Source organism: Mustelus asterias, unplaced genomic scaffold (assembly GCF_964213995.1).
Source record: "Mustelus asterias unplaced genomic scaffold, sMusAst1.hap1.1 HAP1_SCAFFOLD_853, whole genome shotgun sequence".
In the NCBI taxonomy this organism is placed as follows: Eukaryota; Metazoa; Chordata; class Chondrichthyes; order Carcharhiniformes; family Triakidae; genus Mustelus; species Mustelus asterias.
The window spans coordinates 51-144,229 of record NW_027590799.1 but is presented as its reverse complement, the minus strand read 5'-3'; the positions used below and the strand labels follow the sequence as shown (position 1 = coordinate 144,229).

The window sequence follows — 144,179 nt, the reverse complement described above, 5'->3', positions numbered from 1 at the left end:
CATGTTGGTCCTAAGTGACTGCCCCCTTATTTTGAAATTATGCCCTCTATTCTAGACTCTCCAGCCAAGGGCAACATCTTACCTGTTTCTACCCTGCCTATTCCTTTCAGTATTTTGTAGGTTTCAATGAGATCACCTCTCATTCTTCAAAACTCCAGAGAATACAGGCCCAGTTTGCCCAATCTCTCTTCACAGCAGCGTCTCACCATCCCTGGACAAGTCTGGTGAACCTTTGTTGCCCTCCTTCTATGGCAATAATATCCTTTCGGAGGTAAGGGGACCAAAACTGCACACGGTTCGCAAAGGGAGAAGCTGGAATATCGTGGGCTGCATATTCTATAAATAATCCGCCACATTCACCCATCACCCCCAACCACTCACTTCTCCACCTTCCCTCTCAATCCGGCAACAACTCCATAAAAAGAATTATCATCCTTGTTTTCAAATTGCTTCACAGTCTCACCAGCTTGACACTATCTTTGTACCAACCGTCTCTATCTCTGTACCAACCATCCCTATTTCTGTACCAACCCTCCCTATCACTGTGCCAACCCTCCCGAGCTCTGTGCCAACCCTCCCGAGCTCTGTGCCAACCCTCCCGAGCTCTGTGCCAACCCTCCCGAGCTCTGTGCCAACCCTCCCGAGCTCTGTGCCAACCCTCCCGAGCTCTGTGCCAACCCTCCCGAGCTCTGTGCCAACCCTCCCGAGCTCTGTGCCAACCCTCCCGAGCTCTGTGCCAACCCTCCCGAGCTCTGTGCCAACCCTCCCGAGCTCTGTGCCAACCCTCCCGAGCTCTGTGCCAACCCTCCCGAGCTCTGTGCCAACCCTCCCGAGCTCTGTGCCAACCCTCCCGAGCTCTGTGCCAACCCTCCCGAGCTCTGTGCCAACCCTCCCGAGCTCTGTGCCAACCCTCCCGAGCTCTGTGCCAACCCTCCCGAGCTCTGTGCCAACCCTCCCGAGCTCTGTGCCAACCCTCCCGAGCTCTGTGCCAACCCTCCCGAGCTCTGTGCCAACCCTCCCGAGCTCTGTGCCAACCCTCCCGAGCTCTGTGCCAACCCTCCCGAGCTCTGTGCCAACCCTCCCGAGCTCTGTGCCAACGCTCCCGAGCTCTGTGCCTACCCTCCCGAGCTCTGTGCCTACCCTCCCGAGCTCTGTGCCTACCCTCCCGAGCTCTGTGCCTACCCTCCCGAGCTCTGTGCCTACCCTCCCGAGCTCTGTGCCTACCCTCCCGAGCTCTGTGCCTACCCTCCCGAGCTCTGTGCCTACCCTCCCGAGCTCTGTGCCTACCCTCCCGAGCTCTGTGCCTACCCTCCCGAGCTCTGTGCCTACCCTCCCGAGCTCTGTGCCTACCCTCCCGAGCTCTGTGCCTACCCTCCCGAGCTCTGTGCCTACCCTCCCGAGCTCTGTGCCTACCCTCCCGAGCTCTGTGCCTACCCTCCCGAGCTCTGTGCCTACCCTCCCGAGCTCTGTGCCTACCCTCCCGAGCTCTGTGCCTACCCTCCCGAGCTCTGTGCCTACCCTCCCGAGCTCTGTGCCTACCCTCCCTACCTCTGTGCCAGCCCTCCCTACCTCTGTACCAGCCCTCCCTACCTCTGTACCAGCCCTCCCTACCTCTGTACCAGCCCTCCCTACCTCTGTACCAGCCCTCCCTACCTCTGTACCAGCCCTCCCTACGTCTGTACCAGCCCTCCCTACGTCTGTAACCGCCCTCCCTACCTCTGTAACCGCCCTCCCTACCTCTGTACCGGCCCTCCCTACCTCTGTAACCACCCTCCCTACCTCTGTAACCACCCTCCCTACCTCTGTAACCACCCTCCCTACCTCTGTGCCAGCCCTCCCTACCTCTGTAACCACCCTTCCTATCTCTGTATCGGCCCCCCCTATCTCTGTACCAGCCCTCCCTATCTCTGCAAGCTCCTCCATTTCCTATGACCCTCCCTGTCGTTATAACTTCCTCCAGCCTCTATAACCCTCCCTATCTCTCTAGCCTCCTTCAACCTCTGCAACTTTCCCTATCTCTATATCCTCCTTCAACCTCTGCAACCCTCCCTATCTCTGTAACCTCCTGCCTCTGCAACCCTCCCTGTCTCTGTAAAGTCCTTCAGCCACTCCAACCTACCCTATCTCTGTAACGTCCTCCAGCTGCTACACCCTCCCTATCTCTGTTGCCACAAACTACACTGATGTTATCTGTGAAGGTGTCCCAGATTGAAACACTGGTTTGTGATGTTGCATAGTTCTGTTTTTGGAATGTTGCGAGGAATACCGTGAAACCCCAGTAAGAAGAACTAATCCAGTCATTGTATAACAAGTATTAAAGACTATTTATTGAATTAAAGGAAAGACAAATATGAACTGGACAAAAATACTCTAAGACAATTAAGTATATTAATCACCAAAAACACACACTGTTTATGTGGAAATTACCCTTGTTCCAAATGATCATGGTGGTCCAGTGGTTAGCACTGCTGCCTCAAAGCACCAGGGACCTGGGTTCAATTCCCAGCTTGGGTCACTGTCTGTGTGGAGTTTGCATGTTCTCCCCGTGTCTCTGTGGGATTCCTCCGGGTGCTCCGGTCTCCTCCCACAATCTGAAAGATGTACAGGTTAGGTGCATTGTCCATGCTAAATTCTCCCTCAGTGTACCCGAACAGGCGCCGGAGTGTTTTAAGTATTTTTTAAGTTTATTTTTTAATAGGCTTACATTAACACTGCAATGAAGTCACTGTGAAAATCCCCTAGTCGCCACACTCCAGCGCCTGTTCAGGTACAGTGGATATGGGTGCAGTGGGTTCGGGTATGGTGGCACAGTGCTAACCACAATGCTATAACTTCCTCCAACCTCCCTATCTCTGTAACCTCTGCAATCCTCCCTTTCTCTGTAACCTCCTCCGTGCTGCCTAGTGTGCCGACCAGGGGATTTTTACAATAACTTTGGTGCAGTGTTAATGTAAGCCTACTTGTGACAATAAATAAAATAAAATATATCGACGATCCCTGAATTCTTTTAAGTCTTCCATCTTCCCAATTTCAGGAATCCTTACAGTACAGAAGGAGGCCATTCAACCCATCAAGTCTGTACCGAACACAATCCCACCCAGGCCCTATTCCCGTTACCCCTGATATTTACCTTGCTAATCCCCCTGACACTAGAGTCAATTTAACATGGCCAATCAACCTAACCTGCACATCTTTGGACTGTGGGAGGAAACCGGAGCACCCGGAGGAAACCCACGCAGACACGAGGAGAATGTGCAAACTCCACACAGACAGTGATCCGAGGTGGGAATTGAACCCGGGGCCCTGGCACTGTGAGGCAGCAGTGCTAACCACTGTGTCACTGTGCCACCCCAAACAACATCCAAGTTAAATAAATCCATAAATCAAATCCAGTTTATAGTTACCACACAATACAGGGCTGAGAAACATTTTTGCTGGTCCAGTGAAGATATTAAAACTGCCTTTATAAAGTTTTCTGTATGCCTTGGCTCTAAGACTTAGATGCGTGCCTATGCTTCTGGCTGTGAATTGTAACCTGGTCTCTCGACGGTTAGATGTAAACTGCCTGCCTGCTTCTGAGGGTGCTGGCAATTATACCATTTTAACTCTTTAACTCTTCATTCTGTGTATTTGGCTGTCTACATCTCTCAAATCCCGTGAATCTAGAAATTAGCATATGTTTACCTCCACTGATCTCTCAGTCATCTCAGTAATCTGCTTCCTACTGATAAGGCGATTTACAGTTGATTCTATCTGAATAGCTGCTAATCTCATTATTGGAAAATTACATCTTTTGAATGCTTGCCACTGTTGTCACTAGGCTGATACGTACCTGTTGCTGGCCTGGTCGCATCTGATCATGTCCTGTTAAATTCTTGTTGCTGCTGTTACGAGGCAGATTCATGGCACTGTAACCTTCACCCTGACAATCCTCCCTATCTCTGTAACTTCCTCCAGCCCCAACAACCCTCCCAATCTCTGTAAGCCCCTCCAGCCCGACAATTCTTCCAGTCTGTGTCCTCTAGCCTGACAATCCTCCCTATCTCTGTAACCTCCAGCCCCTACAATCCTCCTGATCACTTTAACCTCCTCCAACCCCTACAACCTGCCTAACTCTGACCTACAGAATTTAAAGGCCTTCCCACCTCTGAAAACTTCTGCCCCTACAATCTATCTCTGTATATAATAGTATATGAGGTGGAGATGCCGGCATTGGACTGGGATGGGCACAGTAAGAAGTCTCACAACTCCAGGTTAAAGTCCAACAGGTTTATTTGGAATCTCGAGCTTTTGGAGTGCTGCTCCTTTCTCAGGTGAGCTTTCGGAGCACTGCTCCTTCCTCAGACTCACCTGAGGGATATGGTTTCTCCAGTATTTTGGCAGCACGGTGGCACAGTACTGCTGCCTCACAGCGCCAGTGACCTGGGTTCGATTCCCGGCTTGGGTCGCTGTCTATATGGAGTTTGCACATTCTTCCCGTGTCTGCGTGGGTTTCCCCCGGGTGCTCCGGTTTCCTCCCATAGTCCAAAGATGTGCTGGTTAGATGGACTGGTCATGTTAAATTTCCCCTTGGTTGTCAGGCTTGGTGACTAACTAGGGTAAATGCATGGGGTTAGGGCCTGGGTGGGATTATAGTTGGTGCAGACTCGATGGGCCAAATGGCCTTCTTCTGCACTGTAGGATTCTATAGGAAGGAGCAGCGCTCCAAAAGCTTGTCATTCCAAATAAATCTGATGGACTTTAACCAGGTGTTGTGAGACTTCTTACTACAGTAATATATATAATGTATCTAACCTGTATCTATCTCTGAAACTTCCTCCAGTCAGAATCTGTCCTGGGAGTGTTTGATGGGGACAGTGTAGAGGGAGCTTTACTCTGTATCTAACCCCGTGCTGTACCTGTCCTGGGAGTGTTTGATGGGGACAGTGTAGAGGGAGTATATACCATGTTGGTTTCAGTTTCTTTGTAACTGTGACTCTCTGTTCTGATGTTAGGAAACTATTATGGGACACCTGTGCCCCCAATTCTTCCCACGGATGGCACTTTAATCCTGGAGCCTTCCATGCTGAGGCATGCCTCACGCAGCAAGTCGTTCATCAATTTGGAAAAGCGGCCTGGCAGGGACGAGGGCCCAGGGAGTCGGGCGGGAGAGCTGCAGGAGACCTCCACGCACCCAGGTGAGCTGCCTGTCTTTCTGCCCAGTCTGATACCTCGCATCGAAGCAATTTGCTACCCACCAGCAGCTTGGATGTCTGGGTCATTGTGGGATTGGGGTGTGCAACGGGTGGCACTGCCTGGAGCAAGCCCGGTCAGGATCCAGCTACCACAACAGGCCCAGGCTCCAACTACCTCCAGCAGGCTCAGGCTCCAGCTGCTACCAGCAGGCTCAGGCTCCAGCTGCTACCAGCAGGCTCAGGCTCCAGCTGCCTGCAGCAAGCCCAGGCCCAGGCCCAAGCTCCAGCTGCTACCAGCAGACCCCAGACCAGGCTCCCAGCTGCCAGCAGCAGGCTCAGGCCCAGGCTCCAGTTGCCACCAGCAGGCCCAGGCCAGGCTCCGGCTGCTACCAGCAGGTCCAGGTTCCAGCTGCCACCAGCAGGCTAAGGCCCAGGATCCAGCTGCCTCCAGCAGGCCCAGGCTCCAGCTGCCTCCAGCAGGCCCAGGCTCCAGCTACCTCCAGCAGGCCCAGGCTCCAGCTGCCTGCAGCAAGCCAGGCCCTTGCTCCAGCTGTGGCTTTTGCTGTGATCAGAGAGTCTGGTTGGGTTGGAGTAAGGGGGACGGAAGGTCCAGGCCAGAGGCTCGAGGTGGGAAAAAGGAAGGCCGGGAGATGGACGGAATGGGTCAGTGGGACCGGAGGATTCATGGATTCATTGTTTGGATGTTTTCAGGCACCAACTGGGCATTTGAGCGCCTGCACTGGATTGTCACAGGGGGATTGACCTCTTGTACAGGAAGCCTGATATTGGGATTGTCCAGAAACCAGACCTTTTGGAAGAAAATGGACTAGTTAATGACAGGCAGCATGGTTTTGTACGGGGAAAGTCATGTCTCACCAACTTGATTGTGTTTTTTGAAGAGTTGACAAAGATAATTGATGAGGGAAGGGTTGTGGATGTAGTTTGTATGGACTTTAGTAAGACTTTTGACAAATTCCCACATGGCAGAATGGTACAAAAACTAAAATCACATGGGATTCTGGGTGGGCTGTGTAAATGGATACAGAACTGGCTTGGTTGTAGAAATGCGCCCTAATGCTCCCTCCACTCACATTGTCTGTACCTTTAAGACTTGATTAGCTGTAAAGACTCACATTCCAATCATTATTCATGTAAATTGAGTTTGTGTCTTTGTGCCCTGTTTGTGATCAGAACTCCCACCCACCTGACGAAGGAACAGCCTGTTCCAAAAGCTAGTGGCTTTTGCTACCAAATAAACCTGTTGGACTTGAACCTGGTGTTGTTAGACTTCCTACTTGGTTGTGGAAGACAGAGAGTAGCGTTGGAAGGGTATTTTTCAGAATGGGGATCCAGCTAGTGGTGTTCCACAGGGATCAGTGCTGGGACCTCTGTTGTTTATAGTATATATAAATGATCTGGAGGAAAATGTGGGTGGTGTGATTAGTAAATTTGTGGATTACACAAAGATTGGTGGAGTTACTGATAGTGCCGGAGATTGTCAAAGGATACAACAGGATGTAGATAGATTAGAGACTTGGGCACAGAAATGGCAGGTGGATTTTAACCCGGACAAATACAAGGTGATACATTTTGGAGGATCAAATTTAGATGTGAAGTATGCTGGAAATGGCAGAACCCTTAGGAACATTAACATACAGAGGGATCTGGGCGTGCAGGTCCACAGTTCCCTAAACGCGGCAAGACAGGTGGCCAAGGTGATTAAAAAGGCATTTGGCATTCTTGCCTTCATCAGCCAGGGCATTGAGTACAGGAGTTGGGAAATCATGTTGCAGCTATATAAAACCTTGGTTAGGCAGCATTTGGAGTATTGCATGCAGTTCTGGTCACCACACTCCCGGAAGGATGTGGGAGCTTTGGAGAGAGTGCAAAGAAGGTTCACCAGGATGTTGCCTGGTCTCGAGGGTGTTGGCTTTGAAGAGAGGTTGAATAAACTAGGATTGTTTTCACTGGAAAGACTATAAAAATGATGAGATGCACAGACAGGGTGGATAGTCAGAGGCTTTTTCCCAGGGTGGAAATGTCAGTTACAAAGGTGAGAGGGGAAAAGTTTAAGGGAGATGCGTGGAGGAAATTTTTCACACAGAGAGTAGTGGGTGTCTGGAACGTGTTGCAAGAGGAGGTGGTGGAAGCAGGCGCATTAGCAACATTGAAGAGACATCTGGATGGATACCTGATTAGGGAGAATAGAGGGATACCCACCGAGTAAGGGCAGAAAGTTTTTTTTTAGTTTAGTTCAGGCATCATGATCGGCACAGGCTTGGAGGGCCGAAGGGCCTGTTCCTTTTCCTTGTTCTATGTTCTTTGTCCTGGATCACATGATTATCCAGGGACCCCCGGTCACGTGGTTATCCCGGGACCCGTGGGTCACACAGTTATCCTGGGACCCCCGGGTCACACAGTTATCCCGGGAACCCCAGGCCACGCAGTTATCCCGGGACCCCCGGGTCACACGGTTATCCCAGGACCCCCGGGTCACGCGGTTATCCCGGGACCCCCCAGGTCACGCGGTTATCCCAGGACCCTCGGGTCACGCGGTTATCCCAGGACCCTCGGGTCACGCGGTTATCCCGGGACCCTCGGGTCACGCGGTTATCCCGGGACCCTCGGGTCACGCGGTTATCCTGGGACCCTCGGGTCACGCGGTTATCCCGGGACCCTCGGGTCACACGGTTATCCCGGGTCCCTCGGGTCACGCGGTAATCCCGGGACCCTCGGGTCACGCGGTAATCCCGGGACCCTCGGGTCACGCGGTTATCCCGGAACCCCCGGGTCACGCGGTTATCCCGGGACCCTCGGGTCACGCGGTTATCCCGGAACCCCCGGGTCACGCGGTTATCCCGGGAACCCCCGGGTCACACGGTTATCCCGGGACCCCCGGGTCACGCGGTTATCCCGGGACCCCCCGGGTCACGCGGTTATCCCAGGACCCTCGGGTCACGCGGTTATCCCAGGACCCTCGGGTCACACGGTTATCCCGGGACCCTCGGGTCACGCGGTTATCCCGGGACCCTCGGGTCACGCGGTTATCCCGGGACCCTCGGGTCACGCGGTTATCCCAGGATCCTCGGGTCATGCGGTTATCCCGGGACACTGATTTTTTTCTGACACTGTGATTCATTGATAGGTTCAACAGCTGCAACAAGCAATGGTCATGTGACTGGCTTGAGCACCAATCAGAGTGCAGCACCCACTGGAAATGGCGTTACAGAGCAAATGGAGGGGAGTGAGGAACGCGACATTACAACAAACACAATGAACGGCACGAAAGCCAACAGCTCCACAAGGGAAACACTATGTAATGAGTATGTATGTTTTACACACCCCACACCCCCCACTGTAACACTCTGATATATCCCACACCCTGACCTGTAACACTAATGTGTCAAACACCCTTTATTGTAACACTGATGTATTCCACACCCCTGACTGTACAGGCAGCACGGTGGCACAGTGGTTAGCGCTGCTGCCTCACAGTGCCAGCGACCCGGGTTCGATTCCCAGCTTGGGTCACTGTCTATGTAGAGTTTGCACGTTCTCCCCATGTCTGCATGGGTTTCCTCCGGGCGTTCCGGTTTCCTCCTACAGTGTGAAAGACGTGCTGGTGAGGTGCATTGACCGGAACAGGCACCGGAGTGTAGTGACCAGGGGAATTTCACAGTAACTTCATTGCAGTGTTAATGTAAGCCTTACTTGTGACTAATAAATAAACTTTACTTTGCTTTACTTTGATATATCCCACACCCCTCACTGTAACACTGATATATACCACACCCCTCACTGTAACACAGATATATCCTACACCCCTCACTGTAACACTGATATATACCACACACCTCACTGTAACACTGATATATCCCACACCCCTCACTGTAACACTCTGATATACCCCACATCCCTCACTGTAACACTGATATATCCTACACCCCTCACTGTAACACTGATATATCCTACACCCCTCACTGTAACATTGATATATACCACACCCCTCACTGTAACACTGATATATACCACAGCCCTCACTGTAACACTGATATATACCACAGCCCTCACTGTAACACTGATATATACCACAGCCCTCACTGTAACACTGATATATACCACAGCCCTCACTGTAACACTGATATATACCACAGCCCTCACTGTAACACTGATATATACCACAGCCCTCACTGTAACACCCTAACTTGCGTATTTAAAGTTTCATGTTTGTGTTCATTTTTTTGCAGCCATGAAAACAAACAGTATCTGTCAAACAGAGGAAATGGTAAGTGGTCACTCCACACTGTATTCCCCACAGACAGTGTTTGGGTAATGAGTGAGTCCCCGATTCTGACTGTCAGTACTTTACATGTACAGCAAGTGACATTGAAACACACACAGCTTGCAATTTGTCCTCAATGTTGTCTCCACTTTACTGATCATATCTGTTAATATGCACATTACAATCATTTGTTCACCAGTTTTTTGTTCACTGCCATTGTATTCTCTTCCATTTCTCCTCCATCTCGTTCTCTCTCGATCTTGCCTTCTTCATCTCTTTCTCCTCTGTCTCACTCCTGTCTCTCTTCCTCTTTTTCATCTCCCCCTCCCTTTCTCCTCAATTTTTGCGCTCTATTGCCCCATCGCTCTCTCTCTCTCTGTCCTTTCGCTCCCTTTCCCTCCTTTCTCTCTCCCCCCCCCTCCCCCTCTCTCTCCCCCTCTCTCTCCCCCTCTCTCTCCCCCTCTCTCTCCCCCTCTCTCTCCCCCTCTCTCTCCCCCTCTCTCTCCCCCTCTCTCTCCCCCTCTCTCTCCCCCTCTCTCCTCCCCCTCTCTCTCCCCCTCTCTCTCCCCCTCTCTCTCCCCCTCTCTCTCCCCCTCTCTCTCCCCCTCTCTCTCCCCCTCTCTCTCCCCCTCTCTCTCCCCCTCTCTCTCCCCCTCTCTCTCTCCCCCTCTCTCTCCCCCTCTCTCTCCCCCTCTCTCTCCCCCTCTCTCTCCCCCTCTCTCTCCCCCTCTCTCTCCCCCTCTCTCTCCCCCTCTCTCTCCCCCTCTCTCTCCCCCTCTCTCTCCCCCTCTCTCTCCCCCTCTCTCTCCCCCTCTCTCTCCCCCTCTCTCTCCCCCTCTCTCTCCCCCTCTCTCTCCCCCTCTCTCTCCCCCTCTCTCTCCCCCCCCGTCTCCCCCCCCTCCCCTCCCCCTCCCCTCCCCCTCCCCTCCCCCTCTCCCCCCCCTCTCCCCCCCCTCTCCCCTCCCCCTCTCCCCCCCCCTCTCCCCCCCCTCTCCCCCCCCCTCTCCCCCCCCTCTCCCCTCCCCCTCTCCCCCCCCCTCTCCCCCCCCCTCTACCCCCCCCTCTACCCCCCCCCTCTACCCCCCCCTCTCCCCCCCCTCCCCCCCCTCTCCCCCCCCTCTCCCCCCCCTCTCCCCCCCTCTCCCCCCCTCTCCCCCCCTCTCCCCCCCCTCTCCCCCCCTCTCCCCCCCCTCTCCCCCCCCTCTCCCCCCCTCTCCCCCCCCTTTCCCCCCCTCTCCCCCCCCTCTCCCCCCCTCTCCCCCCCCCCCTCTCCCCCCCTCTCCCCCCCTCTCCCCCCCCTCTCCCCCCCCCCTCTCCCCCCCCCCTCTCCCCCCCCCTCTCCCCCCCCCTCTCCCCCCCCCCCTCTCCCCCCCCCTCTACCCCCCCTCTACCCCCCCCCCCTCTCCCCCCCCTCCCCCCCCTCCCCCCCCCTCTCCCCCCCCCTCTCCTCCCTCTCCCCCGTCCTGTCTATCTCTCTCTCTCTCCCCGTCTCCTCTCCCTCTCCCCTGTCCTCTCTTTCTCCATCTCTCTCTCTCTCTTCCTGTCTCTCCTCCCTCCCCGCCATCCTCTCTCTCCATCTCTCTCTCTCTCCGTCTCTCCTCCCTCTCCACCATCCTCTCTCTCTATCGCTCTCTCTCTCTACCCCCTCACAGATAGTCTCTTGCTGCCAGACGTCTCTCTGATGCTTGGTCACTCTGTGTTTACCACTGTCACCAAGACCAACAACACCTTTGGCTTCACCATCGCCGGCGGCAACCGTCCGACTGAGCTGCTGCAGATTGTCAGTGTGGTGGTGGGTGGTCCAGCCGATCGGAGTGGAGATGTGCAAGTCCGTGAGTAACCCCGACTGCATCATCAGGGGGTGTGAAAAAAGCCACTTATGTTCCAGATTGTTCAGTTTGAGTTGCGGCATTTATTAGGAGCGATAACTAGGCTTCCCGAATCTGGGATGTCTGTGGGGGTAAGAGTGGGAAAGGGGATTCGAGACTCGGATTCATAGTTGCCAGTGAACACATTGCCAGAGATTCAAACTGCGCATCACACATCATTCCTGACACAATAGGGGAACAAAAACTAAGGGCAGCACGGTGGCACAGTGGTTAGCACTGCTGCCTCACACGCCAGGGACTCAGGTTCAATTCCCACCTCGGGTCACTGTCTGTGTGGAGTTTGCACGTTCTCCCTGTGTCTGCGTGGGTTTCCTCCGGATGCTCCGGTTTCCTCCCACAGTCCAAAGGTGTGCAGTTTAGATGGATTTGCCATGCTAAATTGACACGAGTGTCCCAAGATGTATAGATTAGGGGGATTAGCGGTGTAAATACTTAGAGTTACGGGTAACAGGTCTGGGTGGGATTGCCAGTTAGTGTCAGGGGATTAGGTGGGGTTACAAGGATAGAGTCTGGGTGGTATTGGTGTCAGTGGGCAGACTCGAAGGGCCGAATGGCCTCCTTCTGCACTGTAGGAATTCTATGGATTCTATGATTCTAAGATAGGGAGCGGGGATATTCTACTTCTAATTTCAGGGGGAACAGGAATCGGCCCATAGCCCACCTGGAGTACTACACATTGTTTCCGGCTCCATATCCCACTTGGAATACTGTGCATGGTTTCGTTCTCCATATCCCACTGGGAATACTGTGAACAATTCAGGTCTCCATAACCCACTGGGAATATTGTGCACAATTCCAATCTCCATATTCCACTGAGAATACTGTGCACAGTTCCAGTCCCCATATCCCACTGGGAATGCTGTGCACAGTTCCAGACTCCATATCTCACCGGGAATACTGTGCACAGTTCCAGCCCAAATATTCCACTGGGAATACTGTGCACATTTCCGATCTCCGTATCTCACTTGGAATGTTGTGCACCGTTCTGGTCTCCATATCCCACTGGGAATACTGTTCACAGACCTAGTCTCCACATCCCATTGGGAATACTGTGCACAGTTCTGAACTGCATATCTTACTGGGAATACCATGCACAGTTCCAGTCCCCATGTCCCACTGGGTATACTGTTCACAGACCTGGTCTCCATATCCCATGGGGAATACTGTGCACTGTTCTGGTGTCTATATCCCACTGTAAATACTGTGCACAGTTCAGGTTTCATATCCCACTGGGAATACTGTGCACACTCCGGTCCCCATAATCCACTCGAAATACTGAGCACAATCCCGGTCTCTGTATCTCACCGGGAATACTGTGCACATTTCCGATCTCCGTATCTCACTTGGAATCCTGTGCAAAGTTCTCATCTCCATATCCCACTGAAAATACCGTGCACAGTCCCGGTCTCTGTATGCCACTGGGAATCCTGTGCACAGTTCCGGACTCCATATCTCACTGCAAATATCGTGCACAGTTCCAGTCTCTGTATTCCATACCACATATGAAAATGGTGTCACAGGTAGACAGGGCGGCACGGTAGCACAGTGGTTAGCACTGCTGCTTCACAGCTCCAGGGTCCCGGGTTCGATTCCCGGCTCGGGTCACTGTCTGTGTGGAGTTTGCACATTCTCCTCGTGTCTGCGTGGGTTTCCTCCGGGTGCTCCGGTTTCCTCCCACAGTCCAAAGATGTGCGGGTTAGGTTGATTGGCCAGGTTAAAAATTGCCCCTTAGAGTCCTGGGATGTGTAGGTTAGAGGGATTAGCGGGTAAATATGTGGGGTGGGATTGTGGTCGGTGCAGACTTGATGGGCCGAATGGCCTCCTTCTGCACTGTAGGGTTTCTATGATTTCTATGATTCCACTGGGAATCCTGTGCACAGTTCTGGTCTCCTTATCTCACTGGGGTGACCTGATTGAGATTTTCAAAACATCGAGAGTGCATCGATAGGGTTGGAGCAGAGAAGATGTTCCCAGGTGTCGCGGGGATCCAGAGCTAGGGAGCCTGAAGCTTAATACATACGATCGGGAAATCAGGAGAAACTCCCTTATTCAGAGATTGGGGTGAATATGGAACTGGCTCCCATGGGAAATGGGCGAGGGGAGTAGAAGAATTTGGGGGCTATGGGAGGGAGGGGACAGTGGGAGGAGGCTGATGGAGGGTGAAGCAGGAAGTCCGGTGTGAAGGGAAGAGTTCGAGGAGACTCACTGGAAGAAAATGTTGTTGATTCTGGGGGTGGAGCATGGCCGGCTAATTCTGTTCTCTATTGGCTGCAGATGACGTCATTGTGGCGATTGACAAGATCTCAGTCCTGGGCTACACACATGGTCAGGTGGTGCATGTCTTCCAGGCTATCCCAGAGGGTACAGGGGCAGAGCTGCACCTGCGGCGTGGCTATCAGCCTCTCTACAACGTGGAGCCCCACCTGCTGGCCGAGGTCAATGCACGGGCCACCAGCGGCCCCCCTGCCCCTGGCCTAGCCATGCTGCCTGTGGCCGTCATGCAGAGCAGCAGGGGGCCGGGCTTCACGGTGACTCGGGGCACCGGTGGCTACGCCAGAGTGACAGGCATCAGCGACGGGCGCCTCTGCCCGGACCTGCGGGAGGGCGACCTCGTTGTCAAGGTGAACGGGCAGCGGGTGCGGCCACTGAGTGACCAGAAATTGGAGGAAGTACTCCAGACACACACCCGGACAGGAGATGCAATCCTCTTGGTCCAGAGGGCAGGTGAGTCAAAGCTTTAATATAACTTCCTTTGATAAGGAGACCAAAACTGCACACAATACTCCAGATGTGGTCTCAGAAAGCCCTGTCGAGCTGCAGTAAGGCATCCTTGCTCCTCTTCTCAAGTCCTCTTGCAATGAAGGCCAACATACCAAATGCCTTCCTAACTAACCAGGACTTACACAGTTAATGGTAGGGCCCTGGGGAGTGTTGCTGAACAGAGAGACCTAGGGGATATAGTTCCTTGAAAGTGGTGTCACAGGTTGACAGGGTAGTGAAGAAGGCGTTTGACACACTTGCTTTCATCGGTCAGAGCATTGAGTACATAGAACATAGAACATTACAGCGCAGTACAGGCCCTTCGGCCCTCGATGTTGCGCCGACCAGTGATACCAATCTAAAGCCCCTCTAATCTACACTATTCCAATATCATCCATATGTTTATCCAATAACCACTTGAACGCTCTCAACGTTGACGAGTCCACCACTGCTGCAGGCAGGGCATTCCACGCCCTTACTACTCTCTGAGTAAAGAACCTACCTCTAACATCTGTCCTAAATACAGGAGTTGGGATATTATGTTACAACTGTGCAAGACATTGGTAAGGCCACATCTGGAGTACTGTATACAATTCTGGTCGCCCTGTATAGGAAGGATGTTATTAAACTGGAAAGGGTGCAAAAAAGATTTACAAGGATGTTACTGGGACATTGTTACTACAGCATCGTAGCTGTGAGGGACAGCTCGGTGGATAGGATATTGGTATGTAGATAGGCTGGAAAATTGGGCGGGGATCCTGGATTCAGGATTCAATCCTGGACCGGGGAGCGGCGCGGGCTTGGAGGGCCGAAGGGCCTGTTCCTGTGCTGTATTGTTCTTTGTTCTTTGACTGGAAGCTTTGAATAATAAGGAGAGGCTGAATAGGCTGGGACTTTTTTCCCTGCAACGTAGGAGGATGGGGGGTGACCTTATAGAGGTTTATAAAATCATGAGGGAAACAGATAAGGTGAATAGCCAAGGTCTTTTCCGCAGGGTAGGGGAGTCCAATACTAGAGGGCATAGGCTTAAGGTGAGAGGGGAAAGATTTAAAAGGGACCTGAGGGGCAATTTTTTACACAGAGGGTGGTGCGTGTATGGAATGTGTTGTCAGAGGAAGTGGTTGAGGTGGGTACAATTCCAAAATTTAAAATACATTTGGACAGGTTCATGGATGGGAAAGGTTGAGAGAGATATAGGCCAAACGCAGGCAAATGAGACCAGTTCAGTTTAGGAAACCTGGTTGGCATGGACGATTTGGGCCAAAGGGCCTGTTTCTGTGCTGTATATCTCAATGATTCTATAATTGCTCGCTGTACCTGCATGCTAGCTTTCAGTGACTTGTGTACTAAGGCCCTTTGTACATTAACATTTCCCAACCTGTTACCTTTTAAATAATACTCTGCCATTCTGTGTCTCCATCCAAAGTGGAGAACTTCACATTCATCCACATTATACTGAACCTGCTACACATTTGTCCACACATTCAACTTGTCTAAATCACCTTTTGAAGCCTCTTAACATCCTCCACACCACTCACATTCCCACCAACTTTTGTGTTATTAGTAAAATTTGAAAATGATACTTAATAGTTCCCTCATCCAAATCATTGATGTATATAGTGAATAACTGGGGTCCCAGCACTGATCCCTGTGTAACCCCACTAGTCACTGCCGGCCACTTCCACAAAGACTCATTTATTCTTACTGTCTGTTTCCTGTCTGCTAACCAATTCTCAATCCATGCCAATATATTACCCCAATCCCATGCGCTTTAATTTTGCATACTAACCTCTTATGTGGGACTTTATCAAAAGATTTCTGAAAACCCAAATACACCACATCCACTGGTTCTCCCTTATTTATTCTACTAGTTACATCCTCGAATAAAACTCCAGTTGTTTGCCAATTCCCTTTCATACATCCATGTTGATTTTGTCTAAACCTGTTGATATTTTCTCTGTATCCTGTTATTGCATCCTTGATAATAGATTCGAGCATTTTCCCTACTACTGATGTTTGGCTAACTGGTCTGTAATGCCCTGTTTTCTCTCTCCGTCCTTTCATTAAATAGCATGGTTAAACTTGCCACGCTCCAATCTGCCAGGACTGTTCGGGAATCTATAGAATTTTGGAAGATGATAACTAACACATCCACCATTTCAATGCCGCTTCTTTGGTACCTGAGATGTAGATTATCAGATCCCTAGAGATTTGTCAGCTTTCAGTACCATTAATTGCATCAAAACCTTTTTAGTAATACTAAATTCCTGGCAATTCCTCCTCCTCGCTCGACCCTCAGCATCTCTGGGAAGTTATTTGACTCTCGATAAAACTGGTCTCTGATGGGGAAACTCTATAAAAGGATCTCTGATGGGGAGACCCTCTTTATAAAAGGGGTCTCTGATGGGGAGACTGTCTCTATGAAAGGGGACTCTTATGGGAGACTCTCTACAAGAAGGGTCTCTGATGGGAAGACTCTCTATAAATGAGGACTATGATGGGGGAGACTCGATGAAGGGCGCCTCTGATGGGGAGACTCTATAAAAGGGGTCTCTGATGAGGGAGACGATAAAAGGGGTCTCTGATGGAGAGACTTTCTCTATAAAAGTGGTTTTTGATGGGGAGACTCTCTCTATAAAAGAGGTCTCGGATTGGGAGACTCTGTAAAAGGGTGTATATTGGCGATGTTCGTTCTATTCTGGATGGTGCTTTTTGGAGTATAGGTATCACTGGGGAAGTGAGAAGTGTGTTATTAGGGTATGTCGGTCAGTCTCACTCCATGCTGAATGGTGTTGGTTGGGTATGGGGTTGCTGGGGCAGTGGGAAGCGTGTTATTAGGGTATAGAAGGATAAGAGATTGCTTCTTTCTTCACTGCAGTGGAGGTCCCCCTAACTGGCACACCGCACTCGCCCAATTCCACAAAGTCTTTGGCTGATAGTTCAGCTCAGCTGCAGTCTGGGACCACAGAGCGAGGAAGCAGAGACACAGATGGAGTGCCAGCCATTGGTGTCAGCTCTGGACAACAGGACCTGGAGTCCCCCCACAGTCAGACACAAGAGAAGACTATAAGTAGCCAAAAGCAAGCGGACGTTCACCCTCAGTGGGAGGAAGAGGGATCTGAGGTCCTCGCAGTTTCATCACAGAATGCATTCGGAGACAAGGCATCACTGGGTAAGATGGCAGACACTGGCATCACTGGGTAAGATGGCAGGCACTGGCATCACTGGGTAAGATGGCAGGCACTGGCACACTGGGTAAGATGGCAGGCACTGGCATCACTGGGTAAAATGGCAGGCACTGGCATCACTGGGTAAAATGGCAGGCACTGGCACACTGGGTAAAATGGCAGGCACTGGCATCACTGGGTAAAATGGCAGGCACTGGCACACTGGGTAAAGGAGCAAAATATTAATTTGGGATTGATACAGGGCTATGGGGAGAGGGTGGGGCAGTGGGATTAATTTGGGGATTCATACAGGGCTATAGGGAGAGAGTGAGACAGTGGAATTAGTTTGGGATTGATACAGGGCTATGGAGAGAGCGTGGGGCAGTAGGATTAGTTTGGCAATTGATACAGGGCTGTGGGGAGAGAGTAGGACAGTGGGATGAGTTTGGGGATTGATACAGGGCTATGGGGAGAGCGCAGGCAGTGGGATTAGTTTGGGATTGATACAGTTTATGGGGAGAGAGTAGGACAGTAGTGTTCGTTTGGGATTGATACAGGGCTATGGGGAGAGAGCAGGACAGTGGGATTAGTTTGGGGATTGATACAGGACTATGGGGAGAGAGTAGGACAGTGGGATTAGTTTGGGATTGATACAGTTTATGGGGAGAGAGTAGGACAGTAGGGTTAGTTTGGGATTGATACAGGGTTAAGGGGAGAGAGTAGGACAATGGGATTAGTTTGGGGATTGATACAGGACTATGGGGAGAAAGTGGGTTCGGAATGTTGATTGACTCCGCCTGTTGTTTTCAGATTTAAATAATTCAACCCTCCTGTTATGAGGATGCCACCTATACCACCTGTACTAATGCTCCCTAATCTCCTCCGCTTCCATCCTCCAGATGGCAGCTCACCAGGCGGCTAATCTGGAGTTAACATCCTGGCAGGATATTTACCCAGGAGGGTATCATATTGAACATGGAAGCTGTCTCTGTTCACCTCTCTCACACAGCTGTCCTGTCCCCTCTCTCTCCATTGTGAACCCCGGCATTTAATGCAATTTAATGGTATTTGCTACCAAATAAACCTGTTGGACTTTAACCTGGTGTTGTTAAAACTCTTACTGTGTTCACCCCAGTCCAACGCCGGCATCTCCACATCACAACCCCGGCATTGCCAGCGCAGCTGAGAACGGCGAGCTCCGCACAGACCAGGGCTGGACCTGTGCCTGTCCTGCTGTGTGGTGTTCAGATTGACGGTGGGAGGGAGGGTGGGAATATGAGGTGAGCTAACCAAGACTGGTGTGAGCTCAGTCTTGTGATGTTGTGAGCACTGGAGCAGCACAGGCTGTGACCATTACTTATGCAGATGAGGGAACCCTCATGAACTGCAGCCTGGTGAGTCAGACTGTGTGAAGGGCCAGGTAGACACCATTACCGGCACCAAGCAGGATTGTCCCGCAGAGATGAGAAGGATGTTCGAGCAAGCACGGACAGCGCTGAGGAAAACCACCCGATTTAAACGTAAGGCTTTGATCCAGCTTGCTGGGAGAGTTGGTGACTAGTGAGTCTTCAGTGAGGCACTACTCATTATAAACTGGGACTCCGAGGAACTGAGGGGGACTCCGATTTCATTTACCATTTCCGCAGAGGCTCCTTGTACCACCGGGGTTTGGTAATAGTGATGTGTGTGGTTTATAAAGATAATCTGTACACACCAGGGTGAACAGTTTTTATTCACAGTGTGTGTGTGTGTTAGTGTACTTGTGTGACTGTGTATTTTAGTGTGTGTATATATTTGTTGTGTATCTCTGTGTTAGTGTGTGTATTTGTGTGTGTTTGTGAGTGCGTATTTGTGTGTGCATTTCTGTGTGCATTTTTGTGTGGATTTGTGTACATGTGTGTTTCTGCGTATGTACAGTGTATGTTTCTGTTAATGTTTGTGTTAAACATACAGAGAGATCTGGGAGTACAGGTCCACAGATCCTTACGAGTGGCAGCAGAGGTGGAAAAGGTGGTGAAGAAAGCATGTGGCATACTTGCCTTCATCGGCCGGGGCATTGAATATAAAAATTGGCAACTTAAGTTACAGTTATATTAAACGTTGCGTTTGTATTTGCATAAAACATTGGTTAGGCTACATTTGGAATACTGTGTCCAATTCTGGTCACCACACTACCAGAAGGACATGGAGGGAGGGAGTTTACCAGGGTGTTGCCTGGTATGAAGGGTATTAGCTATGAGGAGAGATTGAATAAACTGGGATTGTTCTCCCGGAAAAGATGGAAGCTGAGGGGCAACCTGATAGAAGTTTATAAAATTATGAGGGGCATAGATAAGGTGAACAGTTTTTCCCAAGGCAGAAATGACAATTACAATGGGGCACAGGTTCAAGATCAGAAAGGTTCAATGGAGATGTGCGGGGGAAGTTTTTTACACAGAGGGTGGTGGGGGCCTGGAATGTACTGCCAAGTGAGGTGGTTGAGGCAGACACGTTAGCGACATTTAAGAATTATCTGGATAGATACATGAAGGGATACAAGTGGTTAGTCTAGTTAGGATAACATGATCGGTGCAGGCTTGGTGGGCCGAAGGGTCTGTTCCTGTGCTGTACTGTTCTTTGTATAACACAGATACATGTGTGTGTATCTGTATGTTTTACTGTATTTGTATGTGAGTGTTAGTGTGTATATATACATATATGTATGTGTGTGTGTTAATGAGTGTATTTGTGTGTGTGTGTGCATTAATGTTTGTGTTTGTATTTGCATTAGTGTTTGTGCATGTGTTTGTTTGTAAGTGTATTCATGTGTTCAGCACTGCTGCCTCACAGTGCCAGGGGCCCAGGTTCGATTCGCGGCCTGGGTGACTGTCTGTGTGGAATTTGCGCATTCTCCCCGTGTCTGTGTGGGTTTCCTCCGGGTGCTCCCATTTCATCCCACAGTCCAAAGATGTACAGGTTAGGTTGATTGGCCATGCTAAACTGCCCCTTAGTGTCAGGGGGTTAGTAGGGTAAATAAGTGGGGTTATGGAGATAGGACCTGGGAGGGATTGTGATCGGTGCAAACTCGATGAGCCTAATGGCCTCTTTCTGCACTGTAGGGATTCTATGATTCTACGTATGTGTATTTGTGTGTGGATTTGTGCGCGTGTGCATTTATGTATATGTTAGTGTATGTTTGTGTTAGTGTTTGTGTATTTGTCTGTGTTGTATGTGGCTGTTAGTGTATGTGTGTGTTAATTGCGTGTGAGTGTGTGTAGTCAGTCTATCAAATTCGCTACCACAGAAAGTAGTTGAGGCTAAAACATTGAAAGTTTTCAATGAAGTTAGATATAGCATTTGAGGCAAAGGGCTTCAAAGGAGGCGGGGACAGGCGGGATCAGGCTATTGAGTTGGATTATCAGCCATGATCATAATGAATGGTAGAGCAGTCTCAAAGGGCCGAATGGCCTCCTCCTGCTCCTGTTTCCTATGTTTTTATGTTCATTGTGTGTGCGTGTACGTTAATGTGTATGTGTGCGGTTTATACAGCGATTCTCTGTGTATCCCAGGGTGGAAAGGGTTTATTAACATGGTGTGTATGATTTCCTCAGCCAGTGCCTTCATTCCCCTGAAGACCAGCCACCCAGCCAACACCAACTTTCCAGAACGTCACGAGACCTCTCAGGTGGGAGATCGCAGGCCGACGCTTGACGGACGATCTCTCCTGGTCAAGGACAAAGGAGGCAGCAGCAGCAGGAAGCCACATCTCGGCACTCGGGAATGTAACGGTGCGTGAGAGGCTACCATTGACAGAGTGTTGTCCCTGTGACCTTGAGACCCAATCCACGGGACCAGACATAAATCAGTCCAAAAAAAACTCTCGCAGTGTTGGCCTGGAATGCACAGAGCTAGAAATTATGCTTCACTTCAGCTGTTGAGAGCTCTGCATAAACCAGTCCTCCAACACACACACACACACACACCTCCAACACACACGCACACACCTCCAACGCACACACACACACCTCCAACACACACACACACACCTCCAACACACACGCACACACCTCCAACGCACACACACACACCTCCAACACCCACACACGCACCTCCAACACCCACACACGCACCTCTAACACACACACCTCCATCACACACACACACACAGACACCTCCATCACACACACACACAGACACCTCCAACACACACACACACCTCCAACGCACACACACACACCTCCAACGCACACACACACACCTCCAATACACACACACACCTCCAACACCCACACACGCACCTCTAACACACACACCTCCATCACACACACACACAGACACCTCCAACACACACACACACCTCCAACACACACACACACACCTCCAACACACACACACACACCTCCAACACACACACACACCTCCAACACACACACACACCTCCAACACACACACACACCTCCAACACACACACACGCACCTCTAACACACACACCTCCAACACACACACACACATGCACACAATTCCAACATACGCATACACCTCCAACACACACACACACCTCCAACACACACACACACCTCCAATACACACACACACATACACCTCCAACACACACACACACACACCCCTCCAATACACACACACCTCCAACACACGCACACCAATTTTGATGGTATCAGGCAGGAACTTTCAAAAGTTAATTGGGGAAGTCTGTGGGAAGGCAAAGGGAAGTTTGGTAAGTGGCAGGCAAAACCAGCTATCAGGGTAAACACATTCCTCTTCGAGTGAAGGGCAAGGCTGGCAGAAGTAGGGAACCCTGGATGACTCAGGATATTGAGGCCCTGGTCAAGAAGAAGAAAGAGGCACATGATATGCATAGGCAGCTGAAATCAAGTGAATCCCTTGAAATCATAGAAACCCTACAGTGCAGAAGGAGGCCATTCGGCCCATCGAGTCTGCACCGACCACAATCCCACCCAGGCCCTACCCCCACATAGTTACCTGCTAATACCTCTAACCTACGCATTTTAGGATTCTAAGGGGCAATTTTTAACCTGGCCAATCAACCTAACCTGCACATCTTTGGACTGTGGGAGGAAACCGGAGCACCCGGAGGAAACCCACGCAGACACGAGGAGAACGTGCAAACTCCACACAGACAGTGAAGAGACAGTTTTGAAGAGTATAGTGAGTGAAGGAGAAGAGTTAAGAGAGAAATCAGGAGGGCAAAAAGAGGACACGAGATTGTTTTGGCAGATAAGGCAAAGGAGAATCCAAAGAGCTTCTACAAATACATAAAGGGCAAAAGAGTAACAAGGGAGAGAGTAGAGCCTCTTAAGGATCAACAAGGTCATCTATGTGCGGATCCACAAGAAATGGGTGAGATCCAAAATACATATTTCTCATCAGTATTTACTGTTGAGAAAAGCATGGATGTTAGGGAACTTGGGGAAATAAATAGTGATGTTTTGAGGAGTGTACATATTACAGAGAAGGAGATGCTGGAAGTCTTAAAGTGCATCAAGGTAGATAAATCCCCGGGACCTGATGAAATGTATCCCAGGACATTATGGGAGGCGAGGGAGGAAATTGCGGGTCCCTTAGCTGAGATATTTGAATCATCGATAGTCACGGGTGAGGTGCCTGAAGATTGGAGAGTGGCAAATGTTGTGCGTTTGTTTAAGAAGGGCTGCAGGAAAAAGTCTGGGAACTACAGGCCAGTGAGCCTCACATCTGTAGTGGGTAAGTTGTTGGAAGGTATTTTGAGAGACAGGATCTACAGGCATTTAGAGACACAAGGACTGATTAGGGACAGTCAGCATGGCTTTGTGAGTGGAAAATCATGTCTCACAAATTTGATTGAGTTTTTTGAAAGGGTAACCGAGAAGGTAGATGAGGGCAGTGCAGTTGATGTTGTCTACACGGACTTTAGCAAGGCCTTTGACAAGGTACCGCATGATAGGTTGTTGCATAAAGTTAAATCTCACGGGATCCACGGTGAGGTATCTAAATGGATACAAAATTGGCTTCTTGACAGAAGCCAAAGGGTGGTGTAGAGAGTTGTTTTTCAAACTGGAGGCCTGTGACTTGCGGTGTGCCTCAGGGATCAGTGCTGGGCCCACTGTTATTTGTCATTTATATTAATAATTTGGATGAGAATATAGGAGGCATGGTTAGTAAGTTTACCGATGACACTAAGATTGGTGGCATAGTGGACAGTGAAGAAAGTTATTTCCGATTGCAACGGGATCTTGATCAATTGGGCCAGTGGGCTGACGAATGGCAGATGGAGTTTAATTTAGACAAATGCAAGGTGATGAATTTTGGTAGATTGAACCAGGGCAGGACTTATTCAGTTAATGGTAGGGCGTTGGGGAGAGTTACAGAACAAAGAGATCGAGGGTACATGTTCATAGCTCCTTGAAAGTGGAGTCACAGATGGACAAGGTGGTGAAGAAGACATTCGGCATGCTTGGTTTCATCAGTCAGAACATTGAATACAGGAGTTGGGATGTCTTGTTGAAGTTGTACAAGACATTGGTAAGGCCACACTTGGAATACTGTATGCAGTTCTGGTCACCCTATTGTAGAAAGGATATTATTAAACTAGAAAGAGTGCAGAAAAGATTTACTAGGATGCTACCGGGACTTGATGGTTTGGGTTATAAGGAGAGACTGGATAGACTGGGACATTTCTCTCTGGAGCGTTGGAGGCTGAGGGGTGATCTTACAGAAGTCTATAAACTAATGAGGGGCACAGATCAGCTAGAGAGTTAGTATCTTTTTCCAAAAGTAGGGGAGTCTAAAACTAGAGGGCACAGGTTTAAGGTGAGAGGGGAGAGATACAAAAGTGTCCAGAGGGGCAATTCTTTCACACAGAGGGTGGTGTGTGCCTGGAACAAGCTGCCAGAGGTAGGAGTAGAGGCAGGTACAATGTTGTCTTTTAAAAAGCATTTAGATAGTTACATGGATAATATGGGTGTAGTGGGATATGGGCCAAATGTGGGCAATTGGGATTAGCTTAGGGGTTTAAAAAAAAGGGTGGACAAGTTGGGCCGAAGGGCCTGTTTCCATGCTGTAAACCTCTATGACTCTATGACCTCCAACACACACACACACACAGACCTCCAACACACACACATCTCCAACACACACACACACACATACGCACACACATTTCCAACATGCAACTTATCTAGCCCCCATCACCCCGGAACTCGGGAAGCGTATATCAGTCTTGGGCTCAGTCCGGTTGCCCAGAATGATAACAGTCCTGAAGGAGTTCAATTCTGAGGATAGGTTGTATAGACTTGTCCAGTATTTCTTTATATTTGGCGGGTACAATGGATTTATAATGTGCGATAATGTTTGTGTGATTACAACGAAGAATACAAAAGCAGCTTATTATCCAAACAGAGAGAGACTGCAGAGCTCTGAGTACAGAGGGATCTGGCTGACCTGGTACCCAAATCAGGAAAAGTTTGTCCTCGGGTAGAACCAGGAAATCAAAAAGGATATTTGTGTTTATTGCCAGAGGGGATGGTGTATAAAAATAGGGGTGTCTTGCTGTAGTTGTACTAGTGAGACCACACCTGGAGTACTGTGTACAGTTTTGGTCACCTTACCTAAAAAAGGATATAATTGCATTAGAAACCTAGAAATTAGAAGCAAGAGCGGACCATTCCTTCCTTCGAGTCTGCTCCACCATTCAATATGACCATGGTTGATCGTCTATCTCAACGCCGTATTCCTGCTTTCACCCTTTGATGTCATTAAAATCTAAAGTAAATCCATCTCTTTCTTGAATACATTCAGTGACTTGGCCTCCACAGCCTTCTGTGGTAGAGAATTCCACAGGTTCACGACCCTTTGAGTGAAGAAATGTTTTCTCATCTCAGCCCTAAATGGCCTAACACATATCCTGGGACTGTGTCTCCTGGTTCTAGATTCCCCAACCAGGGAAAAATCCTCTCTGCATCTGGTCTGTCCAGCCCTGTTAGAATGTTATACATTTCAATCAGATCTCCTTTCATCCATAGAATCCCTACAGTGCAGAAGGAGGCCATTCGGCCATCGAGTCTGCACCGACCACAATCCCACCCAGGCCCCATTCCCGTAACCCCACATATTTACCCTGCTGATCCCCATGACACTAGGGTCAATTTTAGCATGGCCAATCAACCTAACCCGTACATCTTTGGACTCCTAAGCTCGAGTGAATACAGGCCCAGTCAAACCAATTTTTCCTTATAGGACAGTCCAACCCAACCCCGGTATCAGCCGAGTGAACCTATGCTACAATTCAGCTTTGGCAAGTAAATTCTTTCTGAGGTAGGGAGACTCAGACTGCATGCAGTACTCCAGAAACAGTTCAGAGAAGGTTCACTGGACCAATTCCTGGAATGAAGGGCTTGTCTTATGAGGGAATGTTGAGCAGGTTGGATCTGCATCCATTGGAGTTTAAAAGAATGAGAGGTTGAGATGGAATTTCACTGCTATCTGGCGAAATCCATACTTCATACCTGCGACAGACCAGACAAAGCTTTCAGAGTTTTAAATCGGCCTTTAACTACATAGATTCACAGATATTTTCAGCACAGCATGAGACCATTTGGCCCATCGTGTCCATGCCAGTCAATGATCTGACTACACTAATCTATTTTCCAGCGCTTGGCCCATAGCCCTGGGGGTTATGGCAGGGACACTGAATTTCTAAATACTTCTTAAATATAGTGAGAGTTCCCACGTCCACCACCATTGCAGGCAGTGAGTTCCAGATTCCCACCACTCTCTGGGTGAAAAAGTTTTTCCTCAACTCCCCTTTTAACCTTATACCACTCACTGTTAATCTATGCCCCCTGGTTATTGGCCCCTGTACTGATGGGAAAAGTGCCTTCCTATCCACCCTATATATGCCCCTCATGATCTTGTACCCCTCTATCTGGTCCCCTCTCAACCTTCACTGCTGCAACAAAAACAGCCTCTGCTTATCTGATCTTTCCTCATAGCTCAGATCAACATCCTGGTGAATCTCCTCTGCACCCTCTCCAGTGCAGTCACATCCTTTCTATAATGTGGTGACCAGAACTGCACACAGTACTCCAGTTGTGGCCTAACCAGCATTTTATACATTTCCATCATGACCTCCCAGCTCTTGTATTGGGTGGCACAGTGGTTAATACTGCTGCCTCACAGCTTCAGGGACCTGGGTTCAATTCGGCCTTTGGTCACTGTGTGGAGTTTACACATTCTCCCCGTGTCTGTGTGGGTTTCCTCTGGGTGCTCCGGTCTCCTCCCAGAGTCCAAAGATGTGCAGGTTAGGTGGATTGGCCGTGCTAAATTGCCCCTAAATGTCTCAAGATGTGTGGGTTTAGGGGGTTAGCCGGGTAAATATGTGCAGTTATGGGGATAGGGCCTGGGTGGGATTCTCTGGCGGAGAGTCGATGCAGATTCGATGGGCCAAATGGCCGTCTTCTGCACTGTAGCGATTCTATGACTCTATGTCTTGGCTAATAAAGGGAAGTATGCCATATGCCTGCTTAACCACCTTATCTACCTGCCCTGCCACCTTCACCGGATCTATGGATACACACTCCCAAGGTCCCTCTGATCTTCAGTATTTTCTAGGGTCCTAGAATTCATGGTGTAATCCTTTCCCTTGTCAGTCCTCCCCAAATTCAGTGCCTCACCCTTTTCCGGGTTGAATTCCATTTGCCACTGCTCTGCCTACCTGACCAGCCTATTGTTTTCCTCCTGCAGTCTGTGGGTATCCTCCTCAATATTTACCACCCTACCAATTTCACGTCATCTGCGAACTTCTTGATGACATCCCCTACATTTAAGTCCAAATCATTCATGTACGCCACAGATACCAAGGGCCCCTGCGGAACCCCCACTGGAAAGAGTCTCCATGTTTGCTTGTGTACATGGCTCCATCCAGCATCAGTCTGACCCCGGGCTGCGGCTCATATGCTCTCTGACATCACAGTGCATAGTCCCATGTTAACACTTTATGTCATGATGTGGAGATGCCGGCGTTGGACTGGGGTAAACACAGTAAGATGTTTAACAACACCAGGGTAAGCGTTCTCCAAGGCGGCCTTCGCGACACACGACAGCGCAGAGTCACTGAGCAGAAACTGATAGCCAAGTTCCGCACACACGAGGACGGCCTCAACCGGGATATTGGGTTCATGTCACACTATTTGTAACTCCCACAGTTGCGTGGACCTGCAGAGTTTCACTGGCTGTCTTGTCTGGAGACAATACACATCTTTTTAGCCTGTCTTGATGCTCTCTCCACTCGCATTGTTTCGTTTCTTAAAGACTTGATTAGTTGTAAGTATTCGCATTCCAACCATTATTCATGTAAATTGAGTCTGTGTCTTTATAAGCTCTGTTTGTGAACAGAATTCCCACTCACCTGAAGAAGGGGCTTAGAGCTCCGAAAGCTTGTGTGGCTTTTGCTACCAAATAAACCTGTTGGACTTTAACCTGGTGTTGTTAAACTTCTTACAACACTTTATGTGCCAGACCTTACAGCCAACACTATGCAGCTGGGATAGCATACCAGTATCTGTGCTTGTGTGAGACAGAGCAAGCACAGCTTCACGAGCACTGCGAAAAAAGGAGTCAGAAAGCCATAGAGTTTTACAGCACAGAAGGAGGCCCTTCGACCCATCATGCCTGCACTGGCCATCAAGCACCTATCCATTTTAATCCCATTTTTCAGCACTTTGACCATACTTTTGTATTTCAAATGCTCATCTAAATGCTTCTCAAATGTTGTGAGGGTTCCCGCCTTTACCAGCTTTTCAGGCAGTGAGTCCCAGATTCCCACCGCCCTCTGGGTGAAAAAGTTTCTCCTCACATCCCCTCTAAATCTCCTGCCCCGATCTTAAATCTGAGCCCCTAGTTAATGATCCCTCTGCAAATGTTCTTCCTATCTATGTTCCTCATAATTTTGGACATCTCAATTAGGATCCCCCTCAGCCTTCTCTGCTCTAAGGAAAACAACCTCAGCCTCTCCTCATGGCTGAAAATCTTCAGCAAAGGCAACATCCTGGTTAACCGAGTGGCACAGAGAGTAAGGCAAAAGAAAAGCAGCTACAGTGAAACAGAGACAGAGAGGGATCACAGAGAGCAGCAGAATCCGTTGCATAGATAACGTGGAGAACTGACATGCCTGAGAATCATGATTAAGCAGAACCCATGACTTCAGAAATGGTGGGAAAGCAAGAACATCAGGAGGAGGCCATTCAGCCGCTCGAACCTGCTACCCCATTCAACCGCTCGAACCTGCTCCCCCATTCAACAGAGCTGCTCCCTCAATCCACCTTCCGACTGTCCCCATATCCCATCTTTCCTTTCCTCTATTAACCCACAGTCTTGAATATGTTGATTGGCTGAATTTACAGCTCTCCAAGTGAAGACATTTTTCCTGGTTCCTAGTCCGAAATGGATGCCCCCTTATCCCAAGGATGTGACCCCCCCGCCCCGCCTGCAAATTCCCTTAGGCATCTTACAGGTTTCAATTGCATCGTCTCTTGTTCTTCGAAACCCTTGGGAATATAGGTGTCATCGGCACAATCTGCCCTCAGAGGGCAGACTCCCTCATCCCAGGAACCAGTCCCAATGACGGCATATCTTTCCCTATGTAAGGAGGTTAAAATTGGACATCTTACTCCAGGTGTGGCCTTGCCAAGGCACAATAGGTGAGAATGCGTAGGGAAGGGACTCCAGTAGCTGGGAGATGCTGGGATTGCTGTCCTTAGAGCAGAGAAGATAAGGGGGGAGATTTAATCAAGGGGTTCCAAATCAAGGATGGAGCAACATGGTGGCACAGTAGTTGGCACTGCTTCCTCACAGTGCCAGGGACCTGGGTTCGATTCCAGTGTTGTGTGATTGTCTGGGTCATGTTTGCACATTCACCCCGTCTCTCCGATTTCTGCCACTGTCCAAAGATGTGCAGGTTAGATGGATTGGCCAAGCTAAATTGCCCGTTAGTGTCCAAAGATGCGCAGGTTCGTTGGATTGGCCATGATAAATGCACGATGGTATGGAGATTGGGACTGGGTTAAGATAGTCTTTTGGAGAGTTGGTGCAGATTCAATGGGCCAAATGGCCTCTCTCTGCACTGTAGGGATTGTATGGATCTAAATGAGTAGAAAGTGTTTCTAATGGCAGGAGGGTGGGTAACTGGAAGGGATAGGGATCGAAGAGAATGGGTTTGGAGAAGGGGCAGATGAGGAGATTTTTTCTTTACACAGCCAGTTATTGTGAAACACAGCCTGAAACAACAGTTGAAGCAGATTTCACAATCCTTTAAAACGGATATTCAATCTCCCTTTAAAGGGGAAGTATGCGGGAGAGAGCGGTGGCATTAATACAAGAGCTCCACCATTGATCCAGAACAGGATGGAATCTAGGATAAATACATGGGGCTGTGGGGATGGGGCCTGGATGGGATTGATGGGCCGAATGGCCTCCTCCTGCACTGTAGGATTCTATGACAGGTGCAGCATGGGGTTATGTACAGAGTAAAGCTCCCTCCACACTGACCCCATTAAACACTCCCAGGACAGGTACAACACGGGGTTAAATACAGAGTAAATCTCCCTCTACACTGTCCCCTTCAAACACTCCCAGGACAGCACGGGGTTAGGTACAGAGTAAATCTCCCTCTGCACTGTCCCCATCAAACACTCCCAGGACAGGTACAGCACAGGGTTTGATACAGAGTAAAGCTCCCTCTGCACTCTCAGATTGTGTTGTGGCACTATCCTACTGAGTCGAACTGGCCACGTGGTTCCTAATGCCTTTGTGAATTCCAACAGGGACCTCCGATTCACGGGAGGGGGAGCGAAGATCCCAGAGCCTCTCAGCGCCGCGGGACATCCCAGGAGTAAGGTAGGTGGATGTACTCCTCCTGTTCTTTGTGCTGTGGCCTCCTCAAGTGATGGGGTAGATTCGTTCAGGATGGACGCATTCACTAGAGTGTGTCACCAGAGGGACGTGGATTGAAGAGAATCGGGATAAGAAGCAGAGGAGAGATATCTGGCAGTCTGGAAGGTGCTGTCTGAAAGGGTGGTCCAAATAGGTTCATCAGGAACTTTTACATGACAGGAATTGGATAAATACTGGAAGGGGAAAATGTTCCGGGCTCTGGGTGAAAAAGCAAGGAGGAGTGCGATTCATTTGGTTGCTCTTTCAAAGAACAGCACGACTACGATAGGCTGAATGGCCACCTCCGTATACTAGTAACTTACCTCATTAATGTTCGATCTCGTCATATGCTTGGGGACACATGGCAGTGTGTCAAACCAAGTGGCCAGTTTCCAGAGGTGGTGTGGAAATAGTGGATGCTCTCGTTATAATCTTCTAAGAATCCATAAATTTTGGAAAAGTTCCAGAGGTTTGGAAAACTGCCAATGTAACGCCGTTATTCAAAAAGGGAGGGAGTCAAACAACAGGAAATTATTGGCCAGTTCGCTTAACATCTATCATTGGGAAAATGTTAAGAGACCATTATAAAGGATGCAATAGCAGAGCATTTGATTTGATTTGATTTATTATTGTCACATGTATTAACACACAGTGAAAAGTATTGTTTCTTGCGCGCTATACAGACAAAACATACCGTTCATAGAGAAGGAAACGAGAGAGTGCAGAATGTAGTGTTATATCATAGCTAGGGTGTAGAGAAAGATCAACGTAATGCCAGGTAAGTTCATTCAAAAGTCTGACAGCAGCAGGGAAGAAGCTGTTCTTGAGTCGGTTGGTACGTGACCTCAGACTTTTGTATCTTTTTCCCAAAGGAAGAAGGTCCAGAGTGTGTGTGGTCCTTAATTATGCTGGCTGCTTTGCCGAGGCATCGGAAAGTGTAGACAGAGTCAATGGATGGGAGGCTGGTTTGCATGATGGATTGGGCTACATTCATGACCTTTTGTAGTTTCTTATGGTCCTGGGCAGAGCAGGAGCCATACCAAGCTGTGATACAACCAGAAAGAGTGCTTTCTATGGTGCATCTGTAAAAATTGGTGCGAGTCGTAGCTGACATGTCAAATTTCCTTAGTCTTCTGAGAAAGTAGAGGCGTTGGTGGGCTTTCTTAACTATAGTGTCGGCATGGGGGACCAGGACAGGTTGTTGGTGATCTGGACACCTAAAAACTTGAAGCTCTCGACCATTTCTACTTCATCCCCATTGATGTAGACAGGGGCATGTTCTCCTTTACGCTTCCTGAAGTCGATGACAATCTCCTTCGTTTTGTTGACATTGAGGGAGAGATTATTGGTGCCACACCAGTTCACCAGATTCTCTATCTCATTCCTGTACTCTGTCTTGTCACTGTTTGAGATCCAACCCACAACAGTGTGTCATCAGCAAACTTGAAAATCGAATTGGAAGGGAATTTGGCCACACAGTCATAGATGTACAAGGAGTATCGTAGGGGGCTGAGAACACAGCCTTGTGGGGCACCGGTGTTGAGGATTATCGTGGAGGAGGTGTTGTTGCCTATCCTTACTGATTGTGGTCTGTGAGTTAGGAAGTTCAGGATCCAGTCGCAGAGGGAGGTGCTGAGGCCCAGGCCACGGAGTTTGGAGATGAGTTTCGTGGGAATAATTGTGTTGAAGGCTGAGCTGTAGTCAATAAATAGGAGTCTGATATCGGTGTCCTTGTTATCTTGTTCCAGGGTTGAGTGCAGGGCCAGAGAAATGGCGTCTGCTGTGGACCTGTTGCAGCAGTAGGCAAACTGTAGTGGATCCAGGTAGTCCGAGAAGCTGGGATTGATTCGTGAAATATTTGGAAATACATAATATAATCAAGCAGAGTCAGCGTGGCTTCATGAAGGGAATATCATGCCTGACAAATTTACTAGAATTCTTTGACGTGGCTACAAGCAGGATAGATAAAGGGAAACCAACAGATCTATTTGGATTTTCAAAAAGTTTTTGTACAAAAGGCTACTTAATGGAGCTCATGGTTTTGGGGATAGTATATTCGCAGGGATTGAGGATTGGCTAACGGATAGAAAACAGAGTTGGGATAAGGGGCATTTTCTAGTGACCTGTAACTAGTGGAGTGCCATAGGAATCAGTGCTGGGGCCACAATTATTTACAATATATATTAAGGACTTAGACTACTGGGAAATTTGTGGATGAGAAAAAAATAGGTGAGCAGGTGAGTGGTGAGGATGACACAAAGGGGAGGATTTTCCCATCCTGCCCGCCACAGAAATTGTGACGGACAGGAGGATGGACCATGCAAAGATCCGTTAGCTTCCAGCGGGATTTTCCGGTTTTGGAGCGAGTGCAGCCAGTAAATCCTGCCTTAAGAGTCGAGCGCAGGATAGAGACAGGTTAAGTGAGCAAAAACTGCAGGAAGATCCAGCACAGAGGTGTTTGGGGATCCTCGTGCTTAAGCCACAAGTTCAGCAGGTAAGAGGGAAGGCAAATGGAGTGTTGATCTTTATTTCAAAGGGAATGGAGTAATATATAGGGAATATTTGTTAAAACTATACAAGGCACTAGTTAGACTACACCTGGAATACTGTGAACAGTTTTGGTCCCCTTATCTAAGGAAAGAGAGACTGGCGTTTGAGGCAGTCCAGAGAAGGTTTACTCAGTTGATCCTGGGTATGGAGGGATTTTCTCACGAGGAGAGGTTGAGTAGTTTGGGCCTGTATTCATAGGAGTTTAGAAGAATCAGAGGCGACCTTATTGAGACAGATTCTCAATGGGCTTGAAAGGGTAGATGCTGAGAGATTGTTTCCCCATGTGAGAGAGTCTCGGACCAGAGAGTAAGGGTCACCAATTTAAGACAGAGTTAAGGGGGAATTTCTTCTCTCAGACAGGAGTCAATCTGAATTCTTTACCGCAGAGGGTTGTAAGAGGTCGGATCGTTAAGTATGTTCAAGGCTGAGATAGACAGATTGTTAATCAGTAAGGGAAGTAAGGTTTATGGAGATAAGGCGGGCAAGTGGAGTTCAGGATTATCACATCAGATCAGGCATGATCTCACTGAATGGCGGAGCAGACTCGATGGATCGAATGGCCTAATTCTGCTCCATCGTCTTATGCCAACATCAGCAGGGTGAGGAGGGGCAGGGGACTGGCACAGTCAGAGGACACACAATCGTCAACAGACGCGGCATTAACTCCAATAATTTGTATTTTCTCCCTTCTAACAGCTCGAGACCAAAGCTGAGCAGCTATCAACCTGATCAGGTAACAGAACTCTCTCCATCTGAGTGGGGGGAGTAGGGTACGGAGAGAAAGGGAGAGGGGAGGGGAGGGGGATGGTGTAAGCAGAGAACGAGTAGGAAAGTATCATAGAATCTTAGTGCAGAAGGAGGCCATTCGGCCCATCGAGTCTGCACCGACCACAATCCTATCCAGGCCCTATTCCCATAACCCCATGCATTTACACTGGCTGGTCTCTCTGATACTAAGGGGCAATTTATCATGCCCAATCAACCTAACCCGCACATCTTTGGACTGTGGGAGGAAATCGGAGCACCCGGAGGAAACCCACGCAGACACGGGGAGAATGTGCAAACTCCACACAGACAATGAGTGACCCAAGCCGGCAATCGAACCCGGGTCCCTGCCGTTGTGAGGCAGCAGTGCTAACCACTGTGCCACCATAAATTGAGAAGAGGACATAAAGAGGCTACAACATTATATAGAAAGGTTCAGTGAGTGGGGCAAAGATCTGACAAATAGAGTATAATGTGGGCAAATGCAAAATTGTCCATTTTGGCAGCAAGAATAAAAAAGAACCTTATTATCTAAATGGTGAGGGATTGCAGAGCTCTGAGCTGCAGAGGGATATGGTGGAGGTTTTGGCCTAATGGTATTATCACTAGATTAATTAATCCAGAAACTCAGGCAATGTTCTGGGGACATGAGTTCGAATCCCACCACGGCAGCTGGTGGAATTTCAATTTGAGTGGCACGTTGGGCACAGTGGTTGGCACTGCTGCCTCACAGTGCCAGGGTCCCAGCTTCAATTCCGGCCTCGGATCACTGTCTGTGTGGAGTTTGCACATTCTCCCCATGTCTGCGTGGGTTTCCTCCGGGTGCTCCGGTTTCCTCCCGCAGTCCAAAGATGTGCGGGTTAGGTTGATTAGCCGTGTTAAATTGACCCTTAGTGTCGGGGGGATTACCAGGATAAATGTGCGGGGTTACAGGAATAGGGTTTGGGTGGGATTGTGGTCAGTACAGACTTGATGGGCTGAATGGCCTCCTTCTGTACTGTAGGGATTCTATGGTGTCCGAGTACATAAATCACAAGGCCAGTATACAGGTACAGCGGTAATTTGAAAGTTAATAGACTATTATTGTTTATCTTAAGGAGAATTGATTACAAAAATATGCTTCAGTTTTACAGGGCATTGTTAAGAGCACATCTGGAGCATTAACAGTCATAGAGTTTTACAGCCAGAGATGGGGATGGGGGTGGGGCTGCTGGGGGGTGGGGAGCTGGTCATTCATTTTGAAACTCCCACTGAAAAAACCCGTGGGATTTTACTCCAGTTTTTATGCGAATTCGACACTTAGAATTTTTTGGGGAGAATCCCAGCCAAGGGGTTGTTCATTTTAAATGGAGATTCGGTGCATTTTGTTTCTCTGAGGGTCATGAGTTTCTGGAACTCTCTTCCTGAAAAGGTGGAGATGCCGGCGTTGGACTGGGGTGGGCACAATAAGAAGTCTCTCAACACCAGGTTAAAGTCCACCAGGTGAGTGATGAAGGAGCAGCGCTCCGAAAGCTCGTGATTCCACATAAACTTGTTGGACATTAACCTGGTGTTGTGAGACTTCTCACCAAAAAGATGGAGAAAGCAGAGACTTCAAATATTTTTTAAGGCAGATGTGGATAGATTCTGGCTGAGCAAGTGGGAGGGAGGGGGTGGCGTAGGAGGAGGTTACTATCAGATCAGCTATGATCTTATTGAATGGTGGAGCAGGCTTGAGGGGCCGAGTGGCCTATTCCTGTTCCTCGTTCATGTGTTCGAGAGGAGGGGGAAAGGGGACCTTCTTCGGCAGTCGCTCGAAGTTGGGGACTGACCCCGGTTGCTAGGCACTCCTTCTGCTGTTGAGGCTTGGCTTTACTGAGTTCTTGGTGATGACACTCAAGGTGTTCAGATCCTTCCTGGATGCTTTTCCTGCACTTTGGGTGGTCTCGGGCCAGGGATTCCCAGGTGTGTGTGACACTGTTGCACTTTTTCCAAGGAAACTTTGAGGTTGTCTTTGAGGCATTTCCTCTGCCTTCTTGAGGTTCACTTGCCATGTCCTGTCAGGCATGTGGGTGGTGTGACTCACCCAGCGAAGCTGATCCAGTGTGGTGAATGCTTCAAGTTGGGGGTATTGGTCTGAGCGAGAAGACTTGTGTCGGTGCGTCTATCCTGCCAATGGGTTTTCAGGATCTTGCAGAGGCAGCACCAGGGTTTTGAGATGCCAGCTGTACATAGTCCGCATCTCTTTGAGCCACATTGGAGGGCAGGTATCTGTCGACCATGAGCTTGGTTCTGGGCCTGAGGTTCTGGTCCTCAAACGCTCTCTTCCTCAGGCAACCGAGCAAGGATGGAATGAGGAGCGAGCGAGAGGAGAAGGGTGTGAGGGATAGTGTCAGAAGAGAAAGAGGAGAGGGGAGTGGGGGAATCATGGAAGGAGGGAGAGAGGAGAAGTGAGGTGTGGAGGGGGAGATAATGCAAGCAGAGAGGAGGTGAGGGCGGAGTGGTAGAAACGTGGCCATGACAGGTCCTGCTAGTTTCTCATTGTTTGCTCCCTCTCTCTCTCTCTCTCTGTCGCTCACACCCTCGCAAGGGCTCTGAGTTTTACACAGTAGATCTCAAACGCAGTCCAACAGGCTTCGGATTCAGTGTTCGGGGTGGCTGCGAGTACGACATGGACCTCTACGTCTTAGGGCTGATCGTGGGGGGTCCAGCCATGACAAGTGGAAAGATAAGGGTAAGGAGAGCACAGCAGATATATCAGAGTGTTACAGTGAGGGGTGTGGGGTATATCAGTGTTACAGTGAGGGGTGTGGATATATCAGAGTGTTACAGTGAGGGGTGTGGATATATCAGAGTGTTACAGTGAGGGGTGTGGGATATATCAGAGTGTTACAGTGAGGGGTGTGGGATATATCAGAGTGTTACAGTGAGGGGTGTGGGATATATCAGAGTGTTACAGTGAGGGGTGTGGGATATATCAGAGTGCTACATTGGTGGGTGTGGGATATATCAGTGTTGCAGTCAGGGGTGTGGGGTATATCAGTGTTACAGTAAGGGGTGTGGGATATATCAGAGTGTTACAATGAGGGGTGTGGGATATATCAGTGTTACAGTGAGGGGTGTCGGATATATCAGTGTTACAGTGAGGGGTGTCGGATATATCAGTGTTACAGTGAGGGCTGTGGTATATATCAGTGTTACAGTGAGGGCTGTGGTATATATCAGTGTTACAGTGAGGGCTGTGATATATATCAGTGTTACAGTGAGGGCTGTGGTATATATCAGTGTTACAGTGAGGGGTGTGGGATGTATCAGTGTTAGAATGAGCGCTGTGGTATATATCAGTGTTACAGTGAGGGCTGTGATATATATCAGTGTTACAGTGAGGGCTGTGGTATATATCAGTGTTACAGTGAGGGCTGTGATATATATCAGTGTTACAGTGAGGGCTGTGGTATATATCAGTGTTACAGTGAGGGCTGTGATATATATCAGTGTTACAGTGAGGGCTGTGGTATATATCAGTGTTACAGTGAGGGCTGTGATATATATCAGTGTTACAGTGAGGGCTGTGGTATATATCAGTGTTACAGTGAGGGCTGTGATATATATCAGTGTTACAGTGAGGGCTGTGATATATATCAGTGTTACAGTGAGGGCTGTGGTATATATCAGTGTTACAGTGAGGGGTGTGGGATATATCAGTGTTACAGTGAGGGGTGTGGGATATATCAGTGTTACAGTGAGGGCTGTGATATATATCAGTGTTACAGTGAGGGCTGTGGTATATATCAGTGTTACAGTGAGGGCTGTGATATATATCAGTGTTACAGTGAGGGCTGTGGTATATATCAGTGTTACAGTGAGGGGTGTGGGATATATCAGTGTTACAGTGAGGGGTGTGGGATATATCAGTGTTACAGTGAGGGCTGTGATATATATCAGTGTTACAGTGAGGGCTGTGGTATATATCAGTGTTACAGTGAGGGGTGTGGTATATATCAGTGTTACAGTGAGGGCTGTGGTATATATCAGTGTTACAGTGAGGGGTGTGGTATATATCAGTGTTACAGTGAGGGCTGTGATATATATCAGTGTTACAGTGAGGGCTGTGGTATATATCAGTGTTACAGTGAGGGGTGTGGGATATATCAGTGTTACAGTGAGGGGTGTGGGATGTATCAGTGTTAGAATGAGCGCTGTGGGACATGTGAGAGTGTTACAGTGAGGGGTGTGGGGTATATCAAGTGTTGCAGTGAGCTGCATGGAATATATCAGAGTCCTACAGTGATGGGTGTAGGGATATATCGGAGTGCTATGGTGAGGAGTGTGGGGTATACAAGTGTTACAGTGAGGGGTGTGGGATATATCAGCATTACAGAGAGGGGCATGTGGAGTATTTCGAAGTATTACAGTCGGGTGTGGGATATATCAGCATTACAGTGAGGGGTATGTGGGCTTTATGAACTGATTTGAGATGTGTTTTATTCCTGGTTTTAGATTGGTGACCAGTTGGTTGAGATTAATGGTGAACGAACTCTGGGAATGTCACATTCTCGAGCTGTACAGTTGATCAAGCAGGAGCACGATAAAATCCGTCTCGTTCTGCGCTGTGGGAATGGCCAGGTTCCCGAGTTCGGTAAGTTTCTGGGAGTCAGTGTGTGGAAATATGCGTGATACAGAACAGGGAACAAGCTCAGATCCTCTCCCCATCAGAGAGCCCTTTTCTTAGAGCGTCTCCCCATTAGGGACCCTTTTCTTAGAGCGTCTCCCCATCAGAGACCCCTTTTATAAAGAGTGCTTGCATATTTTGTCTATATGTATTAGTGTGTGTATGTACATGTGTATGTGTGTGCATATTAGCTCGTGTACTAGCTAATAGTTGTATTAGTGTGCGTGTGTGTATTAGTGTGTGTATTCGGGCGTATGTGCAAATTAGTGTGTTGAGTATTAGTGTATGTGTATTTGTGTGTGCGTATGTTTGTATGTGGGGTTGTGTGTCTATATTAGTGTGTGAATTAGTGTATTTATTAGAGTGTGTATGTGTGTATTAGTGTGTGTATTAGAGTATTTGTCTTTGTGTGTGCATGAGTGCGTATTGTTGTAGGGAAATATCCCTTACCAGTGCAGAATAGACGTTGAGTCGCAAATCAAGGTTCAAAGCGTGTCTTTATTGTACAATTACTGGGATCCCAGGGAGACCCCCGTAGCCAGCTCAGAAACAGTGGCTTGGCCACGTTGATCTCAATTGGATTACATCAGCCCTGGATCTTTATAGGGCTCCAAATTTGAGCGGGAACATTTGATTATGCATCTTTTTACAATATGTATAAAGTGGTCTGTCAGTTTCAAAAGTCCCTAGGAAGTTTCATGGATTAGCATTTGTATGGTGTGTGTTCGTGTTAATGGGATTACTTGGTCCTGCCCCGGTGTCTAAATGCGTTTCCCATTACTATCTCTATGTGTCTTCTTATTTAAATTGGTCCTATTGTTCCGTGTCTGTGTTTCCTGCTTGTGAGATTGAGTGTTAATGTCATCCTGTCCTGTTGGGTGTCTGGGGTATTTCATTCTTAACCTTTTATCCTTATCTCTTAGTTTATCAGATTTTTATGTCTGCCTTGGCCGAATTGGTAATATTTCAGTGATAGCTTGGTTTTGATAACCCACTCTCTGTCTCGTTTCATAGGGATCTTGATCTTCCTTGGCCAGTTTAAAATGCAGCTACAGGCTGTTGCTAGGCAGATTAGGGATCTCCCGCAGTTTCTGAAATTCGTGAGTCTCTCAGCTGTGCAGGGGGAGACCCGATCGAATATCCATCCGGGGGTGCCCCTCTGCATTGTTGGCCCGTTATGAGTGGTGCCAATTAGTCCAATAAAAATATGTTTGATGATACAAATATGGTTTTCTGGAAAATTTCCTCCTTCAGTCCCTCCTCTCGTCCAGGGGGTGCCATTCATGGCTGACCCCCCATGGACGACCTTCAGAGGAACAGTGATTTGTACAGCTGTTGTCCTTGCCGTTGTTCCTCCTCTTCTGGGTCGTTGTTAAGTTCTTGCATCTGGATACTGGCAGTGGGTAGCATTCCTGATGTAATATTTGCACATATCACTTTAATACAGGTTAGGCCAAGGCAGAGTGTGAACAGGATGGCTACTACTAGGATCAATCCCTTCATAATATATGCTCCCCAAACTGTGTTAAACAGCCATCCTAACCACCCATCAGTCCCTGTTAACCCCTGTTTAAAGTTATCCAATTGCTTTTGTATCCCGGACATGGCTGCTGTTATGTTTAGTGTCTCGTCGTGTACGTATGTGATGCATTTTTCCTTGATGATGGTGCATACCCCCCCTTGTCTGGCTAGCTGATAGTCCACCGCATATCTCGTTTGTTGTGTGTATAGTCTGAGTTCTGCGAGTTCTTGGTCAATTGCGCCTAATGCTTGTAGGGTGTTGTTTCCTAAAATGGTCAGTCCACATATGAAGAAGTTCCTATTACTGGCACTGATCACCCCTGCGGCGCCTCCCAGGGATAGTGTCCCCAGAAATCCATATCCTAAAGAAGACCCTAGTGTGACAGGGGCCTGCCAGTCGGAGCAAAATTCTGCGCTGATGGCCCTGGTCACTATGCGTTTCTGGACATGCCCTTCACTTGGGCATGGAACCGTGAGAGGTCTGATTGTCCCTACGGAAAAGAACCTTGGAGGCCTGTCTGTGGCCGTCATATATACATTTTTAAATAAAAACACGTACCCGTCTTTAACCCGATAACATGCATTACCCCGGGGTCGTTTGACCGCATGGCCCCATCTTGTGGAACCTTCCCTCCCCCTGGACTGTCCACTTGATTGTACCTCTTGGTGAGAATCAAATGGATATGTCCCTGAGGCTGAGCTTACGTGGGTGCTGTTGCACTTGCCACACATAAGCTGCCTACCCGCGGTGACTGCAATGCATTTCTGTTGCTTGCAGTCACAGGTGAAGTGTCCTTCCCGGACCCGGCACTCCTGGAGAGCACAATGTGCCTCAGCGCACGAATCATTTTTAGGGACAAAGGCATGCACGCACCCCCATCCCTCTCCCTTAAAACATTGTGGGTAGTTCCCAAGTGTCTCCTCCGGTTGGGGTCCCGTCCCCCTTAGAATTCCCGGCTCAGTGAGCTCTACACACCTTCCTTGTATCCCTTGCTTAAAGTACCCAATATGTTCTTTGCAGGGTGCCCCCGATGTGTCAATAGTGAATAACTCTTGTGGGAGCCACCCTGGTGTTGCGATGAATAGGGAGTTTACTGATCGCGCTGAGGGGTAACAAGCGGTCCTATTCCCATAGATCTGGATGTGTGTTTTCAGGAATAGGTTTCCTTCCATGATTGGTGGTTCTGCTCCCCTAACCCCCATATGTTGGAGTGTATTTACAATGGTCAGGGTTATTATCAGATATGTCCCTGTTCCCATATCGCTCTTTTTTTTTCCAACAGTATTTTACAATTACAGTATATACAGAAAATAAACAGGCAATCAAATTAAAAGTAGTTGGTTCCGACGTCTTGATAGTAGATCTGGTCCTGGTTCCTGTGGAAGTTGAATGAGCAAAACGGTATTTTTTAGTTCATTTGTCCTCATATAGTTTTAATTGGGTCCAGTGTTTCCAGACCCCCTGTCCCCTTATATCTATACAGGCACAGGTATCTCCGCTAACAATGACCTCGTAAGGTCCGTGCCATCTTGGGGCAAATCCTGGTTTTGCAGGAAGCACTTTTGTTAATACCCGGCTCCCGGCTTTTGGGACTTCTGGTAATATTTCTGAGTCCCCCTCTGCGTCGACCTGTGCCTGATTAGAAATTACGGACCGGCGCATCCCCTTCAATTGGGTGCTAAGGTCTCGGATGTATTGTCGGATCCTATCTTTTATCGGACCCACATCTGTCCAGCCTGTAATAATGTTTTCGGGTAAGTGCATTGCTCGCCCGGTCATCAGCTCGTATGGAGTCAAGCCGGTAGTTCGATTTGTGGTCGCCCTAAGCCTCATCAGAACTGCAGGTAGGACTTCTGTCCAATTTCTACCTGAGGATTGCATTGCTTTTGCCATTGTTGTTTTTGGAGTCCGATTCATCCTCTCCACCATCCCGGAACTTTGTGGGTGATAGGGGATGTGAAATTTTTGTTTTATTCCTAATAGTTGGCAAATGTTTTTCAGAACCTTTCCTGTGAAATGTGTTCCCTGGTCCGAATCAACTTGGAATTGGCATCCCCCATCCATAGCAAGCTTAGTGTGAATTAAATAACACTTTGTACTGGCCTTTTTTTGGCTGCAATTGGACATCCATTCATTTGTCTGTAATCTTATCAAAAGACATCGCTTTCCCCATTAAAATCACATGCCATACAGTTCCGATCTTTATATGAGTACTCTTACACTATCTCTAATTTGATCATTTGTTTGCGTGCAAGCGCTACACCACAGTACTTCACAAAATAATTATGTCTTTATCAATACCCAATATAGTATATGAATATATCATACAAAGTTGGTTAAGGCTTTTCAGGATTTGATGTTATTCTTGTGTCTATATGGCAGTGCTATACTGTATAATAAAAATAATCAAGCGGCAGTTGTATCATACCACTTTACACATCGTACCCGTGATATCCAAACCCTTTTAATTTAAGCCGTTTCTTTTTTTTAAACTGAGCTCCAGATCGAAACCCCCGCACTCTAGGAAAAGTAACAGGCGCCTAATCAAAATCAAAGCAGGTACAATACATACCAGTTATTTGATTAGGAACATTTTGGTTTCTTAACTGGCTAGGTTTTAAGCTTTGCAGTGCTTTTATATTTGGCAAACCTTGAACCTTGATGGCTCATGAAATTCCGACGGCAGTACATAATTTTAACTAGTTCAGAATACTAAACTATCTGACGTTCGCAAATCGCGATATTCTGCGATTAATACTGTATTTCACTGACTTGATATACTTTAAACTAATTCATAGACCTCAGTCTTTTGTTCCTGCTTTTCTACCTTTCCACAAAATAACTTATTTTCTTCTCTTAACTCCTCAACTAACTCTTATAATTTCTACTTCAAGACAAAGGAAAGAGCACATGCTTCCTTCCAAGGTTTAAATCCTTTCTTAACATTAAAACAAACAACAATAAAGCATTCACGCAACCACTTTGTTTAAACACACACACATATATACACATGGAAGCTTCCAAAAGTCATTCCACAGTACATCCTTTTTCATTCAAACTTATCATTTCAGACTGGGATGAGTGTAAAACATTCAAAGAGAATACTGAACATTGATTAAGACAATCGCTTTTATTCTTCTTTCTTCCAAACTGTAATTGACTCAAAGCAGAAGTAAATTCAAGAAATCCTATCACTTGAATCTTTACAGTTTTAACACTCTCCCAGCCCCCCTGAGGCTAAACCAAGGTGCAATGTACTGCACCTACTGCCTGTAGCAAACATTCCACAGGAACAAAGAGCTCCCTGCTCTCAATCTAATTACAACAACAACTACCTACATTCGACAAGCTACCAGATCTCACAAACACACTGAAATACAAAAACTAAGATCTCTCCTATCCATCTGCTGCCTTTCCCCTGGCGTAAAAGGCTTATAGGTTGCCTTTGGTTGTGCTAACGTCCCTCCTCTCGTGACTGGCGCTAGATTATAATTGTCTATGTTTTCTTTTGATGCTGGAGTGGCTGTATGTTTCTGCACTGACTCGTATGGGCGCCGAGGGTCCGTTTCCTCTGATCTCTGCGTTATCTCCGCAGTGTGGTTTCTGTATTCTAATTCCCTCACTCTCTCCTGTAATACTTTAATTTGCTCTGTCTCTTTGTGTCTCTCCTCCATAGAGGCATTTACTTCCTCAATTAGTCCAGCTAACTGGGTCACTAATATTACTCCCATTACTTTTGTTTTGTCCCGTTTAACTCCGTCTACCCACTTTCTTTGATCTTCTAAAGTTTGTGATGCGTTCCACCCGTTCCGTTTCATCTTTGCAACAATCGCTTCTCTGGCTAACAGATACTTCAAAATGAGAGCTACTGCAGTTTCTCCCTTAACAACGTGGTCTGCCATTTTTCTGTCTAGCAGTCCTGCAACCCCCGCATGCTGGCTGCTACAGTAAAAGTGCCTCAACTCCTGTCACTGATACTGCCCCAGCACCGTCTGTATTGCTGTAGAGCCTCGTAGTGAGGTTCCAGTGGGTCTCTTTCCCCTGGGCTCCCCCAACTATTCCTGACACCTCACGCTTGGACTATTTTGTGTTGTCTTATTGGGATGTGTGCTGGTTGTTTAGTGGGTTTGTCCGCCCCTGTTCCCAGCCCCTCTAAGTACAACGCCTCCCGCTCGGCCACCACCCCCACTAGCAGGGTTGATCCGTTACCCCCCAAAACCGGGTATCCTGCTATGGGCTGTGGTGTTCCCTACAGACGAACAAGGTTATCAAACTCCGCCCGGGTCCCTAATGGATCCTCCGTCGTCGTGTCTCTTGGTCAGGATGGATCGGGTCCACTTTTCCTCAACACTTACACACCTGTACTCTGTTATCAAAGCCCCTGTTATAGTTAGTAACTGTATCGACTCTGAGGTTGTTCGTCCCTTCAGAGTCAGTGTTGTTACCCGATTTACACTGTCCGTGCCTTGCACCCTGAGTGCCTGTCCCTCTTAGCGCCCGCTTCAAAACCCAACCTTAGCGTGGGAGATTTCTCCTCTTAACGTCCAGTTTAGGGTAGGGCACCTTGAGTCAAGCACTCCCTTGTCCTATTGCCTTGGCACAGACAGCGGTTTCATTTACAATCCTGGGTTAGTTACACCAATTAGTTCTGCATGCGGTTCTTATCTTTATATTAGTCTTAATTCCTGTTATCAAATAGCCCAAAACCTGTTATCTTTACCTCTGGTCCTTTACTCCTATTAAAGTTAAAAGTTACTTACCTTCTTCCACGCGGTTGTTCTGACCTGTACCTCTTTAGTGCGGACTTCTGTTTCAATTTAAAACTTAGGCAAGATTATACAGTTCTACAAGACAACAATACTCAAAACAGACAAACCCTAACCCTTAAAGGTACCTCACTTTGAACGGAGACCTGCACTCGCCTCTGACTGCTCTGGATTTGTATCAGATTCGTTTAAATTTGATCCCGACTTTCAAACTGTGGCCATCAGTCAGAAGTCAGATATCAAATCCTGCCGTGACTACGCCATTTTGTTGTAGGGAAATATCCCTTACCAGTGCAGAATAGACGTTGAGTCGCAAATCAAGGTTCAAAGCGTGTCTTTATTGTACAATTACTGGGATCCCAGGGAGACCCCCGTAGCCAGCTCAGAAACAGTGGCTTGGCCACGTTGATCTCAATTGGATTACATCAGCCCTGGATCTTTATAGGGCTCCAAATTTGAGCGGGAACATTTGATTATGCATCTTTTTACAATATGTATAAAGTGGTCTGTCAGTTTCAAAAGTCCCTAGGAAGTTTCATGGATTAGCATTTGTATGGTGTGTGTTCGTGTTAATGGGATTACTTGGTCCTGCCCCGGTGTCTAAATGCGTTTCCCATTACTATCTCTATGTGTCTTCTTATTTAAATTGGTCCTATTGTTCCGTGTCTGTGTTTCCTGCTTGTGAGATTGAGTGTTAATGTCATCCTGTCCTGTTGGGTGTCTGGGGTATTTCATTCTTAACCTTTTATCCTTATCTCTTAGTTTATCAGATTTTTATGTCTGCCTTGGCCGAATTGGTAATATTTCAGTGATAGCTTGGTTTTGATAACCCACTCTCTGTCTCGTTTCATAGGGATCTTGATCTTCCTTGGCCAGTTTAAAATGCAGCTACAGGCTGTTGCTAGGCAGATTAGGGATCTCCCGCAGTTTCTGAAATTCGTGAGTCTCTCAGCTGTGCAGGGGGAGACCCGATCGAATATCCATCCGGGGGTGCCCCTCTGCATTGTTGGCCCGTTATGAGTGGTGCCAATTAGTCCAATAAAAATATGTTTGATGATACAAATATGGTTTTCTGGAAAATTTCCTCCTTCAGTATATTAGCATGTGTATCTGTATATTATGGTTTGAGTACATTATTGTGTGTGTGGTGTGTGTGTGTATTTGTGTATTGTATTATTGGGAACATGTATAGTTTGTGTGTATATCATAGTGTGTGTATTATTGTATGTGTGTGTATTATTGTGCATGTGTATATTACTATGCGTGTATATGTTAGTGTGTATTAGTGTATTTGTGCATGTATTAGCGTGTGAATACACGTTTGTTTATTATTGGGTGGTTAATAGTGTTTGTATTTGTGTGTATTATTGTTTGCATATATTATTGTGTCTTAGTGTGTGTATTATTGTATTAGTGTGTGTGTGTTAGTGTGTGCATGTTAGAGTGTGTATTAGTATGCGTGTGTGTATTGTTGTGCGTGTGTGTATTATTGGGGGCGATTCTCCCATTGTGACCCGCAATAGTTTGAGCAGGTTATCGCTGAGCTGGTGCTGTTTGATAGCACAGTTGATGACCCTTTGCATCACTTTACTGATGATCGAGAGTAGACTGATTGGGCAGTAATTGGCCGGGTTGGATTTGTCCTGCTTTATGCGTACTGGACATATCTGGACAATTTTCTACATTGCCGTGTAGATGCCAGTGTTGTAACTGTACTGGAAGAGTTTGGCTAGAGGTGCAGCAAGTTCTGGACCACAAGTCTTCAATACCATTGCTGGAAAGTTGTCAGGACCCATTGCCTTTGCAGCATCCAGTGCCTCCAATCATTTCCTGATATCACGTGGAATGAATCGAAGTGGCTGGAGACTGGTATCTGAGATGCTGGGGACCACTGGAGGAGGTCAAGATCAATCATCCGCTTGGCATTCCTGGCTGAAGATTGCTGCAAGTGCTTCAGCCTTATCCTTTGCACTGATGTGCTGAGCTCCTCCATCACTCCTCCAGTGAGTTTAATTGTCCACCACCATTCACGACTGGATGTTTGGCATGAAAGTAGTCCTGTTTGGCAGCTTCACCAGGTTGACACCTCATTTTTAGGTATGCCTGTTACTCCTGGCATGCCCTCCTGCACTCTCCATTGAACCAGAGTTGGTCGTCTGGCTTGATGGTAATGGTAGAGTGGGGGATAGCCAGGCAGATTTTGCTGGAGTACAGTTCAGCTGCTGCTGATGGCCCACAGCGCCTCATGGATGCCCAGTCTTGAGTTGCTAGATCTGTTCGAAATCTGTCCCATTTAGCACGGTGATAGTGCCACACTGTTCTCAATGTGATGTTGAGACTTTGTCTCCACAAGGACTGTGCAGTGGTCAGTCCTACCGATACTGTCATGGACTTACGCATCTGCAGCCGGCAGATTGATAAAGATGAGGTCAAGTACGTTGTTTCCTCTTGTTGGTTCCCTCACCACCTGATGCAGACCCAGTCTGGCAGTTATATCGTTTAGGACCCAACCAGCTCAATCAGTAGTGTTGCTCCTGGGCCATTCTTGGTGGTGGACATTGAAATCCTCCACTGAGAGTACATTTTGCGCCCTTGCCGCCCTCAGTGCTTCCTCCAAGTGCTGTTGTTCAAAATGGAGGAACACGGATTCATCAGCTGATGGGGGACAGAATGTGGTAATCAGTAAGAGGTTTCCTTGCCCATGTTTAAACTGAAGCCATGAGACTTCATGGGGTCCAGAGACAATGCTGAGTACTCCCAGGACAACTCCATCCCAACTGTATATCACCATGCCACAGCTGGGTCTGTCTTGCCAGTGGAACAGGACATACCAGGAATGGTAATGGTGGTGTCTGGAATATTATCTGTAAGGTCTGATTCTGTGAGAATAACTATATCATGCTGTTGCTTGACTGGTTTGTGAGACAGCTCTCCCAATTTTGACACAAGTCCCCAGATGTTAGTAAGGAGGACTTCACAGGGTCAATAGGGCTGGGTTTTTTTGCCGTTGTCTTTTCCAGTGCCTAGCTTGATGCCAGGTTGTTTGTCCAATTTATTGTGTGTTTATATGAATGTGTGTGTGTGTATATTAATGTGTGTGTGTGTATATTAATGTGTGTGTGTGTATATTAATGAGTGTGTGTGTATATTAGAGTGTGTGTGTATATTAGAGTGTGTGTGTATATTAGAGTGTGTGTGTATATTAGAGTGTGTGTGTGTATATTAGTATGTGTGCCTTTGAGTATATGTGTAATATTAGAGCATGTGTCTTAGTGTGTGTGTGTATATATTAATGTACCTGTATTTGGTGTGCATTAATGTCTGTGTGTTAGTGTGTGTATATATGGATGTATATTATGTGTGTATTTGTGTTTATTTGTGTGTGTACATTAGTGTGTGTATATTAATGTGTGTGTATTATGCATGTGAATTTTGTGTGTGTGTATTCGCATATGCGGGTGTATTAGTATATGTAGGTGTTTTAGTGTGTTTGTGTGCGCCTGTGTATAGCGTGTCGGTGCATGAGTATTAATGTGTGTTTGTGTTAGTATTAGTGTGTCTGTATTAGTGTGTGTGTAGTGGTTTGTGTGTATTACTGTCTCTGTGTTAGTGTGTGTGTGTATATATTAGTGTGCATTACTGTGTGTGTGTATTTGTGTTTATTTGTGTGTGTATTAGTGTGTAGTGTTGTGTGTGTGTGTATTTTTCTGCATGTGAATTTTGTGTGGGTGTATTAGTGTATGTGTGTGTGTGCATGTGTATTAGTATGTATTATTATGTCAGTATTAGTGTGTGCATGTATTAAAGTTTGTGTGTTTGTATTGGCGTTTGTGTGTATTGGCGTGCATTTATTAGTGTGTGTGTACTATTGTGTGTGTATTATTAGTGTGTGTGTGCGTTGTTGGTAAGATTTTAGAGTCCATTATTAAGGATGAAATTTCAGAATATTTGGAAGTGCACGGTTTCATCATGGTTAAATCAAGAGAAGGTTATGCCTGATAAATCTGTTAAAATTCTTTGAGGAAGTGATGAGCAGATTAGTAAAGGAGAGCCAGTGGATGTTATCTACTTGGATTTCCAGAAGACCTTTGATAAGGTGCCACACAGGAGTCTGCAAAATAAGATAAGAGCCCATGGTGTTAGTGTTGGGATCACAGCTTTTCACTCTATACATAAATGATCTAGATGAATAAACTGAGGCCATTGTGGCTAAGTTTGCAGATGATACAAAGAATGCCGGAGGGACAGGTAGTATTGAAGAGGCAGACAGGCTGCAGGACTTGGACAGGTTAGGAGAGTGGGCAAAGAAATGGCAGATGGAATACAACGTGGAGAAGTGTGAGCTTATGCTCTTTGGGAGGAAGATTCGAGGCGTAGACTATGTTCTACATGGGGAGAGAATTCCGTAATCGGGAGTCTCAGTTCAGGATTCTCTTAAAGTTAACTTGGAGGTTGACTTGGTAGTTAGGAAAATAAATGCAATGTTAGCATTCATTTTGAAGGGACTAAAATACAAAAATAGAGATGTACTGCTGAGGCTTTATCTTTGGTGAGACTACATTTAGAATATTGCAAGCAATTTAGGGCCCCATATCTAAGGAAGGATGTGTTGGCCTTGGAGAGGATCCAGAGGATGAACCCGGGAATGAAAAACCTGACATACGAAGAGCGTCTGAGGACTCTGGGTCTCTACTCAATGGATTATAGAAGGGTGAGGGGAGATCTCATTGAAACGTACAGAATAATGAAAGGTCAGAATAGAATAGATGTGGGGAAGATGTTTCCACTAGTCAGAGAGACAAGGATCCGAGGGCACAGCTTCAGAGTAAAGGGATGACCCTTGAGAATTGAAATGAGGAGGAATTTCTTTAGCCAGAGGGTGGTAAATATATAGAATTCATTGCCACAGAAGGCTGTGGGGGCCAGGTCATTGAGTGCACTTAAGACCGAGATAGATAAGTTCTTGATTCATAAAGAGGTAAAGAGTTACAGGGAAAAAGCGAGAGAATGGGGTTGAAAAACTTACCAGCTATGATTGAATGACAGAGCAGGCTCGATGGGCTAATTATATATATATATAGCTTATGGTCTAATATAGTGTGTGTGTTTTAGTGTATCTGTTTATTTTTGTGTATGTTTATTTTTGTGTGTGTGCAGTGGTGCGTGTTTTAGTGTATGTGTGTATTTGTGTGTGTGCGCATGCAGTAGTATGTGTTTTAACGTGTGTGTATTGTAGTGCGTATGTATTTGTGTGTTTTAAATATATGTGAGATTATTTTGTGTATATTTGTGTGCATTTCTGTATGTGTGCATATTATTATGTGCGCGTGCATTATTGTGTGTGCGCGCATCATATTGTGTGCGTCTTAGTGCGTGTGCGTCTTAGTGCGCGTGTGTCATAGTGCGTGTGTATTGGTGTATGTATGCATGTGTATTAATGTCCTTGTATTTTTGTGTGTTTTTAAGTGTATGTGGGTGTGTGTGTATTAGTATATGTGGGTGTATTTGTGTGTACTTGTATATGAGTGTGTGTATATATTAGTTGTGTGTATTGTGTGTCTGCATTAGAGTGTGTGTATATTAGTAAGTGTGAGTATTAATGTGTGCGTATTAGTGTGTGTATATATTAGTGTGTGTATTACTGTGTGTCTGCGTCAGTGGGTGTCTGTATTAGAGTGTGTGTGTATTAATATACCTGTGTGTAATTGTGTGTGTATATATATATTTGGGTGTATGTGTGTATTAGTGTGTGTTAGTATGTGTGTGATATTATCTGTGTATTAGTGTGCGTGGGTGTCATAGTATGTTTATTATTGTGCATGTGTAATTGTGTGTGTACATATTAGCGTGTTTGTGTATATATTAGTGTGTAGAGTAGCGTGTGTGCATTAGTGTGTGTATATTACTGTGTGTGTGTGTGTTAGTGTGTATATTTGTATGTGTGTGTATGTGTGTCTGTATTAGTGTGCGTTAGTGTGTATTAGTGTGTGTATTTGTATGTGTGTGTATGTCTGTATTAGTGTGTGTGTGAATTAGTTGGGGGCGAGGGAATCTTATCCTGGAATCTTGGGGCTGATATTTATCCCTGAACCACCATCATTATAAACAGATGATCTGTGTCATTATCAGATTCCTTTTTGTGGGATCTCGCTGTGAAGCTTCTTCCATTCCAACAGTGGCTTTTTTTCAATTCAAACTCTCCTCACTGGCGGTGAGCAGCTGATGAAAGGTGCGGTCGGAGCACAACGTCTTTCTTCCTGAGCTTCAGCTATGCTGATCCAACTGACTGGAAATCATTAACTCTCTCCTTCTCTTTTCCTCTCTTTCTCTCTGCTGCTGACGCTTCCATCTGTCCGTTCAGCGACGAACCCTCCCAACCTCTCCGTCTGTGTCACCAACTCCAGGCATGGTGAACCCTGTTACTTTCTCCTCGGTCATACCGACCGGATTCGGTGCGTAGCCCTCGCTCCTCCACATCCCACAGTGCCACAGTCTTCAAATGGGAATGGCGGGGTGAGGGGGGAATGGTCATGTGTTCACGGGAAGAGTGGGAGGAGGTCAAGTTTTTTTCAGGGGAGAGGGAAAAAGTTGTGCGCTCCCTTTGGGAGAGGGGAAAGGTTGTGTGTTCCGAGGAAAGGAGGCAAAAGTTGACTGTTTCCAGGGAGACAGGGGAAAGGTCAAGTGTTTCTGGGACAGAGCGGAATAGTCAGGTGTTTCTGCGGGCAGAGGGGAAAGTTTGGGTGTTTCCAGGGGAGAGAGGAAAGGTCAGGTGTTTCTGGATCAGAGGGGAAAAGTCGGGTGTTTCCAGGACAGAGGGGAAAGGTTGGGTGTTTCCAGGGGGAGAGGGGAAAGGTCAAGTGTTTCTGGGGGAGAGCAGAAAGGTCAGGTGTTTCTGGGGGCAGAGGGGAAAGGTTGGGTGTTTCTGGGGGCAGAGGGGAAAGATCAAGTGTTCTCAGGGGAGAGCGGAAAGGTCGGGTGTTTCCGGGTCAGAGGGGAAAGGTTGGGTGTTTCCAGGGGAGAGGGGAAAGGTCGGGTGTTTCCGGGGGGAGAGGGGAAGGTCGAGTGTTTCCCGGTGGGAGAGGGGAAAGGTCGAGTGTTTCCAGGACAGAGGGGAAAGGTCGAGTGTTTCCAGGGCAGAGGGGAAAGGTCGGGTGTTTCTGGGGCAGAGGGGAAAGGTCGGGTGTTTCTGGGGGAGAGGGGAAAGGTCAGGTGTTTCTGGAGGAGAGGGGAAAGGTCGGGTGTTTCTGGGGGAGAGGGGAAAGGTCAGGTGTTTCTGGGGGAGAGGGGAAAGGTCAGGTGTTTCTGGGGGAGAGGGGAAAGGTCGGGTGTTTCTGGGGGAGAGGGGAAAGGTTGGGTGTCTCCATGGGAGAGGGGAAAGGTTGGTTGTCTCCAGGGGAGAGGGGAAAGGTTGGGTGTCTCCAGGAGAGAGGGAAAAGGTCGATTGTCTCCAGGGGAGAGGGGAAAGGTCGGGTGTCTCCAGGAGAGAGGGAAAAGGTCGGTTGTCTCCAGGGGAGAGGGGAAAGGTCGGGTGTCTCCAGGGGAGAGGGGAAAGGTTGTGGGTAAGTGTTAAATATCGCAATGGGTAAGGTGACTCCGCTGCGATGTTGGTTAAATTGGGTTGGAGACAGCTGCTCAAAGATCAGTCAGTGTCAGAGCCATGAGAGACATTGAGGGAGCAGATACACAGGGTTCAGAGTCCAAATATTCCCACAAACAAAAAGGCCAAGATTCCCAAAACTGGACACTCCCCCAAACCTGGGAGAGCCAAGGGAATAGGAATAAAATGGAAAACTTAGTGTCAGAAACTGAGAACCCAACACCGCATGAACCTTCAGGGAATAGATGAAAAACTGGGTGAAAATCACGAAAGAAATTAGGCAATTAAGGAGAGGGGTGAAAGTAGATTGGTCAGTAAAATCAAGGAGAGTGTGAGAAAATTTCTCAATGTGTAAACCTCAAGAGGAAAAGAGCTCGAAACCAAAATATCAGGAAAATGTGTGTGGGTGCAGAAGACAGTGGACGTGCCTCTTCATCAGTACTTTGTGTGTGTGTGTGTGTGTTCACAAAAGAGAAGGACGGAACAGTCAGTGTAGTTACAGAGGAGGAATGTCAAGTATTGACGGTGTAAACAGAGTTAAGAGTTCCAGCATCTATGGAAGCAGCCGGGCTGCTGAGTGAAGCAAGAACACAAAATAGCAAAGGCTTAGATTTTCCTATCCTGTCTAGCTGCAGGTTTGGTGTTAGCAGTCAGTGGGGCACAGGATAGGAGAAAAGAATAGAGTGAATCATTGCAGGTGACAGAAAAAGATGCTGAGAAACAGTAGCAGTCCATGTCCAAATGCAGCTAGACCTGGGCAATATCCAGGGTTGGGCTGACAAGTAACATATAAATTCACGCCTCACAAGGGCAAGACAACGACCATCTCCAACATGAGAGAATCTAAACATCGCCCCTTGACATTCAATGGTGTTACCATCGCTGAACCCCCCACTATCAACATCCTGGAGGTTACCATTAACCAGAAACTGAACTAGTCTTATAAATACTGCGGCTACCAGCTCAGGTCAAAGGCTAGGAATCCTGCGGCCAGTAATTCACCTCCTGACTCCCCAAAGTCTGTCCACCACCTAAAGGCACAAGTCAGGAGTGTGATGGAATACTTGCCTGGAAGAGTGCAGTTCCAACAATATTCAAGAAGCTTGACACCATCCAGGACAAAGCAGCCCTACTTGATTGCTACCCCTCCCACAAACATTCATTCCCTCCACCATTGGCGTATGGTGGCAACCATCTGTACCATCTACAAGGTGCATCCCAGCAACTCACCAAGGCTCTTTAGGTAGCACCTTTCAAACCCACTGCCACAAACATCTAGAAGGGCAGGAGCAGCAGATAACTGGGAACACCACCACCTGGAGGTTCCCCTCCAAGTCACTCTCCGTCCTAACTTAGGAATATATTGCCTTTCCTTCACCGTTGCTGGAATCCTGGAACTCCCTCCATAAAGCACTGTGGGTGTACCCAACACCTCAGGGACTGCAGTGGTTCAAGAAGGCAGCTTATCGCCACCTTCTCAAGGGGCAACTAGGGATGGACAGTAAATGCTTGGTCTATCCAGCGATGGTAAAGAATAAACGCTGATGTATTGGCCAGTGTTTAAAAAGACAGGTGAGAAGAGAATCACAGTCAGTTTGTATTTGGGAAGCTGGGGTCTGTCTAATTGATTGGATTTTTTGAATATGTATAACAAAGGATTGATGAGGGGAGAGTATTTAATGCGATTTGTATGGATTTTAGTGAAGATTTTGACAAAGGTCTCATGGTGAGGCAAGTCCTTCAAGGGGAAAGTGGAACGTTGGATCCAAAATGGGCTCAGTGACTATAAGGCGATTTCCAGTGGCTTCTACGGGGCTCAGGATTCGATTCCCGACACGTATCAGTGATTTTGACTCACATTGTAGGGGGATGATTAAGACATTTGTAGATGGTATGAAAATTGACCGTGCATTGTTACTGAGGAAGCAAGCTGCAAACTACAGGGGGATATCAATGAACTGATCCAGTGGAAAAGAATTGGCTATTTAGAATTCAGTCGACAGAAGTGTGAGGACAAATGAGGCAAGGGAATGTTCAAAAAAATGATACGAAGCTGAGAAGTGGAGAAGAGCATAGGGTTCTTGGAGTGCATGTTGATTTGCGTACTTGAAGGTCACAGGACAGGTAGATGAGGTGGATAGAACCTTAGAAACTACGGTGCAGAAGGAGGCCATCTGGCCCATCGAGTGCACCGAGCACCCCACCTGGCCTTGCCCCTCCCCCTCCCCGCCAATCCTGCACATTTACCATGTCTAATCCACGTAACCTACACAGCTTTGGACACTAAGGGGCAATTTATCGTGGCCAGTTTACCTAACCTGCACATCTCTTGATACTAAGGGGCAGGTTAACATGGTCAATTCACCTAACCTGCACATTTTTGGACTGTTGGAGGAAACCGGAGCACCCAAAGGAAACCCACTCAGGTGCAGAGAGGACGTGCAAACTTTACCCAGTCACCTGGACAGAATCGAACCCATGTCCCTGGCTATGTGAGGCAGCAGTACTAACCGCTGTGCCACCATGCCTCCCTCGGAACATTACTTTAATTTGTCACTCACAGCTCAGAGAACAGGGAGGTTATGCCCGAACGGTGTAAAACATTAGTTAGGCCACAGCACGCTGTTCTGGTCCTGACAATACAGGACGGATACAATCACACAAGAGATAGTACAGAGATTGGACAGAGGAAGTAACATGGACTGGAGAATTTTTGCAGTTAAGGGAAGTTTGGATGGACTGGGTTGTTCCCTTTGGAAACCAGGAAGCTGAGGGAGATTAACTGGAGGTTTACAAAATTCTGAGGGACGTATACAGAGGGATTTTCATCGGCAGAAAAATCAAGAATCAGGAGGGCAGAAATGGAAAGTCATGAGGAGAGGGACTAGTGGGGAGCCGAGAAGAAATTCCTTCACTTAGATGCTGGCCGGGTTCTGGAACTCACTGTCTCACAGGGTGAGAGAGGCCTAAACCCTGGGCACATTTCAGACAATGCTGGGATATGCATGATGCTGCCTTAAATGACAGGAATACACAGCTGGAACAGGAAAGTGAAGTTAGACTGGGCAGCTCATTTGCAGTTAGCACAGACCGAGTGGGCTGAACGGCCTCCTTGTGTCCAGTAAACGTTCTGGAATTGAAGGAGGAATGGATGTGAAGGGGGGGGGGGGGGGGGGGGGGGGGGGGGGGGCGGGGGAGTCCCATTGATTAGAAATGGGAAAACCTACAATCTTGACGCTGGCATGATAGGGTCTGCAACATCCAATATGTTGGGCTGGCGGTGACACAACAAGACAGGTAACCCGACTTCCACAGATTTCAGTAAAGCTTCATCGCTCCAATAGGCCCTTTGGCAGAGCCCAGTCGCAGACTGGATCTTGGGCAGTCTGCTGAGCACTGGGATCAGTGGGAGTGACTGTCTCTGGGAGTCAGCCCTTGAAGTGACAGATTTCCTGAAGTCACCCATTGGAGTGACAGTGTCTCGGAGTCAGGCCTGGAAGTGACACTGACTCTGGGGGGTGACAGTGTCTCTGGGGGGGTGACAGTGTCCCTGGGTGCGACAGTGCCTCTGGAAGACAGCCCTGGGAATGATAGTGTTTCTGGGAGTTACGGTGTCCCTGGGAGTGACAGTGTTCCTGAGCATCTGCCCTGGGAATGACAGTGTCCCTGGGAGTCAGCTCTGAGGGTGGCAGTGACTCTGGGGGTGACAGTGACTCTGGGGGTGACAGTGACTCACAGAGTCATAGAGGTTTACAGCATGGAAACAGGCCCTTCAGTCCGACTTGTCGATGCCGCCCAGTTTTTAACCATTAAGCTAGTCCCAGTTGCCTGCGTTTGGCCCATATCCCTCTCCCAATCTTACCCATGTAACTGTTTAAATGCTTTTTAAAAGGCAAAATTGTACGCACCTCGACTACTGCCTCTGGCAGTTCGTTCCAGACACTCACCACCCCTCTGTGTGAAAGAATTGCCCCTCTGGACCCTTTTGTATCTCTCCCCTCTCACCTTAAACCTATGCCCCCTAGTTTTAAAATTCCCTACATTTGGGAAAAGATGTTGACGATCTAGTTGATCTATTCCCCCATTATTTTTTCGACCTTCTATAAGATCATCCCTCAGCCTCCAATGCTCCAGAGAAAAAAGTCCCAGTCTATCCAGCCTCTCCTTATAACTCAAACCATCAAGTCCTGGTAGCAGCCTTGTAAATCTTTGCTGCACTCTTTCTAGTTTAATAATATCCTTTCTATAATAGGGTGACCCGAACTGTGCACAGTATTCCAAATGTGGCCTTACCAAAGGCGGCACAGTAGCTTCGTGATTAGTTAGCAATGCTGTCTCACAGCACCAGGGACCCAGATTCAATTCCGGCCTCAGGTCACTGTCTGTGTGGAGTTTGCACATTCTCCCCATGTCTATGTGGGTTTTCTCCGGGTGCTCCGGTTTCCTCCCACAGTCCAAAGATGTGCAGGCTAAGTTGACTGACAATGCTAAATTGACCCTAGTGTCGGGGGATTAGCTAGGGTAAATATGTGGGGTTACAGGGATAGGGCCTGGGTGGTATTGTGGTCGGTACAGACACGATGGGCCACATGGCCTCCTTCTGCAGTGCAGGGATTCTATGATTACCAATGTCTTGTACAACTTCAACAAGACATCGCAACTCCTGTATTCAATGTTCTGACCAATGAAACCAAGCATGCCGAATGCCTTCTTCACCACCCTGTCCACCTGTGACTCCACTTTCAAGAAGCTATGAACCTGTACCCCTAGATCTCTTTGTTCTGTAACTCTCCCCAACGCCCTACCATTAACTGAGTAAGTCCTGCCCTGGTTCGACCTACCAAAATGCATCACCTCGCATTTATCTAAATTGAATTCTACCTGCCATTCATCAGTCCACTGGCCCAATTGACCAAGATCCAGTTAATCCTAGATAAACTTCTTCACTGTCCATTATGCCACCAATTTTGGTGTCATCTGCAAACTTACTAACCATGCCCCCTAAAATTCTATCCAAATCACTCATATAAATGACAAATAACAGCAGACCCAGCACCGATCCCTGAGACACACCACTGGTCACAGGCCTCTGCAACCACCCTCTGGTTTCTGTCAAGAAGCCAATTTTGTATCCAATTGGCTACCTCACCCTAGATCCCATGAGATTTAACCTTATGCAACAATCTACCATGCGGTACCTTGTCAAAGGCCTTGCTAAAGTCCACGTAGACAATGTCGACTGCACTGCCCTCATCTACCTTCTTGGTTACTCCTTCAAAAACTCATATTCATGAGATATGATTTTCCACTCACAAAGCCATGCTGACTGTCCCTAATCAGTCCTTGCCTCTCTAAATGCCTGTAGATCCAGTCTCTCAGAATATCTTCTCACAACTTACCCACTACAGACGTTAGGTTCACCGGCCTGTAGTTCCTAGGCTTTTCCTTGCAGCCCTTTTTAAACAAAGGCACAACATTTGCCACCCTCCAATCTTCAGGCACCTCACCTGTGACTGTCGATGATTCAGATATCTCTGCTCGGGGACCTGCAATTTCCTCCCTAGCCTCCCACAACATCCTGGGATACACTTAATCAGGTCCCGTGGATTTATCTACCTTGATGCGCTTTAAGACTTCCAGCACCTCCTCCTGTGTAATTTGTGCATTCCTCTAGACATCACTATTTATTTCCCCAAGTTCCCTAACATCCATGTCTTTCTCAACAGTAAATACTGATAAGAAATATTCATTTAGGATCTCACCCATCTCTTGTGGATCTAAACATAGATGGCCTTGTTGATCCTTAAGAGGCCCTATTCTCTCCCTTGTTACTCTTTTGTCCTTTATGTATTTGTAGAAGCTCTTTGGATTCTCCTTTGTCTTATCTGCCAAAACAATCTCGTGTCCCCTTTTTGCCCTTCTGATTTTTCTCTTAACTCTACTCCGATACCGTCTATACTCTTCAAGGGATCCACTTGATCCCAGCTGCCTATGCATGTCAAATGCCTCTTCCTTCTTCTTGACTAGGGCCTCAATATCCCGAGTTATCCAAGGTTCCCGACTTCTACCAGCCTTGCCCTTCACTCTAAGTGGAATGTACTTACCCTGAACCCTGGTTAACACACGTTTGAAAGCCTCCCACTTACCAGCCGTCCCTTTGCCTGCCAACAAACTCCCCCCAATCAACTTTTGAAAGTTCCTGTCTAATACTATCAAAATTGGCCTTGCCCAATTTTGAATTTTAACTTTTGGGCCAGACCTATCATTCTCCATAACTATCTTAAAACTAATGGAATTATGGTCACTGGTCTCAAAGTGATTCCTCACTAACATTTCTGAATGAGAAATTCCTCCTGAATACACTCAACAAATTTCCCACCATTCAAGCCCCTAATACTATGGCTGTCCCAGTCAATGTTGGGGAAGTTAAAGTCCCCTACTATTACCACCCTATTTTTCTTGGAGCTATCTGTAATCTCCTTACATATTTGTTCCTGTCTCCCACTGACTATTTGGGGGCCTATAGTACAATCCTATCAAAGTGATTTCCCCCTTGTTATTTTTCAGTTCTACCCATATAGACTTAGTGGGTGAAACCTCAGAAATATCCTCAGTTCTACTGTGATGTTCTCCCTATTCAAAAACGCAATTCCCCCTCCTTTCTTACCTCCTGTTCTGTCCTTCCTGTAGCATCTGAACCCTGGAACATTGAGCTGCCAGTCCTGTCCCCTCCTTAGCCATGTTTCAGTAATAGCTATAATATCCCGGGCCCATGTACCCTGGGAGCGACAGTGTCCCTGGGTGGAGGGGGGGGGGGGGGGCGACACTGTCCCAGAGGGGAGGGGGTGTGACAGTGTTCCTGGGGGGCGGGGTGCAACAGTGTCCCTGGGGGAGTGCGACAGTGTCCCTGGGGGGGTGGGGAGTGCCACAGTATCCCGGCCGGGGGTGGCGGGTTGGGGGGACAGTGACCCTGAGGGCAATCGAGTCAACACTGGGAGTAACAGTGTCCCGGGGAGGGGGCGATAGAGTCCTGGGGGGGGGCAACAGTGTCTCTGGGGGCAATGGAGTCAACAGTGGGACTGACAGTGTCTGGGAGGGAGGGGGAGGGGTGATAGAGTCCTGGGGTGGTGGGGGGAGGGTGCATGACAGTGTCCCTGGGTGTGACAGTGTCCAGGGGTGGGGGGGATGGGGCTGGGGTGGGGGGGCACAGAGTACAGAGTACCTGGTGTCATTGGAGTCAACACTGGGAGTGACAGTGTCCCTGGGAGGGCCACAGTGTCCCTGAGTGTGACACTGTCCTTGGGGTAGTGTGCAAGTGTCCCTGGGAGGGGAGGTGGGGGGTTGCGGGGAGCGACAGTGCCCCGGGGAGCGCCAGTGAGTCTGGCAGACAAGGTCTCGACATCAGACTGCAATAATTCCTACACCTGAGAGTCTGGCCTCTTGGGGATCTAAGTCTGGAGGCTGAGCTGTAGAATAATCAAATGCCAGAATAGACATTGAACAGTTATGAGAAGGTTAGTCTCACTCAGAATGCAGGACTGCTGCATTTACTGAATTATTGTGTTGTTGTGGCAACAGACACACACACGATCTTCCCACTGCATGGTGAGGTGTCAACCTGTAACCAAGCAACCAGCAAAGTCAAAAATAATCTCCCCACTGTCCCTTTGTTTACCAAATCCAAACTAATCCCAGTGTCCCTGTGATTGATCAATCCTAAACTCATCCCACTACCCCATTCTCCCCCGTAGCCCTGTATCAATCCCCAAACTAATCCCACAGCCCCGCTCTCTCCCCATAGCCCTGTGTCAATTCCCCCAAACTAATCCCACTGCCACACTCGCTCCTCATAGCTCTGTATCAATTCCCAAACTAATCCCACAGCCCCGCTCTCTCCCCATAGCCCTGTGTCAATCCCAAACTAAACCCACTGCCCCACTCTCTCCCCATAGCCCTGTATCAATCCCCAAACTAATCCCACTGCCCCACTCTCTCCCCATAACCCTGTATCAATCCCCAAACTAATCCCATTGCCCCGCTCTCTCCCCATAGCCCTGTATCAATTCCCCCAAACTAATCCCACTGCCACACTCGCTCCCCATAGCCCTGTATCAATTCCTAAATTAATCCCACTGCCCTGCTCTCTCCTCATAGCCTTGATTCAATCCCCAAACTAATCACACTGCCCCGCTTTCTTGCCATAGCTCTGTATCATAGAACATAGAACATTAGAACATAGAACATTACAGCGCAGTACAGGCCCTTCAGCCATCGATGTTGCGCCGACCAGTGAAACCAATCTAAAGCCCATCTAACCTACACTATTCCAATATCATCCATATGTTTATCCAATAAACATTTGAATGCTCTTAATGTTGACGAGTCCAAAACTAATCAATCCAAAACTAATCCCACTGCCTTGCTCTCTCCACATTGCCCTGTATCGATCCCTAAATTAATTCCACCGTTCCGCTCTCTCCTCATAGCCCTGTATCAATCCCAAACTGATCCCACAGCCCCACTCTCCCCATAGCCCTGTACCAATCCCAAATTAATCTCACTGCCCCACACTCTCCCTATAGCCTTGTATCAATCCCAAACTAATCCCACAGCCCCACTCTCTCCCCATAGCCCTGTTTCAATCCAAACTAATCCCACAGCCCCACTCTCTCCCCATAGCCCTGTTTCAATCCAAACTAATCTCACAGCCCCACTCTCTCCCCATAGCCCTATATCAATCCCAAACTAATCCCACTGCCCTGCTCTCTCCCCATAGCCCTGTATCAATCCCAAACTAGTCCCACTGCCCTGCTCTCTCCCCATAGCCCTGTATCAATCCCAAACTAATCCCACTGCCCTGCTCTCTCCCCATAGCCCTGTATCAATCCAAACTAATCTCACAGCCCCACTCTCTCCCCATAGCCCTGTATCAATCCCAAACTAATCCCACTGCCCTGCTCTCTCCCCATAGCCCTGTATCAATCCCAAACTAATCTCACAGCCCCACACTCTCCCCATAGCCTTGTATCAATCCCAAACTAATCCCACAGCCCCTCTCTCTCCCCATAGCCCTGTTTCAATCCAAACTAATCCCACAGCCCCACTCTCTCCTCATAGCCCTGTATCAATCCCAAACTAATCCCACTGCCCTGCTCTCTCCCCATAGCCCTGTTTCAATCCAAACTAATCCCACAGCCCCACTCTCTCCCCATAGCCCTGTATCAATCCCAAACTAATCCCACTGCCCTGCTCTCTCCCCATAGCCCTGTATCAATCCCAAACTAATCCCACTGCCCTGCTCTCTCCCCATAGCTCTGTATCAATCCCAAACTAATCCCACTGCCCTGCTCTCTCCCCATAGCCCTGTATCAATCCCAAACTAATCCCACTGCCCTGCTCTCTCCCCATAGCTCTGTATCAATCCCAAACTAATCCCACTGCCCTGCTCTCTCCCCATAGCCCTGTATCAATCCCAAACTAATCCCACTGCCCTGCTCTCTCCCCATAGCCCTGTATCAATCCAAACTAATCCCACTGCCCTGCTCTCTCCCCATAGCCCTGTATCAATCCCAAACTAATCCCACTGCCCTGCTCTCTCCCCATAGCCCTGTATCAATCCCAAACTAATCCCACTGCCCTGCTCTCTCCCCATAGCTCTGTATCAATCCAAACTAATCTCACAGCCCCACTCTCTCCCCATAGCCCTGTATCAATCCCAAACTTATCCCATTTACATAAGCTCAGTAGATTCGTGTTGTTCCTGCTGCTTTTGGTATCACGCTGGGCGTGGAATTTACTCTCTGCACCACATTAATCACCAAAGAGTACAACGAATTTTGCCTTCAAGGCAGATTCTCAGTGTCCGCATTCCTGTTTGTTCAAACAGCATGCAGCATCAAGCAAATTAGATTATTATATTGATATTATAAATTCTGGACTGGAATGAACAGGTTCGATACAGAGTATAGCTCCCTCTACACTGCGCCCATCAAACACTCCCAGGACAGGTACAGCATGGGATTAGATACAGAGTAAAGCTCCCTCTACACTGTCCCCATCAAACACTCCCAGGACAGGTACAGCACGGGGTTAGATACAGAATAAAGCTCCCTCTACACTGTCCCCATTAAACACTCCCAAGACAGGTACAGCACGGGGTTAGATACAGAGTAAAGCTCCCTCTACATTGCCCCCATCAAACATTCCCAGGACAGGTACAGCACGGGGTTAGATACAGAGTAAAGCTCCCTCTGCACTGTCCCCATCCAACACTCCCAGGACAGGTACAGCACGGGGTTAGATACGGAATAAAGCTCCCTCTACACTGTCCCCATCAAACACCTCCAGGAAAGGTACAGCACGGGGTTAGATACGGAATAAAGCTCCCTCTACACTGTCCCCATCAAACACTCCCAGGACAGGCACAGCACTTATCAGGACTGTATTGCTGCTACTCTATGCTTTGCTGGAATGTTAATAATCTGAGAATTTTATATCCTCGCAGGTCCTGATGTCACCGTAGTGGCGGAGCCAGGAAGAGTCACCTTCTTTCCAGACCATCAGGAGTCTATGTCCCAGATCCCCAGGGGTGAGAGTGAGCTGTACTCCCTGGAGACCCAGGGCAGCCTGGGGCCTGAGTCCCACTATCCCACTGCAGTTCTCTCCTCCTCTGAGGCAGCACGTTCTAGGAAGAGAGGTGGGCTGGCTGAGGTGGTCCAGTCCCAGGCCCGAGGTAGTCGGGCATCAAGGACCCGCCATGATTGCCTGGACAGCCAGCCTAATACAGAAAACTGCCGGGGAGGCAGTCGGCTGGCCAAGAGGCAGCACGTTGAAGCACGGCCTGAAGCCCTACCTGACCCAGGATCTCAGGCTCTCCAAGATCACGCAAGGCCCCAGGCTCATCTCAAGGCAAGGCCCCAGGCTCTCCTCAAGACTGGGCCCCAGGCTCTCCATAAGACTGGGCCCCAGGCTCTCCCAACTCAAACTGGACCCCAGAATCTTCACAACACTGGGCCGCAAGCTCTCCCAGGTCAAACTAGGCCCCATGCACTCCACAAGACTGAGCCCCAGCCTCTCCCAGGTAAAACTAAGCCCCAGGCTCTCCCAGGTAAAACTAAGCCCCAGTCTCTCCGCATGACTGGGCCTCAGGCTCTCCCTGATCTCTCAAGGCTCCAAGCCTTTCTGGACACTGGGCAGCAGGCTGAGGAGAGCAGTGAGACTGATTGGGAGGATGGCGAGACAGATTCGGGGAATGAAGAGACTGATTCAGGAGATAGTGAGGCCTCTCCTAGTCAGGAGGCTTTGTCCAGTGGCAGCTTTGATGAGCAAAGGCAGATGCACTCCATGATTGGGAAGGCTCTGGATTTTGCCAGCAGGGCTCTCCAACCAGATGAAACAGCAGCCGAGAAGTACTGTGCCCAGTGTGGCAGCCAGAGTGGGCGCGGAGACAGACGCCGAGACAGGCTGCTGGGCATCCTTGCACCAGGCCCCTGGCTGGTGCCAGGCAGAGGGAAACTTCAAGAAATAATCGACAGGTAGTGGATGAGGTGAAGGTTAGTTGGGGGAGGGGATGGACAGATCAGACAGAGAGGCTGTGGAGAGGTGAAGCTCCACATGGTGGAATAATAAACAGGTCTGGAACTGGATACCCATTAGAAACAAACCCTTGGGGAGGGGAGCAAGGGGTGAGTGGGAGGACGGTAAGTGGGAGATGAATATGTTACTAATCTTCAGTCTTAGTCTCATTCTTGCCTCAACATCAGACGGCCCTCAGCTGACCCCCATAATCCAGTACCAGTACTGAAGGAGCGCCGCAATGTCAGAGAGTCAGCACTGAGGGAACACCGCACTGTCAGAGGGTCAGTACTGAGGGAGCGCCGCACTGTCGGAGGGTCAGCACTGAGGGAACACCGCACTGTCAGAGGGTCAGTGCTGAGGGAGCATCGCTCTGTCGGAGAGTCAGTGCTGAGGGAGCGTCGCTCTGTCGGAGAGTCAGTGCTGAGGGAGCGTCGCTCTGTCGGAGAGTCAGTGCTGAGGGAGCGTCGCTCTGTCGTAGAGTCAGTGCTGAGGGAGCGTCGCTCTGTCGGAGAGTCAGTGCTGAGGGAGTGTCGCTCTGTCGGAGAATCAGTGCTGAGGGAGCGCCGCACTGTTGGACAGTCAGTGCTGAGGGAGCGCCGCACTGTTGGACAGTCAGTGCTGAGGGAGCGCCGCGCTGTTGGAACGTCAGTGCTCAGGGAGTGCTGCACTGCCGGAGCATCAGTGATGCATGGCGCTACGGGTAACGTATTAGCATGGACAGAGGATTGAAACAGAACCAACAGAAAGCAAAGAATGGGGGTAAATGGGTGTTTTCTGGTTGGCGATCAGTGACTAGTGCTGTGCCTCAGTGATCAGTATTGGGACTGCAATTGTTTACAGTTTACATAGATGATTTGGAGTTGGGGACCAAGTGTAGTGTGTCAAAATTCACAGACGACACTAAGATGAGTGGTAGAGCAAAGTGTGCAGAGAACACTGAATGTCTGCAAAGGGATATAGATCCCTTAAGTGAGTGAGCAAGGGTCTGGCAGATGGAGTACAACATTGGTAAATGTGAGGTCATCCATTTTGATAGGAATAACAGCAAAATGGACTGTTACTTAACTGGTAAAAAATTGCAGTATGCTGTTGTGCAGAGGGACCTGGGTGTCCTTGTGCAGGAATCACAAAGTTGGTTTGCATGAAATTCAGTGAAGTTCGGGCGGCACGGTAGCACAGCGGTTAGCACTGCTGCTTCACAGCGCCAGGGTCCTGGGTTCGATTCCCGGCTCGGGTCACTGTCTGTGTGGAGTTTGCACATTCTCCTCGTGTCTGCGTGGGTTTCCTCCGGGTGCTCCGGTTTCCTCCCACAGTCCAAAGATGTGCGGGTTAGGTTGATTGGCCAGGTTAAAAATTGCCCCTTAGAGTCCTGAGATGCGTAGGTTAGAGGGATTAGCAGGTAAATATGTGGGGGTAGGGCCTGGGTGGGATTGTGGTCGGTACAGACTCGATGGGCCGAATGGCCTCCTTCTGCACTGTAGGGTTTCTATGATTCTATGATGATTGGGAAGGGTACAGCAGGTAATTAAGAAGGCAAATTGAATTTATTTTGTCCTTCATTGCTAGAGGCATGGAGTTTAAAAACAGCGAGGTTACGTTGCAGCTGTATAAGTGCTGGTGAGGTCACACCTGGAGTACTGTGTACAGTTTTGGTCTCCTTACTTGAGAAAGGATATACTGGCACTGGAGGGGGTACAGAGAAGATTCTAGGTTGATACGAAGTTGATTCCGGAGTTGAGAGGGTTGGCTTATGAGGAGAGATTGAGTAGACTGGGGCTATACTCATTGAAATTCAGAAGAATGAGGGGAGATCTTATAGAAACATATAAGATTATAAAGGGAATAGATAAGATAGAAGCAGGAAAGTTGTTTGCACTGGCAAGTGAAACTAGCACTGGGGGCATAGCCTCAAAATAAGGGGGAGCAGATTTAGGAATGAGTTGAGGAGGAACTTCTTCACCCAAAGGGTTGTGAATCTGTGGAATTCCCTGTCTAGTAAAGTTGAAGCGACCTCGTGAATGTTTTTAAGGCAAAGATAGATAGATTTTTGAACAGTAAAGGAATTAAGAGTTATGGTGAGCGGGCGGGTAAGTGGAGCTGAGTCCACGAAAAGATCAGCCTTGATCTTATTGAATGGTGGAGCAGGTTCGAGGGGCCAAATGGCCTACTCCTCCTCCTAGTTCTTATGTTCAGTGCTGAGGGAGCACCGCACTGTCGGAGCATCGGTGCTGAGGGAGCGCTGCACTGTGGGAGGGTCAGTGCTGAGGGAGTGCCGCACTGTTGGAGGGTCAGTGCTGAGGGAGCGCTGCCCTGTTGGAGCATCAGTGCTGAGGAAGCGCTGCCCTGTTGGAGGGTCAGTGCTGAGGGAGCGCTGCACTGTGGGAGGGTCAGTGCTGAGGAAGCGCCGCACTGTCGGAGGGTCAGTGCTGAGGGAGCGCCGCACTGTCGGAGGGTCAGTGCTGAGGGAGCGCTGCCCTGTTGGAGCGTCAGTGCTGAGGAAGCGCCGCCCTGTCAGAGGGTCAGTGCTTAGGGAGTGTTGCACTGTCAGAGGGTCAGTATTGAGGGAGTGCCGCACTGTAGGAGGGTCAGCACTGAGAGAACGCTGCACTGTTGGAGGTTCAGTACTGAGGAAGCATCACACTGGGCTAGACATTAACCTCTGGGGGTGGGGTGAGTAGCTTTGTGCCTGGTATCTTGGGGATAGTATTGACTCCTTACCCAATTTCACTGAATAAAAACAGATCACTTACCTCATTGTTGAATGTGGGAACTTGCTAAGTTCAAATCTGTGGCTGAGTTTCCTACGTTTCTACAGTATCTATTCTTGATGAAATTCTTCACTCCATGTGAGGTTGTCTGGAGCATCCCATGGAAATCAAATGCACATCTTTTTAAATGAAGGATATTATTATGGATTTCTAAAAAGAGTTAATATTTTAATGAAATTTTAATTGACTTGTATAGATTATGTGCCAACAAATAATAAAGACGCAAGCGAACACAAATGTGGTGCTGTCACTCATTTCTGCTTCATGACTGTTGGTGCTCTTGTCAGTATAACTGTGTTCTACCCTCTTCCCCCGTCCTCACCTCCCTCTTCCACTATCTTTGTTTGGCTGGGACTGTGGCAGGTTTTTTTTCATTCATGGGATATGGGCGTCGCTGGCTGGCCAGCATCTATCCCTAGTTGACCTTGGAGAGTTGAGAGACAACCACATTTCTGTGGCTCTGGAGTCATATGTAGGCCAGACCAGGTAAGGATGGCAGATTTCCTTCCCTAAAGGACATTAGTGAACCAGACAATCAACAATGGTTATCAGTAGATTCTTAATTTCAGATTTTTAAAAATTGAATTCAAATTCCGCTATCTGCCTTGGCGGGATTTGAATCCGGGTCCCCAGAACATTAGCTGAGTTTCTGGATTAATAATCTAGCGATACCACTCGGCCGTCGCCTCCCCCTAAATAAGGGGGGAATGAGGGAACCAACAAGAAGGAAAAACATACTTGACCTCATCCTTCCCAACCTGTCTGCCACAGATGCATCTGTCCATGATCGTTTCGGTAAGAGTAAGAGACAAAGTCCGTCTTCACGTTGCGGATACTCTCCGTCGTGTTGTGTGGCACTAAATGGAATAGACTTTGAACAGATTCAGAAACTCGAGACTGGGCATCCATGAGGCGCTGTGGGTCATCAGCAGCAGCAGAATTGTAATCATCTCCAATCTGTGTAACCTCATGGCCCGGCATATCTGCCACTCTACCATTACCACCAAACCAGGGGTTCAGCCCTGGTTCCATGAAGAGTGCAGGAGAGCATGCAAGGAGCAGCACCAGCACACTTAGTAATGAGGTGCCAACCTGGTGAAGCTATAATACAGGACTACTTGCATGCCAAACAGCATAAGGAGCAAGTAATAGTGATGTTGCATGCCAAACAGCATAAGGAGCAAGTAATAGTGATGTTGCATGCCAAACAGCATAAGGAGCAAGTAATAGTGACGTTCACGAGGGGTCATATGTTCAAGGTGAAGGGGGGGAGGTTTAACACAGATATCAGAAGGACATATTTTACACAGAGGGTGGTGGGGGCCTGGAATGCGCTGCCAGGCAAGGTGGTGGAGGCGGACACACTGGGAACGTTTAAGACTTATCTAGATAGCCATATGAACGGAGTGGGAATGGAGGCATACAAAAGAATGGTCTAGTTTGGACCAGGGAGCGGCACGGGCTTGGAGGGCCGAAGGGCCTGTTCCTGTGCTGTATTGTTATTTGTTCTAAGTGATCCCACAGCCAAGAGATCAGATCTAAACTCTGCATCCTGCCACATCCAGACATGAATAGTGGTGTACAATTATGCAACTCACTGGAGGAGGAGGCCACAAATATCTACATGCTCAATGATGGGGGACCCAAGCACATCAGTGTAAAAGATAAGGCTGAAGCATTCGCATCAATCTTCAGCCAGAAGTGCCGAATGGATGATCCATCTCAGCTTCCTCTGGAGGTCACCAGCAACACAGATGTCTATGTTTTGCCAATTTGATTCATCCCTTATGATATCAAGAAACAGCTGAAGGCACTGGATGCTGCAAAGGCAATGGGCCCTGACATTATTCCGGCAATAGTACTGAAGACTTATGCTCTGAAACTTGTTGCACTTCCAGCCAAGCTGTTCCAGTACAGCTACAACACTGGCATCTACTCGGCAAGGTGGAAAATTGCTGGTATGTCCTTTTGACAAGAGACAGAACAAATCCAACCAGGCCAATTACTGCCCCATCAGTCTACTCGCGATCATCAGTAAACTGATGGAAAAGATTATCAACAGTGCTTTCAAACAGCACTTACTCAGCAATAACCTTTTCATGTATGCGCAGTTTGAGTTCTGCCAAAGCCACTCAGCTATGACCTCATTACAGCTTGAACCAAACATGGACAAAAGAGCTGAAAACCTGAGGTGAGGTGAGAGTGACTGCCTTGACATCAAGGCAACATTTAGCCGAGTGTGGCATCAAGGAGAGAGCAGGGATTGGTTTAGAGATTGATACAGGGCTATGGGGAGAGAATGGGACAGTGGGATTAGTTTAGGGATTGACACAGGGCTATGGGGAGAGAGCGGGGCTGTGGGATTAATTTAGGGATTGACATAGAGCTATGGGGAAAGAGTGGGGCAATTGGATTCGTTTGGGGATTGATACGTGGCTTTCGGGAGAGAGCAGGGGCAATGGGATCATAAAAATATAAGAACTAGGAGCAGTAGTAGGCAATTCAGCCCTTCAAGCCTGCTCTGCCATTTAATATAATCACGGTTGATCTCATCTTGGCCTCAACACCACTTTTCTGCCTGTCCACCATAGCCCTTCAAACCCTTACTAATTAAAAATGTGTCTACCTCTTCCTAAATTTACTCAATATCCTGGCATCCACCACACTCTGGGGTAGTGAACTCCACAGATTCACGACCCTTTGAGAGAAGTCATTTCTCTTCATGTCTTGTTTTAAATCTGCCACCTCTTATTCTAAAACTATGACCTCTTGTTCTAGATTGCCCCACAAGAGGAAACACTCTCTCCACGTCTACTTTGTCAATTCCCCCTTCACATCTTGCACAACTCTGCTAGATCACCTGTCATTCTTCTAAACTCCAGGGCGTATAGAACATAGAACATTACAGCGCAGTACAGGCCCTTCGGCCCTCAATGTTGCGCCGACCTGTGAAACCAATCTAAAGCCCATCTAACCTACACTATTCCAATATCATCCATATGTTTATCCAATGACCATTTAAATGCCCTTAATGTTGGTGAGTCCACTACTGTTGCAGGCAGGGCATTCCACGCCCTTACTACTCTCTGAGTAAAGAACCTACCTCTGACATCTGTCCTATATCTCTCACCCCTCAATTTAAAGCTATGTCCCCTCATGCTAGCCATCACCATCCGAGGAAAGAGGCTCTCACTATCCACCCTATCTAACCCTCTGATCACCTTGTATGCCTCTATCAAGTCACTTCTTAATCTTCTTCTCTCTAACGAAAACAGCCTCAAGTCCCTCAGCCTTTCCTCATAAGACCTTCCCACCATACCAGGCAACATCCTGGTAAATCTCCTCTGCACCCTTTCCAATGCTTCCACATCCTTCCTATAATGCGGCGACCAGAACTGTACGCAATACTCCAAGTGCGGCCGCACCAGAGTTTTGTACAGATGCAACATGACCTCATGGCTCCGAAAATCAATCCCTCTACCAATAAAAGCTAACACACCGTACGCCTTCTTAACAACTCTATCAACCTGAGTGCTAACTTTCAGGGATCTATGCACATGGACACCGAGATCTCTCTGCTCATCCACACTACCAAGTATCTTACCATTAGCCCAGTACTCTGTATTCCTGTTACTCCTTCCAAAGTGAATCACCTCACACTTTTCTGCATTAAACTCCATTTGCCACCTCTCAGCCCAGCTCTGCAGCTTATCTATGTCCCTCTGTAACCTGCAACATCCTTCCGCACTGTCCACAATTCCACCGACTTTAGTGTCATCCGCAAATTTACTAACCCATCCTTCTACGCCCTCATCCAGTCATTTATAAAAATGACAAACAGCAGTGGCCCCAAAACAGATCCTTGCGGTACACCACTAGTAACTGAACTCCAGGATGAACATTTCCCATCAACCACCACCCTCTGTCTTCTTACAGCTAGCCAATTCCTGATCCAAACCGCTAAATCACCCTCAATCCCATGCGTCCATATTTTCTGCAATAGCTTACCGTGGGGAACCTTATCAAACGCTTTACTGAAATCCATATACACCACATCAACTGCTTTACCCTCATCCACCTCTTTGGTCACCTTCTCAAAGAACTCAATAAGGTTTGTGAGGCACGACCTATCCTTCACAAAACCGTGTTGACTATCCCTAATCAAATTATTCCTTGCTAGATGCTTATAAATCCTATCTGTTATAATCCTTTCCAAAACTTTGCCCACAACAGAAGTAAGGCTCACTGGTCTATAATTACCAGGGTTGTCTCTATTCCCCTTCTTGAACGAGGGGACAACATTTGCTATCCTCCAGTCTTCTGGCACTATTCTTGTAGACAACGATGACATAAAGATCAAAGCCAAAGGCTCTGCAATCTCCTCCCTAGCCTCCCAGAGAATCCGAGGATAAATCCCATCCGGCCCAGGGGACTTATCTATTTTCACACTTTCCAGAATTGCTAACACCTCCTCCTTATGAACCTCAATCCCGTCTAGTCCAATAGACTGTATCTCAGTATTCTCCTCGACAACATTGTCTTTTTCCTGTGTGAATACTGACGAAAAATATTCATTTAGCGCCTCTCCTATCTCTTTGGACTCCACGCACAACATCCCACTACTGTCTTTGACTGGCCCTAATCTTACCCTAGTCATTCTTTTATTCCTGACATACCTACAGAAAGCTTTAGGGTTTTCCTTGATCCTACCCGCCAAAGACTTCTCATGTCCCCTCCTGGCTCTTCTTAGCTCTCTCTTTAGGTCCTTCCTGGCTAACTTGTAATTCTCAAGCGCCCTAACTGAGCCTTCACGTCTCATCTTTACATAAGTCTCCTTCTTCCTCGTCACAAGAGATTCAACTTCTTTTTCGTAAACCACGGTTCCCTCGCTCAACAACTTCCTCCCTGCCTGACAGGTACATACTTATCAAGGACACGCAGTATAGGACTGGTTCTCTTCGTAAGTCAAACCCCTCATTGTTCGACCGGAGCAAGGAGGAGAGGAGTGATTGGTGTTTAAAGTAAAAAGGGTAAGGGAATCACTGTATTACTTTTTTGCAGGGTTTCTTTTTTCAGAGTGTCAGGGAAAAACAGAAGTAGGTTGGGCACGGGGCCTGGGAAGGGATTGTGTAGTTTTTTCTTTCAATAAGTGCGCGGGGGGGTTTAACAGCAGGCCGCACTATCCAGCAGGCAGCGTTGTAGCGGGCAGCGGAGTGAGCAGGGAGCAGAGTGAGAGCTGAAGGGCTTTGGCTCAACGGGCTTAGGAGGAAACAGGCAGAGGCAGGGTAGGTTCTGTTCTTCGTTCTTCCAGTAATTTAAAGAAAGGGGTAACTATGAGTGGGAGGCCAGTTTGTTGGTGTCGGATGTGGGAGTTCATGGAGTCACCTGGCCTCCCGGAAGTCCATATCTGCGCCAGGTGCGCCGAACTGCAGCTCCTGAGAGACCACGTCATTGAACTGGAGCTGCGCTTCGATTACCTTAGTTTAGTCAGGGAAAATGAGAGGTTAATAGAGAGAAGTTAATAGAGGTCGTCACACCAGGGCCACGGGAGGAAGACACGTGGGTCACGGTTAGGAAGGGTAAAGGTCATGTACCAAAGAGTACCCCGGCGGTTGTCCCCCTTCACAGTAAGGGATGGGTGTCAGACGGGAGAGAGGAGGGGAGAGAGCAGTCAGTGATGGGATCCCCTGTGGTTGTCCCCCTCCAGAATAAGTATACCGTTTTGGATACTGTGAGGGGGGGATGACCCTCCAGGGGTAAGCCACGGTGACCGGGTCACTGGCACGGAGTCGGGCTGTGTGGCTCAGAAGGGAAAGAGGGGGACTATGAGAGCAATAGTAGTGGGGGATGCAACAGTTAGAGGCACAGACAGGCGGTTCTGTGGGCACGAACGAGACTCCAGGATGGTAGTCTGCCTCCCTGGTGCCAGGGTCCTGGATGTCTCTGAGCGGGTAGGAAGCATCCTAAAAGGGGCGGGTAACCAGACAGACGTCATTGTCCACATTGGTGCAAATGACGTAGGCAGAAAGAGCAGGGAGGTCCTGAGAGAGCAATTCAGGGAGTTGGGTAGTAGGCTAAAAAGCAGGGCCTCTAGGGTAGCGATCTCTGGACTACTCCCAGTGTCACAAGCTAGTGAGGCGAGCAACAGGGAGATTGTACTGTTGAACGCGTGGCTAAAGGACTGGTGCAGGAGGAGGGTTTCAAATTCGTGGATCACTGGGAAATCTTCAAGAGAGGATGGCACCTGTACAAGAAGGATGGGTTACACCTAAACTGGAGGGGCACGAATAACCTAGCTGGGAGTTTTGCTAGTGCGGTTTGGGTGGGTTTAAACTAATGTGGCAGGGGGGGTGGGGATCAAAACAATAGGTCAATAAGCATAGAGGATGGGGACGAGGTTGGGGCCGCGACAAGACTATCTAAGAGGAAAAGCATTCTGGGGGAGGATGACCTCAGTGGGCCTGGAGGTCTGGAGTGCATCTGCTTCAATGCAAGGAGCGTCACGGGCAAGACAGACGAGCTTCGAGCCTTAATGCTTGCGCGGAACTTGGATGTGGTTGCAGTGACGGAGACTTGGTTAAAAGAAGGACAGGACTGGCAGCTGAATATTCCGGGGTATAAGTGTTTTAGGCGAGACAGAGGAGGGGCTAGGAGAGGTGGGGGAGTAGCAATGCTGGTTCGGGAGCATATTACAGCAGTACGGAGGATGGACAATTTGGAAGGGTCAGGTAACGAGTCACTGTGGGTGGAGCTCAGAAACAGGAAGGGCGCAGTCACTATGCTGGGGGTATACTACAGGCCTCCCAACAGCCCACGGGAAGTTGAGGAACGGATATGTAAGGAGATTCTGGACAGGTGCAGAAAAAATAGGGTTGTTGTAGTGGGAGACTTTAATTTCCCTCACATAGACTGGAAATCACTTAGGGCTGGGGGTCTGGACGGGGAAGAATTTATAAAATGCGTACAGGAAGGTTCTTTGGAACAATATGTTGACAGTCCAACTTGAGAGGGGGCTATACTGGACCTAGTACTGGGGAATGAGCCCGGTCAGGTCATCAAAGTTTCAGTGGGGGAACATGTGGCAAATAGTGACCACAATTCTGTAAACTTTAGGATAGTAATGGAAAAAGATGAGTGTTGTCCTATGGGTAAGGCGCTGAATTAGGGGAAGGCTAACTACAGCCGGATTAGGCAGGATTTGGTGGCTGTTGATTGGGAGAGGCTGTTTGAGGGTAAATCCACATCTGGCATGTTGGAGTCTTTTAAGGAGCAGTTGATAGGACTGCAGGACAGGCATGTGCCTGTAAAGAGGAAGGATAGGAAAGGTAGGATTTGAGAGCCGTGGATAACCAGTGAAATTGTGGGTCTAATCAAAAAGAAAAAAGAGGCATACATGAGGTCCAGGCAGCTAAAAGCAGATGGAGCACTGGAGGAATACAAAGAAAGTAGAAAAGAACTCAAACAGGGAGTTAGAAGGGCAAAAAGGGGTCACAAAATGTCCTTGGCAGACAGGATTAAGGAGAATCCTAAGGCATTTTATACATACGTTAGGAACAAGAGGGTTGTTAGGGAAAGAATTGGACCTCTCAGGGACAAAGGAGGGGAATTATGCTGAGAACCAAAGGAAGTAGGTGAGATCCTAAACGAATACTTTACATCAGTATTCACAAAGGAGAGGGACATGTTGACTGGTAGTGTCTCAGAGAGATGTGGTGACCCATTAGAAAAAATCTCAATTACAAGGGAGGAAGTGTTCGGTTTTTTAGGAAACATTAAGACAGACAAATCCCCAGGGCCGGATGGCATCTATCCTAGACTCCTCAGGGAGGCAAGAGCTGAAATTGCTGGGCCTCTAACAGAAATCTTTGTCTCTTCACTGGACACAGGTGAGGTCCCAGAGGATTGGAGGATAGCAAATGTGGTCCCGTTATTTAAGAAGGGTAGCAAGGATAACCCGGGTAATTATAGGCCGGTGAGCTTGACGTCCGTGGTAGGGAAATTGTTGGAGAAGATTCTTAGAGATAGGATATATGCGCATTTAGAGCTGAATAATCTCATTAGCGATAGACAGCATGGTTTTGTACGAGGGAGGTCATGCCTCACAAATTTGGTTGAGTTTTTTGAGGAGGTGACAAAATCGATTGACGAAGGAAGGGCAGTGGATGTCGTCTATATGGATTTTAGTAAAGCGTTTGACAAGGTCCCTCATGGCAGGCTGGTGCAAAAGGTTAAATCATACGGGATAAAAGGTGAGCTAGGTGGATGGGTGGAGAACTGGCTTAGCCATAGAAGACAGAGGGTAACAGTGGAGGGGTCTTTTTCCGGTTGTAGGTCTGTGACTAGTGGAGTTCCGCAGGGCTCTGTACTGGGACCTCTGCTGTTTGTGATATATATAAATGATTTGGAGGAAGATGTAGCTGGTGTGATCAGTAAGTTTGCGGATGACACGAAGATTGCTGGAGTTGCGGATAGTGATGAACATTGTCAGAGAATACAGCAGGATATAGATAGGCTGGAACATTGGGCGGAGAAATGGCAGATGGAATTTAATCCAGATAAATGTGAAGTGATGCATTTCGGTAGATCTAATGTAAGGGGGAGCTATACAATAAATGGCAGAACCATCAGGAGTATAGACACACAGAGGGAACAAGTGTACAAGTCCACAGATCCTTAAAGGTGGCAGCACAGGTGGAGAGGGTGGTGAAGAAGGCATATGGCATGCTTGCCTTTATTTGACGGGGTATAGAATATAAAAGTTGGCATATGATGTTGCGGCTGTATAGAACGATGGTTAGGCCACATTTGGAATACTGCATCCAGTTCTGGTCGCCACACTACCAGAAGGACGTGGAGGCTTTGGAGAGAGTACAGAAAAGGTTTACCAGGATGTTGCCTGGTATGGAGGGTCTTAGCTATGAGGAGAGATTGGGTAAACTGGGGATGTTCTCCCTGGAAAGACGGAGGATGAGGGGCGACCTAATAGAGGTGTATAAAATTATGAAGGGCATAGATAGGGTGAACAGTGGGAAGCTTTTTCCCAGGTCGGAGGTGATGAACACAAGGGGTCACAGGTTCAAGGTGAGGGGGGCAAGGTTCAACACAGATGTCAGGGGGACATAAATTTGACACAGAGGGTGGTGGGGGCCTGGAATGCACTCCCAAGCAAGGTGATTGAGGCGGACGCGCTGGGATCGTTTAAGACTTATCTAGATAACCACATGAACAGACTGGGAATAGAGGGATACAAACGAATGGTCTAGTGGGCACATGAGTGGCAAAGGCTTGGAAGGCCGAAGGGCCTGCTCCTGTGCTGTATTTTCTTTGTTCTCATCTCTGGAATCAACCTATAGAACCTCCACTGAATCACCTCCAATGCAATTATATCGCTCCTCAAGTAAGGGGACAAAAACTGTACACAATATTGAGTGTGGTCTTACTAATGCTTTTGTAGCAGCAACACTTCGCTACTTTTATATTCAATTTATTTAGCAATAAATGACAAGATTCCACTTGCCTTACTTATTAGCCTGTGCACCAATTTTCTGTGATTCATGCACAAGGCACTCAGATTCCTCTGTACTGAAGCACTGAGATTTCTCTCCATTTAGATAATGATTTACTTTTGTATTTTTCCAACCAAAATGGATAACCTCACACTTATCCATGTTAAACTCCATCAGCTAAATTTTGCCCCATTCTCTTAACCTATCCATATCCATTTGTACATTTCCTATTATCACAACTTACATTTATTTTAATGTCATCTGCAAATTTAGCTATGGTATCTTCTATCCTTGCATCCAAATCATGAATATAGATTGCAAATAGTTGAGGCCTGAGGACCGAACCCTGTGGCACCCCACTAGTTACATCTTGCAAACCTGAGAAAGACTCATTTATCCCAACTCTCTGCTTTCTGTGGGTTAGCTAATCCTCTATCCAAGCTAATACATTATCCCTAATCCCATGTGAACTAACCTTGTGTGTGGCACCTTATCAAATACCTTCTGGAAGTATATCTATATGATCGTCATAGAGGTTAACAGCATGGAAACAGGCCCTTTGGCCCAGTTTGTCCATGCCCTTCCCTTTTTCTGAACCACTAAACTAGTCCCAATTGCCTGCATTATTCACCTTGCTTGTTGCATCTTCGAAGAACCCAAGCAAATTAGTTTGGGGACTTATATAGGACTATGGGAAAAGAGCGGGACCATGGGATTAGTTTGGGGATTGATACAGGGCTATGGGGAGAGAGCTGGGCAGTGGGATTAGTTTGGGATTGATACAGGACTATGGGGAGAGAGCGGGGCAGTGGGATTAGTTTGGGATTGATACAGGACTATGGGGAGAGAGCGGGGCAGTGGGATTAGTTTGGGATTGATACAGGGCTATGGGGAGAGCGCAGGGCAGTGGGATTAGTTTGGGGATTGATACAGGGCTATGGGGAGAGCGTGGGGCAGTGGGATTAGTTTGGGATTGATACAAGACTATGGGGAGAGAGCAGAGCAATAGGATTAGTTTGGGATTGATAAAGAACAAAGAACAAAGAACAGTACAGCACAGGAAACAGGCCCTTCGGCCCTCCAAGCCTGTGCCGCTCCTTGGTCCAACTAGACCAATCGTTTGTATCCCTCCATTCCCAGGCTGCTCATGTGACTATCCAGGTAAGTCTTAAACGATGTCAGCGTGCCTGCCTCCACCACCCTACTTGGCAGCGCATTCCAGGCCCCCACCACCCTCTGTGTAAAATACATCCCTCTAATATCTGAGTTATACTTCGCCCCTCTCACCTTGAGCCCGTGGCCCCTCGTGAACGTCACTTCTGATCTGGGAAAAAGCTTCCCACCGTTCACCCTATCTATCCCCTTCATAATCTTGTACACCTCTATTAGACCTCCCCTCATTCTCCGTCTTTCCAGGGAGAACAACCCCAGTTTACCCAATCTCTCCTCATAGCTAAGACCCTCCATACCATGCAACATCCTGGTAAACCTTCTCTGCACTCTCTCTAACGCCTCCACGTCCTTCTGGTAGTGCGGCGACCAGAACTGGACGCAGTACTCCAAATGTGGCCTAACCAGCGTTCTATACAGCTGCATCATCAGACTCCAGCTTTTATACTCTATACCCCGTCCTATAAAGGCAAGCATACCATATGCCTTCTTCACCACCTTCTCCACCTGTGTTGCCACCTTCAAGGATTTGTGGACTTGCACACCTAGGTCCCTCTGTGTTTCTATACTCCTGATGACTCTGCCATTTATTGTATAACTCCTCCCTACATTGATACATGGTTATGGGGATAGAGTGGGGCATTGGCTTTAGTTTGGGATTGATACAGGGCTATGGGGAGAGAATGGGGCAGTGGGATTAGTGATAAAAAAAATTTGCAGCCAGTAGATTTAATCTGTGCTACACTCTTCCCGTCTGAAATAGCGGCAATTAATGAGAGACAGAGAGCTGTTCACTGTGATTTCGGGAAATGAAATCAACGTGAGATAGATGAAGGCGCAGAGGGTGAGGCTGCCCTTCCCCTTTAACGGATCCTCCCACCTCACAGAGAGAGAGAGAGATTGAGTGCACCTCGAGGAGTCAGTGCTCCGAGAGAGGAGAGCAGAGAGACAGAGCACACAGTACGTATCAGGAAGGAGATGTCCAGTGAGGAACATTATGGCTCTCCCCAAGAGGGTGACGGGCTCCTCACTCGCTTCAAGACATTTGTTCACACCAGGAAAGGCTTGGTCTTACTGGCTGAGATGGTAAGAACGATATAGCAGTGAGCTAACGGAGCCGCCCTTCCTTCTTTCCCTGCCTGGGGCTAACTCTCGGTGAAGTTCCACTGATTGCATTGTGGATCAGGGTTTGAATAGTGATTTTTGGATAGCAGTTCCCCCGCTCTGGGGGATTATGTATGAACCTCTCTTTGCTGATTCTGTCTCTGCGAGTTCAGTTGCTGCGCTGCATGTTTAAACAGGCATATGTAATCTCACAGTGCCAGCTGCTATTAATAGCCGGCACACCCAGCTCGCCTCAAACTCAACTGGTGGCGTGTGTACAGACTGCTGTACTTCCTCTCACACCCTCTCCGCTCTCTTCCTCAATATACCTCACTCTTACATCCTCTCATGTACACTGATACCCTCTCTCCTCAGTCACACACCCTCTCCACTCTCCTCAATATATCCCTCTCTTACACCCTCTTATGGACTCACACCCACTCTCCTCCTCACTATCTTCCTCCCTCCAGCTCACTATCTTCCTCCCTAATTCCCACACCCAATCTCCCTCTCTCACATATACACCCACTCTCCCTCCCTCACGTATACACCCACTCTCCCTCCCTCACGTATACACCCACTCTCCCTCCCTCACGTATACACCCACTCTCCCTCCCTCACGTATACACCCACTCTCCCTCCCTCACGTACTCTCACACCTATTTCCTCACTACTTCATTCTCCCCCTCGCGTACTCCCACACCCACTCTCCCCCTCTCATGTGCTCACACACCAACTCTCCTCCTCACTATCTCCCTCCCTCCTCTACCTTGAACTCCCTTCCTCTCTTACTTGTGGAATCATAAAATCCCTACTGTGCAGAAATAGGCTGATCGGCCCAATCCCACCCAGGCCCTATCCCCGTAACCACACATAGTTACCCTGCTAGTCCACTAAGGGTCAATTTAGCATGCCCAATCCACCGAACCCATCTTTGGACTGTGGGAGGAAACCGGAGCACCTGGAAGAAACCCACGCAGACACGGGGAGAACATGCAAACTCAACACAGTCACCCGAGGCTGGAATTGAGCCCGGGTCCCTGGCGCCGTAAGGCAGCAGTGCGAACCACTGTGCCACCTTCACTCACTGTCCCATTCTCTCTCTCTCTCTCTCACTCAGACACACACTCCCACTCTCTCTCTGACACTCTCTCCCCCTCACTCTCTAACGATCACTCCCTCTTTCGCTCTCTATCCCACACCCCATTGCTCATTCTCTGGCTTTTCCTGCTGCCAATCTCATTCTCTCTCTAAACCCTGCCCCATGTGCTCCTGGGATCTCTGTGACTGGCACCAATTGAAAGTTTTTTGCTGTTTAAACAGTATCTGAGGTGCCTCCTGTTGATGTTACCACTGGGTGTAACACTAACTGCTCACATCTGCTGCATACTCAACAGCTGCCTCACCCTCTCATCTCAATACTGAGTCTCCAGCCCCCCTGCAATCTGGTGAGGTGCATTGACCTGAACAGGTGCCGGAGTGTGGCGACGATGGGAATTTCACAGTAACTTCATTGCAGTGTGAATATAAGCCTGACTTGTGACTATTGAATAAACATTAAAATACACTCCTTCACCCCCACCCCGCACACTCCTTCACCCCCCCCGCACACTCCTTCACCCCCCCCGCACACTCCTTCACCCCCCCCGCACACTCCTTCACCCCCCCCGCACACTCCTTCACCCCCCCCGCACACTCCTTCACCCCCCCCGCACACTCCTTCACCCCCCCCGCACACTCCTTCACCCCCCCCGCACACTCCTTCACCCCCCCCGCACACTCCTTCACCCCCCCCGCACACTCCTTCACCCCCCCCGCACACTCCTTCACCCCCCCCGCACACTCCTTCACCCCCCCCGCACACTCCTTCACCCCCCCCGCACACTCCTTCACCCCCCCCGCACACTCCTTCACCCCCCCGCACACTCCTTCACCCCCCCCGCACACTCCTTCACCCCCCCCGCACACTCCTTCACCCCCCCCGCACACTCCTTCACCCCCCCCGCACACTCCTTCACCCCCCCCGCACACTCCTTCACCCCCCCCGCACACTCCTTCACCCCCCCCGCACACTCCTTCACCCCCCCCGCACACTCCTTCACCCCCCCCGCACACTCCTTCACCCCCCCCGCACACTCCTTCACCCCCCCCGCACACTCCTTCACCCCCCCCGCACACTCCTTCACCCCCCCCGCACACTCCTTCACCCCCCCCGCACACTCCTTCACCCCCCCCGCACACTCCTTCACCCCCCCCGCACACTCCTTCACCCCCCCCGCACACTCCTTCACCCCCCCCGCACACTCCTTCACCCCCCCCGCACACTCCTTCACCCCCCCCGCACACTCCTTCACCCCCCCCGCACACTCCTTCACCCCCCCCGCACACTCCTTCACCCCCCCCGCACACTCCTTCACCCCCCCCGCACACTCCTTCACCCCCCCCGCACACTCCTTCACCCCCCCCGCACACTCCTTCACCCCCCCCGCACACTCCTTCACCCCCCCCGCACACTCCTTCACCCCCCCCGCACACTCCTTCACCCCCCCCGCACACTCCTTCACCCCCCCCGCACACTCCTTCACCCCCCCCGCACACTCCTTCACCCCCCCCGCACACTCCTTCACCCCCCCCGCACACTCCTTCACCCCCCCCGCACACTCCTTCACCCCCCCCGCACACTCCTTCACCCCCCCCGCACACTCCTTCACCCCCCCCGCACACTCCTTCACCCCCCCCGCACACTCCTTCACCCCCCCCGCACACTCCTTCACCCCCCCCGCACACTCCTTCACCCCCCCCGCACACTCCTTCACCCCCCCCGCACACTCCTTCACCCCCCCCGCACACTCCTTCACCCCCCCCGCACACTCCTTCACCCCCCCCGCACACTCCTTCACCCCCCCCGCACACTCCTTCACCCCCCCCGCACACTCCTTCACCCCCCCCGCACACTCCTTCACCCCCCCCGCACACTCCTTCACCCCCCCCGCACACTCCTTCACCCCCCCCGCACACTCCTTCACCCCCCCCGCACACTCCTTCACCCCCCCCGCACACTCCTTCACCCCCCCCGCACACTCCTTCACCCCCCCCGCACACTCCTTCACCCCCCCCCGCACACTCCTTCACCCCCCCCGCACACTCCTTCACCCCCCCCGCACACTCCTTCACCCCCCCCGCACACTCCTTCACCCCCCCCGCACACTCCTTCACCCCCCCCGCACACTCCTTCACCCCCCCCGCACACTCCTTCACCCCCCCCGCACACTCCTTCACCCCCCCCGCACACTCCTTCACCCCCCCCGCACACTCCTTCACCCCCCCCGCACACTCCTTCACCCCCCCCGCACACTCCTTCACCCCCCCCGCACACTCCTTCACCCCCCCCGCACACTCCTTCACCCCCCCCGCACACTCCTTCACCCCCCCCGCACACTCCTTCACCCCCCCCGCACACTCCTTCACCCCCCCCGCACACTCCTTCACCCCCCCCGCACACTCCTTCACCCCCCCCGCACACTCCTTCACCCCCCCCGCACACTCCTTCACCCCCCCCGCACACTCCTTCACCCCCCCCGCACACTCCTTCACCCCCCCCGCACACTCCTTCACCCCCCCCCGCACACTCCTTCACCCCCCCCGCACACTCCTTCACCCCCCCCGCACACTCCTTCACCCCCCCCGCACACTCCTTCACCCCCCCCGCACACTCCTTCACCCCCCCCGCACACTCCTTCACCCCCCCCGCACACTCCTTCACCCCCCCCGCACACTCCTTCACCCCCCCCGCACACTCCTTCACCCCCCCCGCACACTCCTTCACCCCCCCCGCACACTCCTTCACCCCCCCCGCACACTCCTTCACCCCCCCCGCACACTCCTTCACCCCCCCCGCACACTCCTTCACCCCCCCCGCACACTCCTTCACCCCCCCCGCACACTCCTTCACCCCCCCCGCACACTCCTTCACCCCCCCCGCACACTCCTTCACCCCCCCCGCACACTCCTTCACCCCCCCCGCACACTCCTTCACCCCCCCCGCACACTCCTTCACCCCCCCCGCACACTCCTTCACCCCCCCCGCACACTCCTTCACCCCCCCCGCACACTCCTTCACCCCCCCCGCACACTCCTTCACCCCCCCCGCACACTCCTTCACCCCCCCCGCACACTCCTTCACCCCCCCCGCACACTCCTTCACCCCCCCCGCACACTCCTTCACCCCCCCCGCACACTCCTTCACCCCCCCCGCACACTCCTTCACCCCCCCCGCACACTCCTTCACCCCCCCCGCACACTCCTTCACCCCCCCCGCACACTCCTTCACCCCCCCGCACACTCCTTCACCCCCCCCGCACACTCCTTCACCCCCCCCGCACACTCCTTCACCCCCCCCGCACACTCCTTCACCCCCCCCGCACACTCCTTCACCCCCCCCGCACACTCCTTCACCCCCCCCGCACACTCCTTCACCCCCCCCGCACACTCCTTCACCCCCCCCGCACACTCCTTCACCCCCCCGCACACTCCTTCACCCCCCCCGCACACTCCTTCACCCCCCCCGCACACTCCTTCACCCCCCCCGCACACTCCTTCACCCCCCCCGCACACTCCTTCACCCCCCCCGCACACTCCTTCACCCCCCCCGCACACTCCTTCACCCCCCCCGCACACTCCTTCACCCCCCCCGCACACTCCTTCACCCCCCCCGCACACTCCTTCACCCCCCCCGCACACTCCTTCACCCCCCCCGCACACTCCTTCACCCCCCCCGCACACTCCTTCACCCCCCCCGCACACTCCTTCACCCCCCCCGCACACTCCTTCACCCCCCCCGCACACTCCTTCACCCCCCCCGCACACTCCTTCACCCCCCCCGCACACTCCTTCACCCCCCCCGCACACTCCTTCACCCCCCCCGCACACTCCTTCACCCCCCCCGCACACTCCTTCACCCCCCCCGCACACTCCTTCACCCCCCCCGCACACTCCTTCACCCCCCCCGCACACTCCTTCACCCCCCCCGCACACTCCTTCACCCCCCCCGCACACTCCTTCACCCCCCCCCGCACACTCCTTCACCCCCCCCGCACACTCCTTCACCCCCCCCGCACACTCCTTCACCCCCCCCGCACACTCCTTCACCCCCCCCGCACACTCCTTCACCCCCCCCGCACACTCCTTCACCCCCCCCGCACACTCCTTCACCCCCCCCGCACACTCCTTCACCCCCCCCGCACACTCCTTCACCCCCCCCGCACACTCCTTCACCCCCCCCGCACACTCCTTCACCCCCCCCGCACACTCCTTCACCCCCCCCGCACACTCCTTCACCCCCCCCGCACACTCCTTCACCCCCCCCGCACACTCCTTCACCCCCCCCGCACACTCCTTCACCCCCCCCGCACACTCCTTCACCCCCCCCGCACACTCCTTCACCCCCCCCGCACACTCCTTCACCCCCCCCGCACACTCCTTCACCCCCCCCGCACACTCCTTCACCCCCCCCGCACACTCCTTCACCCCCCCCGCACACTCCTTCACCCCCCCCGCACACTCCTTCACCCCCCCCGCACACTCCTTCACCCCCCCCGCACACTCCTTCACCCCCCCCCGCACACTCCTTCACCCCCCCCGCACACTCCTTCACCCCCCCCGCACACTCCTTCACCCCCCCCGCACACTCCTTCACCCCCCCCGCACACTCCTTCACCCCCCCCGCACACTCCTTCACCCCCCCGCACACTCCTTCACCCCCCCCGCACACTCCTTCACCCCCCCCGCACACTCCTTCACCCCCCCCGCACACTCCTTCACCCCCCCCGCACACTCCTTCACCCCCCCCGCACACTCCTTCACCCCCCCCGCACACTCCTTCACCCCCCCCGCACACTCCTTCACCCCCCCCGCACACTCCTTCACCCCCCCCGCACACTCCTTCACCCCCCCCGCACACTCCTTCACCCCCCCCGCACACTCCTTCACCCCCCCCGCACACTCCTTCACCCCCCCCGCACACTCCTTCACCCCCCCCGCACACTCCTTCACCCCCCCCGCACACTCCTTCACCCCCCCCGCACACTCCTTCACCCCCCCCGCACACTCCTTCACCCCCCCCGCACACTCCTTCACCCCCCCCGCACACTCCTTCACCCCCCCCGCACACTCCTTCACCCCCCCGCACACTCCTTCACCCCCCCCGCACACTCCTTCACCCCCCCCGCACACTCCTTCACCCCCCCCGCACACTCCTTCACCCCCCCCGCACACTCCTTCACCCCCCCCGCACACTCCTTCACCCCCCCCGCACACTCCTTCACCCCCCCCGCACACTCCTTCACCCCCCCCGCACACTCCTTCACCCCCCCCGCACACTCCTTCACCCCCCCCGCACACTCCTTCACCCCCCCCGCACACTCCTTCACCCCCCCCGCACACTCCTTCACCCCCCCCGCACACTCCTTCACCCCCCCCGCACACTCCTTCACCCCCCCCGCACACTCCTTCACCCCCCCCGCACACTCCTTCACCCCCCCCGCACACTCCTTCACCCCCCCCGCACACTCCTTCACCCCCCCCGCACACTCCTTCACCCCCCCCGCACACTCCTTCACCCCCCCCGCACACTCCTTCACCCCCCCCGCACACTCCTTCACCCCCCCCGCACACTCCTTCACACCCCCCGCACACTCCTTCACACCCCCCGCACACTCCTTCACACCCCCCGCACACTCCTTCACACCCCCCGCACACTCCTTCACCCCCCCCCCCCCCGCACACCTCTCCCCACTCCCCCCCCCCCCCCCCCCCCCCGGCACACTCCACCCCTCCCCCACCCCGCCGCACACATTCCCCCCCCCGCACGCTCCTCCCCCCCCGCACGCTCCTCCCCCTCCCCCTCCCCCCACCGCGCGCTCTCCCCCCACCACGCGCTCCTCCCCCCCACCGCGTGCTCCTCCCCACCGCACGCTCCTCCCCCCCCGCACGCTCCTCCCCCCCCACCCTGTGCGCGCTCCCCCCCCCCCCCCACCCCGCCCGCGCGCACTCCTCGCCCCCCACCCCACACGCTCCTTCCAGGGTGGTGTTGAGCTTCTTGAGTGTTGTTGGATCTGCACTGATCCAGACAAATGTATGGTGGGCAGGCTTTGACATGCCAGGACTTTGGCAGCAAGGAACGAGAGTGCCGATGGCTGTGTAACCTGCCTGGAACCGGTGTTTGGGACATTAGCTCAGGGGACTTACAGTGGGAGAGGGAGGAACCGGTTGTCGTGGTTCATGTAGGTACTGACAACTTGGGTAAAATGAAGAATGTGGTTCTGCCCAGAGTTTGAGGATCGAGGTTCCAAATTAAACAACAGAACATCCAAGGTTATAAAGAAAATTACAGCACAGGAGTAGGCCCTTCGGCCCTCCAAGCCTGTGCCAATCACGTTGTCCTATCTCGACCAACTGCTTGTTGTTCACAAACAGAACTCCCACTTACCTGATGAAGGAGCAGCGCTCCGAAAGCTAGTGGCTTTTGCTACCAAATAAACCTGTTGGACTTTAACCTGGTGTTGTGAGACTTCCTACGTTTAGGAAGGACAGGACGTTAGGCAAAAGTGCCGGGGTGGCTCTGTTAATTGTATAAGCACTTTAGAGAGGGATGACCTTAGTTTTGGAAGCCAGGATGTGGAAGCAGTTTGGGATCAGATCAGAAATGATAATGGCAATAAGTCGCTTGTGGGAGTGGTGTACAGGCCCTCTAATTGTAACTCCAGGGTATGAAAGAAAAGATAACAAATTTAGATCTCACGGGATCCAGGGTGAGGTATCTAAATAGATACAAAATTGGCTTCTTGACGAAGCCAGAGGGTGGTTGTAGAGAGTTGTTTTTCCAAACTGGAGGCCTGTGACCAGCAGTGTGCCTCAGAGGTCAGTGCTGGGCCCACTGTTATTTGTCATTTATATAAATGATTTGGATGAGAATATAGGAGGCATGGTTAGTGAGTTTGCAGATGACACCAAGATTGGTGGCATGGTGGACAGTGAAGAAGGTTATCTCCAATTGCAGCGGGATCTTGATCAATTGGGCCAGTGGGCTGACGAATGGCAGATGGAGTTTAATTTAGACAAATGCAAGGTGATGCATTTTGGTAGATTGAACCAGGGCAGGACTTACTCAGTTAATGGTAGGGCATTGGGGAGAGTTACAGAACAAAGAGATCTAGGGGTATATGTTCATAGCACCTTGAAAGTGGAGTCACAGGTGGACAGAGTGGTGAAGAAGGCATTCGGCATGCTTGGTTTCGTCGGTCAGAACATTGAATACAGGAGTTGGGACGCCTTGTTGAAGTTGCACAAGACATTGGTAAGGCCACACTTGGAATACTGTGTGCAATTCTGGGCACCCTATTGTAGAAAGGATATTATTAAACTAGAAAGAGTGCAGAAAAGATTTACTGGGATGCTACCGGGACTTGATGGATTGAGTTATAAGGAGAGGCTGAATAGACTGGGGCTTTTTTCTCTGGAGCATAGGAGGCTGAGGGGTGACCTTATAGAGGTCTATAAAATAATGAGGGGCATAGACAAGGTAGATAGTCAATATCTTTTCCCAAAGGTCAGGGAGTCTAAAACTAGAGGGCATAGGTTTAAGGTGAGAGGGGAGAGATACAAAAGTGTCCAGAGGGGCAATTTTTTCACACAGAGGGTGGTGAGTGTCTGGAACAAGCTGCCAGAGGTAGTAGTAGAGGCGGGTACAATTTTATCTTTTAAAAAGCATTTAGGTTGTTACATGGGTACGATGGGTATAGAGGGATATGGGCCAAATGTGGGCAATTGGGATTCGCTTAGCGGTTTTTAAAAAAAAAATAAGGGCGGCATGGACAAGTTGGGCTGAAGGGCCTGTTTCCATGCTGTAAACCTCTATGACTCTATAATGGGAGCTTGTCAGTAAGGTATGGTGGTAATCTTGAGGGATTTTAATCCACGTATAGATTAGAAATATCAGATGCGGAAAGGTAACATTCATTAAATATTATCAGTAAGAAGCCTCTCAACACCAGGTTAAAATCCAACAAGTTTATTGGATTCACAAGCTTTCGGAAAGCTGCCCCTTCATCGGGTGAGTGACTCACCTGGTGTTGTGAGACTTCTTACTGTGCCCACCCCAATCCAACGCCCCCATCTCCACATCATTAAATGTTATCAGAATAGTTTCTTAGAGCAGTACGTTCTGGAGCCAGTCAGAGAGAGGACAGGCTAGACTAGACCTGGCATTGTACAGTGAGATAGTATTGATAACTTCATAGTGAAGACAATGCTGGGTAACAGCAATTATAATATGATTGAATTTTACATTCAGTTTGAGGGGGAGAAGAGTGGGTCCGAGACTATGGCTAGAATGTTATGGCCATTCATGCCGGCAGGATTTTTCCATCCCGCTGTCATGAATGGCGATTTGGCTGGGTGCCAAATTCTTCAGCTTGCTGTTGTGGGAGCGTGGCCTGAACAGCCAGTAAGATCGTGCCCTATGTTTTCAAACTTAAATAAAGGCAATTACCAGGACCTGAAAGCAGAGCTCGCTAAAGTGAACTGGTATATGAGGTTCAGGGAAAATCAATAGAGATAAAATGGCAAACATTTAAGGGGATATTTGAGAATACACACAATAGACACATTTCGATGAGTAAGAAAAAGTCCAAGGGACGGATACGCCATTCGTGGTTAACCAGAAAGGTTAAAGATGGTATCAACCTTAAAGAAAAGGCACCTTAAAGACAGGCGGAAGGTGAGAAGATTGGACAGAATATAAGGTAAGAAGTTTAACAACACCAGGTTAAAGTCCAACAGGTTTATTTGGTAGCAAAAGCCACACAAGCTTTCGAAGCTCTAAGCCCCTTCTTCAGCACCTGAAGAAGGGGCTTAGAGCTTCGAAAGCTTGTGTGGCTTTTGCTACCAAATAAACCTGTTGGACTTTAACCTGGTGTTGTTAAACTTCTTACTGTGTTTACCCCAGTCCAACGCCGGCATCTCCACATCAGAATATAAGGAACAACATAGAATGACTAAAAGATTAATAAGGAGGGAAGAATTAGAGTTTGAGAGAAAGATAGCTAGAAATATAAAAACTGTTTTTATATATCCAGCCATCTTTCTCTCAAATTCTAATTTTTCCCTCCTTATTAATCTTTTAGTCATCTCCACAGAAGGCCCAACCTCTAGCCTTCTGTTGCAGCCACCGTATTTATTTAGCAGCAGGAAGAAGCCATTCATCCAGTGAACCTGCTTTGCTATTCAATATGACCAGGGGTGATTCTCCAGTTAAATGCCTTTTGCTCACACAACCCCCACATCCCTTTATATCATTTACATTTAGCAAACTGTCAATCGCCATTTCAAAACACAATCAAACAATGAGCTCTCTCAGCCCTCTGGGCTGGAGTATTGCAAAGATTCACAATTCTCTAAACGAAATGAAAACAAAATCTCCTTGTCTCGATCCTAAGTGGCTTCCCCCTTATTTTGAAATTGTGTCCCTATTCTAGACTCCCCAATCAGAGGAAGCCTGCATCATCTACCCTGCCTATTTCTTTAAGTTTTTTTTAGGTTTCAATTAGATCACCTCTCATTAAAACCATTTAATAATAGAATCCCTACAGTGCAGAAGAAGGCCGTTTGGCCCATCGAGTCTGCACCAACCCTCTGAAAGAGCATCTTACCCAGGTTTACTCTTCTATCCTATCCCCATAACCCTGTGGATTGATCATGGCCAATCCACCTAACCTGCACATCTTTGGACTGTGGGAGCAAACCGGAGAACCTGGAGGAAACCCACGCAAACTCCGCACACACAGTGACCCAAGGCCGGAATTGAACCCGGGTCCCTGGTGCTGAGAGGCAGCAATGCTAATTACTGTGCCATCGTGCCACTCATTCTTCGAAACTCGAGAAAATACAGGCTCAGTTTACCCCAATCTCTTTACACAAGACAATCCCGTTGTCCCCAGAACAAGTCTGGTGAACATTTGTTGCACTCTCCCCATGGCAATAGCATCCTTTGTAAGTTAAGGGGACCAAAGCTGCACACAGTACTACAGCTGTGGTCTAACCAAACTTCGGGATTGAAGTAACACCGCACTGCTCCTCTAATCCAATCCTCTTGCAATAATGTTCCAATAGCCTTCCTCGTAACTTGCTGCATCTGCATGCTAGCCATCAGAGATTTATGGACAAGGACGCCCAAATCCCTTTGTACATTTACACTTTCACATTTCTAACCATTTAGGAAATACTCTGCCTATCTGCTCCTTCTATCAAAATGGATTACCTCACATGTTTCCACATTATATTCTGTCTGCCATGTTCTTGTCCACGCACTAAGTCTGTCCAAACTTTCCTGCAGCCACTTTCCATCTTCCTCATAACACACATTCCCACCTGGCTGGCTGGTAGAGTTGGGTTTTTGGTCAATAGTAACACCCACACCCCAGGATGTTGATAGTGGGGAATTCAGTGACTGTTATGTCATTGAATGTCTGGGGATGATGGTTCGATTCTCTCTTGTTGGAGATAGTCATTGCCTGGCACTTGTGCAGCATGAATGTCACTTGTTAGCCCGAGCCTGGATATTGTCCAGGTCTTGCTGCATTTGGACATGAACTGTTTCAGTATCTGAAGACAGCACTTGTTAAACAGTGGCAGGATCGGACAGAGTCAGCATGGATTTACGAAAGGGAAATCATGCTTGACAACTCTACTGGAATTCTTCAAGGATGTAACTAGTAAAGTTGATAAGGGAGAGCCAGTTGGTGTGTTTCATTTGGACTTCAGACGGCTTTCGACAAAGTCCCACATAAGAGAATAGCGTGCAAAATTAAAACACATGGGATTGGGGGTAGTGTATTAAGATGGATGGAAAACTGGTTGGCAGACAGGAAACAAAAGTAGGAATAAACAAGTCTTTTTCCAAGTGACAGACAGTAACTAGTGGGATATTGCAGGAATCTGTGCTGGGACCCCAGCTATTCACTATCTATATATATTAATAATTTAGATGAAGGAACTAAATGTTATATCTCCATAATCATGATGTGGAGATGCCGGAGTTGGACTGGGGTAAACACAGTAAGAAGTTTAACAACACCAGGTTAAAGTCCAACAGGTTTATTTGGTAGCAAAAGCCACACAAGCTTTCGAAGCTCTAAGCCCCTTCTTCAGGTGAGTGGGAATTCTGTTCACAAACAGAGTTTATAAAGACACAGACTCAATTTACATGAATAATGGTTGGAATGCGAATACTTACAACTAATCAAGTCTTTAAGAAACAAAACAATGGGAGTGGAGAGAGCATCAAGACAGGCCAAAAAGATGTGTATTGTCTCGCACACACGCGAGTATGTGTATTGTCTCGCACACACACAAGTTCCGCACACACGCGGACGGCCTCAACCGGGATATTGGGTTCATGTCACACTATTTGTAACGCCCACAGTTGCGTGGACCTGCAGAGTTTCACTGGCTGTCTTGTCTGGAGACAATACACATCTTTTTAGCCTGTCTTGATGCTCTCTCCACTCCCATTGTTTTGTTTCTTAAAGACTTGATTAGTTGTAAGTATTCGCATTCCAACCATTATTCATGTAAATTGAGTCTGTGTCTTTATAAACTCTGTTTGTGAACAGAATTCCCACTCACCTGAAGAAGGGGCTTAGAGCTTCGAAAGCTTGTGTGGCTTTTGCTACCAAATAAACCTGTTGGACTTTAACCTGGTGTTAAACTTCTTACTGTGTTTACCCCAGTCCAATCTCCACATCAGTATCTGAAGACAGCACTTGTTAAACAGTGGCAGGATCGGACAGAGTCAGCATGGATTTACGAAAGGGAAATCATGCTTGACAACTCTACTGGAATTCTTCAAGGATGTAACTAGTAAAGTTGATAAGGGAGAGCCAGTTTGTGTGTTTCATTTGGACTTCAGACGGCTTTCGACAAAGTCCCACATAAGAGAATAGCGTGCAAAATTAAAACACATGGGATTGGGGGTAGTGTATTAAGATGGATGGAAAACTGGTTGGCAGACAGGAAACAAAAGTAGGAATAAACAAGTCTTTTTCCAAGTGACAGACAGTAACTAGTGGGATATTGCAGGAATCTGTGCTGGGACCCCCGCTATTCACTATATATATTAATAATTTAGATGAAGGAACTAAATGTTATATCTCCATAATTGCAGATGACACAAAGCTGGGTAGGAGAGTGAGCTGTGAGAAGGATGCAGTGATGCTTCAGTGTGATTTGGACAAGTTGAGTGAGTGGGCAAATCAATGGCAGATGCAGTATATTAATATGATAAATGTGAGGTTATCAACTTTGGTAGCAAAGCAGGAAGGCAGATTACTATCTGAATGGCCATAAATTAGGAGAGGGGAATGTGCATCGAGACCTGGGTGCCCTCGTATCAGTCACTGAAGGTAAGCAGCAGGCAGTAAAAAGGCAAATGGTATGTTGGCCTGCATAGTGAGAGGATTCGAGTGTAGGAGCAGGGATGTCTTGATGCAATTATGCAGGGCCTTGTTGAGGCCACACCTGGAATATTATGTGCCATTGTTATCTCCTTTTCTGATGATGTTCTTGCTCTAGGGGGAATGCAGAGAAAGTTTACCAGGCTGATTCCTGGGATGGCAGGACTGACGTATGAGAGGAGATTGAGTTGGTTAAGATTATACTTCTGAACAGGAAACAGTGCAGAAGGAGGCCATTCAGCCCATCGAGCCTGCACTGACCACAATCCCACCCAGACCTTTTCCCTTTAACCCATTTATTTACCCTGCTAATCCCCCGGACATTAAGGGGCAATTTAGCACGGCCAATCAACATAACCCGCACGCCTTTGGAGTGTGGCAGGAAACCGGAGCACCTGGAGGAAACCCACACAGACACGGGGAGAACGTGCAAACTCCACAAAGACAGTGACCCGAGGCTGGAATCGAACCTGGGTCCCTGGCGCTGTGAAGCAGCAGTGCTAACCACTATGCCACCGTGCTGCCCATAGAAACCTATAAAATTCTAACAAGACTAGACAGGGTAGCTGCAGGAAGGATGTTCCTGATGGTGAACGAGGGGGGTCACAGTCTGAGGTACAGCGTAGACTGTTTAGGACAGAGATGAGGAGAAATTTCTTCACCCAGGGAGTGGTCAGCCTGCGGAATTTGCTGCCACAGAAAGTAGTTGAGGCCCAAATACTGTATATTTTCAAGAGTTGGAAATAGCTCTGTGGTGGACCTCAGTTGTGCCTTTGTCCCATATGGACCACCGTTGTGTGTGCTTGTCATACCTGGACACATCCCCTTCCAGTTTGGGTCCTCCCCTCAGCATCTAGTATAAAGGTGGCTGTCTCCTCCCCCTTGTTCAGTCCAGGTTGGTTATATGTTGGGATCTGCTCCTGATTCTGTTGTGAATAAAAGCCTACACTTATATTGGCATATCGGTAGTCTTTTGCCTTATTGATAGCGCATCAAGCTCTTTGGGCGAAGAGGATCAAAGGGTATGGGGGTAAGGCAGGATAATGTTATTGAGTTGGATGATAAGCCATGGTCATAATGAATGGTGGAGTAGGCTCGAATGGCGGACGCCCGCTCCTATTTTCTTTGTTTCTCCAAGTTGTGAATGTTGCTGAACATTGTGCAGTTATCCCAGTTACTAACCACATTCACCCTTTACCACTGTTACTGAGCCCCAGGCATTCTGACCCAGTTTACTAACTTCAGGAATTGTGAATCCCCCACACATTATAACCATATGAATCCTGAAGCTTGTTATCAGATACTTGAACCCAGCCTTGGCCTTACAACTGTGCAGTGAGCGGGGGTAATTGGGTTAAAAACAGAATGATCAAAATCCCCTGGAGAGTTTGGTATGAGAGAGAGCAGACACTGGTTTAAATTCACACAGTCTCCCTGGGGAACGACTGACTGGAATCACTGCCAGCTGACACACACATTCGCTTCCAGTCAGTGAATTGTGTGTTTCAGCCCCCGCTGCAGATATTTGAGGACCATCAGTAAGGCTCAACTCTCCATCTGGTCACAGTGCCGAGGGAGCGCCGCACTGTGGGAGGGTCAGTGCTGAGGGGGCGCCGCACTGTGGGAGGGTCAGTGCTGAGGGAGCGCCGCACTGTGGGAGGGTCAGTGCTGAGGGAGCGCTGCACTGTGGGAGGGTTAGTGCTGAGGGAGTGCCGCACTGTGGGAGGGTCAGTGCTGAGGGAGCGCCGCACTGTGGGAGAGTCAGTGCTGAGGGAGCGCCGCACTGTGGGAGGGTCAGTGCTGAGGGAGCGCCGCTGTGGGAGGGTCAGTGCTGAGGGAGCGCCGCACTGTGGGAGGGTCAGTGCTGAGGGAGCGCCGCACTGTGGGAGAGTCAGTGCTGAGGGAGCGCCGCACTGTGGGAGGGTCAGTGCTGAGGGAGCGCTGCACTGTGGGAGGGTCAGTGCTGAGGGAGCGCTGCACTGTGGGAGGGTCAGTGCTGAGGGAGCGCCGCACTGTGGGAGGGTCAGTGCTGAGGGAGCGCCGCACTGTGGGGGGGTCAATGCTGAGGGAGCGCTGCACTGTGGGAGAGTCAGTGCTGAGGGAGCGCCGCACTGTGGGGGGGGTCAATGCTGAGGGAGCGCCGCACTGTGGGAGGGTCAGTGCTGAGGGAGCGCCGCACTGTGGGAGGGTCAGTGCTGAGGGAGCGCCGCACTGTGGGAGGGTCAGTGCTGAGGGAGCGCCGCACTGTGGGGGGGTCAGTGCTGAGGGAGCGCCGCACTGTGGGAGAGTCAGTGCTGAGGGAGCGCCGCACTACAGGGGGGTCAGTGCTGAGGGAGCGCCGCACTGTGGGAGAGTCAGTGCTGAGGGAGCGCCGCACTGTGGGAGGGTCAGTGCTGAGGGAGCGCCGCACTGTGGGAGGGTCAGTGCTGAGGGAGCGCCGCACTGTGGGAGGGTCAGTGCTGAGGGAGCGCCGCACTGTGGGAGGGTCAGTGCTGAGGGAGCGCTGCACTGTGGGAGGGTCAGTGCTGAGGGAGCGCTGCACTGTGGGAGGGTCAGTGCTGAGGGAGTGCTGCATTGTCAGAGGATCAGTATTGAGGAAACATTGCTATTCTGCAGGGTCCATCTTTAGTCCGACATAGCTTGTGCTGTTTAGGATGCTGTTTGTAACGTTGTGCCTCTCTGACCCTCCAGGGCTCCTCCCCTTCCCACTCCCTCACCTTATTTGCTGCAATTCTTTCTCATTGGATAATTCTGCTAATAGTTCAAAGCTGCAGTTGATTCTCACTCTAACATTCAGCGCAGTGCTTTCCCGTGGCTTAAAAACTCCCTGCATTTCAATGTTTTACCAGTTGATGTCAATCACCTTTACTCTGTCTCTCAGCCTTGTTACTCAGAGTTTCTCAGTCCGGCCCCCCCGTGATATTGAACACCTCTGTCAAACCTCCTCTCAACTTTCTCAAAGGTAGTCAATTTCAGCCTCTCCAATCTATCTTCCCCATCAAAATTCCTCATCCCTGGAACTATTCTCGTGAATCATCTTTGCGCTCTTTCCGATGCGTTCACATCCTGTATCTTGCATGCTTCATTTAACCTGTTCGGCCTGGTTTACTGAATGATGCACATACAGATGCAGGTGCCTCCCCTGCTGTGCTGCCTTTACAGTCACAGCCCTGTCTTTCATCTTGCCTCTTTTTAATTGAAATGTACCACCTCACATTCCTCCGCATTGAACTACGTCTGCCGCCTGAATGCCCACTCCACCAACTTGACGTTCTTTTGGCGTTCTACGCTGTCCTCCTACAACACTCCCAGGATTCGAGTCCAATGTGACTCCTGTTCAAGACTCAATTCAGAATGTTTGCTCGGATGTTTCTCCACAGACGCTGCCAAACTTGCTGAGTTTTCCAGCATTCCGTGTTTTGATTTCGGATTCCCAGCAGCCACAGTATTGTGTGTTTATTGTCATAGAAATCATCATAGAAACCCTACAGTGCAGAAGGAGGCCATTCGGCCCATCGAGTCTGCACCGACCACAATCCCACCCAGGCCCTACCCCCACATATTTACCCGCTAATCCCTCTAACCTACGCATCTCAGGACTCTAAGGGGCAATTTTTAGCATGGCCAATCAACCTAACCCGCACATCTTTGGACTGTGGGAGGAAACCGGAGCACCCGGAGGAAACCCACGCAGACACGAGGAGAATGTGCAAACTCCACACACACACTGACCCGAGCCGGGAATCGAACCCGGGACCCTGGAGCTGTGAAGCAGCAGTGCTAACCACTGTGCCACCGTGCTGCCCCAATTGTCCTTGGGAAATCCCATCACTGGCTTCCCTTCAGTAATCCATATTTTTCCAAGCGACTATCTCAATTTTTCCCTGAATTATTGTTTCTAGAAGCTTCCCCCATAGCTGAGGTTAAACTGTAATTGCTGGGCTTACATTTGGGCCAGTGTTTGAACAACGGTGTAACATCTGCAATTCACCCTCTGGCACAACCTCATGAGTCTATGGAAGGTTGAAAAATTATATCCTGTGCCTCTGTAACTTGCACCCTCAACCTCATACAGTAACCTTGGATGCATCTCATCCAGTCCTGCTAACTTATTAACTCAATGTACAGCCAACCTTGCCTGAAACCTCATATGTCAATTTTGAGCACATCCAGTGCCGGAATTTTCTGTTTCTTTCACTGTGTCTTGGCCAACAATTATATAGGTGGCATTTGTACATCAGTTCTTTCCCCCATCTCCTTGCATAAACCCCTTTCCGGTTCCCTAATCAGCCCCACTCCCTTCCTATTACCACCCTTTCCCTATTGATAGAAGACTTTGGGATTCCCTTTTATGTTCACTGCCAGCGTCTTCTCATACTCTCTCTTGGCTTCTCTTTGTGTTTTCCCTTGCCCTCAGACCGTTCTACGCTCTGTTAATGGTCTTTGGTTGTATTATAGCTGACATCTGTCACACTTTATCCTCTTCATCTTGATCTCTATCTGTTCTATCACCCAGGGAGTTCTGGGTTTGTTTGCGCTACCTTTCCCCTCTGTGGGAGTATAACTGGAATGTACTGAACTAGCTCCTCTTTGGAGGCCGTCTGTTGCTTCCGTTACGCTCTTGCCCTCTGATCTATCTGGGTCGGCCCTGTTTCCATTTGGTTGAGTTTGGAGTGTTCTCTCCACCTCGCTTAATTCTTTCCACTTTAGTGAGCTGCTTGTCTTTTTTGTTGGTGTGGGTGAGACCTTTTGATCTGATTTTGATTTGATTTATTATTGACACATGTATTGGTATACAGTGAAAAGTATTGTTCCTTGCACACTATGCACACAAAGCATACCGTTCATAGAGGAGGAAAGGAGAGAAAGTAGAACAAAGAACAATACAGCACAGGAACAGGCCCTTCGGCCCTCCAAGCCCGCGCCGCTCCCTGGTCCAAACTAGACCATTCTTTTGTATCCCTCCATTCCCACTCCGTTCATGTGGCTATCTAGATAAGTCTTAAACGTTCCCAGTGTGTCCGCCTCCACCACCTTGGCCGGCAACGCATTCCAGGCCCCCACCACCCTCTGTGTAAAATACGTCCTTCTGATATCCGTGTTAAACCTCTCCCCCCCCTCACCTTGAACCTATGACCCCTCGTGAACCTCACCACCGACCTGGGAAAAAGTTTCCCACCGTTCACCCTATCTATGCCTTTCATAAGTTTATACACCTCTATTAGGTCACCCCTCATCCTCCGTCTTTCCAGTGAGAACAACCCCAGTTTACCCAATCTCTCCTCATAACTAAGCCCTTCCATACCAGGCAACATCCTGGTAAACCTCCTCTGCACTCTCTCTAGTGTTACAGTCATAGCTAGGGTGTGGAGAAAGATCAATTTAGTGCAAGATAGGTCCATTCAAAAGTCTGACGGCAGCAGGGAAGAAGCTGTCCTTGAGTCGGTTGGTACGTGACCTCAGACTTTTGCATCTTTTTCCCGAAGGAAGAAGGTGGAAGAGAGAATGTCCGGGGTGCGCGGGGTCCCTAATTATGCTGGCTGCTTTCCCGAGGCAGCAGGAAGTGTAGACAGAGTCAGTGGACAGGAGGCTGGGTTTAATCCCAAGACTCTCTCTCTACTGTCTCAGGTGGGTAGTCCCGGGAGCCAGTATTTACTTCAGAACCAACATTCACTTCAAACCAAATTTTAATCATCTATTTTTTAAAATCAGAAATTGTTCAGGAGAGGTGTTAGGAAGCACTTCTACACACAAATGGTGGAAGAGGTTTGGAACTCTTCCACAAACAGCAATTGACACTAGATTGGTTTCTACATTTAAACCTGAGGTAGATTTTATTTTTGTGAAGCAAAGGTATTAAGGGATATGGGCCAAAGGCAGGTATATGGAGTTCGGCCACAGATCAGCCATGATCTCATTAAATGGCGGAACAGGCTGGATCGGCTGAAAGGCCTATTCCAGTTACTATGTAACTGCTCCAATTGAGTATAATGCTATATAGACCTGGACAGGATCTGATTTAATGTTTAATCCAGGTCCAATTCGGAATTTTAACAATTTTCCATCTCTCCACATTGGGCTGGGAATTTGGAGTTCATAGTTGCTTTAAGTTCTGAGCCTTGAATGTTTTTTAAAAACTTCTGTTGCAGTCGATGGAGCTTTCCCACACTGACCAGGCTATCTTTACAGTGCAGGACCAGGCCACTTGGCCCATCGAGGCTGGACCAGCACTCTGAAAGAGCATTCTATCTAGTCCCAGTCCCCTGCCTGGTCTCCGACAGCAATCCAATTCCCTTTTGAATACCTCGTTCGATCCTGCTTCCACCACCCTGTCGGGAAGTTCATTCCAGACGCTGATCATCCTCTGGGTCCTCGCATCACTTTTACTCCCTCCGCCCATTGTTTTGAATCTGTGCCCTCTAGTTCTTGATGTTCTCTTGATGGGAATGTTTTCTCACTATTTACCATGTCCACTCTCTTCAGGACCTTGAATACCTCCATCAGGTCTCCTCTCAACCTTCTTTTCTCCAAGGAAAACAATCCCGACTTCTACTTATGAATTAATAAACCCATTATTCAATTAGATTATGAACTGATTACCTGCTGCGGTGGCTGAACCTTTTGGTAATTGCTCCCGAATGATTCAAGGTGGCACGGTGGGTGGCACGGTGGTTAGCACTGCTGCCTCACTGTGCCCAGGATCCACATTCGATGCTGGCCTCGGGTGTGTGTGTGTGTGTGGAGTCTTCACGTTCTCCCCGTGTCTGCGCGGGTTTCCTCCGGTTTCCTCCCACAGTCCAAAGATGTGCAGATGAGGTGGATTGGCCATGGTAAATTTCTCCTTAGTGTCCAAGGTGTGCAGGTTAGACGGATAGGCCATACTAAATTGCCCTTTGGTGACCAAAGATCTGCAGGTTCGGTGAATTGGCCATGGTAGTTGCACGGGGTTATGGGGGTGGGCGGTGGGCCTGGGTAGGATGTTCTTTCGGAGAGCTGGCGTAGATTCGATGAGCTGAAGGGCCTCCTTCTGCACTGCAGGGAATTCAGTGGTTCTAAGGAATTGTGAGTAAGCTCTGTTGAGTGAATTCCTGACGCTCGGAAACTGTTTTAAAGCAGCCAATTTCTTTCTTTCATTTCTTACCTTGCCGTTGTCACATAGCATCCCTATAGTGACGAAGAAGGCCAATCGGCCCATTGAGCCTGTACTGACAACAATCCTAACCCCGCCCTATCCTCCTAACTCCACGTATTTATCCTAGCTATCCCCCTGACACTAAGGAGCAATTTAGCATGGCCCATCGACCTAATCCACCCATCTTTGGTCTGTGGGAGGAAACCGGAGCACCTGGAGGAAACCCACGCAGACACGGGGAGAACGTGCAGACTCCGCACAGACAGTGACCTGGGCTGATGTCAGACCTGGGGTGTGATCTTGTAGGGAAACCCATGCTCGCCAAAATGAAATTTACTGAGTGCCCCCTGCTTGTTGCACCGTACATTTGAAGGCTTTGAGCCTTTTTTGTTGCTGGGTCCTTCGACTCTGCTGCCGGTTGGATACTTTTCATGGGCCACCGTGTGCTGTACTGGAGCCCTTAGCGCACAGAACAGTTGATATTTCTGTCTGCCTCTCAGCCTCCTCTTCTCACATGGAGTTCTTTGGCAGTTTTTGTTTTCAAGTCAGACATGTAAAGTTTTTGGCAGTTTATTTTTGGAGGTTTTGAAGTCCTTTGCTGCTGCCACCATCTTACAAGATCCAACCTCTGAGACCTTGCTATATGTGGATTGGGACTGGTTAAGGAACAATTGCAGAGACATTGATGTGTTTGAACAATAATTGGTTTATTGAAAGAACAGATTTACAAGATGGGATGTGACAAAGTTTAAACAATGAGCTGTCTCCTGCTTGACTCTAAGTCATGTGACTCCTAGATCATCATGTGGGCCGCACTGTTCTCCAATCTCACATATTAACTCGTGGAGAAAATGCTGGCACATCTCAGCAGGTCTGGCAGCATCTGTAAGGAGAGAAAAGAGCTGATGTTTTGAGTCCAGATGACCCTTTGTCATTAACCCTTTCAACACTGAATGGCCAAATACTTACACTGAAGAGCCAGTTCGACATGTCAGTGCTAGCCCCTTAACCAGAGCACACATCTTCAATTACTTTGAATGTGAGAGCAGAGGTTGATTGGCCAAGTTTGCATTTTAATGAGATGATGTCGCAAGGTTGCAGGAGGTCAATCAGAGTTCGAGAGGCAGCAAATGGAAGGTAACCAAAAAAACCAAACCTGGTTGGAATTGAAATGCGGAAGGAAGAAAAAGAGGAAGGTCAAATATCTGTGACTCGTTTAAGTTGATGAAAAGGTGACTGAGAGAAAGGGCTTCGTCGGTGCTTCTCCCTCAGTACTGACCCTCTGTCAATGCAGCCCTCCCTCAATACCAAACCTCCGACAGTGCGGCGCTCCCTCAATACCAAACCTCCACCAGTGTGGCGCTCCCTCAGTACTGATCCTCTGGCAGTGCTTCGCTCCCTCAGCACTGACCCTCCCACAGCACGGCGCCCCCTCGGCACTGACCCTCCAACAGCGCGGCGCCCCCTCAGCACTAACCCTCCGACAGTGCGGTGCCCCCTCAGCTCTGACCCTCCGACAGTGCGGCGCCCCCTCAGCTCTGACCCTCCGACAGTGCGGCGCCCCCTCAGCTCTGACCCTCTGACAGCGCAGTGTCCCCTCAGCACTGACCCTCCGCCAGTGCGGTGCTCCCTGAGCACTGACACTCCGCCAGTGCGGTGCCCCCTCGGCACTGACCCTCCGCCAGCGCGGCACCCCCTCGGCACTGACCCTCCGACAGCGCGGCGCCCCCTCGGCACTGACCCTCCGACAGCGCAGCGCCCCCTCAGCACTGACCCTCCGACAGCGTGGCGCCCCCTCAGCACTGACCCTATGACGGCGCGGCGCCCCCTCGGCACTGACCCTCCAACAGCGCGGCGCCCCCTCAGCACTGACCCTCCAACAGCGTGGCGCCCCCTCAGCACTGATCCTCTGATGGCGCGGCGCCCCCTCGGCACTGACCCTCTGACAGCGCGGCGCCCCCTCGGCTCTGACAGCGCGGCGCCCCCTCGGCACTGACCCTCTGACAGCGCGGCGCCCCCTCGGCTCTGACAGCGCGGCGCCCCCTCGGCACTGACCCTCTGACAGCGCGGCGCCCCATTCTGCTCTGTTGTTGACTATAAGTTTGAGGCCTACTATTGGCTTTTGTCTTTGTGGGAAACTAACCAGAGCTTCATGAAAATTCAGGAAAAGGCAGTTGTCTGAGCTGTGGCTTACATCTGGCAGGAATCCAGCTGCATTGATTGGTGAATGTGAAGGGCAGGTCTGTGTGCCTGCAATGGGCAGCAGTGTGAGGGGCAGCTTTGCTGTGTTAGGTGCAGGCTGGGAGAACGGGACATTTGGTGGGTGAGGGAGGCTGTTGCGGTCCTGGTAGCTCCAGTGTTGACAACCTCATGGCTCATTTACTGTCTTCAACATCCGGAGTCACTGGTTTGTAGCACCTCAGGGAACTGTAGAACAGGCAAGAAAAACAGGAAATGCCTCTCCGGAACTCTGGATCAGGTGATGATGAAAGGGTCACGAGACCAATGGAGGTTCCCGGAGAGAAATGAATGAAATATAAGCTGTAACGGAGATAAACAATGCGCAAAGCACCTCAATATCTGGAATGTGCCCTTTCCAGGGGTTCGGCCGTGGTTCATGTGCTGAGAGATTGTCTTACTCGGGGGAAACCGGTGCATATCAGTTCAAATCCCCAGACAGTGCTTCGTGAATGTGCTATTATTTATATCAAGAAAAGCAATGTCGAATAGGCAGTAGCCAGTTTATGCACAGCAAGATCCCGGAGAGGACAGTCAAGGGGCTTTATGTTATGGTCTCAATTTGATAAAACGTGATACCCGGCGGTGCGGCCCTCCCTCAGCGCTGACCCGCCGGCGGCACGGGGCTCCCTCTGTTTCACTTTCCAACACTGTGGCTCCCTCAGTGCTGATCCTATGACACTACGGCATTCCTGCAGTATTGCAGAAAAGATTTGAAGAAAGGGAGCAAGAGATTCAGAGGGTGTGAGAGGCAGTGATGAGGAGAGGGAGATTTTGAAGAGTAGAGGGAAACGGAGAGAGGTAGACAGAGAGGGGTCCGAGGGAGGGAAGGGCAGAGGGAGAGGGGGTGGGTGGGAGGGGCCGAAGGAGAGAGGGAGAGCTGGAGATGCAGAGGAAGAGAGGGAATGTCAAAGTGATTAGAGACACGGAGTGAATGCTCTCTGCCAGCCAGGAGGCCCTGACAGGGGATTCCGTGGGCATTTAGCCAAAAGCTGTTGAGTGTTCCTGGGCCACAGCCAACACATCCAAGCAACAAGTGCCAGGCCCTGTAACAGCTCTGCACTTCCTCCGCGCGCCCCCCCCCCCCCTCAGTCCCACCTCCGCCCCATCCTCCTGCCCCCCCCCGATCCCTCCCCCACCCCGCATCCACCCCCCATCTGTCACTGCCCCCCTCCATCTCCCCCCACCTCTCTCTCTCTCTCTCAGTTCTCTGCTCTGGGCCTGCCTGCCCTGCTCTGGGGCCTGCCTGCCCGTCTGCCCCCGCTCTCTCTGCCCACCCGCCCATCCCCCCTCCCTCTGCCCACCCGCCCTCCTCTCCCCCCCCACTCCCCCTTACCTGTGGGGCGGCACAGTGGTTAGCACTGCTGCCTCACAGCGCCAGGGACCCGGGTTCAATTCCTGGCTTGGGTCACTGTCTGTGTGGAGTCTGCACGTTCTCCCCGTGTCTGCATGGGTTTCCTCCGGGTGCTCCGGTTTCCTCCCAGAGTCTGAAAGATGTGCTGGTTAGGTGCATTGACCCAAACAGGTGCCAGAGTGTGGTGACTAGGGGATTTTCACAGTGACTTCATTGCAGTGTTAATATAAGCTGACTTGTGACTAATAAATCAACTGTAACTTTTGCTTTACTTTCTGTTAAAGAAGTAGTCATATTGCTGACTGTGTGGCTATTACCGTGGATGACTGTACTCGATCTGTGCCTTTCCCAGCTGCTATGTTTACCTCACTCTCTATTTCAGTGCAATGAGTTGCTTGGCACACATCCAGTACCCAGTGGAGTTGGGACTGGGATATTAATGGGCTATTTGTTTCGGGCTGTGTAGGAAGGCTGGGACTGCTGTGTGTGTGCCAACTCCACTCCCCAACCAAAGCTGGCAACCTCAAGAGAGACACAGTGCGAGCACCATGCTTCCAGGAGAGAGAGCTACTCTTTCTCCCTGTTCCCAATTCATTCTTTATCTTGCTCTCTCACTTTCTGAACTCCCTCTCTCTGTCTTTCTCTATCAATCTTTTTGCCTCTCCCTCTCTACCCGCGGCATGGTGTCACAGTGCCAGGGACCCAGGTTCGATTCCTGGCTTGGGTAACTGTCTGCATGGAGTCTGCATGTTCTCCCCGTGTCTGTGTGGGCTGCCTGTGGGTGCTCCGGTTTCCTCCCACAGTCCGGAAGACGTACTGGTTCGGTGCATTGGCCATGCAACATTCCCCCTCAGTGTAACCGAACAGGTGCCGGAGTGTGGTGACTAGGGGATTTTCGCAGTAACTTCATTGCAGTGTTAATGTAAGCCTATTTGTGACACTAATAAATAAACATAAACTTAAACTTGCTTTCTCTCTGATCTTCTCTCCCTTCCTCTCTGACGGTTCTCTCCCTCTCTCTTGCGTGTTTCTGTATGTGCGCATGTGTTTGTGTTTTGAGTTCTTTGAGTACATAACCAGCAGGGTGGATAGTGAGGAGCCTATGGATGTGGTATATCTAGACTTCCAGAAGGCCTTTGACAAGGTGCCGCATTATAGACTGATCCAGAAGGTGAGATCACAGGGGATTGGAGGTAGAGTATTAGATTGTATTGAGGACTGGTTGACTGACAGAAAACAGAGGATTTGGGATAAATGGGTCCTTCTCTGGCTGGTGAAATGTAACTAGCGAGGTGCCGCGAGGGTCAGTCCTCAGGCCTCAACTATTTAAAATCTATATAAATGATCTGTAAGCAGGGACAGCGTGTAACATAGTAAAATTTGCGGATGATACTAAAATAGGTGGGAAAGCAGGCAGTGAAGAGGATGTAAAGATTCTACAAATGGATATAGATAGGCTAGGAAAATGGGCTAAAATTTGGCAGGTGGAGTTTAAGTGTGAGGTTATCCATTTTGGCGGAAAAAATAGAAAGCAAATTATTACTAAATGGAAAGCAGATTAAAAATGAGTCCAGGCAGAGGGATCTGGGTGTCTCAGTTCATGAATCACAGAAAGTCGGTATGCAGAAGCAGCATTTAATAAAAAAGGCAAATAGAATATTGGCATTTATTACAAAAGGACTGGAGTATAAAAGTAGAGAAATGTTGTTGCAATTGTACAGGGTGTTGGTGAGACCACATCTGGAGCATTGTGCCCAATTTTGGTGTCCTTATCTGAGGAAGGATAAGACCATAAGACCATAAGACATAGGAGCGGAAGTAAGGCCATTCGGCCCATCGAGTCCACTCCACCATTCAATCATGGTTGATTTCAACTCCATTTACCCGCTCTCTCCCCATAGCCCTTAATTCCTCGAGAAATCAAGACATTGGAGGCAGTTCAGAGGAGGTTCACCAGATTGAGTCTGGGGATGAAGGGGTTGACGCATGAGGAGAGATTAAACAGTTTGGGCTTCTACTCAGTGGAGTTTAGAAGGATGAGAGGGGATCTGATTGAGGTATATAAAATTTTAAAAGGGATGGATAAGGTAAATGTATACCAAATGTTTCGTCTTACGGGGCAATTTAGAACAAGAGGTCACAGGTATAGGTTGAGAGGCGGTAGACTTATAACTGAGATGAGGAGGAACTACTTCTCGTAAAGACTGTTGAACTTGTGGAAATCGCTGCCCCACAGCACAGTGGAGTCTGAATCATTGAATGGTTTCAAGCAGGAGACAGATATATTTCTAATAAAGAAAAGGGAAAGAGGGATATGGGGAACAGGTGGGGAGATGACTTGAGACCAGTGAGAGATCAGCCATGATCTGACTGAATGGTGGTGCAAGCTCAAAGGGCTGAATTTGCCAATTCTGCTCCTAATTCTTTTTGTGTGTGTGAGATTTTGGGTGTGTGTGATTTTGGGTGTGAGTGTGTGTGACTTTGGGTGCGAGTGTGTGTGACTTTGGGTGCGAGTGTGTGTGACTTTGGGTGCGAGTGTGTGTGACTTTGGGTGCGAGTGTGTGTGACTTTGGGTGCGAGTGTGTGTGACTTTGGGTGCGAGTGTGTGTGACTTTGGGTGCGAGTGTGTGTGACTTTGGGTGCGAGTGTGTGTGACTTTGGGTGCGAGTGTGTGTGACTTTGGGTGCGAGTGTGTGTGACTTTGGGTGCGAGTGTGTGTGACTTTGGGTGCGAGTGTGTGTGACTTTGGGTGCGAGTGTGTGTGACTTTGGGTGCGAGTGTGTGTGACTTTGGGTGCGAGTGTGTGTGACTTTGGGTGCGAGTGTGTGTGACTTTGGGTGCGAGTGTGTGTGACTTTGGGTGCGAGTGTGTGTGACTTTGGGTGCGAGTGTGTGTGACTTTGGGTGCGAGTGTGTGTGACTTTGGGTGCGAGTGTGTGTGACTTTGGGTGCGAGTGTGTGTGACTTTGGGTGCGAGTGTGTGTGACTTTGGGTGCGAGTGTGTGTGACTTTGGGTGCGAGTGTGTGTGACTTTGGGTGCGAGTGTGTGTGACTTTGGGTGCGAGTGTGTGTGACTTTGGGTGCGAGTGTGTGTGACTTTGGGTGCGAGTGTGTGTGACTTTGGGTGCGAGACTGCTCCCCGGGATTCAGGGAGCTCTCTCTCTCTCTCTCTGTGACTAGTGCAGGAACTAGTTGCTGTGAGGTGGTGTACTTTGTGATCTCTCAGCAGTAAGCACTCATGCTGCCCTCTAACCCAGCTCGGTGCACCAGGATACTGCTGACTTCTGGGGTTGGGCTTTGCGGTAACCTGAGGAAACCAGATAGAAATCAGTACTCAGGCGACCGTACCCTCAGTGTGAAACACCCAGAGCAGCATGAAGCTGAGAGGCAGGATAGATCTCTGTTCAACTCCCTATCTCACTCTCTCTTCCCTCCCACTCCCCAACTAACACTGACCTTCCCCTTCACTCACATCTGCTCTCTTCCCACTCTCATTCAATCCACCCGATCGCTCTCCCACAGTCTCCGTGCACTGTCAGAGGATCAGTACTGAGGGAGCGTTGCACTGTGGGAGGGTCAGTGCTGAGGGAGCGCCGCACTGTGGGAGGGTCAGTGCTGAGGGAGCGCCGCACTGTGGGAGGGTCAGTGCTGAGGGAGCGCCGCATTGTGGGAGGGTCAGTGCTGAGGGAGCGCCGCACTGTGGGAGGGTCAGTGCTGAGGGAGCGCCACACTGTGGGAGGGTCAGTGCTGAGGGAGCGCCGCACTGTGGGAGGGTCAGTGCTGAGGGAGCGCCGCACGGTGGGAGGGTCAGTGCTGAGGGAGCGTCGCGCTGAGGGAGTGCCACACTGTGGGAGGGGCAGTGCTGAGGGAGCGCCGCACTGTGGGAGGGTCAGTGCTGAGGGAGCGTTGCAAAGTGGGAGGGTCAGTGCTGAGGGAGCGCCGCACTGTGGGAGGGTCAGTGCTGAGGGAGCGTTGCAAAGTGGGAGGGTCAGTGCTGAGGGAGCGCCGCACTGTGGGAGGGTCAGTGCTGAGGGAGCGCCGCACTGTGGGAGGGTCAGTGCTGAGGGAGCGCCGCACTGTGGGAGGGTGAATGCCGAGGGAGCGCCACACTGTGGGAGGGTCAGTGCTGAGGGAGCGCCGCACTGTGGGAGGGTCAGTGCTGAGGGAGCGCCACACTGTGGGAGGGTCGGTGCTGAGGGAGCGCCGCACTGTGGGAGGGTCAGTGCCGAGGGAGCACCGCACGGTGGGAGGGTCAGTGGTGAGGGAACGTCGCGCTGAGGGAGTGCCACACTGTGGGAGGGTCAGTGCTGAGGGAGCACCGCACTGTGGGAGGGTCAGTGCTGAGGGAGCGCCGCACTGTGGGGGGGTCAGTGCTGAGGGAACGCCGCACTGTGGGAGGGTCAGTGCTGAGGGAGTGCCGCACTGTGGGAGGGTCAGTGCTGAGGGAGCGCCGCACTGTGGGAGGGTCAGTGCTGAGGGAGTGCCGCACTGTGGGAGGGTCAGTGCTGAGGGAGCGCCGCACTGTGGGAGGGTCAGTGCTGAGGGAGTGCCGCACTGTGGGAGGGTCAGTGCTGAGGGAGCGCTGCACTGTGGGAGGGTCAGTGCTGAGGGAATGCCGCACTGTGGGAGGGTCAGTGCTGAGGGAATGCCGCACTGTGGGAGGGTCAGTGCTGAGGGAGCGCCGCACTGTGGGAGGGTCAGTGCTGAGGGAGCGCCACAGCCCGCTTGATTACTACCCCTGCCACAAATATTCAATCTTCCATCACCAACAAATAGTAGCAGCCGTGTGTGCTATTTACAAGGTGCACTGCAGGAACTCACCATGGTTCCTTGAGCAGCATCTTCCAAATTCATGACCATCTAGAAGGACAGGAGCAGCACATACCTGGGAACACCATCACCTGTAGGTTTCCCTCCAAGTAACTCACTATTCTAACTTGGAAATATATTACCATTCCTTCACTGTCGCGGAGTCAAAATCCTGGAATTCCCTTCCTAACAGCAGTGTGGTATATCTACACCTAGGAGTTTAGAAGTGAGGAGTGACCTTGTTCAAACGTATAAGACCCTGAGGGGGCTTGACAGGGTAGATGATGAGATGTTTTCATGAGTGGGAGCATCTCGAACAAAGGGAAATAGCTGCAAGATAAAGGTCCGATTGTTTAAAACTGAGGTGAGTAGAAATGCCTTCTTGCAGAGGGTGGTGAATTTCTGGAATTCTCTGCCCCAAAGGGTAGTGGAGGCTGGATCATTAGCAGTATTTAAAGTGGAGGTGGATAAATATTAGGTATGATGTGGAAATGCCGGTGTTGGACTGGGGTGGGCACAGTAAGGAGCCTCACAATACTAGGTCAAAGTCCAACAGGCAGCTTTCAAGACACGCGACAACGCAGAATTGCTGAGCCAAGTTCCGCACGCGTAAGGACGACCTCAACCGGGACCTTGGGTTCATGTCACACTACTTGTAACCCCACCATACTGCCTGGGTTTGCAAAATCTTACTAACTATCCTGGCTTGAGACGGTTCACACCTCTTTAACCTGTGATTATCCCTCTCGTCACGTGCACTGTTCGTACCTGTAAAGACTTGGTGACCTATAAAGACTCTCATTCCAACAAAGGGTCAAGAGCTTCAAGCTTTTATGTGTCCAGATCACCAACAACCTGTCCTGGTCCCCCCATGCCGACACTATAGTTAAGAAAGCCCACCAACACCACTACTTTCTCAGAAGACTAAGGAAGTTTGGCATGTCAGCTACAACTCTCTCCAACTTTTACAGATGCCCCGTAGAAAGCATTCTTTCTGGTTGTATCACAGCTTGGTATGGCTCCTGCTCTGCCCAAGACTGCAAGGAACTACAAAAGGTCGTGAATGTAGCCCAGTCCATCACGCAAACCAGCCCCCCCCATCCATTGACTCTGTCTACACTTCCCGCTGCCTCGGCAAAGCAGCCGGCATAATTAAGGACCCCACACACCCTGGACATTCTCTCTTCCATCGGGAAAAACATACAAAAGTCTGAGGTCACGTCCCAACCGACTCAAGAAGAGCTTCTTCGCTGCTGCTGTCAGACTTTTGAATGGACTTACCTTACATTAAGTTGATCTTTCTCTACACCCTAGCTATGACTGTAACACTACATTCTGCACTCTCTCGTTTCCTCCTCTATGAATGGTATGTTTTGTCTGTATAGCGTGCAAGAAACAATACTTTTCACTGTATGTTAATACATGTGACAATAATAAATTGACTCAAATCATTCTTCACATTCTAATCATAATTATCTTGTAATTGTGTCTTTGCCTATATATGCCGTGTTTGTGAACTAACCTCCACCCACCTGATGAAAGAGCAGTGCTCTGAAAGCTCGTGATTGTCAATAAACCTGTTGGACTTTAACCTGGTATTGTGAGACTTCTTAACTGTTTGATAGATCAAGGAATAGAGGGCAATGGGGAAAGGGCACAGCAAAGGAGTTGAGACTTGCATAGATCAGCCATGATTGCATTGAATGATGAGGCAGGCTTGAAGAGCCTGGTGGCCTACTCCTGCTTCTATTTCCAGTGTTCTCGTGTTCAAGAAGGCAGCTCACCACCATCTTCTCAATGGGCAATAAATGCTGGCCTAGCCAGTGACACCCACATCCTGTAAAGGAATTTTTGAAAATTGAGGATGGGTTGTTGTGTTCCCTCTAGTCTTCTCGGGCACCCTTGCCTCCCTCCACTTGGGGAAGTGGCCAGTCGTGGGATCTTACTATGTACAAACCTTTTGCCACGTTTTCCAAAGTACCTGCATTTGTCTAGTCCCCACTCCCATTTGCATGGATCACCCCCCCACCCCTCCCGCCCTGCCTGTGGGAGCGTTACTTGAAATGGGACTGGGGTTTCTCCCCACCTCCTCTACTCTCAGCCTCTGCACTTTCTCAGGCTGGGGCCAGCATCCCGCTCCCTGACCACTCTGTGACTCTGCGTCCTGGAGCTTTGGCTGGGAGAGATTATTAAGCTCCGCTGTGATGCCGCCTGTGACCAAATAGCTCTCTGCCAGGCTGGTCAGTGGTGGCCCGAGGTTGGGATTGGGGCGGAACAAGGGTGCAAAGTAATGATCTCTCTCTCTCATTCTCTTCCTTTCCCCGCAGGTGCTCAGTCTGGTTGTCTTCATCTGTTTCTGCGCCTCCGTTCAGGGAGGTTACTCGGTTGCCCCAATCATTGAATTAATCTTCAGCATCATCTTCTTCATCATCTTCATGAATCGGTTCGACCAATCACTGCCCTTCATCCACTGGCCTTGGACGGTAGGTTGGGTGTTTCTGTCTGTCTCTGCAACAGTGAGAGGCTGTCTGTATGTGTCATTTTGTGTGTGAGTGTCTGAGTTTGTATGCGCCCGTGTGTGTCACTGCCTGCGTACGTGTGTGTTAGCCAGTGTGTGTTAGTGGCCGTGATTTTTCCCCCAAAAATTACTAAGTGTCCTAAGGGTGAGAAAACCGGAGTGATCCGTGCCGGCCTGTCCAGTGAGGTCCAGACCACAATCGTCCCATGGCATCATGTTTTGAGAGTGGTGAGTTGCGCGCTGGTTCTGGGAGGGACAGTGCCGAAACACGCTTGTGGATCTGGCTTCAGAGCGCGCAGGCATTGTTTTGCAAGGGTGTCCCGATCCCTCAGTGCACTGGAATACCCCCTGCCTCCTTCCACAGACATTGGGACCCCACCCTTATCAGCATCTACACCCTCCTCAACACGATCGCTGGCATCGGGGCATTCCCAATGGGTCCCCCTGCATGTACCCTGACATGCACTAGGAGTGCCAGGTGGGCACTGCCAGATGAGCACTACCCAGCCAATGGCCTCTGAGCCCCCTCAGCATGGCAATCACACCTGTTCTCCGCTAGTGGAGATCAGTATGATTCTTGCCGGGTTCGCACCGTGCCCGAGGGTCGGAAAATCACGGGAACTCGGAGAATCCAGCGTTGATTGGGCTAAGCACATTTAAATGCTGAGATAAAAGCAAAATACTGCGGATGCAGAAATCTGAAACAAAAACAGAAAATGCTGGAAAATCTCAGCAGGTCTCACAGCATCTGTGGAGAGAGAATAGAATCAACGTTTCCACGCACTCGCGCACACGCTGTGCTTGGAGCAGTTTGCACCAATCTCAGAAGACAGCATGCGGGCCTAAAAACAGGCTCTGCGCCTGGCGCCAAACAGTGCAATCATCCAACCCTTTCCACAGGCACAAACCTAGTAGCATTCAAAACAAAGTAGCATTTAAATATCTGACAGCATCTGTGGGGAGAAAATAGAGCCAATGTTTCGAGTCTAGATGACCCTTCGCCACACTACCAGAGGGACGTGGATGCTTTGGGGAGGGTACAGAAGAGGTTTACCAGGATGTTGCCTGGTCTGGAGGGTATTAGCTATGAGGAGAGGTTGGATAAACTCGGTTTGTTCTCACTGGAACGACGGAGGTTGAGGGGTGGCCTGATAGAGGTCTACAAGATTATGAGTGGCATGGACAGAGTGGATAGTCAGATGCTGTTTCCTAGGGTAGAAAAGTCAAATACTTGGGGACATCGGTTTAAGGTGCGTGGGGAAAAATTTAGAGGAGATGTGCGAGGTAAGTCTTTTTTACACAGAGGGTGGTGAATGTCTGGAACGCGCTGCCTGGGGAAGTGGTGGGAGCAGGTACGATAGCGGCACTTAAGGGGCAATAAGATGAATACTTGAATAGGATGGGAATGGAAGGATATGGACTCTGTCAGTGCATACGGTTTTAGGTTAGGCAGGCATCATGATCAGCACAGCGTTGGAGGGCCGAAGGGTCTGTTCCTGTGCTGTACTGTTCTTTGTTCTAGATGACGCTTTGTCAGAGCTAAGTGCAAAGATTTATACTATTGGGGGAGGGTAGGCGGTGTGGAGTTGGACAAAGGGAATGTAAATGAGGATACAGAAGGCTGAGAAGGTGCTATAAGAGTATCCATTAAGTGATCAGAATGCGAGAATGGCAGAACAGGGGTACAGATTGTTAAAGAACTGCCTGAGGAATGTGGAGGGTGTGGAAAAGAGGAGCGCTGGAATGGAGAAGTGGAAAGATAGAAGTGAAAAAGAAGGATGATAAAATGGATGAACGAAATTAAATGAAATGGAATAAAATAAATGGAAATGGGGTGGAGGGGAGTTCATCCTCTGAAATTGTTGAACTAAATGTTCAGTCCGGAAGGCTGTAAAGTTCCCAATTGGAAGATGAGGTGCTGATCATCCAGTTTGCGTTGGGGTTCACTGGAATATTGCAAAAGGCCAAGGACGGACATGTGGACAGGAGAGCAGGGTGATGTATGGAAGTGGCAAGCGGCGGGAAGGTTTGGGTCCTGCTTGCAGGCGGACCAAAGATGTTCTGCAAAGCAGTGACCCAGTCAACGTTTAGTCTCTCTGATGTAAAGTAGACTGCACTGGGAGCAGCAAATGCAATAGACCAGATTGAAGGAGGTGCATGTGAAGCGCTACTTCACCTGAAAGAGGTTTTTAGGACCTGGGACAGGAAGGAGGTAAAGGGACAAGTGTTGTACCTTCTACGATTGTGTGGGAAGGGGGTGAGGTGTTGAGTGATGGGGGAGTGGACCAGGGTGCCCAGGAGAGAATGGTCACTGCGGAATGCTGACGGGGTGGGAGGAAAGATGTGTTGGGTAGTGGCATCATGTTGGAGTTGGCAGAAATGGCGGAGGATAATCCTTTGAATGCGGGGGCTGGTGGGGTGAAAAGTGAGGACAATGGGGACCTGCTCCTGGTTCTGGGAGGGAGGGGAGTGGGTGGGAGCAATGGCCCGGGGGATGGGTTGGACGTGGCTGAGAGCCCTGCCAGTCACAGTGGGTGGAAAACCACGATTGAGGAAGAAGGAAGATATATCGGCGGTGCTATTTTGGAAAGTGGCATCATCAGAACAGATGCAGTGGAGAAGAAGGAACTGAGAGAATGGGATGGAGTCCTTACAGGATGTGGGGTGTGAAGACTGCAGTCAAGGTAGTTGTGGGAGTCAGTGGGCTTGTAATGGATAATGGTGGATGGTTTATCACCAGAAATGGAGACAGAGAGGTCAAGGAACGGAAGTGTTGGAGATGAAGGTGAAGGCGATGGAGGGGTAGAAACTGGAAGCGAAATTGATAAATTTTTCCAGGTCCAGACGAGAGCATGAAGTGGTACCAAAATAGTCATCGGTGTACTGATAAAGGAGTTGTGGGAGGGGGCTAGAATAGGACTGGAACAGGGAATGCGCCACACAACCCATGAAGAGACGAGCACAACTGGGGCCCATGAGGGGATGCCCACGGTCGCACCTTTTATTTAGAGGAAGTGAGACGAGTTAAAGGAGAAATTGTTGAGTGAGAGAACCAGTTCAGCCAGACGGAGGAGAGTGGTGGTGGTGGATGGGGATTGTTCAGCCCTCTGTTCGAGGAAGAGCTTTGAGGCCGTCCTGGTGGGAAAAGGACGCGTAAAGGGATTGGACATCCATGGTAAAGAAGAGGTGGTTTGGGCCGGGGAACTGGAAGTTGTTAATATGGTGTAGGGCATCGGAGGAATCGCGGATGTAGGTGGGAGGGGAACGGACAAGAGGAGAGAAAATGGAATCAAGATAGGAGCAAATTAGTTTGGTGGGGCAGGAACTGGCTGACACGATGGGCTGACCGGGGCAGTCCTGTTTGTGGATTTTTGGGAAGGAGATAGAAGCGGGCTGTCCGGGGTTGGGAGACTATTTGGTTGGAGGTGGAGAGGGAAGGTCTCTGGAGAAGGTTATTGACAGACCACTCCTCCATCACACCCAACACCACACCCTCTGCCCACGGCACCTTCCCATGCAATCGTAGAAGGTGTAACACCTGCCCCTTTCCCTCCTCGCTGCTCACCGTTCCAGGTCCTAAACACCCCTTTCAGGTGAAGCAACACTTCATGTGCACCTCTTTCAATCTGGTTTATTGCATTTGCTGCTCCCAATGCGGTCTATTCTACATTGGAGGGACCAAACACAGGCTGGGTGACCGCTTTGCTGAACACCTTCGGTCCATCTGCAAGCAGAACCCAGAATGTCCTGTCGCTTGCCACTTCCACACACCACCCTGCTCTCCTGTCTAGATGTCCGTCCTTGGCCTTTTGCAATGTTTAGCGAACCCCAACGCAAACTGGATGAGCAGCACCTCACCTTCCTATTGGGCATTTTACAGCTGAATGAACATTGAGTTCAACAACTTCAGAGGATGAACTCTCTCCTCCACCTTCACCCCATTTCCATTTATTTCATCCCATTTCATTTCATCTCATTCATTCATTTTATCATCCTTCTCTCTCATTTCTCTTTTTCCACTTCTCCATTCCAGCTCTTCTTCTTTCCACCCCCTCCCCCCACCACCCCCCTACCCCTTTCAGTGCAACTGCCACATTCTTCAGGCTGTCCTTTAACAATCTTTGATTTGATTTGATTTATTATTGTCACATGTATTAGCACACAGTGAAAAGTATTGTTTCTTGCGCACTATACAGACAGAGCATACCGTTCATAGAGAAGGAAAGGAGAGTGCAGAATGTAGTGTTACAGTCGTAGCTAGGGTGTAGAGAAAGATCAACTTAATGCGAGGTAGGTCCATTCAAAAGTCTGATGGCAGCAGGGAAGAAGCTGTTCTTGAGTCGGTTGGTACGTGTCCTCAGACTGTTGTATCTTTTTCCCAATGGAAGAAGGTGGAAGAGAGAATTTTGATTTGATTTATTATTGTCACATGTATCAACATACAGTGAAAAGTATTGTTTCTTGCGCACTATACAGACAAAACATACCGTTCATAGAGAAGGAAACGAGAGAGTGCAGAATATAGCATTACAGTCATAGCTAGGGTGCAGAGAAAGATCAACTTAATGCAAGGAAAGTCCATTCAAAAGTCTGACATGTCCGGGGTGTGTGGAGTCCTTTATGCTGGCTGCTTTTCTGAGGCAGCAGGAAGTGTGGACAGTGTCAATGGACGGGAAGCTGGTTTGCGTGATGGACTGGGCTTCGTTCACGACCTTTTGTAGTTTCTTGCAGTCTCGGGCAGAGCAGGAGCCATACCAAGCTGTGATACACCTGGAAGGAATGCTTTCTATGGTGCATCTGTAAACATTGGTGAGATTCGTCGTGGACATACCAAATATCCTTAGTCTTCTGAGAAAGTAGAGGTGTTGGTGGGCTTTCTTAACTATAGTGTCAGCATGGGGGGGACCAGGTTGTTGGTGATCTGGACACATTAAAAACTTAAAGCTGTCGACCATTTCTACTTCATTCCCATTGATGTAGACAGGGGCACGTTCTCCACTGCGCTTCCTGAAGTCGATGACTATCTCCTTTGTTTTGTTGACTGTACCTCTGTTCTGCCATTCTCGCATTCTGATCACTTAATAGACATTCTTAGCACCCTCTCAGCCTTCTGTGTCCTCATTTACATTCCCTTTGTCCAATTCCACACCCACTACCCCCCCCATCCCAATGGTATAAATCTCTGCTGATTCTCTGCTCTTAGCTCTGGCGAGGGTCATTTAGACTCAAAACGTTGGCTCTATTCTCTCCCCACAGATGCTGCCAGACCAGCTGAGATTTTCCAGCATTTTCTGTGTTGTTTGTGATATTTAAATGCTACTTTGTTTTAAATGCTAATAGGTTTGCGCCTGTAGGAAAGGTTGGATGATTGCACCGTTTGGCGCCAGGCACAGAGTCTGTTTTTAGGCCCGCATGCTGTTTTCTGGGATTAGTGCAAACTGTTCCAGGCACAGCAAGGCTGGAAAATGTCCGTGTGTGTGTGTGTGTGTGTGTCTCCTGTCTGTCTGTGTGTGTCTCCTGTCTGTCTGTGTGTGTCTCCTGTCTGTCTGTGTGTGTCTCCTGTCTGTCTGTGTATGTCTCCTGTCTGTCTGTGTGTGTCTCCTGTCTGTCTGTGTGTGTCTCCTGTCTGTCTGTGTGTGTCTCCCGTCTGTCTGTGTGTCTCCCGTCTGTCTGTGTGTGTCTCCCGTCTGTCTGTGTGTGTCTCCCGTCTGTCTGTGTGTGTCTCCTGTCTGTCTGTGTGTGTCTCCTGTCTGTCTGTGTGTGTCTCCTGTCTGTCTGTGTGTGTCTCCTGTCTGTCTGTGTGTGTCTCCTGTCTGTCTGTGTGTGTCTCCTGTCTGTCTGTGTGTGCCTCCTGTCTGTCTGTGTGTGCCTCCTGTCTGTCTGTGTGTGCCTCCTGTCTGTCTGTGTGTGCCTCCTGTCTGTCTGTGTGTGCCTCCTGTCTGTCTGTGTGTGCCTCCTGTCTGTCTGTGTGTGCCTCCTGTCTGTCTGTGTGTGCCTCCTGTCTGTCTGTGTGTGCCTCCTGTCTGTCTGTGTGTGTCTCCTGTCTGTGTGTGTCTCCTGTCTGTCTGTGTGTGTCTCCTGTCTGCCTGTGTGTGTCTCCTGTCTGCCTGTGTGTGTCTCCTGTCTGCCTGTGTGTGTCTCCTGTCTGCCTGTGTGTGTCTCCTGTCTGCCTGTGTGTGTCTCCCGTCTGCCTGTGTGTGTCTGTCAGTATGTGTGTGTTTCTGAGTGGTTTTGTCAGTGTTGCTATCTCTGATAATGGCTGTTGTGTTTTGCAGGATTTTATCCGCTGTGCGATTGCAGTTATCATCTACATCATCATCTCCATCATTGCCGTTATTAGCGGTGATGGAGCTCGCATTGCCGGCGGGGTGAGTATCGAGCTCACTGCTGGCCTAACTGTTGCTCAGGGTCAGAGGTGGGATGCGGGTCAGAAATAATGTTAGAAGGAATTGTGGGAAACTCAACAAATAGTAATGAGAGAAATAATCTCCCACGGTGCTCTGGGATTGGAGAACTCTCCCACTAAAACCGTGCCACCCCCACACCCACCCCACCATTCACTTCTGGCCCCGGGATCATTTACATAAAAGAGAGCAGGGGTATCACTGTAAGGTATGACTAGAAAAACAGCACTCCCTCAGCGCTGACCCTCTGACAGTGCGGCACTCCCTCAGCACTGACCCTCCAACAGGGCAGCGCTCCCTCAGCACTCATCCTCCGACAGCGCAGCGCCCCCTCAGCGCTGACTCTATGACAGCGCAGCGCTCCCTCAGCGCTGACCCTCCAACAGCGCAGTGCTCCCTCAGCACTGACCCTCCTACAGCACGGCGCTCCCTCAGCACTGACCCTCCCACAGCGCGGCGCTCCCTCAGCACTGACCCTCCCACAGTGCGGCACTCCCTCAGCACTGACCCTCTGATAGCACGGCGCCCCCTCAGCACTGACCCTCCGACAGCGCGGCACTCCCTCAGCACTGACCCTCCCACAGTGCGGCACTCCCTCAGCACTGACACTCCGACAGCGCAGCGCCCCCTCAGCGCTGACCCTCTGACAGCGCGGCGCTCCCTCAGCACTGACCCTCTGACAGCGCGGCGCTCCCTCAGCGCTGACCCTCTGACAGCGAGGTGCTCCCTCAGTGCTGACCCTCTTGACAGCGCGGCGCTCCCTCAGCGCTGACCCTCTGACAGCGCGGCGCTCCCTCAGCGCTGACCCTCTGACAGCGCGGCGCTCCCTCAGCGCTGACCCTCTGACAGCGCGGCGCTCCCTCAGCGCTGACCCTCTGACAGCGAGGTGCTCCCTCAGCGCTGACCCTCTTGACAGCGCGGCGCTCCCTCAGCGCTGACCCTCTGACAGCGCGGCGCTCCCTCAGCACTGACCCTCTGACAGCACGGCGCTCCCTCAGCGCTGACCCTCCGACAGTGCGGCGCGACTCAGACAACAATCCTGGGTGTAATAACTCGGCTCCACCAATTAGGTACAGACAACACAACATGCTGTTAACAGAGTAGTGCTGCCAGTCTGCCTCCTGGATCGAACTGAGGCAAAACGCTGTACTCGGGTGATTTCCCACACTGGTTCCTGATTGGACTCCTGGGTCATGTGGCCATATTGGAAGATCGCTTTCTTTAAGAGGTCAGACCCCACTTCTCTCTCCCTCTAGGTTTCTATGTACATTGAGTAATATTTAACTGACACTGCTCCCCAATAAACATTACAATGAACACATTTTATCAGTCTATCAGTCTCTGGTGGCTTCTGCCTCCTGGCGTAGTGACGCAAGTCCACTAACTTGGGGTGCTCCTGTTGAGGTATTCTCTGTAGGACATGCTATGCCAGATCGCTCCTCGAGTACCGGTACCTCAACGTCCTCCGTTTCAGTGGGAAGAACACTCTTGTCCGTTGCAGGCTGACTAGGTGTGAAGCTACTTGGGTAGCCAACAATGCTTCCTGCTAGCAACAATGATTCAGGCTGTGGGACTGGCTCTCGAGATGACTCTTGCCTTCGCAAATGGTCCATGTATTTCCTTGCAATTCTGTCCTGTGCACTCACTTCGTAAGACAACGGTCTTGTCTTGGCCACAATAACTCCTGGGATCCAGCTTTGGTCTGCTTCTGAAATTTCTCACACAGACCAGTTCATATATTTCAAATGACCTTGCTGCTTTACTCATGTTGTGATTCTTCTTTTGACTGCACTGGCTAGCTTCTACCCTCCCCGACAAATTCAGAAATACCAGGCTTAACCCAGTCCTCCGGCACCGACTCATCAATAATTCCGCTGGTGTCACTCCTGTCGTCAAATGCAGGATGGCCCTGTATCCGAACAGACGTTGAGACATGCTGGTTTTCAGAGTTGTGCCTGATTGCTTTTTAAGACCAGCCTTGAAGGTCTGGATTGCTCGCTCAGCCACTCCATTAGATGAAGGCGCTGTTCTGAGGTGTTTTATACCATTCAGGGACGCGAACGTTTGAAATTCGGTGCTGGTAGAAGCATTATTTGATATTATTACTTCGGATGTCCCATGGGATGTAGAACGCTGACACAACTTCTCTATTGTGGCATGTGCCATCGTAGACTTCCTTTCAAACACTTCCATCCTCTTCAAGTGAGCATGTATCAGGAGTAGAAACATGGTGCCCAAAAATGGTCGTACATAATCTGAGTGGACTAGTATCCATGGTTGGCCATTCCCAAGGGTGCAAAGGGGCTGTAGCAGGCAACTTTTTATAGAACCTCTGCAGTGCAGAAGGAGGCCATTTGGTCCATCGAGTATAAGGTGCTGGTGAGGCCACACCTGGAGTACTGTGTACAGTTTTGGTCTCCTTACCTGAGAAAGGATATACTGGCACTGGAGGGGGTACAGAGGAGATTCACTAGGTTGATTCCGGAGTTGGGAGGGTTGGCTTATGAGGAGAGACTGAGTAGACTGCGGCTATACTCATTGGAATTCAGAAGAATGAGGGGAGATCTTACAGAAACATATAAGATTATGAAGGAAATAGATAAGATAGAAGCAGGAAAGTTGTTTCCACTGGCGGGTGAAACTAGAAATAGGGGGCATGGCCTCAAAATAATGGGGAACAGATTTAGGACTGAGTTGAGGAGGAACTTCTTCACACAAAGGATTGTGGATCTGTGGAATTCCCTGCCCAGTGAAGCAGTTGAGGCTACCTCATTGAATGTTTTAAGGCAAGGATAGATACATTTTTGAACAGTAAAGGAATTAAGGGTTACGGTGAGCGGGCGGGTAAGTGGAGCTGAGTCCATGAAAAAATCAGCCATCTTATTGAATGGTGGAGCAGGTTCAAGGGACCAGATGGCCGACTCCTGCTCCTAGTTCTTATCTTCTTATGAGTCTGCACCAACCACAATCTCACCCAGGTCTTATTCCCGTAACCCCACATATTGGCCCTGCTAATCCCCCTGACCATGGCCAATCAACCTAACCCGCACATCTTTGGAGTGTGGGAGGAAACCCACACAGATATGGGGAGAATGTGCAAACTCCACACAGACAGTGACCCGAGTCCGGCATTGAACCCGGGTCACTGGTGCTAAGCGGCAGCAATGCTAACCACTGTGCCACCGTGCTGCCATCTCTTGCGACTGGCACTGATCACAGTGCTTCACTAATCTCTCAATGTCAGCATCAATGCCTGGCCACCAAATGTAACCCCTGGTTAGCATCTTCATTTTTGACACACCCAGATGGATACTATGTAATTCTGCAAGGAGCAATTGCTTCCTGGTACAGGGACGACTATTGCTCCCCATTGGAGGATGCTGTCCTCACAGCTTAAGTCATCTTTCCTAATGTGGTATGGCTTCCTCTCTTGGGAACGTAACTCATTTTGCCAATCTACTATTCCGTGCCTCATTTTTGATAACAGCAGGTCTCTGCTGGTCCAATACCAGCTGGCGCTGGCAAAATGACCAGGGCAATCTTGCCCTCACAATTTCCTGCGCTACTGGGGAGGTTGTCTACTCTCTGGCAATGGTAGGTAACTCAGTGCATCCGAATTTGCTATATGCATTCCAGGCTGGTGTTGGAATGTATACTCATATGCTGATAGATTAATGCCCAACGCTGAATCCTTGCCAACGCAATTGGCAGAATAGCCCTGTCTTCCTCAGAAAGACCCAAAAGTATTTTGTGGTCCGTTGCAATGGTAAAATACCATCTCAACACATACTGGGTGGTACCTCTTTACTTCATACCCGTCAGACAACTGTCTTTTCCCATAGAATCCCTACAGTGCAGAAAGAGGCCATTCGGCCCATCGAGCCTGCACCGACTCTCAGAGCATCCCGCCCAGTCCTAGCCCCTGCCCTCTCCTCATAGTCCCGCACATTTACCATGACCAATCCACCTGACCTACACATCTTTGGACTGTGGGAGGAAACCGGAGCACCCAGAGGAAACCCACGCAGACACGGGGAGAACGTGCAAACTCCGCAAAGACAATCACCCCGAGGCTGAATTGAACCCGGGTCACTGGCGCTGCGAGGCAGCAGTGCTAACCACTGTGCCACCGTGTCACCCCTCAATCTGCGAATACCCTCAGTCAGCCTCAGAGAGAGGGTTCTCGACACATCTCCAATAGGTCATCCTGTGAGACACTACTACACCAACGCCCTATGGGGAGGCATCACACGTAAAGACTATTTTCTTGGATGGGCCAATATATCCCAGCAGACAAGAGGAATGAAATAATAGCTTGATCTTGTTAAAACTTCTCTTTGGGGCGCCTTCCACAACCGCTGGTGTTTCTTCAGTAACATGTGCAAAGGAGCCAATAGTGCCGACAGGTTTGGAAGGAAACGTCTGTAATAATTTACCGTCCCCAAGAATGATTTGAGCCCAGATGTGTTTCTGTGGGCCTGTGCCTCCTTTATTGCTCTCACTTTGTCCTCCATGGAGTGTAAACCCTGTGCATCCACATGGTAGCCAAGGTAAACCACTTCACTCGCCTGGAAAGTACATTTCTCCCTCTTGAGGCAAACTCCCACCTCCAGAAATCTTTAGTACTTCTTTCCGGTTAGCCAAATGTTGTTCTTCTGTTGAACCCGTTAGCAAGACATCATCTAAATACACTATAATACATGGCATAGCTTGTAGCAAACTTTCCATCATTCTTTGAGTTATGATGCAAGCTGATGAAACATTGAAAAGCAGGCACATTTACTCATACAATCCTTTGTGGGTGTTTATGGTAATGTAACCTCGGGATGCATCATCTCACTTCAACTGTTGATATGCATTGCTCATATCTAATTTCATATATGACTGGCCTCCAACCAGATTCGCATATAAATCTTTTATCTTTGGAACTGGATGCTTGTCTAGATTGGCAGCCTGATTCACTGTCAGCTTAAAGTCTCCACAGATGTGGACAGTCATATCTGTTTTTATCACAGGTACTACTGATGTTGCCCCTTCTGCAAACTGCACTGGTTGCAAGATACCCAGTTCTTCTAGTCTTTGCACCCCTTGTCTCTACTTTTCTAGCAAGACATAGGGCACAGGTCTAGCCCTCAGAAAAGTTTATTCAACACTGCAATGAAGTTACTGTGCAAATCCCCTAGTCGCCACACTCTGGCGCCGATTCGGGTACATTGAGCGAGAATTTAGCTTGGCCAATGCACCTAACCAGCACGTCTTACAGACTGTGGGAAGAAACTGGAGCACCCGAAGGAAACCCACGCAGACACGGGGAAAATGTGCAGACTCTGCAGACAGTGACCCGAGCCAGGAATTTAACCCGGGTCCCTGGAGCTGTGAGGCAGCGGTGCTAACCACCGCAAGCCTTGGGGCGGCCTCTGGGTCTACGTGGATCTTACCCTTAATTTTTCCTAGTTCGTCATGAAAGACATCCTGGTACTACTTGATTACTTCCAGCAGGCTGTCTTCTTTAACTTGGAAAATCTCCATCCTGTTCAGTTTTATTTCTTGGAGCAGTTGCAGCCAACTAGACTTGGTGCTTGGCCAGATACAACTGTTAATGGAAGGTGGACAGATTGTTGCCAGTAAGTCGTGGGCGCTACAGTAGTACCCACCATCTTAAAGGCCTCCTCTGTGTAGCTTCTTGCAGATGTGTTCTTTAAACTCAAAGGCTGAATGCTTTCTCACAGATATCTGTATGCATGTTCCCATGTTACAGTAACCGAAGCTCCTGTGTTGACTTCCATTTTTAATAGCATGTTGTTAACCAAAAGCACCACTGTGGTGGGAGCAACCTTGTCCGCATGCACTTTGTTTAGTGATAGAATGTTTGGATTCCTTGCCAGAAAACCTCCGACATCATGCACTAATGCTGAGCTGCTCACTCTGTTACTGAGTACGCTCTGCTTACTCTTGCACTGGTGTGTCAAATGGCCCTTCCTGTCACACACCTGCTTCTTTGAATTGGCTGACTTCAGGGGAGTCACTCTGTTTCGCTCCGAGCTTGTTGATTCACTTTTCTAAATCTTCTGGCTCTATCTGCTGCTATAGTTGCCATATTAAACTGGTGTCTTCACTTTTGCCACCACTGCTGGCTGCAGTTTCCCACTCTAATTGGTGGCCATTTTACACGATCTGAAGTTCCTGGTTGCCGTACTCTCCATCGCTAAGCGCTATCTCCAATGGCTTTTTAAGATCAATTTCAGTGTCAGCAGCTTCCACTGGATGGTCTCCTGAATCACTCCACAAACGAAGCCGTCTCTCAACATGTCATTCAGGATGGCCCCGTAATCACTGCTCTGCAACTTGTGCTCTGCAACTTGTCAGAGCTTAGTTATGTAGGTTACAGCGGTCCCCCCTAAGGCTCCCCGTGGAATTGAATTTACAAGCACTGCAGAATCACTTTGGGTCATAGTACCTGAATTTGAATCGGTCATGTTTGGACATGTGAGGCTGTGGATTAGATTACAGGCCTGGGTCCCAAATGCTTTCTGATTCCATTCCTCCTCTATTCTATTTGCCTTGAAATAATTTCCCAACTGCTCAACATACCGTACCTAGTCTTTAACGAGAGCATCAAAGGGATATAATTGACCAAATAAAGGCATCTCTGCAGCTCACTTCTACTTTGCAACCTGACTTCGAACTTGACAGAGTTCTGTACTCTCAATCTTGGGACCACACTTGCTGCTTTTTCCTCGTCACCAATATAATAACTTGGTTCCACCAATTAGGTGCAATCAATGAATGTTTATTGTTACAACATGCTACATACAGAGTAGAGCAGCTTTCATGCTGCCAGTCTGCCTCCTGGATTGAACTGAGGCAAAAACCCATGCTCTGCTCAGGTGATCCCCCACCCTGGATCCCGAGTGGACTCCCGGGTCATGTGTCCCTATCAGAAGATTGCCCCTTAAAGGGGCCAGACACCACAAGAGGAATCAGTGGTAAACCTTCACTGCACTCCTTCTATAACAAGTATATCCTTTCATTGACAGGGAGGCCAGAACAGCACCCAGAACTCCAGGTGTGGTCACCCTGTACAGCTGCAGTATGACATCCTTGCTCCTGGACTCGAGTCTTCCTGCAATGAAGACCAACATAACATTTGCCTTCCTAACTGATCGCTCTATTTGCATGTTTGCTTTCAGTGACTGGTGTACAAGGTCCCTTTGCACATCAACATTTTCCAATTTGTCACCATTTAAATAATAATATGCCATTCTACTTCTCTGTTTGAAGTGGTAACTTTACATCATACCACATCTGCCATGTATTTGCCCACTCACTCAACTTGGCTAAATTACTTTGAAGCCTCGTAACAGCCTCCTCACCACTCGCATTCCAAAGTCTTGTGTCGTCAGCAAACTTGGAAATGTTAACTTTATTTTTGTATTATTGATGTATATTTGAATAGCTGTGGCCCAAGCACTGATCCCTGCGGGATCCCACCCTCTCACCATCCTATCTCTCTTCTGTCTGCCCCAGGTTTTCGGTTTAATCGCAGCTGCGACCTTCGCCTACGATGCATATCTTATCTTCCCTAGTCTGAAGACAAAGCAGCATGTACCAGCCGCCACGGGTAAGTCACGGTGCAGTGGGCAGTGTGGGCATGGGCTGGAATGGGCTTTCATAGTGTTGACTGTATCAAGGGCAAGTCTTTATTAACAACTCATCGCTATGGACACACATACACACGGTGGTGGGGGGGGGAACGGGGATGGAGCTGATTCCATCCTAGGTGTTTACACATCACTGTCCATCTCTAGGACTGGCGGTGCCTGAGGAGGGAGGGACAGGCGGAGAGTGGGAGGTGTGGAAGACACACTGGGAAGGTGTGAGGAAGGGGAGGTGGGCTGACAGAGATGGGCTGGGACAGGGATGGTAGCGAATGACACCACTCTATCTAATCCTGTTCTGCACTGTTCTGGGAGTGTTTGATGGGCTCAATGTAGAGGGGGATTTACTCTGTATCTAACATCGTGCAGTACCTATTCTGGGTCTGTTTAATGGTGACATTGTAGAGAGAGCTTTATTCTGTATCTAACCCTGTGCTGTACCTGTCCTGGGAGTGTTTGATGGGGACAATGTAGAGAGAGATTGGCTCTGCATCTAACCCCGTGCTGTGCCTGTCCTGGGAGTGTTTGTTGGGGACGGTGTAGAGGGAGCTTTACTCTGTATCTAACCCCGTGCTGTCCCTGGCCTGGGAGTGTTTGATGGGGGACAGTGTAGAGGGAGATTTATTCTGTATCTAACCCCGTTCTGTACTATACTGGGACTGTTTGATGGGGGACAGTGTAGAGGGAGCTTTACTCTGTATCTAACCCCATGCTGTACCTGTCCTGCGAGTGTTTGATGGGGACAGTGTAGAGGGAGCTTTACTCTGTATCTAACTCCATGCTGTACCTGTTCTGGGAGTGTTGATAGGGACAGTGTAGAGTGAGCTTTACTCTGTATCTAACCCCGTGCTGTACCTGTTTTGGGAGTGTTTGATGGGGACAGTGTAGAGGGAGCTTTACTCTGTATCTAACCCCGTGCTGTACCTGTTTTGGGAGTGTTTGATGGGGACAGTGTAGAGGGAGCTTTACTCTGTATCTAACCCCGTGCTGTACCTGTTTTGGGAATGTTTGATGGGGACAGCGTGGAGGGAGATTTACTCTGTATCTGTGCCTGTCCTGGGATTCTTTTGACTTGAGTGTTAACTGTCTCCTGTCATTCTGTATTTCTGCAGCTCCCCCAGATTATTCTCCCTGATTTCAGGAGTCGAGGCGTTGAGATGAAGAGAGGTTGGGGGAACCTGAAAGAGGCCTCGTTTGCTCAGCATGGCCAAGATCTGAAATCGCAGGAACCCATTCCGAAGTCAACTCACCGTCTCTCCCATTCCAGATGCCTTATTAACCTGACCCCGATCCCCACCCGAACTCAACCCATCCTCCTCCTTATCTCAATGCCCATCTCCACACACCTCCCACCCCATCCCTAACCCTCTCCCTTCTGTCTCACTCCCGTCCATTCCAATCCCTCCCTTTCCCACCTCCCTATTCCAGATCTCTAACTTGACCTGTCTCTTACCCCATCCTACCCCAATCCTTTAATCTCCCTCCTGATCCACACGCCCCTTCCTCCACCATCTATCTCTCTCTCTCTCTCTTCCATCCCTCCCCATTCCTCTCGCTTCTCCCTCCCTCAATTCCATACCCTCCTCCCATCCTCTTCCACTCGCACTCCGAAGTCAGCACTGCCTCTGGTCCCTGCTGTCGGGCCTAACACTACTTGAAGCCTGGGACTCAATTAACACCCCACCCTCCTAGCTTTGTAATGTAGTCCCTTCACTGTACACCTGGAGGAGGGGCCCTGTGCCCTGCACTCTGTTTTTATTTATATATCTTTTAAATATCAGATAAACAGTGTTCCTAATTTATATAGAATGAGAGATTGACTGGGAGCAGGAGTTCTGATCATGTCCATACTCTCGTCTTGAGGCCTTGTTAACTGGAGAGAAAGCTGCAAAGTCTCCAGGATGGACGGCAATGTGCCGGAAAAACGCAGGAGAACATTCATCGGCGTGCTGAATGCTTTCAGATATTCATCGGGAGAGATATTGGAGTTTGTGGGAAAATAACTGGTCAAGATGAATCAAATTGGATATCCAAAAGTCCATGCCCCTTTTCCAATTGGCCATAAGGATGGGCCAATGGTGGCAATTGTATGTTGGGAAGGGGGCGGTCAGGTGAGGCAACCTCCAGGACGCTGCGCTGGAAGAGTTGGAGGGGAGTGGCAGTGTGTGAGGGGAAGGTTTGTGAGGATGAGTGAGGGTCTGTCAGGGTCCAAGCCAACCAGAGGAGATTGATTGAATCAGAGGGGTTTATGCGGGCTGTGGTAGCAGCAGCAACATCTTCTGCTTAAACGGCAAAGTAAATATGACGGTGTGCCGGGAATGAATTCAGGAGTTGAATTTGGGGGCCAGAGATGGGAAGTTAATGTTCGCTTGTGGAGTATTGCGTCCGGCTTAATTTTAAGTCCTGAAAGCATTATGATGTGAGCCAGACTGCTAGAATGCCTGTCTTTCTGCCCCTCCTTCCCCACTAACCATTTCAATTACTTTGGAAGCAATGTTATTCAGAGAAGTCGGAGATTCTTGGGATTTTTCCATCACAACTGGAGCAGGCTAAGTGGCAATTAAATCAAACTTCTGTAAAATTATACAGAGAATGTGAGCAAAGATGTAAAAAAAGCGAAGTTTGCTCGGAGTGCATGTCGGAAAGGGTTGTTGATGGTAAAACTGTCACTGTCAATGAAGGATTGCTACAACGGGCAAGATTGTAGATTTGGATTTAAAGTTGGACCCAGCGGCCCTGTTGGATCAGAGGGGGAGGAAGACACTGGCTGTTTCTCAATCCTCACAATCCAATTACAATTACTATTCTGGATTTGCCTTAACCGCATCTTTTCCACATGGTCTCTCCCCCACCCCTCCCGTCATCTTGGAAATTCCCCCATGGGTCTCCAGTCTCTCTCTAAGCCCTTCCTTCATCCTGAGGTGACAGTATCAGCCTCATGATCCTTCCCTCTGTACTGTCCCACTCCTCCAGTATTTGAGTGCCGTCTCTCACTCCCTTGTTCCTCGTTGACCAGGGCTCAGCCTCCTCTGCTGGGCTCAATGTCCCATTACTCTCAATAAAAAAGGGTTGGGGTGCAGGAAGGAATAGGAGATGGGGAGGGGGTGCAGGGAAGAACATGGAACTGGGTACGGATTGAAAATGCCTTAACAGAAAGCGAGGATATGAGAACGGTTTCAATTTAGTTTTGGAAAATGTCATGAAATCTCATGTCTTAAATGTAACATAAGTATGTCATTGTGTTTGGGAGGGTGGGTTAATTGTAACATTTCATTTGCTGGGTCAAGCAGGGTTGGAATATTGATGATGAGCCTGGCTCTTATGGACTGAGGCGGTGGAATTCCCTTTGGGTACCAACTGATCTACCAATAAATATGAAAGCTAAGAGGGAACTTGGTGTTTTTTTTATGGAATAAAAGAGTACATGGAGAGTTTTGACCATCTATTTCTGGTCCTTGAATCATTTCACCCAGTTGCTTGACCCTAAAGGGATTCTAGTTGTCTCAGTGCTTTGTTTCTGATATAAATTTACTTGTGTTGTAACATGTTGTATGTGTCCATGCATGCTCACTGGTTGTAACAACAGTAATAGAGGTGTCAAGCCTTGTCTGTGAAGCATCTCCATTCACAAACATGAGGGGGATTTTTAAAAAAAACTTTGTGCCAATTTGTAGCCACGGATTTCACCCAGACACCACCTCGAAATTGGGAGCCTGGTTCTTTGCGAACTCACCAGGAGCTTGCCACCATAACCCTGGTGCAACAGCACCCCCTAATGGCAGGGAATAATAACTGCAGCATTTTGGTTCACTGCTTCTGCCACTGTTATTTGCAGCTTCTTGAACTGGGCCGCAGTTTTACTCCTCTCCCGCCCCCTTTCCCAGAAGTATCCTCCTTGTACTAAAAGGCTGCCCACTTCTCTGCTCTGCAATAGGGTGCTGCTGGGTGACTGATGGAAGCCTCCCTGGAGCATTTTGATCCTTGCCTGGGGATCTCCTTCAATCGCTGGTGCTTTGAAGTCCTTTTGACTTCCCCATCCCAGCCCCTGTTGGAGCTCTCGGGAGGAAATGGGAGGGAAGGCGGCGAACCTTGGATTCTGTCTCTGCAATAATTGGGGTGGGGGTTCAGCGACCAAGGAGGCAAGATCGGCACTGGCTGAACACACAGGCAGGTGCCAAACTGGCAGGGACACTGGGCACACCCTAGATTCTGGGCAGGGAGGGAAGCATTGCCACGGTAAAGGCTGTAGCCCCCTGCTGAAGCATTTGTTTAATCTGAGTTTTAGACTCATAGCTTATTGTGCGTAGTTTTAACAATGATTAACCCTGCCGAGGGTTCAATAGCCAATAAAAAATCATCTTTTCAAATCTGCCACTTTGTGTCTTTCATCCATCTGCCCACCTCAACCAATCAGAACAATCCTTGCTGACTTCATCATGCAATTCAGCCCCTCGAGCTGTTACACACGAGCATGTGGTCGGAGGTGGAGATGTTGGGGGGTGGGTGTGTTGGGAGGTTGTGGTATTGGAGGCTGAGCCTGTTGAGTGGTTGGGGGTGAGTGTGTTGGGTGGATGTTGTTCCTGAGTCATTTGATCTGTCTACTGTATTGAATAACCGATAACACAGGATCCAATTACATCCCTTGCATGAAATAATTATTTTGAATAAAATCATGCACCCAGGCAGAGGGAAGGTTTCTACTTCTAAGTAGAAAATATCCAATGCGGTTTATCTGGCTTCCAAGTGCTACCCTTAAATATATCCATAAGGTCCACACACAACATGTTAATGAGGGAGACTGAGACACTCACTGAAATCAGGATTACTGCTGCACAGTGTGAGAAAAAAAAAGAATGGGGTATTCCCCTGGCAGACAATTTGTTTAATAGTTGCAGTGGGATCACTTATAGGGGGACACACAAACTAATTTTGCATTACATTGTCCAAATGACACTGTCCAGACTTGGGCGGACAAGTGGCAGGTAACATTTGCCACTTGTCAGCACTTTAGAACATAGAACAGTACAGCACAGAACAGGCCCTTCGGCCCACGATGTTGTGCCGAGCTTTATCTGAAACCAAGATCAAGCTATCCCACTCCCTATCATCCTGGTGTGCTCCATGTGCCTATCCAATAACCGCTTAAATGTTCCTAAAGTGTCTGACTCCACTATCACTGCAGGCAGTCCATTCCTCACCCTAACCACTCTCTGCGTAAAGAACCTACCTCTGATATCCTTCCTATATCTCCCACCATGAAGCCTATAGTTATGCCCCCTTGTAATAGCTCCATCTACCCGAGGAAATAGTCTTTGAATGTTCACTCTATCTATCCCCTTCATCATTTTATAAACCTCTATTAAGTCTCCCCTCAGCCTCCTCCGCTCCAGAGAGAACAGCCCTAGCTCCCTCAACCTTTCCTCATAAGACCTACCCTCCAAACCAGGCAGCATCCTGGTAAATCTCCTCTGCATTCTTTCCAGCGCTTCCACATCCTTCTTATAGTGAGGTGACCAGAACTGCACACAATTTGTCCATGTTTTCACCATGTTTGAACCAAGGTTGTAATGAGGTCAGAAGCTGAGTGACCCTGGCAGAACATAAAATGGAGGAGATTATTGCAGAGTGAGTGCCATTTTGACAGCACTATTGATGACTCCTTCCATCACTGAACTGATTACTGTGTGCTTTTTACAAATCTATTCACAGGATGTGGGAGTCGCTGGCTGGACCAGCACTTATTACCCATCCTTAACTGTCCTTGAGGGGGTGGTGGTGAGCTGCCTTTTCAAACCACTGCAGTCCCAAAGGTGTAGGTACACCCACAGTTGCTGGTAGGGAGAGAGTTCATAGAATCATAGAAACCCTACAGTGCAGAAAGAGGCCATCTGGCTCATCGAGTCTGCACCGACTACAATCCCACCCAGGCCCTACCTCCATATCCCTACACATTTACCCGTTAATCCCTCTAACCTACGCATCTCAGGACACTAAGGGGCAATTTTAGCATAGCCAATCAACCTAACCCGCACATCTTTGGACTGTGGGAGGAAACTGGAGCACCCGGAGGAAACCCACGCAGACACGAGGAGAATGTGCAAACTCCACACAGACAGTGACCCGAGCCGGGAATCGAACCCAGGTCCCTGAAGCTGTGAAGCAGCAGTGCTAACCACTGTGCTACCGTGCTGCCCACACCACTGTGCTACCATGCTGCCCACATTGTAGGATTTTGACCCAGCAACAGTGAAGGAACAGCGATACAATTCAGGATGGTTAGGGGCATGGAGCGGAACTTCCAGGTGGTGGTGTTCTTGACCAGACACTAGATGATAGTGGTCGTTCTAGATGGTATTGGCTGTGGGTTTGGAAGAGGCTGCCTATGGAATCTTGGTGGGTTCCTGTAGTGCATCTTGTAGATGGTACACATGGCTGCCACTGTTCGGCGGTGGTGGAGGGAGTGACTCTTTGTAGATGGGGTAGCAATCAAGCAGGCTGCTTTGTCTTGGATGGTCTCAAACTTCTTGAGTGTTGTTGGAGATGCACTCATCAAGACAAGTGGAGAGAATTCCATCAAAACCCTGACTTGTGCCTTGCAGATGGTCGACAGGCTTTGGGGAGTCAGGAGGTGAATCACTCCCCACAGAATTCCCAGCCTCTGCCCTGCTCTTGGTGTCACTAATCCAGGACAGTTTCTGGTCATTGGTAACCCCCAGAATGTTGATGGTGGGGGATTCAGTGATGGTAATGCCATTGAATGTCAAGGAGCGATGGTTAGATTATTTTTTGTTGGAGATTGCCTGGCACTTATGTGGCATGGATGTTATTTGCCATTTGTCAGCCAAAGCCTGGTTTTGTCCAGGTCTTGCTGCATTTGGACACGGTCTGCTTCAGTACCTGAGGAGTTGTGAATGATACTGGACATTTTGCAGTCATCAGCGAACACCCCCACTTCTGACCTTATGATGGAAGGAAGGTTATTGATGAAGCAGCTGAAGATGGCTGGGGCCTGGGACACGATCCTGAGGAACTCCTGCAGTGATGTCCTGGAGCTAAAATGATTGACCTCCAACCATCACCAATATCTCCCTTTTTGCCAGGTATGACTCCAACCAGCTGAGAGTTCTCCCCCTGATTCCCATCGACTCCAGTTTTGCTGGGGCTCCTTGATGCCAGACTCAGTTAAATGCTGCCTTGATATCAAGGGCAGTCACTCTCACCTCACCTCTGGAGTTCCAGTTCTTTTGTCCATGTTTGGTTGGAGTTATGAGGTCTTGTGTCACCTTGCTCCTGTCATCAATCACGTTAAAGCTGTGTCCCTTTCCTTCTCCATCAGTCCACCAATAGGAACAGTTTCTCACTCTCCATTCTGTCCTAGAACCCCTCATGATTTTGAACACCTTGGTCAATTCTCCTCTCAATCTTCTCTTCATCAGGGAGAATAGCTCCCATCTTCTCTGACCTAGCTACGTCAATGAATTTCCTCACTGGAGCCATTCCTGTGAATCTTTTTAGCACTCTCTCCAATGCCTCCTGTAGGGTGGAGCCCAGACCTGAATACAATAGTGTGCATTTTGGAGGATGAGTAAGTGTCAAACCAGTTCACCATGACCTCCTTGCTCTTGTAGTCTACGCCCCATTAATAAATTCCAGGATACTGTATGCTTTATTAACCATGCTCACAACCTGTCCCTCAATGATTAATGCCCATATATATATATCCTCCAGAGTTATACTTTATATCGTGGCACTGGGCAGTATTTTTTCTGGCCCTTCACACACTCCCGCCGAAGGCAGCTCCTCCTCCTACCCCCACGTCAGGGTTCCTCTCTGGAAGGGAAGGTAAATCGCCAGACGCCATAGACTTTGACAGGCCTGGAAGATCGTACCGGCAGCCAATATCTGAAGGCATTCCATGGGAGGTGTCAGGGGTGGGGGGGGGGGGGGGGTGTGGAGGGACAGAAGATACTTCTCTCCCTCTGTTCTTCCCACCATTATGCATCACTTCACATTTCGCTTCAGTGACTTTCACCTGTCACTCATCTGCCCAGCTGTCTACTGTCTTGTGAAGTATCCCCCTTATCCCCACACTGTTCACGACACTGCCCAAGTTTTGTATCATCTGCAATTTCTGGAATTGTGGTCTGTTCACCAAGCTCCAGGATGTTACTGTATAGCAGAAACAGCAAACTACAAGTCCTGGGAAATTCCACCAGAAACCTGACTCCAGCCCGAAAAACACCCATTTCTCGCTGTTTCCTGTCTCTCAATTAATTCTATATCCATTATTGCTACTGCGCCTTTTATTCCATGAGCTCTAACTTTGCTCACAAGACTGTTGTGCGGCACTGTATCAACTACATTTGTCAAGTTGATTTATCTAGTCTGTATGAAAGTTACAGTCCCACAGTTATTGATTCATTATGATATATCCTATATCAGTATATCAACATCCTGGGGGTTAACCATTGACCAGAAACTGAAATGCAACAGCCATATAAATACTGTGGCTATAAGTGAGGGTCAAAGGCTTGGAATCCTGCAGTGAGTAACTCACCTCCTGACCAATCCTCAATTCTATTGCGTTTTTTTCTTCTTCTTTGAATCTAATGCTAACTCTAATTTCCCTTGTGAGCCATGGTTTGTCCACAGTTTCCTTTCATTCTTGCACCAAATAGGAATAAACAACTTTAGAGTTCACCTATACATCCCTTGAATGCCTGCCATTGCCTGTCTGCTGTCTTTCCTTTCAGTAATGTTTCCCAGTCCACCATAGCCAACTCACGCCTCATACCATCATAGTTACCTTTGTTGAGATTCCGGACCCTGGAGTCAGAAGGAACTACCTCACTACCCCCTTGATAAGGAATTCTATCATATTATGTTCACTCATCCCCAAGGGTTCTCTCACAACTAGAATGCTAACTAATCCTTTCTCACTGCACAATACCCAGTCCAAAATGGCCTGTTTTCTTGTTGGTACCTCAACGTATTGCTCCAGAAAACCATCCAGTATACACTCCAGAAATTCCTTCTCCAATGTACTGTGACTAATTTGACTCACCCTATCTTTATGCAGATTAAAGTCACCTTTATCACATGCATTTCTGATTTCCTGTCTAATGCTATTCCCAACATTACTTGTTTGGTGGTCTGTATATCACCCCAAAAAATGTTTTTTGCCCCTTGGTGTTTCTTAACTCTACCATACAGATTCCACATTGTCTGTCCTGGATATTGTATCAATATCTTCTTTAATCAACAATGCAACTCTACAACCTTTTTCTTTCTGTCTGTCCTTCCTGAGCACTGAATAGCCCTCAATGTTTAGTTCCCATCCTTGGTCACCTTGGAGCCATGTTTCCATAATCTCATACCCCTTTACATCTATCTGCGCAGCTAATTCATCCATTTTCTTTTGAATATTCCAGGCGTTCAAGTACAAATCCGTAAGGCTAGTCCTTTTAATGTTCCTTGTCCCATTCCTACTATTTCTTTACTGTATCCTTATTTGATCCTGGCCCTCAATTTCCCTGCCTATCACTTTTCTTATTCTCCTTGCTGTATTTTTCTTTTGTTCTTGATTTCCCCCTGCTCTGAATCCTTACATAGGTTCCCATCCCCCTGCCATATTAGTTTAAACTCTCCACAACCACTTTAGCAAGTGATTCCACCCCTTTCTCCCACATCAGTCCCAATCCTGCCCAGTTTTAATCAGTCTGGTTTGTAACAGTCCCACCTCCCCAGTACCAATCTCAATGTCCCACCCCCACTTCCCCTCCAAAACCCTCCAAAACCATATTTTCAGCCACGTATTCACCCTATATATCCTGCTGTTTCTACTCTAACAGCATGTGGCAATGGTGGTAATCCTGAGATAACTACTTTTGAGGTCCTACTTTTTAAATTGCATCCTAAATTTTGCTTTTAGGACTTCACCCCTTTTTCATTTGTACCAATGTGTACCAAGACAACTGACTGTTTACCCTCTCCCTTCAGAATGTCCTGCAACTGCTCTGCAACATCTTTGACCCTAGCACCAGGGATCCAACATACCATCCGGGAGCCTCTTTTGAGCCACAGAAACCCTATCTATTGCCCTCACAATTGAATCCTCTATAACTATTGCACGTCTAAGCCTTTTGTTCGTCCCCTACTGGCCGGATTTACACAACTCCCTGTGGCTGGTTACGGAGAATCGCCTACCTACACTTTCCCCTATCATCACCACATTCCTCTTTACTCACAGCCCCCTCCCCTGCCCTCCCCTCCCACTGAATAGCTCTCGCCACATACCTGTTGGAGAAACCATGAGACGTAGAGGTCAAATTGGCCATTCAGCCCATCGAGTCTGCTCCACCACTCAATGAGATCATGACTGATCTGATATGATGATCGTCAACTCCACACTCCCGCCTTAACCCCATCACCCTTGATTCGCTTACTGATTAAAAATCTGTCTATCAGAGCCGTGAACAGACTTAACAACCCAGCCTCTCTGCACCACAGAATTCCACAGATTCACTACCCTCTGACTGAAGAAATTCCTCCTCATCTCTGTTTTAAATGAACGATCCCCTTACTCTGAGATTATGCCCTCTGGCCCTAGACTCTTCCACAAGGGGAAACAACCTCTCAACATCTACCCTATCAAGTCCCTTTAGAATCCTATATGCCTCAGTAAGGTCACCGTTCATTCTTCTAAACTCCAATGAGTACAGGTCCAACCTACTTAAACTCTGAGAGAGTGCTGAGGTCAGGATTCTATATGCTCGATTAACTGCTTTGTATGGCTACCCTGCCACTTACAAACGTTCCGGCACAAACACTCCAAATGTCTTTGTTCTCAGGATTGTGAAACAAATGGAATCTGAAACCAATCCAAATAAGAGGCTCGATGATCAAAGGTTTGCTCAGTGAAATAGGTTTTCAGGGGCGTCTGAAAGGAGGTCACAATAAAGTGAATGTCTTCCTCTCTGCACTGAACGTAATTACACTCCAGGTGGCCAATGTGGAAAGAAATTCGATGAGCAGGATCATAGACAGAGAGAGTGAATTCCAAAGCGTAGGCCTCAGGCAGCCAATGATGGAGCGACGAAAATCAGGCGATGTTTAAAAGGCCAGAATTGGAGGAGTGCAGAGGTTGTGGAAGGTTCTAGAAAGTTACAGAGATAGGAATAGACATACAAATATAGAGCCCTTCAAGCCTGCTCTGTGATTCAACATGATAGTTGATCCTCTATCACAATCCATACTCCTGCATTCTCCCCATACTCCTTGATACCTTTAGAGTCTAAATATCTATCTATCATTTTTTAACTTGACTTGGCCTCCACAGCCCTCTGTGAAGAAACGTCCCCTCATCTCAGTTCTAAATGGTCTCCCCGCTATCTTGAGACTGTGACCCCTTGTTCTAGACCCCCAGGCAGGCAGAGGAAACAACATCCGTGCATCCAGTCTGTCCAGCCCTGTCAGAATTTTATATGTTTCAATTAGATCTCCTCTCATTCTTCTAAATTCCAGTGAATACAGGTCCAGTCGACCCAATCTCTCCTCATACAACAATCCGGCCATCCCAGGAATCAGCCTGGTGAATTTTCACTGCGCTTCTTCTATGGCAAGCAGACCAAAATTGCACACAATACTCCCGTGTGGTCTCCACTGACTCCAGACAAAGCCATGAAGGGATACTAAAGAAAACTTGACAATTATAAATTTGACGCTGTGCAAAATGTAAACCACCGTCACCTTCTTAAACTGAGGTTACGAATTAGCAAATTTATCTTAGAGCCTGGAAGAAGACAACATTTCTTTTTAACAATACAGAGAATACTATAAGATGCAATGTTAAAATCCAGATAAATCTCATCACTATTCTGATCCAATCACAGCTCAATATGATTGCCACACAGCCTCACACAAATCAGCATAATCAAGGATCCCACGCACCCCGGATATTCTCTCTTCCACCTTCTTCCGCCAGGAAAAAGATACAAAGGTCTGAGGTCACATGCCAATCGACTCAAGTTCAGCTGCCATTCTGCTGCCATCAGACTTTTGAATGGACCTATTTTGCACTAAGTTGATCTTTCTCTACACCCTAGCTATGACTGTAACACTACATTCTGCACTCTCTCCTTTTCTTCTATATGAACAGTCTGTATAGCACGCAAGAAACAATACTTTTCACTGTATACTAATACATGTGACAATAATAAATCAAATCAACTAAAAAAAATGAGATCTGCCTCTGCAATCCTTCCTATTTCTGTAAACTCTTCTAGCATTTATAACACTCCCACCTCTCTAAATTTATCAAAGCATATGATACCCATGTTTTCTATGTTAATCCCTCCAACCCATACAACCCTCCCTATCTCTGTAACCTCCTCTCGCCCCTACAACCCTCCCTGTCTCTGTAACCTCCTCCAGCCTCTACAACTCTCCTTATCTCTGTAACCTCCTCCAGCCCCTGCTACCCTACGAGATCTCTGCGCTCCTCCAATCTGGCATTGTGAGCACCCTTTATTCCCATAACCACCATCGGCAGCAGTGCCCTCAGCAGGGTGAGACTTTAAGCTCTGGAATCCCATCGCTAAACCTCTCCGCCTCTCTTTATTGTGATTGAACAAACTCCTGGACCAAGCTTTTTGGACAAGTGGACCAGGGTCAACAGTTGCCAAATATTATTCTTTTGAACTGGCTAAGGTTGAGCAAATCACTTGCCACGCACACTGAACAATATAATAGTTTCACCACCTTGTGGGCCTGTTCACACCTCAGCAGGTTACAAGGCTGAGCATATGGTTTCCCACACACACACGGAACAAGTGAATAACTTCTCCCTATTGTGACCCCACCAGTACTTTAACAGGTTATAAGGCTGAATGAGTCCCCTCGGACAAACAGAACAATCATAGAGTGTCTCTATATTGTGGAGTCGTCAATGCTCCAGTGCCTTGCAAAGCTGAGTGGATTGTTTCCCACACACTGCTCAGGTGTCTCTGCAATATGAACATGGCATTGTGTTTCGAGCTGCGATAGGCAAGTGAATCCTTTCTCGCACCTGCAGCGGGTGAACAGGATCTCACCGATGTGGCGGTGCCTAATTTCATACATTGGAAGGTTGGCTGCATCCTTTCGCAATCACCTTCTTTCCAACTGGTGTAATTCTGCTGCTGCAGGAACAGGAGAAGACCATTCAGCCCCTCAAGACTGTTACCCAGGAACAGGAGGAGGCCATTTGGCCCATCGAGACTGTTACCCAGGAACAGGAGGAGGCCATTCTGCCCCTCGAGGCTGTTACCCAGGAAGTGGAGGAGGTCATTCAGCTCCTCGAGACTGTTACCCAGGAACAGGAGGAGGCCATTCAGCCCCTTGCGACTGTTACTGAGGAAGTGGAGGAGATCATTCAGCCCCTCGAGACTGTTAACCAGGAACAGGAGGAGGCCATTTGGCCCCTCGAGACTGTTACCCAGGAATAGGAGGAGGCCATTCAGCCCCTTGAGACTGTTACCCAGGAACAGGAGGAGGCCATTCAGCCCCTTGAGACTGTTACCGAGGAAGTGGAGGAGATCATTCAGCCCCTCGAGACTGTTAACCAGGAACAGGAGGGGGGCCATTCTGCCCATTGAGACTGTTACCCAGGAACAAGAGTAGGCCATTCAGCTCTCGAAACTATTACACAGGAACAGGAGGAGGCCATTCGGCCCCTCGAGACTGTTACCCAGGAACAGGAGGGGGGCCATTCTGCCCCTCGAGACTGTTACCCAGGAACAGGAGGGGGGCCATTCTGCCCCTCGAGACTGTTACCCAGGAACAGGAGGGGGGCCATTCTGCCCATTGAGACTGTTACGCAGGAACATGAGGAGGTCATTAAGCCCTTCGAGACTGTTATACAAGAACAGGAGGAGGCCATTCAGCCTCTCAAGACTGTTACACAGGAACACAGGAGATTGAAGCATCAAACTACACTTTAAGGAATGAAATCTAATATTGAGGAATTGTGTAGAATAACCATTATTTGTCCATGGGTGATTTCAAGCATTTTGAAATTCATCATAGAAACTACCAAGGAGTAATTTTTGCCATTCGCAACTCTGAAGTAATCCATATCCAAATGCAGCAAGACCTGGACAATATCCAGGCTTGGGCTGACAAATAACATTTGCACCACTCAGTTGTCAAGCAATGAGTATGTCCAATGAGAGTGGATCTGACCATTGCCCCTTGATATTTAAAGACATTAACATCACTGAATCCCCCACTAACAACATGGTGGGGGAGTTACCATTGGCCAGAAACTGAACTGGACTAGACATATAAATACTGTGGCTCGAAGAGCAAGTCAAAGGTTAGGAATCCTGTGATATTATGTACTTACCAGCCAGTGACACCCACATCCCATGAATGAAAACAAACAAAATAATCCCTGCAACGTTATCAAATTCCTTTTTGAAAATTATTAGATCTTTTATTTTATTCATTCAAGTGATAGGGGTTTAGCTGGCTAGGCCAGCATTTATTGCCTATCCCAATTGCTTTTTAGAAGGTGATGGTGAGCTGCCATCTTGAACTGCTGCAGCCTGTGATGTGTAGGCCCATCCACAGTGCTGTTAGGGTGGGAGCTCCAGGATTTTGACCCAGCGACAGTGAAGGTATGGTGATGTATTTCCAAGTCAGGGTGGTGAGTGACTTGGAGGGAAACCTCCAGTTGGTGGTGTTTCCAGATATCTGCTGCTCTTGTCCTTCCAAATGGTGGACAGGCTTTGGGAAATTAGGAGGAGGTGAGTTACTTGCTGTAGGATTCCCAGCCTTTGGTCTGCTCATATAGCCACAGTATTTAACTGCCGAGTCCAATCCAGTTTAACCCCCAGGATGTTGATAGTGGGAGATTCAGTGATGGTAATGCCATCGAATGTCAAGGAGTGATGGTTAAATTCTCTCTTGTTGGCACTTGTTTCCTGGCACTTGTGTGGCACGAATGTTACTTGCCACTTGTCAGTCAAAGCCTAGATATTGTCCAGGTCTTGCTGCATTTGAACATCAGCTGCTTCAGTATCTAAGGAGTTGCGAATGATACTGAACATTGTGCAATAAACAGTGAACACCCCCATAGAACATAGAACATAGAACATTACAGCGCAGTACAGGCCCTTCGGCCCTCGATGTTGCGCCGACCAGTGAAACCAATCTAAAGCCCCTCTAATCTACACTATTCCAATATCATCCATATGTTTATCCAATAACCATTTGAATGCTCTCAATGTTGACGAGTTCACCACTGCTGCAGGCAGGGCATTCCACGCCCTTACTACTCTCTGAGTAAAGAACCTACCTCTAACATCTGTCCTATATCTCTCACCCCTCAATTTAAAGCTATGTCCCCTCGTGCTAGCCAACACCATCCGAGGAAAAAGGCTCTCACTATCCACCCTATCTAATCCTCTGATCATCTTGTATGCCTCTATTAAGTCACCTCTTAACCTTCTTCCCTCTAACGAAAACAACCTCAAGCCCCTCAGCCTTTCCTCATACGATTTTCCCACCATACAAGGCAACATCCTGGTAAATCTCCTCTGCACCCTTTCCAACACTTCCACATCTTTCCTATAATGCGGCGACCAGAACTGTATGCAATACTCCAAATGCGGCCGCACCAGAGTTTTGTACAGTTGCAGCATGACCTCCTGGCTCTGAAACTCAATCCCTCTACCAATAAAAGCGAACTCACCGTACGCCTTCTTAACAACCCTATCAACCTGGGTGCCAACTTTCAGGGATCTATGCACGTGGGCGCCCAGATCCCTCTGTTCATCCACACTACCAAGTATCTTACCATTAGCCCAGTACTCTGTATTCCTGTTACTCCTTCATGTCTGACCTCATGATGGAAGGAAGGTCATTGGTGAAGCAGCTGAAGATGGTTGTGGCCAAGGAAACTACCCTGAGGGACTCCTGCAGTGATGTCCTGAAGAACCATCTTCCTTTGTGCCAGGTATGACTCCAACTAGTGGAGGGTTTTCCCCGATACCCATTGATTCCAGTTTTGCTAGTGTTCCTTGATGCCACACTCAAGTCAAGTGCTGCCTTGATGTCAAATGCAGTCACTTTGGAGTTCAGCTCTTTTGTACATGTTTGAACCAAGGCTGCAACCATGTGAGGGGCTGAGTGACCCTGGCAGAACCCAAATTGGACATCTGTGAGCAGGTTATTGCTGAGTAAGTGCCGCTTGGTAGCGCTGTTGATGACCCCTTCCATCTGATGATCGAGAGTAGACTGATGGAGACGTAATTGGCCAGGATGGATTTGTCCGACTTTTTTGTGTACAACACATATTTGGGCAATTTTCCACATTGCTGGACAGATGCTAGTGTTGTAGTTTTACTGGAACAGCTTCCACCAGCCTCTCAGGCAATGCCTCTCAGATCCCAACAACTTACTGCATCAAAACAAAATTCTTCTCATCTTTCACCCTCTTTTACAAATTGTCTTGAATCTTAAAAGTAATCAGACCGATGTCTGTGTGTAAGAATCGGAAGGTGGGAAAGTTGGTAACCCTGAGCACTGAGATTGAAGATAAAACTCGGGAGGAACTGGGAAAGGTGGAGAATTTAGTTCGGAGCTGTGTCGCAGCACAGCCAACTGGTGGTGACAGCAAGTACTGCAGCCTTGACAAGCACAGCTCAACACAAACCTGGACTTGATCTCCCATTCTCCTCTCGCAATGTTCTGATCTCCAACCACTATAACCATCTTCCTTTGTGCCAAGTATGACTCCAACCAGAGAAGGTTTTCTAATTCAAGCAGAATTGTTACAGCCACCTCATGATTTTTGAACATACCTATCAAATCTCTTCTCAGCTTTCTTCTCTCCAAGGAGAATAGTCCCAACTCTCCAATCTATTCTCATGACTGAAGTTTCTCATCCCTGGAACCAATCCTGTAAATCTCTTCTGCACTCTTTCCAATGTGGTCACATCTTCCCTATTGTGTGGCTCAGAACAGTACACAATATTCCAGCTGAGGTCTAACTAGTATCTTGTATAAGTATAGCATAACCTCCTTGCTCTTGTACTCTATGCCCCTATTAATAAAGTCCAAAATACTAAATGCTTTATTAACTGCTCTCTCCATCTGTCATGCCACCTTCAATGATCTAAGCACATATACACTCAGGTTCCTTGGCTTCTGCACTCTTTTAGAATTTTACCCCTTATTTTATATTGTCTCTCCGTGTCCTTCCTATCAAAATGCATCACTTCACACTTCTCCGCATTGAACCTCATCTACCACCTGTCTGCCCGCTCCACCAACTTGTCTATGTCTGTTTGAAGTTCTACACTATTCTCTTCACGGTTTATAATACTTCCAAGTTTTGTGTCATCCACAAACTTTGTCCCCTGAGCACCAAGACCAAGATCATTATTATATATCAAGCAAGGGTCCCAATACCGACCCCTTCTTCCAGCCTGTATCCACTGACCATTACTCTCTGCTTCCTATTATTCAGCCAATTTTGTATCAACATTGCTACTGTCCCTTTTATTCCATGAGCTATAACGTTTTCTCACAAGTCTGTTATGTGGCACTGTATCAAATACCTTCTGAAAGCCCATGTGCACCACATCAACAGCATTAACCTCATCAACCCTTTCTGTTACCTCCTCCAAAATCTCCAGCAAATTTAATAAATGCTATTTCCCCTTTGGAAATCCATGCTGGCTCTTCTTAATCAATCCACATTTTTCTATGCAATTAATTCTATCCAGAATAATTGTTCCTAGGAGCTTGCCCTCTGCTGATGTTAAACTGACCGGTCTGTAATTGCTGGGACAATCCTTGCAACCTTTTTTGGACAAGGGTGCAACATTTGTAATTCTCCAGTCCTCTGACACCTCCCCTGAGACTAGAGAAGACTGGAAGATTACGGTCAGTGCCTCTGCAATTTCCATTCTCACTTCCTTCAATATCGTTGGATTGATCTCATCTGGTCAAATAGTTGAAACAAGAGATCAAGCAAGGTAAGTTATATTATTTATTGAAGGTTGGATTAAATGCATTTCTGCAGGAAGAGAACAGATAGTTGAAGTTAGGTCAAGAGTAGGATGATGGGGCAGTAATTGGCCAGGTGGGATTTGCCCTGTTTCTTGTGCAGAGAATCTAACTGGCAATTTTCCACATTCACATGTAGATGCCAGTGTTGTAGCTGTACTGGAACAGCTTGGCTAAGAGCTTGGCAAGTTCTGGAGCACAAGTCTTTAGTATTATTGCTGGGATATTGTCAGGGCCTATAGCCTTTGCAGTAGCCAGTGCCTTCAGTCGTCTCTTGATATCACGTGGAGCGAATCAAATTGGCTGGAAACTGGATCACCCACTCGGCATTTCTGGCTGACGATTATTGCTTCAGCCTTATCTTTTGCACTGATATGCTGAGCTCCTCCATCATTGGGGATGTGGATATTTGTGGAGCCTCCTCCTCCACTGAGTTGTTTAATTGTCCCCCTAACATTCACGGCTGGATGTGGTGGGACAGAATTATGAAAAATGTTACCATTGTTCATGGGTTGTCAGCTGTTTTAATTTAATTTCCCAGTCGACGTCAGGAAACTCACTCCTGTTCATACCCATGCAACTTTCTATACTTACGCAGTATGGTCATTACACAATACTGTTAGCACTGCTGCCTCACAGCTCCAGGGACCCAGGTTCAATTCGGCCTTGGGTCACTGTCTGTGTGGAGTTTGCACGTTCCCCCCATGTCTGCGTGGGTTTCCTCCTGGTGCTCCGGTTTCCTCCCACAGTCCAAAGATGTGCAGGTTAGGTTGATTGGTCATGCTAAATTGCCCCTTTGTGTCAGGGGGATTAGCAAGGTAAATATGTGGGGTTACGGGGATAGGGCATGGGTGGGATTGTTATCGGTGCAGGTTTGATGGGCCGAATGGCCGCCTTCTGCACTGTATGATTCTACTTTAGTTTCAAGTGTGTATACGACCAGGACCATCCAGAAGAACCAGAGCAGCAGATGCCTGGGCACACCACCACCTGGAAGTGCCCCTCCAGGTCACTCACATCCTGATTTGAAAATTTTAAAATAAAATTCTTATTCATTCGTGGACGTCGATGACTGGCCAGCATTTTTTGCCCATCCTTAATTTGTCCTTGAGAAAGTGGCAGTGATCTGCCTTCTTGAATCGCTGCAGCCCACTGTTCCTTCACTGTCACTGGGTCAAAATCCTGGCACTCCCTCCCGAACATCCCTGTGGATGTGCCTTCATCTCAGAGACTGCAGCAGTTCAAGAAAGCAGCTCACCATCACATTCAAAAGGGCAACTGGAGTTGGGCAACACATGCTGAGTCAAGCCAGCAATGCCTACATCCCATAAATGAAATAAAAAACTCCCGTTGAGGTTGAATTAGTGTTTTATGCAGGTTCAACATTAACGTCCTTGCTCTTGTACTCTATGCCCCTATTATTAAAGCCCAGGATACGAAATGCTTTATTAACTGCTCTCTCCACATGTCCTGCCTCCTTCAATTATCTATGCATACATCCACTCAGGTTCCTCTGCTCCTGCACCCCTTTTAGAATTGTACCTTTCATTGTATATTGTCTCTTCAAGTTCTTCCTACCAAATTGCATCACCTCATACTTTTGATCTGCTAGCTGTTCACCATTAAACCAACCTGTCCAAATCCTTGTAAAGTTCCATTTACAAGATTCATATTCCCCCAACTTTTGAAATTGTGGCCTGTTCACCAAGGTCCAGGACATTAATATCTATCAGGAAGAACAAACAACAAGCCCTGGGGAATTCACTCCGAGCCTTTCTCCAGCCTGAAAAAGACCCATTAACCACTCCTTACTGTTTCCTGTCACTCAGCCAATTCTGTATCCACATTGCTACTATTATTCCATAAGCTCTAACTTTGTTCGCAAGTGCGGCACTGTATCAACTAATTTTGTCAAGTTGATTTGTCTAGTTTGTATGAAGGTTACAATCCCATATAGTTTATTATAGCATATCATATATCAGTACGTAAACACCCTGGGGGTTACTACTGACCAGAAACTGGACTGGACTGGCCATATAAATATTGTAGCTCCAAGTGAAGGTCAAAGGCTAGGAATCCTGCAGCAAGTAACTCACCTTCTGACTCCTCAAAGCCTGTCCACCATCTACAAGGCACAAGTCAGGAGTGCGATGGAATACTCTCCAGTTGCGTGGATGAGAGCGGCTCCAACAACACTCAAGAAGCTCGATATCACCCAGGATAATTTAGCCCATTTGATTGGTACCCTACAGACAAAAAGAAAAGACTGCAAGAAACTATAAAAGGTCTCGGAAAAGCCCAATCCATCACGCAAACCAGCCTCCCATCCATT

General features: G+C 49.1%; 2 protein-coding genes and 1 long non-coding RNA gene across 3 annotated transcripts in view; 2 read left to right on the top strand and 1 right to left on the bottom strand.

The window, feature by feature from the left end:
• LOC144487535 (membrane-associated guanylate kinase, WW and PDZ domain-containing protein 3-like) overlaps nucleotides 1-63,687 on the top strand; it is a 79,046-nt gene extending 15,359 nt beyond the window's left edge. Inside the window, exons 5-16 of the mRNA XM_078205620.1 lie at nucleotides 4,995-5,177; nucleotides 8,320-8,497; nucleotides 9,422-9,459; nucleotides 11,109-11,288; nucleotides 13,620-14,069; nucleotides 16,984-17,277; nucleotides 20,863-21,039; nucleotides 30,089-30,161; nucleotides 33,444-33,480; nucleotides 36,082-36,225; nucleotides 37,992-38,130; nucleotides 62,553-63,687. Of these exons, the coding sequence (XP_078061746.1) occupies nucleotides 4,995-5,177; nucleotides 8,320-8,497; nucleotides 9,422-9,459; nucleotides 11,109-11,288; nucleotides 13,620-14,069; nucleotides 16,984-17,277; nucleotides 20,863-21,039; nucleotides 30,089-30,161; nucleotides 33,444-33,480; nucleotides 36,082-36,225; nucleotides 37,992-38,130; nucleotides 62,553-63,586 (2,927 nt within the window). The 3' untranslated portion in view covers nucleotides 63,587-63,687. The remainder of the gene's footprint in view (nucleotides 1-4,994; nucleotides 5,178-8,319; nucleotides 8,498-9,421; nucleotides 9,460-11,108; nucleotides 11,289-13,619; nucleotides 14,070-16,983; nucleotides 17,278-20,862; nucleotides 21,040-30,088; nucleotides 30,162-33,443; nucleotides 33,481-36,081; nucleotides 36,226-37,991; nucleotides 38,131-62,552) is intronic.
• A 14,265-nt stretch (nucleotides 63,688-77,952) lies between these two features.
• LOC144487533 (proteolipid protein 2-like) lies at nucleotides 77,953-128,164 on the top strand. The gene is made up of 5 exons (XM_078205619.1): nucleotides 77,953-78,155; nucleotides 109,541-109,696; nucleotides 116,007-116,099; nucleotides 123,663-123,756; nucleotides 124,906-128,164. Exons 1-5 carry the CDS (start codon nucleotides 78,048-78,050, stop codon nucleotides 124,926-124,928), a joined length of 474 nt encoding a protein of 157 aa, XP_078061745.1. The 5' UTR covers nucleotides 77,953-78,047; the 3' UTR covers nucleotides 124,929-128,164.
• LOC144487534 (uncharacterized) lies at nucleotides 99,501-102,746 on the bottom strand. The gene is made up of 3 exons (XR_013496424.1): nucleotides 102,388-102,746; nucleotides 99,783-99,969; nucleotides 99,501-99,696 (listed from the first exon to the last, which is right to left on the bottom strand). It is a non-coding gene; the product is annotated as an uncharacterized LOC144487534 (long non-coding RNA).
• Nucleotides 128,165-144,179: the final 16,015 nt, after the last annotated feature.

Bases quoted from the DNA above. Each gene is read 5' to 3' on its own strand.
- LOC144487533 (XM_078205619.1), top strand. From the start codon at position 78,048: ATGTCCAGTGAGGAACATTATGGCTCTCCCCAAGAGGGTGACGGGCTC. The intron at 78,156-109,540 runs GTAAGAACGATA...CTTTCCCCGCAG, and splicing joins TGGTCTTACTGGCTGAGATG to GTGCTCAGTCTGGTTGTCTT. The intron at 123,757-124,905 runs GTAAGTCACGGT...GTATTTCTGCAG, and splicing joins GCATGTACCAGCCGCCACGG to CTCCCCCAGATTATTCTCCC.